This window comes from Equus asinus, chromosome 16 (genome assembly GCF_041296235.1).
Source record: "Equus asinus isolate D_3611 breed Donkey chromosome 16, EquAss-T2T_v2, whole genome shotgun sequence".
In the NCBI taxonomy this organism is placed as follows: Eukaryota; Metazoa; Chordata; class Mammalia; order Perissodactyla; family Equidae; genus Equus; species Equus asinus.
This window is the reverse complement of record NC_091805.1, coordinates 21,427,744-21,539,546: the sequence shown is the minus strand read 5'-3', so window position 1 is coordinate 21,539,546 and position 111,803 is coordinate 21,427,744. Positions and strand designations below refer to the sequence as shown.

Below are 111,803 nucleotides of genomic sequence, written 5' to 3'. Positions count from 1 at the left end.
TGGCACCTGGAAAGTTTAGTGTAGGGGATAGTTTTGCTTGTTTGTTTTGTATTGTTTTCATCTGACTAACATCCATTTCACTTCCTAACAATACCCCCAATTTCCTTTTGAAGAAGAATCTCATTCCTGTTGGATTCAGTCTGTTGAAGTGTAATTAGGAGCCTGCCTTCCCTTGAGGCCCAAGTTAAGCCAATAAGATGCTTTCTCCCTGGAATTAGACTCTTGAGCACAGAGATCAAGAAACTTAAAACATTTGCTGTGCAGAGGTGACCTCCCAGCCACACCATGCCTGATATGAGACCACCATGGAGGTTCCTGGGGCCCAGTCATATATTAATTAGCCAATAGCAGGCTCCCAATAGTGGTCTAATAAATTTCTTTTTCCATAACTTGATCAGAGTTGTTTCTGTTACTTGTAACTGTTAGTATGATAATGTTGATACAAGGGAACAGTATCAGCATATTGTCCTGACATATTTTAATGCTTTGGGCCAAAGCCATTAAATGAATCTCAGAAAAAACATCGGGTTTATTGGGAGTTCAATTATGACTGACTTTTCTAATGTGGAAATGTGTAACATTCAAATGTGGATCTTCTTAGGAAACAGTAGCTCAAAATATCACTGTTTTGGTTGGCCATCTGTATCTAAAAGAAATAAACCAAAACCACGCTTTCAGCTTTGTCTTTCATTATAGCCATAGTAAAAGGAGAAGACTAAAAATGATGATCAGTCTTACTACTGATCAGGTAAATACAAATTAAAGTAAGTATCATGCTCTTCCCAATCAGTTTTGCCAAAATTAAAAAGAAACTGTCAATGCCTGTTGTTGATGAGAATGTAAACAAAGGGCACTCTTTCATAGTTGGCAGAAGCATAAATTGGTCAGTCTTTCTGGAAGGCAACTTGTCAGTGCCTATCAAAATTAACACATACATACCCTTTGACCGAGCAGTTCTACTCTTAGAAATAAATAAAAGCAAAAGGATACAGGTGTAAGAATGTTCATTGCAACAGTAATTTATATTATCAAAATATTAGAAACAACCTAAATGTTCCTTGATAGGCTGAGACATTATGGTATATTTTCACTATGATTTCATGATTCATTCGGGAGCCATTATAAAGAATGTAGTTAATGGGTAAGAGAAGTAGAATACACAATGTTTTAATGAGTGCAAAAAGCAAGTTACAGAATAATGTGAATAGAAAAATTCTTCTTTAAAAAATAAAGCTATACACAGACTTTATAAATGTAGAGGTGTGTGTAAATGTGTCGCAATGCACATAGAGAAGGTGCGGAAGTACTCGTCCTAAACAGCTAGTGCTGGTTACTCTTGATGAATGGCGAGGAGCGATGGAATGGGAGAAGAGGAGGAACGAAGAGGAAGTTTGAGTTTATATTTTATATACTTTGGTACGATTTAGATTTTTATTGCCTTTGTATTTCCTTTGAAATTTTAAAAAAATTGAATTACTTTCGTAATTAAAAAAACAGAAAAAAGGAATAAAAACTACTAAAATATAGATAAATAATCTGAAAGCAGGCAAAGTAACCTTTCCAGAGGTCAGAAGTGAGTTTTGACTCACTGATCTCGACAAGAGTCTGGTTAATTCCAATACAGGGAAGCTGAGGGACCAGCCATGCCCAGGACATGGCCAAGTTTCTGTAGGAGAATCACCCAGGCAGGTTGAAGGAGCTCCTCCTGGAAGCCTTTCCCGGACCAGGCTGGGTAGAAATCAACCCCTGTGGAGTTGAAATTGCACACTGCATTGTTTTTATTGACTCTGCCCATCTTACCTTGAATACCTCCTCCTTTTGTTCATGAACGTTTAATTTGCTACCCTATTATGGCTTAGCAAGATTCCTGTCTATCTAATGAACTTAATGATTCTGATGTGGGTGTCTAACAGATAGTAATTAGAACCTCTTCAGTTCATTGAGATGTCATAACACCACCAGATGACTGCTTTTCATGCTGCCTTGTTTGGGCAGAAACTTTATTTATTCATTTGTATTCTACTTCATTCCAAAACAAATGGCATGTCAAATATATTGTTTTTTAAAAAATCAGAAAATGGGGGATGAGAGAAAAATAAGGGTAGAAAAACGAGATTAAGCCAACAGTGAAGATGTCACACAAGCTACATGCTACTTAAAGTTGTTTTAAGTACTTAGTAAGTTAAGGATGGGCTGCAAATTTGGTTGTGAGTTTCCTAGTGACTAATGCAAGGTGGACATGATCAAGTACAGAATTAAAGTGGCAGTCTTGGTTTTCTTGAGCAATAAAAGGAGAGAAATTTCTCATTGAGTATGAATATATACATATACACATGCATATGTAGCTGAGACTACTATAGTCTCATGAACTTGAGAGCTGAATCCTGACTAATGTCAGTGAATTTCGGTCCTTTTCTAAGGCAGCAGTAGTTTCCTTCTTTCATATGAACTACCTTGAATCACTTAGCCCCCTTGAGTTGTCCCTCCTTTCCAGAGGGATGCTTGTCCCTTCTCTCAATGCCACGAGCCTCAGGAAGAATGCTACTTCGTCAAGTTATTCTTGATTATTTTGGAACTTCCTAAAGCTTCTGTCATGTGGTTCCAAGTTTAACCATAGTGACTTTGGACATGATTTTGTTTCCACAATGATGTATGTCAGCAACCACAGAGTGAGCTTCTTGTATTTTTATATCAATATGATACCCTTTGTTTATTTGTTCCTCAGAGGTTTCACTTTCGCTTATGTAATGGGCTATGGCATTTTTCGGTCATTACCTCATGCTGGGATCTCCTTTTTCTTTGTACCTCCTGATGCGTCATGTTCTTGATTCTACTCCCTTGGATCTCTTGGATACAATGCTCTGAGCTGGTGGGCGGGAGTGGATGGGAGCCAGATTACGTGACAACTTCTCCGCCCTTCCGCCTGGGTTTGTCACCAAATCGTTTCTGTACTCAGTCTTTTGGCATCCCTCAGAAAGCACACTGGCTTAAAATACAGCAGCTACCAAAAGCATCAGAGTTAGATGGGCCTGGAGACTCCAGGGTTGGGCAATAGGCCAGGCAGTCTCCTGAACTCCAGAGCTACATTGACCCTGTTCCCACAGAGTCTGTAGCTGGAAGCGATCAGTCCCTACACGTACTCCTATCCAAGTTTACACTTAGGAGGATCTTGAAGGAAACACAAGTCTCAAAATATAAGCATTCCTTGGCTTGGGGCTCATTTTCTTGAGTTCCTCCATATTCTTATATACGGATCTCTACTCTGATGTCTAATAGGCCATCTCAAGCTTAACATGCCCCAAACAAAACTCGTGCTTCATGTTCCCAACCCACCCTCACCCAAGTGTTACTCTTCTACTCTTCTCCATCTTGGAAAATGGCACCACTATGCACCCTGCTGCTCAGTCCAAAAACTTAGGAATCATGTTTGATCTCCCCTTCCCTTTCCTTCATCTTGTATATACATCTATATATGTATATGCTTCAACCTTGTTTCTACTTCCAAAATATATCTAGATCCATCCACTTTTCTCCATACTCACGGCCATGGTGCTAGTCCAAGCTACTCTCATCTCTTGCCTGGAAGATTGAAATCACTAACTGGGCTCCCTGCTTCCATTCTTGCCCCCACTACAATCCATTACCATATAGTAGCCAGAGTGACAGAGCACATTGCTGCTGTGCTTAAAATCTTCTAATGACTTCCTGCTGCTCTCAGGAAAAAAAAAATCCCATTGCTCCTGCCCACCTCTCAGATTACATCTCATACCTCTCTCCATGTCACTCGCTGTACTCCCAGCACACTGGCTTCTTTCCCTTCCTCAAAAATGCCAAGTTATTTCTCACTCAGGGCCCTTGCACTTGCTATGTCATTGGAAAGTTTTCACTTGACTTCTTACCATTGAGGTCTTACTTCTTCAGTGAAAGCCTATTCCCAGTATCTCTATTAATAACCCTTTTACTTCCTTCATAGCACTTCTTACAGTCTAAAAGTATCTTCAGTATTAATTTGTTCTCTTGTTTATTATTTCTTTTCTTCATCCTGAGCATAAACTCAATGAAGACAAAGATTTTGTCTATTTTGTTCTCACCTGTATCTCTGGTGAATATTTTTTAAATAAATAGATGTACAAAGTAATGGACAAGCAAATGCTACGACACGTTTGTCAATTCAACCCAACAAACATTTACTGGGCAACTACTATGTACTAGGCACTTGCCAGGTGCTTTAGATTCAAACATTAAACAAATCCTGCTTCTTGTCCTTAATTCTGAAAACATTTTAGCCATTTTCTCTAAATATTGCCTTTCTCACATTCCATTTTTTTCTTCCTGACCCCTTAACATCTCGTGTTTCCCATTTCTTTGCCTTTCCTTTTTTGCTGTATCCTGAATAATTTCTTCAGATTTATCTTCCAGTTCCCTAATTCTCTCTTTACCTGTATCTACTCTGCTTTTACTCATTCAGTGTGTTTATAATTTTAATCATTATATTTTTTTATTTCAAGAAGTAGTATTTGGTTCTTTCTCACTTCTGCCTAGTCTTTTTAGATTTTATTTATTCTTTTTTCATGTTTTTGTTTCCCCTTTTTATTTCTTTAATCATTTTAAACAATTTATATGTGGTACATGAAAACTGTTATATAATGTCTAATTCTGTTCATTGTGGTTTCTACTGGCTTTCACTCATGGTAGCTTGTTCCTAGTGTGGTTTCTCATTTTAGATTGTGATCTCATGTTCAGTGGGGCTTTTTCTATTAGACTCCAGTGAGGCCTCAGTGGCTATCCTTCCAGAGAAGACCTGATTCTGCCAGGTAACCTGGGATGCTACCACCCTGGGACCAATTGAAACTAACTTTCCAGCTGAAGTTTCCAAGACCATGTAGATAGTATAAATTCAAACCCTAAACATGTGAGAGCAGAAGGCTGTGATCTTAACATCTGATGAGCCCAGGCCAAGACAGACAGATTTTCTTGCTTTTCTTCATTGCAGATATGCAGGGGGTTTTTCTATTCTACCCTTTCACTGAGTAGTGTCCCTTTGTGAATCTCACTTTTACGCAGAAGTCTCAGTTCCAACTCTCCATCTTTTGAAGGCACTAAGCTTTGTCTCCTGTCTCCCATAAAGACCCTAAAACCAAATCTCAAAGTCCCTGAGATAGACTTCCCAAAGTAGCAGAGCTTCAGTGACCGTTTGTTGCTCTCAATTCCATTCCCACTTTGTATGTGTGTGTGTGTGCGTGTGTGTGTGTCTCCTTGAGAATTTCCCTAATTCAGCTGAGAGTTTGGCCGTGTATTCAAAAGTGTCTTTGTTATGTTTTATCTAGAAAATCCTGATCTTTTGTCTACCTTGAAGCTAGAAACAAAATACTCCCTGCCTTCTATGAGCATGTGATGTAGTTCTGGAAGACAGAAGCATCCATTTATCCAACAATCAAAACTCAAAAACACATATTTATTGAGTGTTTTTTCTGTGCCTGACACTAATAACCAGGTACACATAAGAATGTGCTGAGAGGCACACCCACAGTGATGTGAGGATATAGAGGTAAAAGAGACCAATTCTGATGGGGATCTGGGAAGGCTTTGCAGATAAAAAGGGGTTGGAGCTGGATAATAATAGTAGTCCCTAACTTTTATCTAGTGCTTGCTCTGGACCAAGGACCATGGCAAGCACTTCACATGTATGGTCACCTTATCCTTACAACAAAGCATAAAATTGGTGCTTTCTTATCATCTCGATTTTACAACTGAGGCAGAGAGAATTTGAGCAATTTGCCAGAGTCATACAGAAAGTAATTGGCAGCGCCTGGATATGAAATCAAACAGTTTGAGTCCTGATCCAAGGCTTTTAGCTATTACACAGTATTGTGCTTGAACAGACAGGGATCAGGCTAGGGCCTTCCATCCATACCTGAAAGAAATGAATGCCTACCTCCTAATTTGTGGTGAGGATTATTGGAGATACTGTAGGGAAAAGCAGGTAGCGCAGTGCCTACCACATGATAAGCATTTGATAAATGCCTACTTTCTTCCCTGTTGGACCTTGTACCACCAAATTGTCCATAATTCCTTTAGGGATGAGGCCCCACTACACATGAAGACATGCCTCATCCTCACAGAACCTAGTATTGATTTGTGATTAATCCCTTCACTGATTCATTGATTGAATTAACATATTAGATAGTGGCTTTGGTGCTTGGGCTTGTATTGCAGTTTAGCACTCAAAGCACTTTTACCTTTATTGGCTCAATGTATCAGCACATCAATTCTTAGACAGAGATAGGGCAGACATCTGGCTTTAGTGATAAATGTGAATTTTACTGACATGGGAATAGCGTAGTCTTGGGAAAAGGGTGAGTATGAACCATGTGCAACTGGATGAGAAAGAACCAGATGAGAAGGCTCTGACTGTGGGGCTCTGGAGAACCTCAGGAAGGAGGTGGTGGCAGGAGGCCAGGTTTCTATTCCCGAATGATCTCCTTAGTTCCAACTCTGTCATCAGCCATCTATGAGAGCTTGGATAAGGTATTCCATCTCTCTGAGTCTTAGCTGCCTCATCATTCAGCCATCACTCAGCACCTGGACATAGGTTTCCCTTCACATGATTCCCATCACACCTCATTGTCTGTGTCCCTCATGAGACTGTGAGCTCCATGAGAGCAGAGGCTCCTTATTCGCTTGTTGTAAGTCCAGCATGTAGCACATGTCTGATGCATGGGAAGTGATCAACTGTCTAATAAATAAATGATGAATGAATGATTTGGATAAAAAGAGGAAAGAAGAGGGGAAATACAAGGCCAATGTCCTAGATTCAGATCTAAGGTACCAAGAGAGGAAGCAAGCAGGAAAGAAGGCAAAGGTTGAGCCAGAGAGATGGTCCTGCCCATAATGGGGCATTCAATGAGCTGGGTACGGTCATGTCTGATTATGAAGCACTGTAAGAGTCAGGGGGCTTCCCCAGTGACTTTATTCACAGCCTGTCCTTTCCATTTGTTTAGACCAACCTTATTTCAAAGGTGGCACAAACATAAACTTTAGCACTGGCCTTGCCCAAAGGGCCACAAATACCCAAGAGCTGAGAAAGCTGGATTAGTGGGGTGTGTATCAGTGAGATTTTACACCAGTTAGGGATTGCAGAGCACCTGTAAACATGGCCCTAATCAGCTTCCATCTGTAAAATAAGCCTCCCTTCCTTTGGGATCCCCTTTCTCTCATTCTTCAAAGTCCTAGGTCAAAGTCCAGCCTCTGTACTGACTTGAACTTCTACATGCATTTCTGAGCTCACCTTTGGGCGCAGCTTGCTGTTCCTCCTCACCTGTTACTTCTCTTTCCTTCTCCCTTGCCCAGAGTCTACTTCAGCAGACCTGCTACAGAACAAGAAGCCACAGGCTGCCAAGAAAGAGTCCTTTCTTTTGTCTGGAGCATAGCAATACAGGGTCAGATTTGGCCCAAGGAACAGCATGATTAAATCAGCAAACCAACCCGAAACTTATAGAAACAAGATGTGCTTACCCACCATTACAAAGAGATGCTGTGGTTCTTTCCACTTGGTTGGATGACCTACATTAAAACTTTCAGGACCTGGGCACAGGTAGAGTCTTTGGAACCAATGGAATGGGGATCTCAGCGTACATCCCAGGGGGGAGCCAGCTACCAACTGTAGCTCCTCTCACGTCTGAAGCATCTCCTCACCCAACTATAAAAATGACCTAATTGTGTACAGACAACAGCAATTGTACAGGGAAAATAATACAGTAATGCAAATATTCAAACCAAATTGGAAAAGCAAAGTAAGAAGGAGCCAGAAAACATTAGATCATTCAAATTGCAACCTGGCCAAGACAGCATCTGGGCGTGCATCCTCTGTCCAGTTTTTGTTCACATACCATCCCTAATGCTTCTTTGCATTTACAGAATAATGGCTCAGTATTTGCACAAAACCCTTTGTGTGGCTGCATTCTAAGGAACAAGGTTTCTCACAGCATCCCTTCAGAAGGGTCAGAGAATTCCCCAGTGGAATGCTTTAATAGGCTTCCAGGTCAAAAAGGGCCCTTCTCTCTCTGAAGGAAGAGGTGGAGGAGGGCAGTACCTTTGGCCAGCGTATATGTTTTAATTGTGTGACCAGGGCAGGCTGTGCTCATTTTCCTTCCTCACTGGGTCATTGCCGCTTTATTCTGAAAACAAAAAACAATTGATTAAAAAAAGAGTCTTCCTGACTGAACCTTGGATCCCCTCTTTGAATTTGGACAAGAAGCAAGGGATGTTCCCATTGCTCTCCCCTCCGTATCCTAAAGCTGGTTCAAGTTCGCCTGAGGAACAATGGGGTCTCTCCTGGCACAGTCTTACTTGTGTGTCTCTGTTGAGCGGCCCCCGCCCCTTCTATGGGAAATCACTCCTGGACGGGCTCAGGAGTCTGAAGCCCTGGGCGGAACCAGCTCTGCCACTGCAGGATCCTGGACAGGACAGACTACCTCTTAAAGCTTTGGATGGCTCATGCATTAAGTGAGAAGAATAATACTACCTGCCTCCTGGGTTTGTGAGGATGAAACGCTATAAAGACTTTCTCAGAGCGCCTGGCATCCAGTAAGTATTCCAGAAATGGTAGGTGTCCTTGTTATCACCATCTGACTGTCCCTCACCTCCGTTGGCTCACCCCAGTAGACATTTAGATACCTCAGCACAAGTCCAGTGAGGAAGCAGCCAAGGAACATTTCTTCAGGTTTTAGCACCTGGTCATAGCAAGATTCTCTGGTTCGTGGATGTGAAACAGAGAATGGCATTCACCCGGTGAGATTCCTCCCTCCTTCGGCTAGTGAGTGCTGGACCTTTGGCTGTAGGAACCGGAGCAAATCACTGCACAACCCCAGTTACCTGATTGCTTGAGAATGTCTTCATTTCGGTGGCGTCGCCAATGTCAAGACGTGGAAGCCTTAAAAAGCTGGGGCTCCGGGGAGACGAGAGAATCAGTGGGAAGAAGCAGGGACTGCAGACAGACAAACCCGCCTTTACCTGCATCACTTAGCCAGCCGCTGCCTCCAAACCCAGCCGGTCCCTGGAGGCGCAGCCGGGGCTGCTCAGGGAGGAAGTCACAGCACTGGTCGCGTAGGGGCGCAGAGAGGGTCCCAAGTGCGCGGTGATGCAGGGATGGGACATCCCCGTGTTCCGCGCAGGAGCGGCCTGCCCGGCGGGGAGTCCAACAGACCCTTTGCCCCAGCCACACGCGGTCCTGCGGGGCGGGTTGTACTCGGCCTCCCGCGGGGACTGACCCAGCTTCGTCGCCCAAGGCGCTCTCGGGTTCCTGGAGGCCGGGAGCCCGGCCCCGGGGCTCCGCGTGCGTCAAGAGCAGGCGGCCAGAGCTCCCGGCCGGGACGGCCCTCGCGCGTCGGGCAGGGGCCATTGTCCCGCAGGAGGCCCGCGCCGGGCTGGCGGCTCGTCTGTCACCGAATTGGGGCCCTGCTTAGTCGCAAGTGTTGCAAACCAGTTCTTGATATTCTAAAACTATACCCCTGCAAACGAAAGAAGGAAGATTTAAAGAAAAGAACCCACGTTTATGTTTGTATTTGTTGCCATGGGATTCAGTTCGACTGTACACAGATGTAGGGGTTTTCTTTCTTTAAAAAAGAAAAAAAGCCTTCCAAGCTGTGTACTGCAGTGGACATAGATTACACCGTGTTTGTGTTGCAGTGTTGCTATGGAAGTGCGTGTGCTTTAATTTGGTAGAAATTTGCCGAGAAATTTAAGGAAGTTGCATGTATGCATGACAAACATGAAGTTTCAGACAATAGGCCTCCGAATAAATATTGGCATTAAGAGGGCTCTTGACAATAACTTAAAGTCTGGAACATGGGCGCATGGGTGCCGCTCCACCTGCCTGGGCCCTAACCCAGCAGGCAGAGGTTTTGGCATCAGAGTCAAGGGTTTAACCATTTCTGCCAGTTAGTAGCCATGTGACCTTGGGTGAGTTACTGAGCCCTGGCTGACCTTGGCTTTCCTCATCTCTGAAAGGGGCAAATACCCGGACCGAGCATTGTTGCTGTTGAGAGGAAATGAGACAACAGGTCTTGAGCATTGTACATAGTTAAGTGCCCAATAGATGGTAGCCGTTGTTCTGGAGTGGTGATACCAGGCCCAGTTATGCTCTGAGTGTGGGCTCATTCATCAAACTTGCACTTTGGGGACAGCCAAGGTTGTGCGGTGCTGGCCAGTCTTGGTTTTGTGGACAGTTGTCATCAGACTGGAGGATCACTGAAAATTGTAGACTTCAGCTTTCAAGGGATTGAAAGGTTGTCCACTGCAAAATGTGAGGGTGTGTCGAGGCAAGGTGGTGACATTTGCCTGGTGGAGCAGTGTGGCCTCGCAGTATCTGGCTCTGACACGCCCCCCACCCCGACTCCATGTCGCCAACAGTGCTCTAGCCCCTCATAGGCTCTAGCACCTCTGAGAGGACAGAAGACCCATCTCCAAGGTATTCACACCTGCTCCCCACTCTGAACACTTTTGGAGGGCTGAATAGTTATTGCAATTGTAACATTTTAAAATCGTCGTCGTTTGAATCTTCAAGTTGATTCATGTAGATTGAAATCTGCCAGGGAAGTACTCTGCATACACTTTTCATATGGCTTGCATTTCGAAAGATTCACAGACCTATTGGAACGCCATCTGCCCCACCCTCACGCCAGCCCCCTCTCCAGTACACACGCTGGAGGCTGGCAAAACACACTGAGACTTGTGCTAACCTTGATCAAGTTACTAAATCTATCTGGACCTCTGTTTTCTGACCTGGAAAATGAAGATGCTGGATTAGGTGATTTCTGGGGTCCTTCTAGACCTGACTGGCTATGATTGTATGTCATTCATCTATCTGGAATAGAATACAAGAGGTCTCTTTCAGGATTCTACACTGTTGATGTTTAACCTACATTAGGAAACAATGAGGAAAAAAGTCTGTATCCTCTCTCAACCTGGCATTCTAGTTTCCCTTAGCCTCTTGAAGGGCCCTCAGAAGTAAGCATCTAAAATATACCAGCCCCCTCGTACTTTTCATAGGCATGCCCTTCTTCCTTACCCCAACCCACAACTGGGCAAGCTGTTCCTCACCCTGCCACGGTATGTGTAGGGCTGATTGAATGGACTTTTGTCTTTACGTCTGCTTTTTCAACACCTTCATTATAACTCAAGTCACTTTTTAAAAACTGATAAACAGTGAAAAAGGGGAGCGGGTCCTAACCAATTTTGTTTTTAAACTGCAAGCCACGTAACTTTGTCCTTGTTCTGTGTATAATTCAAGTTTTGTTGTTTTCTTTTTTCTGGCAAATTAAGGGGCAAATGTTCACTCATTCAGTCTACATAATAAAATGGTCAAAGTGTATGTTTAGACAGGGATTACGTCATGTAAATCTCTTTCTATATATGTATTATTACTCGAACCCTAAACTTGAAAAAAAAGTCTGCCACAAATAGCTAATGGTACCTGTCACTCATTCATACAATAGACATTGCCTCTCACAATGAGGACATCAGCAGGTTTAGACGGCTAATGATGTTAGCCGTGTATCTAATGATAGGATTTCTAATGACTTTCAAAGTCCGTTACTTTTCCCCTTCCCCCTGCCCCCCAACTACTTTGATCTTGGATTACACATTGGCTGAGGCCGGGAATGAAAGTCAGCTTGCCTGGGCTCTGCTCCTAGTTGTGCCATTAACCAGCTATGTGACCTGGGACAAGCCTTTTACCCCTTCTGCACCTAGGGTTCCTCATCTGTAGAGTGAAGGACTCGGCCATGGCCCATCTCTGAGATACCTCCTGGCACTAACAGTCAAGGCTCCTGCCATGCATGAGCCTGAAGAGGTTAAATGCTGCCAGCTACTGTTGACTCTTGGAACTTCTATTCACGTGAGGCTGATTCTTAGACACGGCCAGCTCTAAAAATCCTTGGGCCTTGCACTCTACACAGTTCCTCCAGGAATCAAGACTGAGGCTTTTGCTCAGATTTGGGTTCAAAACCCTAGAGTCAATAAGAACCCCCTCCCATTTCAGGACTAATTCAAGAACGATAGCCCTTCCCAGAGTAGGTGAGTCAGATTTCCTGTGTGTTTGCTCTGGCACCCGATGTTTGCTTATCTTCTGTTCAATCGTTCAGGGTGAACATTCCATTTATTTGCCCTCTTCAGATTCCAGCCAGTTGAGCTTGTGGGCCCCTATGAAAACCTTTGTTATGAGCATTTTTCATCTCCATTCTCTTTTTAGAGAAGTTACCAGGGAGGAATGTGATATAATTTTGTGGAATACAGCCACCAAACGGAGTGGTATTTAGTTATCCAAGAGCGGTGTCTACAAGCTCCCGGGCCAGAGAAACAGCAGCCCCTGTTGATGTGGGCTGAGAGTTCACTCTGGCCTTGGCAGACCCTCCCCCATCCCTGACTAGCTGTGGGAGTATGTGGTCACCCCCTGCACACTTTCCTCTTGTCTGCAATGGGTATAAAACACCTTTCAATAGATGCCAGGTTGAAAAGTCATTAGAAAGTAACACAGCTTATATAGTACTCTGCTACTCATCAAAGGAAGTCTTTATAAAGCATTTAAGTGGGATCTTCTTTCTGCACTTGGATAAGGTTTATTTTCAACTTCTCTCATAAGCTCTTTACTCTTCTTTTCCTATGCTTATTCTTTCTTCCTCTTCTCTCCTTCCACATCTTAACTGATAGCTGGAGGATGATTTTTGGATTATCTTGAGTCTTCTGTAACTTTTTTTGCTGCTAAAATAACTGAGTGAGATCATGACCAGTTTGAAAGGCTCTCTGGCAGCCGCTATAATTATTTCTTACAGGTTGGCAGGTAAATAGGGCAGAGGTCTCTGGGGGCCCATGCAGTGGAGCCTTCCAAGAGAAGGCCCATGTGGGGAGAAGGAATGTGATGGGCCAAAACCAGAAGCACAGAGTCTGCCATAGGGCACATCCTTTGCCTCCGCCTCTTCTGCTGGACCCAGTACAGGCACATGTTGTGCTTGGGAAAGGCCTTTCTGGAAGGACGAACCACAAGAATGCAGTCCTGCATGTTGCCTCCTGAGCCAATCAGGGCAGTGGTGACTGGCCCCACACAAATGTGCAGATTGGTTCTGCTGCTTAACAGCTCATATCTGGAAATAGATACTCCTGTCATTGCCAGACGAGGGATGGGGACTGATTTGACAGTTTGGAATTTCAAATTCATGAGTGGGGCCCACAAGTGGACAGTGTGTCCAACTTTGCCCTGCTGGTACCATGTTCCTGCCCCTATTTTCCGATTCCTCCCCCAAACTGGTACTTTGTCCTGAGTCTTAGGGCACAAGCGAGCAAACAAACAGATGGAATACATTAGCTGCATCTCTTCTTAGGCCTTTGCTGATATTAGTTAAAGCTGCTTTACTCTTTACTTGGAAGTAGTTTTGACTACACTTGAAAAGTAACATTTGCAGAGGGAACGCAAACCAGTGCTTTGTCATGATTCCTCGTGTTCAGGGAATTTGAGATTTGAGTTCCTGGCTGAACGATTGAGGCCTCTAAAAGCATGTCGTATTGAGCTGTGGCTGCAAAGATGCTCATCAGAAACAAAGGCTGCTGCCCCAATCTCCCCTCTCCTCGCTCCGACATACCTTTCTACACAAATCTCAACACGAGGCTACTGGTTTTCATCGTTGGACACATCTGGAAGTGAATTTTGGCTATCTGTGGACTCTTTAAGGCATTTACAAAACCATTTAAAGAAATTTGAGGGTTGCGAGGGTGAGATGGAGAGAATGTGTGTATGACATGCAAAACCTCAAGCCAGCAGGGATGGTCTCACCAGCAGCAGCCAGGGCCTCCACTTATTCAAAGATATTGTTAAGTCTTGGCTGAAATTCAGTGACATGGATGCATCTCACCAGCATAATGGTGAATAAAATGAGCCAGGCACAAGATTTTATGCAGTGTGATTCTTTTCATAAAAACTACATGATCTAGCAAACCTCATCTAGTCTGTTAAGAAGTCTGGAGAGTGGTTCCCCTTGGTGAGGGGATGGGTAGTGTCTGGAAAGGAGCAGGAGAGAGACTTTTGGGGACTGACAATCTTCTCTTTCTTAGGGTGCTGGTTATAAAGATATATTCGATTTGTGAAAATTTAGCCAGCTGTACACTCATAGTATATGCACTTTTCTGTATGTATATTTCAATAAAAAATAATTTCCTGAGAGGCAGTTCTATGTACAGTGACCTGGAACAATCTCCAAGGTATATAGTTAAATGGGAAATGCAACAAACAGAACAGTATGTAGAATATGCTATTATTTATTAAAAAAAATATGTAAGCATATATAATTGTATGTTCATAGAACTCTCGGGAAGGATACTGGGAAGAGTATTTGCTTCCGGGGTGCCTGGAGACAGAGGTGGGAGGAGAATGTGGTTTTTTACTCTATGTCCTTTTGTGCCTTCTGAATTTTGTATCATGTGTTCACATATTTTATTCAATAAAATTATTCATTAAGATGTTAATTAAAGAAGATATTATGCTAAGTGAAATAAGCCACAGAAGGACGAATATTGTGTGATTCCACTTCTATGAGGTGCCTAGAGTAGTCAAATTCATAGAGATAGAAAAGAGAGTGCTTGTTGCCAGGGGCTGGAAGGAGGAAATGGGGAGTTTTTGTTTAATGGGTGCAGAGTTCCAGTTTGGGAAGATGCAAAAAGTTCTGGAGACAGATGGTGGTGGTGCTTGCACAACAATGTCAATGTACTTAATGCCAATGAACTGTACACTTAAAAAATGGTTAAAATGGTAAATTGTATGTTATGTGTATCTTGCCTCAATAAAAAAATTTAAAATATGTTAATTAATGCTAAGCAGTCATTTTAAGATTAAGGTAATCTTATATGTGCTAGCTCAGTCATTTGTGACCTGTGTGACCTGAGGAAGTTACTTAACCTCCCTATGTCTCCATTTCTTTGTTTCCTCTACTGTGAAGTGGAACAGTATTAGTACCTATCTTATGGGGTTGTTGTAAAAATTAAATGAAAGAATACATGCTAAAAGCTTAGAATAGTCCTTAGAACATAAGTGCTTAAGAAATGTTAATAGTAATAATTATTATTATTGCAAAATTCTGTGTATAATACCATCCCACTTGTATTTCGTGGAAAGAATCTATACAGGTGTGTGGTATATGTGTGCACCTAATGTGCTCACTCGTGCATCCATCACGTATTTGTCAAATACCATCTGCGTGCCAGACATTGTGCTAAGGGTTGGGTAGACAGTGGTGAGTATGGAGTGTCAGGGTGGAGAATGGCAGTGATCATGGGATTCCTGTTTAAATACAGAGGTCACAGAAGACCTCTCTGAGTAGATGACAATTCTGAGTAGACAGGAGCAGAATATGAAGGAGCCAGCCATACGAAGACTAGAAGAGCTGCTGCTAGATCCCAAGTTTGAAGACCTTTTGTAGGTAAGGAGTAGAGTTGTGTGAGAGGGAGTTGGAATGTACATAGAAAATTCTAGAAAGATGAGGAAGAAACTGTTTAGAGTGGTTTCTGCTGGGGAGTGGGACTCAGGGAGGTGAGGGGAGGAGGATGTGGTTGGAGAAAAGGAATTTTACTTTTCACCTCATTCCCTTCTACACTTTTTGAATTATTTGCCATACGCTTGTATTTTATTATTAGGGGGGAAAAAAGCTGGTTAATAAAAAATTGAAGAATTTTAATGATTAATAGTAAGGAATCTAATAACCTTTCCTTCTTTCAAGAATCACCTCGTCTCAACTCTCCAGTAACTTTCATGAAGCGAAAGAGTAATGTAAGTTATAGCTGCTCGTTGGTCTGAAATTAGGACGGGCATTGCCTTCTCCTCCTATCTTTCAGCTCTCTTTTTGAGCTGGTAATAATTTTTTCAATTCCCTTCAGTGAAACCCTTGAATTATCTCTTCCACTAGGACTATTCTTACTTTTTTTAAAGGCCTTTCAAATTCACGTAGGATTCTTACTTTGTGGTCACTACAATGACAGTCGCACAATGACAGTCGCACACAGAGGCAGGTGCTCAGCCTTTCCCTTTGGAGTGGGAGAGGAGAGGGGATGGGGACCGAGAGGCTGAGGGAGATGGAAGAAATAGAACACTGCTCCGGGGAAACGAATTCCAGAGGCTCCACGGGGCTGTGCGCTTCCCTTCTCTGTCCCCACCAGCTGCCCAGTGCCTTGTCTAAGTTAGGCAGGAGTGGGCTTCCCTGTTCGGGGAGTATTCTGAAAGTCAGAGAGAGGTTCGCCTTGTCCAAATAGAATTCCAGCAGTGGTCAGACCACTTAGACTCAAACCTTGGAGTCAAGACAACTGAGGATGTGTTCTAGGACAGATCCCAAAATCAGCTCCAAGGCAGGGTGGATGGGGGTTTTGATCTGGAAGTCTGGCATTTTCAATCCTCTAAAGTGAGCTGGACTCAGAAAGGGGGAAAACAGAGCATCTGATCTGTTCTTGGTCTGCATGCCTCACTGATAATTTCATTGCCTCCACGGCAGCAGGAGAAATAAGGGGAATAACACCAATTTGGAAACTTGCACTGGGCCTTCTCTATGCCCAATCATGCCCTAAATATCTCTTCTGTGGGCCCTGTGTTTATTCCCTGGACATGTGATACCTGTTTCCAACCTGGAAGAAGTACTTTAGTTGAAACTTTGTCTTTGGCATCTGGCCAGATGTGACATTTGAGTGTCTTCTCTTCCAGGCCTTGGCACTGCCCTTCCCACTGTGTGTCCCAAGTCCTCTTCATCCAGACAACTCCACACTCTGCAGGGACACTTTCCTTTCAGGTTTCACCCAAAGGGTCCTGTTCCAGGAAGACTTCCTCTCTCCTCCATCACTTTGTGTTTAGAACACTCACTCTTTGGTAAGAAGGAGCAATAATATTAATAATAAACTAGTATTTTTGAGTGCTTATTATGTGTCAGGCAATATTGTAAGTACTTTACATGGATTAACTCATTGACTCTTCATCTCAACCCTCCGAAGTGGGTTTGGTTATTGTCCCTGTTTACAGAGGAGGAAACCAAGGCACAGAGAGCATGGCTTCCACAGCTTTCCTTTCTGCCAAAGGATCTGCTCTCTGAGCAAGCTTGCCATTCTCTGTGCGTTTAGATGGCCCTGCCAAAGAAGCCTGGCTCTTGTGAATACTCTCTTCTTGATCTCCGTAACTCCTCATCTACTTCCACATCCTGAGCAAAAAATGTGTCCCTGGATTCTTCCTGCCAGCTCCATCTGTGAAGCATGTGGGCCGTTGTTTGAATAAGAATGACTAAAGGGGAAAGCGGTTTTATGAACTTCAGACTGTGAACTCAAGGAAGAGAATGAGTCAGGCTTCACATTCCTGAAATACTTTCAGGAGGCTCAGTGACCTCAGACAATAAGAACCTGAGGCAGAGCTCTCCAGACGTCCTTGGGAGGCCCCCCACAATGAAGAACGTGAGCGCAGACGCTCTGCACCTGGTTCCCGTGTATGCTGTGTGGGCTTGGAGGAAGTCACTAGGCAGAGCAGCCTATGACTGGCCCATGACTGCAGAGAGCACTCCTCGCTTTTGCCAGGCTTTTCCTTCTGCCAGAATGCCTTTCCCTAAGCCTTTGTCAGCTTGTCCTACAAGGTTCAGCTGACCTGTCGCCTCCTCTGGCTGCCTTAGGCAGAAGCAGAGGCTCCGTAGTCTGGCTCCAGAGGGCTTTGTGCTTGCCTCTCTCAGCCCCAGACTCCTGGTCCCTAGAGAAAATTGCTTTCAATGTGTCTGCCCAATAGACCTGTTACACCTACTGAGGTTGGCAGCAGCTCCAAGGTTGAGGAAAAAGTCTCTTTCTGCAAGGTGGAGGTATTGATCTTGGCCCTGGCCATGCCATGTAACCCCACCGCTCACATTCTGCATGAATTGAAACGATTTTGATTCACGTTTTGATCTGCCTCTCCCATGGATGGAGACATCCTGAAGTACAGGCCTCTAACCCTGGACTCTGTTCTCAGTGAGAAATAGGTACGTGTCTATTAAATGAGTTTAAATAATCATGGACAGATCTTTCTCCTTGGCTTGCACCTCCATCCATCCCTTTCCTCACCGAGTTTAACTCCACAGTTGGCAAGGTGTACAGTCATCCACAAAGGGAACGTGTCACCCCCTAAGTCAAAAAAGGTGATTTCTTGTGTGTGTGTCACAGGGACAGAGCTGCATGAGGCGGAGTTCTAGCACCACACAGGTGAATCGGGGAGAATAAAGATGAACCGCGTGTTACCTCAGGGAATCCTTGCAAGATCCTTGAGCAGAGGAGTGAAAGGTTGTACTTGGGGTCTGTTCTGTGGATGCAAATGCTGAGAGAGCAGATTCACAGGCGTGAGAATTCTCCAATAGGCGCACCACTTTCCAAAAGGAACAGTCAGTGAAGGAGGAATGAGGGCAGGAAACGAACCGGGCTGTGAATTATTGGCCTTACAGGCCAAGATTTGGATGCTCTAGTCCCCTGACTTCTTAGGAAAAGTGCTTTCAACTGTCCACCCAATACACTCATTAAAGCTATTGAGATTGGCAACAGCACAAAAGCCGAGAAAAGCCCTGGCCTACAGGTGGGAGATGTGGGTTCTAGTCCCATCTCTGACACTAACAATGTCAGTGGCCTTGGCCATGTCACATAACCTTCCATGTCACCTCACCTGGGGCATGAAGAGGCTGGGCTGGTGAAGACGTTAGCTGAGGCTCTGTGACTCCAGCCGCTTCCCCTGCTCTCCTGTGTCATCTCCACAAACATTTCTCCAAGGACCAATCTGGCGCCTGCCCAGCCTTTACTTTTACATGTAACAGGGCAGTCACGCAGTAGTTCCACCCTCCAGGAGAGGGAGGAGGGAATGTGGGTAAATGCGGGTACATATGGCACGCATTTAATCAGGCAAATAGGATTTTTATTACCCAGTGAGTTTAAAATCTGTTTGCAGGCTGGACAGGGGAGTCCCTCTTTCCCTCTGCCATTCTTCATTCTCACCCACTGGCTCAGCCCCACTCTCCCCACCCAGTGGTGGCCTTTCCCTCCTTCTGTCTGACCAATGGAAGCTGCATGAGGAAGCCAGTTCTGCCATCCTAACCGGAGCTGCCCTGGTTCACCTTGCTGCACCTGCCAGATGCCTTCTGCAGCCTCCCAGGTGGTTAATGATCTCTCCCTGGGCAGAAGAGCCCTTTAATAATTTACCAGGGTAGATAAAGAAAAAAGCATAGTTCTCTACTTGGAGGCCAATTAGGCTGGCAATTCAGACAGTATGGATGGAGTTAAGATTGACTTCAAGCGTAAACCCAGCTTTTTTGTATAGGAAGCCCGCCTTAGAGCTATGCGTAAAGTCTTATCAGAACCTTCCTTCAGATTTTTAAACATCCCCGCCCAACTGTATGATCAGCACTTTAGGGCTCTTTCACTACTCAGGAGAATTAGCTATATGAAACAAAAGAAACCAAAATACCCTAGGGCAAAATGAGATTAAACATTTAAAGAACTCTAGAGAAAGAAACATTTTTTTGCAGGGAATTCTACATTTCTTTGAGTCAAAAGTGCAGACTCTGAAAGACAGCATGGTGCGGGGATAAAAATACGCAGGCTTTGGAATTAGAGACGTGGGTGGAAATCTTGCCTTCAACTAATTGTGAGACTTTGAGGAACTGATTGTTTCCATGAACCTCAATTTCCTTATCTCTAAAATGGGTGTGACGATTCTATCCTTGCGATTTTTTTAAGAATCATAAAATGTAAAGAACAACCTGGCACTCAGTAGACAGTAAATGATATGTCCTTATCACCATTAGGCTAGCCTATATCCAGAACAATTTGGATTTTGTAAAGAAATGAGAAAAAAAACTCCCTCTCAAGAATGTCACAATGAAATTTGATAGGGATCAATGTGGTAGGCTGTAACGTTGATGCCTCTAGTGAACCACATGTCCTGGTATCCATGACTTTATAGAGTTCCCTCCCATATTGACTCTAGGTGTGACCATGTGACTTGTATGGACCAATGAGGCATTAGTAAGTGTGAGGCACTCAGAGGCCTAATAGGTGCTTGCACATTGGATTTGTCCTCTTGGAACACTCTGTCTTAGAAGCCAGCTCTTTGGCAGTAAAGAAACTCACTCAGGCTAGACCACTGAATGATGAAAAGCCACAAAAAGAGAGACCCTGGAGGATGAGGGGTCATTTTGGACTTTCAGCCCCAGCCAAGCTCCTAATTGAGTCACTGCATGAGTAACCATCCAGATGAGCCTAGTCAACAAACAAAATTGTGACAAATAACAAATCGGTGTTGTTTTAAGCCCCCAAATTTTGGAAATGTTTGTTACACAAATGCCAAGTCCTAAATTTACATTAAAGAAAGTCAACAGTACATGTAGAAGTGGCAGATAATCCTTATAGAAGATTATATGAAATACTCCATAAAATTTCAGTTAACCATAAGCATTGACATACTGCTAGGAAACAATGCAAGCTTAGCCTGCTTTCATTGAATACATGAATTGGTTGATTGACCATACAGTTATTAAGTGCCTGCTGGTTACCGGGCTATGTGCTGGGGTCTGGAGAAACCAAAAAAGTTGAGACTCAATTCTCCTGTACCATGTCGTCTCTTGGATTCTGAAGTTTAAGCTTGTACTTGTGTTGGATGCTGGGAAGACAAGACGGGAAGTGCTCGTGATCCAGTAGGGAAGGCGGATATGTAAATAGAAGTAGCCTTAGGTTCCTTAAGGAGCTGATAGACTCCCTGGACTTGGTGCTCAGGGAGGATCTAGAGGACCCTGTTAACCCACTAATATCTCATTTTTAGGAGGACTTTGACAAACTCAGGTACCTGGAAGCAAGCAGGGAAATAAAGGCCCGAAGACGAGATCATGTTGCACCCACTATAAATGTTTATCCTAGGAAAAAAAGAAAAAATAAGAGAAAGGCCGAGAGTGCAGGTGGGGATGAGTACATAGTTTAGAGGACTTAAATATGACATGTGGAAGAGGATTACGTTTATTTGAGGCATGTCGGGAGGAGAACCATTAACAGTTACTAAAAGTTATTGGGAGATGGATTTCAAGTTACTCAGAAGAATGGCTAACACTCTGGAGCAAGAACTGCAGAAAGAGGCAGAGTGGGCGCCATCTCTGTCAGTGAGGAAGGCCTGGATCACCTCTTGCCAAGGTGATGGGGAAGGGGTTCTGGCAGCAGGTGTAGCTAGGAACCTCTAAGTCTCTCTCAAGTGTCCCATGATTTATCCTGGAGTTCTGTCATCCTTATCCTAACTGACTGGTATTAAGAAGTAAAACAGATGACACCTGCCGGCCAGTAGTCAGTGGGAGAATTGTTCAACGATGATGACAGGAGACTGAGCCCAGAGATTAGGGATATGAGAATTCAAGCCTCAAAGACCCTTAGCCGCTGCCTCCGATGTCTCTTACATTTGAAGGGGTCGTGAGAACTTGTGTTTTCCAGGGATTATTTATCACTCTCTGGGGGCAGAGTCAGAGGAGCAGGTCAGGCAAATATGAGCCTGCAGATTTCGCAAGCGTGTTAGGAAAGAAGGACAAGGGAAGACAATTAAGCAAGTGTAAGCAAGTCACCTGGCATTTCTCATTGGGTGTTACGGCCCCATTCTAGAACCATCGTCAGGGAACCCAACTGGCTCTCTCCTGCTTCTCTCACCTTCTAGCCTGCAAAACCATAGGGGAGAAGATTTTTTCAGTGGTGTGGACTCCATTTCCTGGCAATGGGTCCTGCAGCACTGACAGCACCAGGACTAGAGAGAGCAGGTTCACAGGTCTGTGGGAAACAGGGGATCTGGGAGGTCAAGCTTAGGATTCCCTGGAAACCTTGCAGTTATGGGCCCAGTTAAGGGGCATCTTCTACCTTACTGTCATGGGCTCTGGGTGGGAAAAAAGGGAGGGACTGAAGAGTGCCCTCTGACCAACAGTTCCCAGATTCCTGGGCCCCCCTGCTCCTGCACCTCTGTGCCTTTGCACATGCTGTTCTCACTGCCCTGGTTGCCCTCTCTCCCCTTGTCCTACCAAGTCCCAACTTCCAGATTCTACCCCATGTAAAACCTTCCCTAACTCTCCCAGGCTGAGGCAGCCTCAGACCTGCATTGTATCGTTCAGCACAGCTTACCGTACCTAGACGTGAGGCCAGAGGCTGAGACCTGTTTATCTCTTTAATCCTCAAAAGAGGCGGCACAGAACCTGGAATGTCTCTGATGCTTAGTACACATGGGTCGAATGTATGAGGAGCCCTTGCTCTCCCTCTGCATGCATGTGGCATGCTCACTTCTGCTCTGTTCTTGCAGGGTACATACCTGCATTATCGCTATGGCCCATCTGTCTAAAGTTGGAATGCAACTCTGGTCAGAAATAACTTCATTCTAAAGTAAATAGAACAAAGGAAAATGTGGTTTCCATTTGCTCCTTCCACGACAAGGAAGTCCTGGCACTTGGGGGAGGGGTTTTGGTCTAACTGGGGCCTGAACAGACCAGGAACCCTCAAGGGAGAGAGGTCGGTCACGGCAAAAACGCTTCAAGCCACTGACCCAGCACAAAGACTCCACTGTGAGGAAACTCAATATAAGGGTGTGCCTGGCTCTACGGGAATGTGATACACAAAAATCCTAAGTCATAAAATAGATAAATCTGGGGTGGTTATTGACTTTACAAGAGAACTCGCCAGCAGGTTCCTCTAAATAGCCAGCTCTCACAGTCCACTTAAACTGTGACTTTATTTTCAGGAGTTTGATATTACACATCGGTTTTCAGGAGAAACATAAATAGGTCCCCAGGGAGCCTGACGTCACAGTGTGTCTGGCCAGCAAGTTGTTGACCAGGCCTTAAGGTGAACAGGCCTGGAGCTGCCGAAAGTGCTGGAGGAGCTGTGGTTTGGGAGCTCCCTCCATGTCTGCTCATGGAGCCTGGCTGTTTCCAAGGTTGGGTGCAATAGGAAGAGCCAGACCCAATCTGGGCCTTCTTGCCTCTAATTGAGTGGGCTGATGGATTGCTCAGCACATTTTTCTGTAAGGCGAACATGGAATTTGTATCCGCTACTCATTCGTTCATTCATTCAAGAGTGTTTACTACCTCCTTTCTATGTGCATGACACTGTGTTGGGCAGAGCAATGCAGAGAAGACTGTAACGTGTACTCCTGTCCCCTAGGACCTCACAGTCTAATTAGACAAACTCCTGGATATCGTTGATTCTAGAAAGTACATTTTTACCGTTGCTCAGCTCTGAAATCAAAATGCATCTTCTGGGGCTGGCCCGGTCGTGCAGAGGTTAAGTTCTCACATCCTGATTCGGCAGCCTGGGGTTCGCCGGTTCAGATCCCAGGTGCTGATCTACGCACTGATTGTGAAGCCATGCTGTGGCAGGCATCCCACATAAAATAGAGGAAGATGGGCATGGATGTTAGCTCAGGGCCAGTCTTCCTCAGCAAAACGAGGAGGATTGGCAGTGGATGTTAGATCAGAGCTAAGCTTCCTAAAAAAAAACAAAAAAAAGCATCTTACTGCACATAATATGACACAGTTGGACATAATTGACTGGATTTCTCTTAGTGGTATGTAAAATGATGGTGTCTCTTTTCAGTTGTCAGTGTCTTAGATGAAATAGGTATATGAAAGTGCTAAATAATGGTTTAATGCCCAGGAAACTAAGTGGGATTTGATGTTTGAAGGATAAAATTGGGCCCCTGTGTGACTATACCTCATGGATTTACCTTTGCAGAGAATGTATATCATAAATTGGAAGTAATGTCCATTTTCCACAGTTATCCAGGGAAGCTGGGCTAGAGTGGCCTTGCCTTTCCTCCATTCTGGGGGCAGGAAATATGTCATGGCCTAGCCATGATTCGTTTCCATGCCGGTCATGAGAAAGCCAGAGGAGCAAAGCAGCAGGAACAGGTCTGGGTAGCAGCCCTTCAGGAATGAGGAATTGGTGTTGACTCGCTGACTGCTCCATGGCAAGGCCTTGGCCAGTTGTACCTACCAGGACCCAGAACCATGCCTGGCCTGTAACAGACAGGAATATAAACAACAGCTCGTGTGTGTGTGTGTGTAAGTGCAACAGATAGATATAAATATATGTACAGAGATATGTCCAATGAATGAATTTTTGTTATTGAGGCCAAAAATGTATTACCAAAAAAAGTTCAATGTGACTGCTAATCTTGATTTCTTGGCCAAAATTCAGAATAATTTCTTACAGTCTGTCTAATGTTACAGGGGATTTCTTCCCTTTCTTTTTTTGGCTTCACCATTCCTCACCCAAAAAAGCAGTGGCTCCTGTTGCTGGTGCTGACCCACGGCCATGTTCTATTTATTTAAATGGCTGCATGCCCCCAGTGTGCCAAGAGATCCGGCCTCTAACTTTTGGGAGCATAAAGAGAATGTGCAGCTTCTAGGCAGATGACAGTAAGAGTGACTGTGGGGGTTAAATAAGTTCTTAAGAGCATACGGGGATACCTGGAATGGTGTAGACCAAGTGCATTGACATAATAAAATAATACAAATCCTCCAATTCAATTATCATTGATATAGCGAATGAAGACTGAATTACTTATTAATACTTGCCCATTTTACAGAATGTAAAAACTCTTGGCTGTTTAGTTATGCCTCGTCTCGACATTTGCTTTATGAGTGCAATTATGATAATTCTTTCCTGTCTGGAAGAGTAGATGAAGTTTAAGGAGCCCGCCCTGAGCTGCCCTTGTGGCCTTTTGTTTGCTTGTCATATTACTGCAGGCTTTAAAACCCTAGATAAGAAAGTTGTGTGCAGCTAGTGGTAAGTATAAGCATTACTCTAGGAGGAACCGGAAATCATTACGGGGCTGGCCTCCTGCGAGAATCTGACCTGTGGCACAAACACAAGAGCATCAGGTGGCAGTAACCAAGTCATCCAGGCCACTTCTCTCTGGGCTTTTTGCCTTTGCCACTGGGTCCAAGTAGTCACTGGGGCTGCCTCGGATGACCCACCAGTGGGTCAGGCCCAGGCTGGGTCCTGATATCAACCCGTCATATTGAGGCTGTCGAGTGGGAGAAGCAGACTGCTTTGTCTCCTGGTGGTATGATGCAGTGGCTGCCCTCCACCAGTTCCAGCTGGTGGTGCCAATGCTAATTTACCCCCTGCAGCTGGCAGCTCTTGTTACTGTGGCAGTGGGGGATTTCCAAAGGTAACTCCTATGGAAAGGACAGGCCTGTCCCCATCACCAGGGCATGTCTCCTATAGGTCCCTGATGAGGGCTGCTTTTCCTCCTATCAGCCATAAAAACCAAGATGCAAAATGGCTGGTACTACTTAGGTCTTGTCTGAGACTGTAAGTTTGCTGAGTTTGATAGTATTTCTAGGCTTCGAATACTTCAGTGTTTTTAAGTTTTGGAGGTGATTCCAAATAGCAAACTCCTATTCATCCTTCAAGACCCAGTTCAGATATTTTGTCTTCTGTGAAGCTTTCTCTGACTACTCTCTATGCTCTCATATTCTTAGGTTCTCTGGCACTGTTACAATGCACCAGAATTATTGATATACATTGCTATCTCTGCTAGGTCTAACATCCTTCAGGCCAGGCACCATTATTTCCTTATTTGTCACTCGTGTCTGGCTGGCCTGTAGCCTGTCAGGTGATATATACTCAGTAAATATAGGGTAAATGAATGAGAGTTATATTCCTCCCAAATATTTGTTGGTTGGTTCATTCATTCGTATCTAAAAGTACTTTCTTTTCCTTTGGAAGAGGTTATCACTATGTTATTTATAAAGTCTATAGACACCAAAAAGGGCTAAGTGTAAAATCATCAGTTAGGATGATTTTAGCTGTAACACTTGACTTAAGAAAAATAGCTTAAACAAGGGAAGGTTTATTATCACACCAAACAAAAGGTCTGGCTGTCAGATGGGCCGAGAGTTGGGTGATTCAACAGCTCAGTGATCTCTTCAGGGACCCAGGGGCTTTCCATCTATCTGCCCTGTCATCTTCAATGTGTTAATGATGCCCCTCCCTCCTGGGCTCAAGGGGGATGAGGTCCAGCAAAGAAGAAAGGCATTTCCTCTCCCAGTCTCCTTTTATTATCAAGGAAACCCTTTCTCAGAAGCTCCCCCTCCTCCCAGGAGATATCTCCTTGTGTATTATTGATCAGGACTAAGTCACAACCTATCCCAGATAAGGAGAGGAGACCATCATGCTGGCTGAAGCCAGTCCTGATGCAATCCCTAGCGTTAGAGTTGGGACGGGATTTCTTTCCTTGAACACAAGGGAGGGAGAACACCTGAACAAAACTGGGGTTCTGCTAGCAAGGAGTCAAGGAAGTGGGAGGATGGCTGTTAGATGGATATCCCATAGTGTCTGCCACACCACGTATTTCAATAAATTATGGCATATCAATAACACAATGAAAGTCTATGAAACCATTACAATGACTATGCGAGAACTACACGGATCAACATGGATTGATCAAGATATAGTGAACGTAAAGCCTATGTATAGTCTAACCTTTTTTTGTTCATAGTAGTGATATTAATAAATGTGAAGTTAGGCACACCCCAAAATCTCTAAGAATAATACACACTCTGCACTTAAGAGGGGCTGTGTGTGTGAGCGTGTGCATGCGTGTGAAGGGGGAGGGTTTACTAGGGACCTTCATTTTTGACATTCTGTGTTTCTTATCATGTTGAATTTGTAGAAGTATGCCTTTCTTTTGTTAAGAACCACCCCCACCCCAAACATTAAAGAGAGCGCTTTAAATGGCCAAGTATCATTTTGAATGCAAGAAGTCAATTAAAGCTGTGGGCTCCTTTCCAAGAACAAACTAATTTGGACCATAGGAGGGAGTTCTCTGAAAGTTTTGCTCATGAGCCGGGAATTCAAACACCCTCCATGAACGAGCAACTTTTTTTTTAAGCTAGCAGATCTCCTTAACAGAAGATCCAAACTTTTACCATGTTGAATCATTCTCTGTTTGCTGGAGAAGGGCGTCATCCTTGCTATAGGATGCTGAAGATGCTGACTCACCTGTAGGTCATCCATTGGCGGAAGTCTTCCCAGGAGCCACACTGACACCAAAAACCAGCCAAACCTCCCTGTAACTCAGATGCTTTCCCGTGCCCCAAATACCTCCGTCAGGGATACGCTTGGAGAATAAATCCTCTGAGGTCTACCTCCCACTTTGCTACTGGCTAACTAACTATAACTACTTAGGCAAGTTCTCAATCTCTCTGGAGGTCATTGAATGCCTCAAAAAATGAGTATTATTCATGTGACAGCACTTGAAAGATTTTGAGCCATTAAAAAAATCCTAGAGCAAACTCCTTGGCTATCTGTAGAAATTCTCCTGGGAAGGCTATTTGGTTACTATAAAAATAGGTGGTTAAATTCAGCGGCAGTTCAGGATGCGGTGTATATCTTTGATCGACTTACTCAGTTTCGGTTGGAAAATGTGATGTGGTATTATAAATGGAATAGACACACTTCTCACAAAAATACCCAGCCTGGAATCATTTGAAGGCCTTACGAGAAAAGACTGAGATTTCCCAAGGAAGAAGGAATCTGGCCTCAAGACTGCACCATAGAAACCCTGCATGAGTTTCTAGTCTGCCTGGCCTGACCTGCGGATTTAACTCTTACCTGAATTCCAGCCTGCTGGCTTGCCCTAAGGATTTTGGACTTCCCTGCCCCAATGATTGCATAAGTCAATTCCTTAAAATAAATCTTTCTCCTTCTCTTGATATGTGTGTGGGTGTAAATATACACAGATATCCTATTAGCTCTGTTCCTCTGGAGAACCCTAATACAGATACCCCTTCCTGATACTTCTGAAGCCAAAGCAAAAATACAGACTGTTTCAAATACTAACGGCCTGTAGGACTCCTGTCCCAGGTGGTGGAGATGTCTTTGATTTGTCTTTATGGATGAGATGAGGAAGCCATCACTGGTTATTTCAGAAATTTCCAATTAGCACCAAGGCTTTTAGATAGTTTCCAACCTACTTATCTTTCAAAACACAACTGAGATGACAACGCCTCCAGGAAGCCCTCTTCGATCCCAGCCCCAGGCAGTTAGTAGCTTTCTCCTTAACCCTCCTCTGTGCCCTATTGTACTCATTACAGCATATTTTGGCTTTGTGGTACCGACCACTAGTTCTTCCTTCTGTGGTAACAGGAGCTCTGAATTTTAGCTGGGTACATGGCAACGCAGGACAAAACTACATTTCCTAGGCTTCTTTGTAGCTAGGTGAGGTCTTATGCCATGAGGTGAACTAGGGAATAGAGGCCACACATGGTGAACAGCAAGATAGCAGGAGCTTTGGTCTCTAAAACCTGGCGGCACCACATCAGCCCTGCCCTGTCTACCTGGATTTACACATGAGAGAGAAATAAACGCCTATGTTACTTAGGTCATTGTTATTTGGGTTTTCTGTTACTCACAGCTGAACCTAACCTTAATTCACTTTTGTTTAAACGTGTGTCTCCTCTACCACAAAGTAAAGGAACCACACTTCTTCATCAACTACTGCATAGTACTGTGCCTGGAATGTAGCAGTGCCAGACAAGTGTCTATCGACTGGATGTATGAATGAAAGGATGAATGAATGACACAGGTTAGAGGAAAGCCCAAGGTGAAGTAGAAGGAAGACCTTGTGCCAGTGAGGGGGTGCCTCCTACTTTAGCTTCATCTTAAGACAACATTATTCTACATTAATGAGCACCTGCTTTATGCCAAGCACAGTGTCAAGTAATGCTTTTATAGTGGTGAAAAAGACGGACAGATTTTCTGTTCTCATGGAGGTTGTTCTAGGAGGGCAGACATAATAAACAAGAAAATATTAGGTGGTGCAAAGTGCCGCGATGAAAACAAGAGAGCTGGATGTGAGGAGCTACCTTAGACTGGGTGGCGAGGGAAGGTCACTGAGAGGGTAGCATTTATGCCGAGACCTGCATGAGAAGAAGCAGCTGAGCTCCAAGAGAGGGGCGTTTGAGGCAGAGGAGTAGCTAGTGCAAAGGCCTTGAGGAGGAACTTACTTGGCTTATTTCAAAGAGGAAAAGGCAAGTGGGACTACGGTGAGTGAGGGTGAGTGGTAAGGAGTGGGCGGGGTCCAGGACCTGTGTGCCAAGTAAGGAGTTGAATGTTATTCCAAGAGTAATGGGAAGCTGTGAAGCCTTTAAACCAAGGATTCGGGTGTTGTGATTACATTTTTTAAGAATCACTCTGGCTCCTGTAAGGAACATAGATGGTTGCAGGGCAAGAATGGAAACCAATGATGTTTCAGTTAACTATTGCTGTATAACAAATAATACCCAAAACTTGGGGCCTTAAAATAACCATATTAGTTAGCTCACTCTTTTATGGGTCAGGAAATCTGGGAAGGACTCAACTGGCGGTTCAGTCAGCTTGTGAGGCAGCTGGGGCCGAAGGATCCACTCCCAAGCTGGTTTCTTCATGTGCCTGTGATACTCAATACTCCCTGACTTTTCTCTTTCTCCACATGGCATCTCGTCCACTAAGGCCTATCCATGTGGCATTGGCTTCTCATACCTGCTGGTCTCGGGGTAGTTATACCTCTCACATGGAAGCTCGTTTCTCAGAGGAAGGAAGTAGGAGCTCCTAGCCAGTGCTACACTGGGAACTGGCACCACATTGCATCGCTTCCTGGATATTTTTGGTTAAAGCAGTCAAAGAGCACACTCAGATCCAAGAGGGTGGGAAAATAGGGTTCTAGGTAATTTCCGCTAAGCATCTTTGCCATAGACATCTTTCCTGCAAACGTCTTTGCCTCATAACTAATGGGCTGTAGGTCAATTTTGCAATAAAGGATAAAATAACGAAAAATAAAAGAGCAACATTAAAAAGGACGTAATGAAACATGTACATATCTAGACTACATTTAAATGTTCCATCACCTGCCCAGTCCTTATATTTCACCAGATCATCTAAGCCAGATTCTGTGACAAATACCAAAATTCTGTCCACATGATGTTCTCCACTATCAAATAGCAACAAATTTTCACTGTTTTCAAGAAACTTATATCCATCAGGAATCACATAATCTTTTCTTTTATTTGATTTTTCTTTTGCCTTCAACTTCTAATATTGAGTGGTAAATTTGGTGAGGACAGCGCTAGAGAACAAGCTGTTATATCTAAATTAGCTAAAGAACCGATAATTCGTGCTCTTGAACATCATTGTGAATGTCTAGCCTCCTCTTTTATATTCGCCATAGCTTGGTAAACTTTTGGTTTTGACAGGTGGGAGGGATGACTGTGCTCACAGGATTTGCAAACTGATATGTTATCAATTTCTAGTGTAGTATGCAATCTGCTTTACACTCTCTTATTTCACACTTCCAGTAAGTTTGACACTGTATTTTCTAGTCAAAACCAAATGGTCAAACCAAACTGTCAACCAGTTATTTTACCTTTTATGGCAAAATTGCCTACGGCCAATTAGTTATATGGCAAAAAGGCTTGAGGCAAAAATGCTGCGGCAAAGATGTTTACCGCAAAGATGCTTATGGTGAAAATATCGGACATGGAAAAAATAGACCCCATCTATTGACAGAGGAACCACAAGATCACATTGCAGAAGGGCACGTGGGGTGGAAGACATTATTGCAGCCACCTTTGGAGAATACAATGGGCCACAAGTGAGGAGGCTATTTCAGTAATTCGGGCAAGAGATGATGGTGGCTTAGATTTGGATGTTCCCACTGGATGTGAGAAAGGGGTGTATTCAGAATAGATGAGAACTGTAAAGCACTAACAAATGCATCTGAGTACTTCTTTAATTGAATTGCACTTTATAAGATTACGTAGATGAATGTTGCCCACCACCAATAAAGTAAGTCACAAATGTCTGTTCTATTCATAGGACACATACATCATTGTCATGCTTCACAATGTGCTTTGTTTGAAAGAATGAGTTATTTAGGGCAGGGATTTAATGAGGCCTAGATATCGGGGCTATAGAGGGAGGTGAAAGTATGGACCTACAGGCTGTGGGATCCACAGATTGCCACATCCTGTAACCAAAGGTGCTTTAGAGAGTAAAGAGGGCCTAGCAACATTACATTTTCAAAGGCTTCACAGGGATGAGTTCATTTGCCCACAGAAAGACCTGAGTATTTTTCACTTCATAAATTCAGTTGCTTGAGGAGAAAAAATTTTTAAGGTATGGGAGTCAATGCACCAAAAAGATTATATGAAAAAGAATGTTTTTGGTGACAAAAATGCTGAAAGCTACTGTTCCATTTTAAAACAGTAGAAACTTGCCCAGAGTCACTCAATAAATTAATGGCAGAGCTGGTGCTAAGAGCCGTGTCTCTCGATTTCAGTCTGCGATTCTTTCCACTGCATCACCTGCCACTCTGCCCAGAACACAGCTTTGTTCTGTACTATGGTCCTACTGGGTCCTTGCTATTGCCCAACTGACATTCAAATAGTGCCAGAAGGCAGGAGAAGAGATTGTGAACTAATCAAATCTGTCTCCCTACTGGAAAAATAACTCTAGAATATACTTTGCTGATTTTGACTCAGTTGCGTCTCTTTGTGGAATAGATACCACATGCATTTATGTGAAAATCTTCATGCTGAGACCACTTATTGTGCTGCTAAATGTCCCATAGAATAGTTCTGAAAATTCACTAAATTTCTAAGATTCAGAGGTCACCCTGTAACTCTCAGTTCTTACATCTCTATCAAAAAAAGAAAACAGCTCAAGACCACCAGGGTCTTTTGGATTAGAAAGTGACAACAACATAAAATCTTTACAATGTGTGGAGGGGTACATATGTATTATGATGAATGTTTATATCTGTAATTTATATTTCATATATGTAGACGCATGCTTTTTCTTTTGTTTTCTAAATATTTGAAGTAGACAGAGCTCTATGCCCTACCTATAAGAGTCATTTTTTTCTAAATCACATAATTTCATTCTCAATTACTTGGAATTTCTTCACTTTTTTCCTATGGCCAAATAAAATGGACATAATTTGTGTCTATTCATCTTTTTGCATTAATTGATCACTCTCATCTAAACAGAACCAGCACTTGCACGTCCCCTTGTTGTATTTACTACAATAAGATCAATGACCCAAAGATCCAGTGTTTCCCATGCTAGGTTTTGTTTCACATCCAAGCTTATTTGGACAAACACACCTCCCTACACGCTTAAAGGATCTATAAAATATTGCTCCTTGGTCTCTACGTAAGAAGTCATTTGCTGGGCTCTACTCTTGGAGGAAAATACCCCAGGATTGGTGGCTGGGAATGTGTAAATCTTCCCTATGAACTTAGATGTTTGTTCAACAAGACTGCACCACAAAAACACCAGACCTTTACTATGTTTCACGCATTATGTTGCACTGACAAGTTTAACTGCATCCAAGACTGAGCCAGGTGGTGTTGAAATTCCCAAATACCTTAAAATTTGAATGCCTCAGGCAAGAAAAACTGACTACTCAGTAGACACAAGTTGTTAGACTTCAGGCAAGACATCATCAAAATCAGAAGAGCGAAGGCCTTTGCCGATAGATTTTACTATCCTGTTTATATTAACCTTTATGCATTTCGGTAAGGCTTTAAAACAGATGCTTAGGAATGCTTTTTCTGTAGGTCTTCATTAAAGCATCAATACTATTTTTGAAAAATCACCCTTACAGGACCCTGGAAGTGTTCCCTTTCTCCCCTTTTAAAGCACTTTCTCTTATTGCATAAAAACTCAAGTACTCTCTTAACCAAGTGCAGACTGAAATATTTCACTATGGATTTGAACAGGAGCCAAGAGGGTCAATGAAAGAAAAACTTCTCTCTATAAAAGGTTTATTGTCAGTGCTTTCTAAAGATGTGGATTCTTCTAAAACAGGCTACCAACATTTTCACAAACATTGATGCAGCCTTCTCAACCTCTCCTGGACCGAGAAGTCAGGTCCTTTTCTTTAAGGAATGCTCTGCATCTAGCCTTTGACCTTCTGGATAGGCAACGCTCTCTAACCACCACCCCCTCATCAATATAATGTATATTATAAAAAGGAAAGGGGTACGGGGCAGCTTGGTCCTCACGCTATTGGAAGAGTACTTGAAATTCCTTGCATTCCTTTGCATTTAACAGCATGTTTACCTAATCACCGGCTTATTAGGATTAACACAAGTCATTGCTTCAAGCTCATTCAGTGAAAACTGACTCCTATAGACTGCAAGATTTTTTCTCTGATCCCAACCAAAGGTACATTTTTAAGTCATTTTTCTAAGTTTTAGGAACAATGTTGGAAAGATAGAAAGTTATTAAACAAGTGGCTTTTTATAACACATTATCCAACCATACTTAATCTTGCCCATGGATTTAGTTTGGGCAGCCTGGGTTATGGACTGTTTTCATTAAAGTTTCTGTCCTCTACTGAAGTGACATGTACAATAACCTAGTGATTAAAATGATAAATGACTCAACTGGACCCTCCTCACAGTGATCGGGTGATGGAGACCCTTAGGTTTTGAATTCTTGTGAAAATAAAGCATTATTATTTAAATCACAAACTTAGCTTCAGATTCCTTCTCGTGCTTCCTACAATGCCTGGTGTTCAACACATGTTTTTTAAACAGATTACTTTCAATGCAAAGATTTTTCTCTACTGAAGATAAAAAAAGCAATCATTGTCTTATTTTTGTGGGTTACTTCCCTGCTCTATCCCAAGCACCTAGAACAGTTCCTGGCACAAAGTAGGCACTCAAGAAATCCCATCCGAATGATGGAATGCATAAGCTAGATTGTTCCCAATGATTCTGGACAGTCTCTAAAAATAATGAAAGCTGCACACTCAGATATTAGGTAAATATTTCTTTATTAAATGATTAATTCCATAAATAAATTCTTTTCACTGAATATAAAATTAAAATCATTTACAAATTATTCCAGTATTACATTTCCCCTCCCTCCCCAAAAGCTACATTTTGATAAATAAAAACATTCAGTCTTAAAACACCTGATTTCTGTTTGCAGTTCAGAGCCAGATAGCTGCCTCTCATGGACACTCACAGAGTGTCACCTTCAGGAAGGGCTGGAACCCTTCCCCATTTACTTCTGTCAAAGGAGGAAGGCTGTAGCTGTCTAGCTAATCTGATTATCCTTTACACTTGCAGAACCTAAAGGAAAAAGGCCTAGAGAAAAATACACTTACCAAATAATTTACAAACAGAAAACAGAACGTCATCAACAGCACAAGCTCCAAAATGAAGCAGTAACGTGTGCTCCAATATTATGAAGCAAAGTATTCTCCAATTGCGGCTGTGTTAGTGTCCATCTGCACCAGCACACCTGGCAGTTTCGAAATACATCAATACTACTCGAGAATGAGCAATGCATCCCTTCTACAATGAGTCCCTTCACCCCTGCCGCCCCCACCCATGTCTCCGTGATTCTGGCACTCTTCTCCCCATCCGTCCACCCTTGTGCTGGAAACCCAGGTGGCATTTAGTCCCTAAATTTGTGGATGTCGTTGAACAGCCGGTAGAAGGGAAACGCTGCCTCGTTGGCATGCGGGCAGTTGTAGTTGCACTTGCAGGACTGGATCATCATGACGTTCTTGGAAAACATCTCCCCATCTTCGCAGCGGAACCGCATCTTCACAGTCCTGGTCTGCAGGGGTGTGCAGCATCTGCCGTCCACGCAGGAGCCGCAGTATTTGGGCCGGTATTTCTTCACACTTGAACATCCAGCGTAAGTAAACTTGACTGGTTCGGGGGATTTCTTGGTCTTGCTGCATTTCTTGCCCTTCTGTAAGAAAGAGGAGAGAAGGAAAGTTAGGGACGAGGCTTCCTTCTTGGAAGAGCAGTGCACATCTCACCCAGCTGCCAGGGAACAGCCTACACGCCCCTCAGGAACTTACTTTCAGGCTGCTGTACACCGGCTGTCCACAAGGCCGCACTTCACAAATCCGGGTTTCTTTCACCAGGCGGCATTCAGGGTTGTCATTGGTAACCCGCGTGGAGATACCAGTTCCACAGGTCTTTGAGCACTGGGACCACGAAGTTGTTTGAACAATACATTTCTGGCCGTGTAAAGAAGGGTTGTATAGGATGCGAGGTTCCATTCCAAAAACTAGAGACAAACAAGAGGGGAGATTTCTCAGAGGCATCCTGACACACACAGATCCAAGAACTCATTTCTGTAAAGATTCAAACTAGGAAAGTATTTCAGTACAATGTCTTATGGGCTTAGTCTCCACTTACCAGGGAGCCGCTTCAGGGAGCCGCCTTTTCCAACTGCAATTAATTCATTGTTTCTTGTTAACTCCACCTCTGAGGCATCCAATGGCAGCCCCTTGCCCAGGAGGTCGTCCCTGTCGTCCATGGGGTCCTTGGCACCATCCTCATCACAGACCCATTCCTCACAGCACTGCCCGGTAACTTTGACCAGCCGAGGGTTGGGACAGCCCAAGTTAGGGAGGGAGAGCTCTTGGGGACACAGAGGAATGCAGCCCACAGCGCCATCAATACATGTGCACTGATGTTTACAGTTGGGCTGGAAACTTTCCCCGTTCTGGTAGATTCTGGAGTTATATTCACAAGGTCTGCCCTCTGACTGAGCTGTAAAGAGCACCAAAAGAGAAAGAGAGAAGAGGCTAAGGTTAAGATTCTGAACTACACACGGCCTGAAACTCATACATATTTTCTGCTGTTAAATTCAATTTATGGTAAAGTTCCCTGCAATTCCCCGGAGACTCCAGACCAGAACAATAAGTTAGTCAGGAATCACTTTTCCGTATGCGCTTTTCGTTGGGCCCAGACACACTGAATTGCATTCCAGACTGCTGAAATCATGTGCCTTTCTGCCAAGCTACCAACAACAAAGCATCACCATACATGGTCTCAAAATTACTAAACTTCTGGACTACGGGGACTATTATTTTTTTAAAGGGGCCAAACCACAAGCATCTTACCTCTGCAGATCCCCTTCAGAGCGGTGGAGCTGGCGCCGAAATTGCATTCCAGCCCCTTGGTGTGGTCGCAGGGCTGCGTTTTGCTGCAGTCCTCGTTGAGCTGCTTGGCGCAGACCTTACAGCAGCCGCAGCCGTCCCGGACCAGCCCGACTCCCGGGGCGCACTTGGGCGCCTCCAGGGGACAGTGGCAGGCGGCGGGGCAGGTGGAGAGCGCCTGGAGGGAGAGAAGACACGCGTGAGACTCGGCGCGGGGCGCAGGAGAGGCGCAGGGGAAGGGACTGGGGGTCGCGGACCCTGTCGGCAGGGGGTCTCTGATTCCGTCTAGCCTGGCCACTCCGGGCGGCTGCGCGCGCCAGGAGGCCCGCGACACGTCTTCAGGGGCTTAAGGAAAGAGCTCCCCCGAAACGCCGCCGGACTTTTTAGTTTCTTTTCTGCCGTGGTCAATCTACGGGAAGGGGAAGGGGCTGGGAGAGCGGACGGGGAAGCGGTGGCCAAAGAACTCACCAGCCTGGCCAAGTGGAGCAGGGTGACGGCGAAGGCGAGCGTCCTGGCGGTGCGGGAGCTCATTGTGGCGCGCAGGAGGAGCCCGGGCGAGCGCGGAAGCGAAGACGCCAACACACCGGGGCGCAGCAAGAGGGCCGGCGCGGCGGGCTCGGGGCGGCGGGTGCGCTGGGCCGGTTGGCAGAGCGGCGAGGGCCGGGGCGGGAGCGGACTCGGCGTCCTTCTCTCGAGATCCTTCGCAGGAGGCGCGGAGGGCGCGGGTGCTGCTCGGGGGCGCTCTCGCTCGCGGTCTGCCCAAGCGCCCAGAGCCCGCCTTTTATACGGGCCAGCTGCTGCGCCGCGTGTTGCAGTGACGTCGGCTCTGTCTGCGCGTTCCAGAATTCTCAAACATCTCAGGAATGCTGGTTGGCGCGGGCTGCTGCCAAGCGCCTCCCCTGGCTCCGTTGCACCTTTTTTTTTTTTTTTTTTCCTGGTCCTGGACGCGTCAAGAAAACAATCTCCCGTTTTTTCCACTTTAAATAACGACTTCTATTGGCGTGCTGGTGGTGATGGTGGTGGAAGGGACGAGGGGGGCGAGTTCAGAACTTTGCTTGGACTGGGAGGGTGGGAGGACCTGGTTGGGACGAACAAAAGTCGTTTTGTTTGGTGATGCCGAGTTGACCGGGCAGCCTTGGAAGCCCTCACCCGGGAAGGCAGCGAGCTGTTTGCTTGTTTACAGCGAAGGTGAGACTCAAGTTATCTATTGAGAGAGGCGAACGGGGAGGGGGACTGTGCCTGCAGCCAGGAATCTATTTGTGGACTTCATAGAGGCATGCTCGGATCAAGTCCCAAAGCTTTGGCATGGTGTTTATTAGCCAAGTTGTGTATTGCAAATTAATACCCGCAGTGGCGTTTATGAATGAGAACGAGAAAAAAAATCAACTTCCCCCATGTTTGGCAGCTTCCCAATCAGAGGTCTTCCCCCTTCGGCCCCCCCTCCCCTTTTTGGTGTGTCGTACTTGTTTGTTTTTGGAGGTTCCCACTTTGTTCCAGCCCACTGCCTGGGTTGGAAGTCCGGGAGGAAACGAACGCAGGGAGTTCTCCGGGAGGCTGGCTTACACTTCCTACGGATGCGGGAGACGGGGTAAGCCCATCCAGCATCCCTCCGCGGGCGGGAGGCGATGATAACTAAGCAGCCAGCCAGAAGCGGAGGGGACCACCATGGAAAGATTTGTACTGAGGTCATCACCTGCATATACTGCAAGGCCAAACCAGATTCCAACACCGCTGTACCCAATGGATCTCCGGAAAAGGCAGACTTCTTAAAGCTGAAAGTTTTGTGCGAGTTTTAGCTCCTTTCCTTGGGACCATTTAGAAGCCTCCCATTTCAAGTGAATTGCAATGCTTTTCTCTCCCAGTACAGAGAAATAAGGTTTGGGACGTAATATTCTGTAATAAAAATGTTGGCAGATTTTAAGATCCTATTCTACCTGCAACATACTCAGCAGAAGACTCTATGAGGCAATTCATTTTAATGTCATCAGTCATCATCAGTATCGTTTTGATAGTGTGCTGATAAATTTTCCCTCAAGGTTTCAAAAACTATCTTCTTGTGTAATTTTAATAAAAACATACACAAGTAATTATGGGAGTCTCCCTTTTACTTGTGCTCCAGGACTCCTTGTCCTTTTTAATGTTCAGGGCTGTTCAGTCTTCATAATTTAAGTCTTACTTAAGAAGGCCTTTAGTGCCGACTTTTCTGTGAATGACCGATAAGCACAGTGAGAAGCTATTGCAGTGAAAACATTCTCCAGTGAGGAGAACTGTGGCAGGAAAGAGTTAAGTTTCATTCATTCCAAAGTGCCCTTTCATAAGTCTAAGAGGCTTTTGCTTGGGGGAGTAGGATCTCAAAGGCTTTGTTGGAGGGATGTGGGGTGGGGGGTTTACCTCTCAAGACGATAGATCGTCAGGTATTATGCCAAAAAAGTGAGGAAAGTCTGGGCCCTATATCTTACCCAAGCCAATCCATCAATTGCTATTTAGGAAACGTTCTTTTCCTGTATTAGAGTTTCATTATTGTTTCCTTCTTAATGAAGTGATGGGGGGGCGAGGTGAGTATGCGCAGTACTGGGTGGGAGGAGGTGATGGAGAGAGAATGGAGAGGAGCGTTCCTGGCTTCTGTTGTGGCGTCTTTTCTATTTGACTTCATGGTTGTAAGTATTTCCAGATGGTGAATCAGACACCAGACGTAACAATATTTCCATATTTGGGTATAGCAGTAGCCTGCGTTTTTAACATTTTTCTGCCTCTGTTATCCAACCACAAAGCATTCTTGACAGCTTCAAATGTTGTTAAATATAGACTTAACTTCTGTTCCCAGAGCAGGAAATTCTTTGGAATTCCTTGTTTTTCACGCAACCTGTCTATCATGATTTAAAATAAAATTACAATGAATGATCCAACTGGCCCGTGTATATACCTTGTTCTTTTATTGAAGGGGTGGGGGCTGCGCAAAGAGATTCAGCCTGCTGCACAGCATTCAAACACACGCCATTCCAGAGATTCCTTTAAAAATCAGATTAAAGTTTTCTAACAAGGGTGTGTGGGTTCGTTTCTGGACTTCAACTGGGAATCTTCGAGGATGAGTTTGCCCCAGAGGAGAAACTTAGAGAACCTTACCGTCAGCTGCCCATTTAAAGCAAGGGGTGTGTTGTGGGAGGGGGCTGGGAGCTGGAGTAAACAGGGCCAGGAGGTGGGGGAGCCGGAGAGGCTGGAGTAACCTATGTGCACAGCCTTTCCGTATACTATGTCCTGGTGCGCCTGCTAGTAAAGGACAGCACCAAGCGAGAGGAAGAGCAGCTCCTCATGTCCTGCTCAAGGACGGTCCAGAAACCCCAGCCGTCCCCTCGCCTTCTCGCCTCCTCTGCTGAGAGCCGCAGATCAGTTCACCTTGACAGATTGGAAGGGAAATGTGCAAATGTTTATGGGTAAGTGTCTTCGGGTGCTAATTCTGCATGGCTCCTTTGCTCTTTTTCCTCCCTCCCTCCCAATACGGGTGCCCCACGAGGGAATAACGGCCGCCTTGTTTCTTTGGGCTGCAAGGCACGGAGAAGGGGCTGCTTGTCTCCTGCAGCTTTGGGCTGAGCGGTGGGGACGTCTCTCACCCACTGCTGCCAGGGAATTTTAGGTCACCAAAAGAAGGGTTCACTGTCTGGCAGCAACTGAGAACAATAATCGCCCTAAACCTGGCGACTCCGGTTTCCTAGCCCCAGACCAGTGGTTCTCAAATTCTGGCACGTCTCAGAATCACCTGGAGGGCTGGTTAAAAGACTGACTCGCTGGGCCCCACCTCAGCATTTCCTATTAGTTACGTTTCTAACAGGTCCCGAGGTGATGCTGATGCTGCGGGTTCGGGGAATCACACCCTGAGAAACAGTCTTGGACGACAGGAGCGCCTGTAATGGCTGTGTGTGTGCGTGCGTGTGTCTTCATAGTCAGGTACTCGCCTGCACACCCAGTCTCACAACTCCGCTTTTTATAGCCACCTTAATGAACAGAAAAATCTACGGTGACTGCGAAAGGTCAGCTTTAAGGTGGCGGCCCCATGCCATCCTCTTCCCCTCCACCCTGCCCCCACCCCGTGTGTTGGAGTGATCTTGGAGGGAGCCAGAGGAAGCCGGGAGGGAGGGCGGCGGGAAGTGGGTGGCAGACGCATCGGGAGGGCCTCGGCTGCCCCCAGGACCCCTGCGGGACAGGGAGCAGGGTTGGCGCGGCCGGGGGCTGGAGCTGCGGGGCGCGCGCGGCCGCCTGCTACCCGCCGCCCCCTGCCGGCTGCCCGGCCCGCGCGCCCCCAGTCGCCGCGGTTGCCAGGACTCGAGGTTTCCGGCGGCGCGCGGCGCAGGACGTTTCCAGCCCCAGCCCATATTTGGTGAAAGTCTTTCAAGACTCCGTCATCCAGCTCTGGGGGGCGGTGGCGGCGGCGGCCCCAGGAGCGGGCCGGCGACCGCGCGGCCGCCGCGTTGCTGCGCAGTGCCCGCGCCCGGGCCTCGGGCCGCCGGGCCCCGGTTGTGGCGGGCGTGCGGGCACGCGGGCGCGGGGAGCCCGCCGCAGCCCAGCCCCAGCCCGCACCCCGGCCGGCGCCGAGGCCCGCCCCGCGCTGCGTGGGAGGTTGGCGGGGAGAGCAGCACGGCCGATTGTGTCACTTTTCCCGTCCACCCCACTGTTGACTCGTCCTCCCAGCGGGGCAGCGAGTTGGCGCGCTGTGCCAGACTTAGAGGGTACGCCCAGGCGCGGGGGTGTGGGCTTGTGTGTCAGAGGGTGGCGTTTGCTCAGACATCGAGCCCACCCGAGAGCGGGGACATGGAATTGACTCTGGGGAGAAGTCCCAAAGGGTCTGGGTCCCCCTATCCCTAGAAGCGAGAGAGGCTGGAGCTCGCTCTCTGTTTCTCTCGCTCTCCCACAGCCCCTTCCTCTCTCCCTCGTCGGTGAGTTCCCTGCGGGGGCGCGCGGGGAGGGAGGTGCCCTGGAGAGGAAGCCCTAGCTCTGCCGTCCGCTTGCCTGTAGCCTTCGGTCAGCTGCTCCTCCTCTCTAGACCTTGTATCTTTCATCAGTAAATTGGGAAAGGACCAGCAGGTAGTAGAACTGGGGCAGCCCCTTTCAGGGCTAAATCTCATGCCATCCTCTCCCAGTAGTGACAGAAGCAAACACTTATATAGGGCTCCCTCTGTGTCAGGCACTGTTTGGAATGCTTGCTCTATATTGACTCATTTAATTCTCGGATGCTCCGTTGAGGCAGATCCTCTTGTTAACACCATCTTCTATCCAAACGAGGAAAAGGAGGCACAGAAGATGACTAGCAAAGGGCACTCACCTAGCAGGTAGCAGAACTGGATCCAGCCGCTTTGGTTCCCACAGGCCTTGCCCTTAACCACTGTGTTACACTGTCTCTTCCCATCTCTAACTTCAGATGCTCAGGCCTGTTCCCTCTCCTGGAACTTTACCTTTATTTAACTCTATCACAACTTACCCATATTCCAGGATAAATGCATCAGAGAGAAAAATAGTTGATAAGTTAACTGAAGCTGTGCTAACCTTTAAGAATTGCCTAATGCACCGGCTCTTGGGGAGGGGAGGAGAGGGGGTGCTGCATTTTAACAGAAAAAATCTTAATGCAGGTAAGTTTATATGGTGGACGTTAAGGCACCTTGGCAGGCTGGTTTGGGAGATATCTGGGACCCTTGGGGTTCTTCTGACACCTCACAAGCCACATTGATCCGGCAGTCCCTACCTCTGGAGTGAGCCTGGTGGGAACTGCATTTGTCACTGAGATAAAGTTTTCAGTATCACTTACTTGATGGTTCATCAGTCTGAGTGTTCCTCATGGGCTGACTATGCTTTTAACCTGTTTTTTCCAACTATATGTTATGAGTATAATTACCTATGTCTCCAACGGCAAATTGTTTATCCTCTCTGAACCCCAGATTTATTCAAAGCTCATGATGCGTCATGTGGTAGGCACCAGAGGTATAAAAAAGAGGACTTTAACATTGATCTTCCCCTGGAGGACTCTGCAGTCTGTTGCTGAAGTGGGTATAACATGCTGTGTGGATACTTCCTGCTGGAGAGTGAGGATGGAACTAATCTGCGTTTGAAAGGATGGGCAAGAGTCTGATACAGGGAAGGACGTTTGAGACAGAGGGAACAGAGCCTCGACCATGCATGCTGAGGGTCCATCTAGTGTGGCTGGACCATAAGATTCCTTTGGGGAGCTGGCAAGAGAGGTCAGCAGGGACCTTCTGTGAGTGGCCTTGCCTGTGGTAGCACTGGGACTCGGCCTAAAGGCAGTGGTGAGCTATGAGGGTTCACAGGGATGAGCCAAGTAACAAAGTGCCATTTCAAGGATTAATGCTAGCTGACCGTTGGCCTCAGCATTAGGGAACTATGGGGATACTATGGACCAATTATGGGGTGCTGAGTGGTTGGGAGGTAAAAATGTAGGTCCAGTGTTTGCCTATTTTCTCATCTTTTTAAAGAGATACTAGAGATCTGGATTTTTATGTGAAGTCTTTTATTTATTTGTTTATTTATTTATTTATTTATTGCTGAGTTAGCATCTGTGGCCAATCTTCCTCTAGTTTGTATGTGGGCTGCTGCCACATGTCCACTGAGGGGTGGTATAGGTCCTCACCCGGGAACTGAACCCAGGCCACCAAAGCAGAGTTGGCCAAACTTAACCACTAGGCAACCAGGGCTGACCCTGAAGTCTTTAAATTTTTTAAATATTGGCAATTAAGTAAATAATGTTAAAATGTCGTCTGAATTAGTCTTAGGAAAACCAAAGAAGACAATGTCTGGGGGCTGCCAGTTGTGACCTCTGGACTGAACGTCTCTAAGAGCCTGTCCTACTCCAGTGTTCTGTTACCCCTAGCCACTCATGAAATATTGGGGGCTAGTACTGTGGGTACCATTTAATTGTCAGGTTGACCAGACTTTCATTTGTTTAAGAATCAGGGCTGCCACTTGACTCAGGTGTAGGAGTTTATACTTTATCAACAATATTGGAATAAGTATCTTTTTCTTATTTTCTGCTTTACTCACTCCCCAAACACTACTCAGTATCCCTCTTACTTCTCCCCCTGAATTTATATTGTAAGCAGCTAACATTGCCTTGGCAGCATGATAGGAAACACTTTTTTTTAGGGCATCCGTGTTTAGTGGGAACTATATCTGTTTATTTCCTCGACCTGGCATGTCTCCAAGGAAGCCAGGCATTTCTAACCCCCTTACCTTCCAGAACTTCTCGTTTTGTGATAACACAGAAACATTTCATTGGAATAGACTGGAAGGCACCTCTCCCACTCCACCCTGCAATCCATCTTCTAGACGTGATTGAGCAATACGAAATATATTATATAATTATAAGTCACTATCAAATGGGGGTGGCTCCAGATTCCATCTCTTGTGTTTTATTTCCAGAGATACCTGTCTCTCAATTGCCCACTTAGAACCACACATAGCACGTTTAGAATTTAGGAAGGATTTGATTTGGGCACAGTACATCAGCACACAGATAGATCCTACGGAGAGACTGAAGACATTTTTTCGTGCCAGCTTCGTCAGGTCTGAGGATTAGTGCAAAGGAGGATTCTGGCAGTTGGGGTGATTATGCAAAATAAGACAAAGACATGTTTCCATGCTTAGCAGGATGCTTGGCTCATAGTAAGTGCTTAATAAATTACAATTACTCTGACTGCTAAGCACCACCATTACCTTCACTTTTACTAAATTAGCATAGAACGAGCTAGCCTTATTCTCTAGAGAATATTCTCTATTCTTTAGACTAGATGAACTCTAGTTATAAAATCATTTGAGAAATGGTATATAGATGATGTGATTTTAAGATCCATCCAGCCCAGGATTCTTGCTTACACTGGGGCCCCCAGGACCATCTAAGAAATCTACAGGCAGCAGTGAGCCACGTGAGATATCACCTTGGTTTCCTCATCTATAAGACAATGGGGTTGCCCCAGCTCAGGGGTCATGCACTCAAGTGCCCCAGGGATCAACCGGGTACAGAACGCCATGCCTTAGGATTAATGCCAGCTGACACTTGGCCTCCGTGTTGGGGAGCCATGAGGATGGTTGTATCTACTGGGCCTGGATTTTTCCAACCAAAGACTAGGCAGTTAGTATATATAGATGAGTTAGTGATCTCATCTAATGTTTGTAAACAACCTTGTAGGGTGAGTATTTTATTTCCATTTAAAAGATAAGAACACTGAGGCTTAGCTAGAGTCAGTAATTGCTGCAAGGGCACAGAGCTGTTAAGGTGGAACAGAGTTTCTGTCTCCAAAGGCCATTCTTTTGAGGGAAGATGTGGTATTTGCCCTTCATTAAATCTGCCTTAAAGTTTAGGAACTGGCTCCCAACTTCTTGACTTCCTCTTAAATACATTTTTAAATGTGTCTTGAGCTTATTAGTGTTTTCAGTAGCTGTGGACACCGAGTTCTTCCTGAGAGTCTGGTAATGAACAAGTTAAACCATAAAAAAGGGTTCCCTCCTCAAGAACCCTTGCCCGAGCTTGTTCCTATCTCCTCTGAAGAAAACGAGATGTGTCAGAGCAGAGGAGGAACTCAGAGATTAAGAGAAACTTCTACGGTTACTTAGTCATCACCAGCAATTTTGTTACCTGAGGCAGATGGAGCTGCCGCCTCCCGGAACCTGTGGTCACTCTCATAACAGAGTCACTAAGCACAGAGGCCTCCAGACACCCACCAAGTACACCATGTTTGCGCCTTAGGCAAGGTGTCCCTGAGCCTCAGATGCTGGAGTAGGGGTGAGGTGCCCAGGGTTACGGCAATAAATAAAAAGCATAGTGTAATTTGAGGCTAGTCCCAGGCATTTCTTCAAAATCTTTTACCCTCTCTCCTCCAATTAGGTTTTAGCTTTCAAAATAAAAGCAAAAGAAAAGCCATTTTCAAATTTTTTTAACTTTTATGATCTACTCTCGGGCCAGCCTGGTGGTGGTGGTGTAGTGGTTAAGTTCTGGCGCTCTGCTTCAGCCGACCAGGGCTGGCAGGTTCAGATCCCAGGTGCAGACTTACGCCACTTGTCAAGCCATGCCGACACAGCATCCCACATACAAAATAGGTGAAGATCGGCACAGATGTTAGCTCAGGGCCGACCGTCCTCACCAAAACATTTAAATAATTACATAAATAAAACTTTTAAGATCTACTCTCTTAGCAACTTTCAAATATACAATACAGTATTATTAACTGCAGTCACCGTGCTGTACATCACGTCCCCAAGGCTTAGTTATTTTACAACTGGAAGTTTGTACCTTTTGATCACCTAAACAGTCAATTCTTAAAGGATGAAGACAATATGTGTTCAAGGCTTGAAATTTCTAAGGCTCTGGGAAATGCTGCTTGGGAATTATCAAGTGTAGAATGCGTACTGAAGCCTTGCAGATCCAGAAGACAGATGGTTCAGTTCAGTCCCGTAAATATGGTTTGTATGACAGGCTTCATGCTAGGTGGTGATGCAAAGAGAAATAACATCTAGACTTTGCCATAGTGGCTCTCACAGCCCACGGGAAATGCAGATACTTAAACAAATACTATAATACAGTGATTGATGCTCTGGATGCAGTGCAGTCAAGTTCCTTTGAGAATACAGATCAGGGACGTCTAACTTCGAGTCTCAGACTTTAAAGACGTGATCTTGTTTGATTTACGTATTTTGATGGATGGGAGGGGTCAGGCACAATTATTCCCTATCATACAGATTCCTTTTGAAGCTGGCGATTGCAGGGAACATGTGCATCTTCGTGAGACATTAGAAAACACCTGAAAGTGAGGACCCTAGGGTGAGCCTTTAAAAATGCATCAATTAAACGTTTTGAGTGCTGTTGGAAATTATCCCTATAGATCCTTCTTTCTGAGGGGGGCGGGAAGAGAACTGACATGAGCCAAATGCCTTAAAGGTTATCTCACTTAATGTTCAACAGAATCCTCTAAGATCAACATTTTAACATCTTTCTAAGCTTACGAAATAGGGCTTCAGAGAAGTTAAGCAACTTGTCCAAGATCAGACAGTTAGAATGTGACCAAACAAGGATTCCTTTTTTTTCCTAAAGATTGGCACCTGAGCTAACATCTATTGCCAATCTTTTTTGTTTTCTTCTCCCCAAAGCCCCTCAGTACATAGTTGTATATTCTAGTTGCAGGTCCTTCTGGTTGTGCTGTGTGGGACGCTGCCTCTGCACGGCTTGATGAGCGGTGCTAGGTCCATGCCCAGGATCTGAACCAGCTAAACCCTGGGCGGCTGAAGCAGAGCGCGTGAACTTAACCACTCAGCCACGGGGACAGTGGTTAAGGACTCTACTCCCCAAACAAGGATTCTAATCCTGGCCTACCTAACTCAAAGCCAGTGCCCTTTCTGCATTTCTGCTACATCATCCTGACTCCCTGAGTTTCCACTCCCTTTGTGAGTGTTCACTCTTTTTCCATTTTCTTTTCTTGTTACCACCTTGCCTCTAGAGAGCCAGGCCTTTAACATTTTCTTAGCTCTTGCAGATCCATTGATGCTAAAGTCTTTGAGCCACTGGTGAGTCTAAGTTCTAAAAGGAGGTACAAATTAAAGTGAATAGGATCATTACCATCATGTCGACGTCGTCATCATCATTATAATCGGAGAACAGGCATGGTGACATTAAATCTGCACTGACATTTGCTTCCTTGCTAGGCACCGTATAGAATGATTTAGATATTGGTGATTTCTGTTTTCTAGGGACAGATGACAGTTTCCAGAGGTCCAGAGTTTAATTAGAAATAGTGAAGGAAGTATGATTTGGGGATTTTGTGTTAGAAAGACAGATGGGAAGTGCTATGGCAGCCTAAGGCTGTGCTGGAGTACTAAGGTGTAACCTGAGAGGCTGCTGCAAGAAGGAAGTTACATGACTATAGGAAGGGGGTTTGGACAAGAGCACTGGGGAGTGTGTGTGTGTGTGCGCGCGCACGCTCATGTGTTGGGGGAGGTAAGGATGGGAGGGATGGAATAAGAAGAACATAGTGAATTATGACATTCCTGTGGATTTGTTGTCTTTTCTTGTTGCCACAACTAATCTGGACTCCATTTACCTTTCTTTCCTCTGGGTTTCCTGCACTGTCAAGGTCGTTGCTCTGCTATTTTGCATAGAGAAGTCCTTGAGTCTCAGTCCAGGAAAGGTAACCAGAAAAGGTCTACTCTCATAGCTGGGCCATACTGCAAACACAATTTCCAAGGACTTGCAACCCTGAAAGCTGGGACCAGGAAAAGAGGTAGAAGATGAGGGTGGGAGTGGGAACAAACTTAGGGAAGACATCTGAAGTGACATAAAGTGAGAACTGAGACAATTTCCACTTGAAGTCACCTCTCCATTTATTAGTCATTAACCATCTGGAACAAAATGCAGTTAATTTAGCACCATGTTGGAAAGCTTATAACACGAACCATATCCTAGGGCCAAGCATCCAGGTTTTGATCCTTTATAAACACCTCTTTTGGAACACAATTTGGTGTCAGTACATAGGAACTAAGAAGAGCGCCAAGTTGTGAGTCATCGCTCTGTGCTTTCTTCCAGAACACCGTGGGAAAAGGATGGGCAGACTGATTCAGATAAAACCTGGTCCCACCCAAACTCTCACTAACTGCTGGAAATAAATCCATTTTTAAAATGTTTGAAAAATCTGATTGAACTAAGAAAAGAGATAATAAGCCTCTGTTCCTTGATTTCAACTTGGATTTGAAGCCTCATCTTGTTTTCTGTTATCACCAGGCTATCACATTGGCTGTTACCTATAACCTTTTAGATTTCTAAAGGGCTTGAGCTTGCCATTTAAAGGACATTTATTAAATGATTACAGCAGGCTAGAGTTTGGTGATACAAAAATGACTAAGATGTGGTCCCTGACTTTGAGGACGATGCAGTCTGGCGTGATGAGAGCATGTGTAAATAATGTGTATGTGTAAATACTGTACAATAAGTCCCTTCATAAAGGTATAGGGTGCACGAACTGCTTCGGGATCCCTGTCTGAACATGGCCTCCATGCTAGGGGTGAGGGCTTCTCTTTGCACTGGACAGTGTTGCTCTTGGAGTTTTCAATGCTTTCTCTGCAAAGCTTGGAAGAACAAGCTATGTTTTTGTCTGCTTGGAGAGAAATTTAATTGTCTATGCCTAGGACGTCGTTATCAGCATAAGCCTTGAGGGTCCTCTAACAACATCTCATTAATAAGGGGTTGGGTATTTTTGTTTTGAATGCCTTTCTGCTTTCCTTTGGTAAGCAATCCAGGCTTCCTGATATTTATAGTCTTTTGGGTAAACTTATATCTTCTGGTGTTCTAATGATAGCTGGTAGATAAGTGAATTATATTCTTGGCCTTACCTAAAATGGTGCACGGTGAATCTCAAGATTTCTGTTGTATAGTTTTAAAGGTGAGCCTAGTTATTTGAAACCGTTTTCCTAGGCAGTGGATCACAATGGAAGAGGACAAGAAGGGACAGCATGTTGAGTAAAGGAACTGTACTCCAGGACTCCATTACATTTAGTGGTATTTTAGAGTATTGTTTGATTCCACCATTGTTTGTGCTGTGCCATCTGGTGTTATTTACTTTCTTCTGTTTGCTTTGGGCTTAGTTTTCCCTTATTTGTCAAGTTTTTCAATGTGGAAACTGAGGTCACTGATTTAAGATATTTTTTCTTTCTATTATAAACATTTTGTGCTATAGATTTCCCTCTAATCTTGCTTCAACTGCATCCCACAAATTTTTACATGTTGTGCTTTTGTTTTCATTCAGTTCAAAGGACTTTCTAATTTCCTTTTTGATTTCTTATTGACTCTTGGGTTATTTAAAAATGTGTTATTTAGGATCCAACATTTGGATGTTTTCCAGGCATCATTCTGTTATTTATTTCTAGTTTAATTTCTTTGTGGTCACAAAATAAACCATGCGTGACTTGAATTCTTCTAAATTTACTGAGACTTGTTTTATGGCATAGAATATGGTCTATCTTGAAAAGAATCGACCATATGTTGTGGATGGAGTGTTCTAGAAATGTCAGTTGGGGTAGTTGTGATAGTGTTGTTCAAGTGTTCTATATCCTCACTGATCTTTTTGTGTACCTAATCTTTAAATAATTGAAAAAGGAGTATTGAAATCTCCAATTACAATTAAAGATTTGTCTAGTTCTCCTTTTGTTCTGTCAGTTTTTTGCTTGATGTATTTTAAAAATCTGTTATTAGGTGCATAAACGTGTAGGATTGCTATATCCTCTTGATAAACTGACCACTCGATAATTATGAAATGACTTTCTGTGACAGTTAATTTTATGTGTCAGCTTGACTGAGCCATAGGGTGCCCAGCTATTCAATCAAACATTCTGGGTGTGTCTGTGAGGGTGTTTTTGGATGAGATCAGCATTTGAATTGGTAGACTGAGTAAAGTAGATTACCCTCTCCACTGCGAGTGGACCTCATCCACTCAGTTGAAGGCTTGAATAGAACAAAAGGCTGAGTAAGAGGGAATTCCTCCTGCCTGAATGCCTTCAAGCTAGGACATGAGTTTTTTCCTGCCTTTGGACTTGAACTGAAACATCTGCTCTTCCCAGCTCATAAGCCTGCGGACCTTTGGGCTGGAACTACATCATTGGCTCTCCTCCATCTCTAGGTTCCGTACTCACATGAGCCAATTCCTTATAATAAATAAATAAATAAATATGCACACACGCACACACATGCACACACACGTACACACATTCTATTGGTTCTGTTTCTCTGGAGAACTCCTACTAATATACCTTTTTTATCCCTAGTAATATTCTTTGCTCTGAAATCTACTCCCTACTCCAGCTTTCTTTTTGTTAGTGTTAGTGTGCTGTATTTTTTAATCTCTACTTTTAATCTATTCGTGTCTTTATATTTAAAGTGGCTTTCTTGTTTTGCTTGTTTATCCAATACGACAGTCTCTACTTTTTAATTGAGGCGTTTAGACCATTCACATTTAATGTGATTATTGATATAGTTAGGATTAATATATCCTCTTGCTATATTTCCCATCTATTTTTTATCCCTCTTTTCTACTTTTTCTTCCTTTTTTGGATTGAGTGTTTTTATAGTTATATTTTACTCCCTTTATTGGCTTATGAGCTGTAACTCTCTGTTGTTTTATTTCAGTGGTTGCTTTAGGGTTTATAGTATACATTTTAAATTTATCAGTTTACCTTCAAGTGATTTTGTATGGTTTCAAATATAGTATAAGAACCTTACAACAGTATGCATTCATTTTCCTCTTTTCTGCTTTTGTGCAATTTTTCCCACATATTCTACTTCTACATATGCTATAAACTCCATGATACAGTGTTAATATTTTGACTTTAAACAGTCACTTATCTTTTCAAAGATAAATAAAATACTGAAAAAAAGATATTTTATATTTACCCACGTTTATCATTTCTGGTGCTCTTCATTCCTTTGTTGAGATCCAGATTTACATTTGGTATAACTTTTGCTTGTTTCTGAAATGTTTAATGTTTCTTGTATAGATGTACTGGTGATTAATTCCTTCAGCTTTTGCATGTATGAAAAAATATTTGCTTCCTTTTCATTTTTTTAACTCTTTGGTTTGGAATAATATAGACGCACAAGAAGTTGCAGAAATAGTATACAGAGTCAGTGCCTTCACCCTTCACCCTTTGCCCAGCTTCCTCCAATGGTGGCATCTTATAACTGTAGTACAATATCAAAACCAGGAAATTGGCATGAGTACAATACTGTTAACTGGTTTACAGACTTATTCATATTTTACCAGTTGTTTCATGTACTTATTTGAGTATTTATTTCACCTTCATATTTGAAAGCTATTTTTATTGGATATTGGACTTCTTTGTTAGCAGTTTTTTCTTTCATTACTTTAAAGATATTGTTCCACTGTTCTGGCTTATGTTGTTTCTGATAAGAAGTTTGCTGACATTCTTATCTTTGATCTTCACCATGTAATGTATCTTTTCTGTGACTGCTTTTAAGAATTTTCTCTTTACCACCAGTTTTAAGCAATTTGATTGTGGTGTGCATTGGTGTAGTTTTCTTCACGTTTCTTGTGTTTGGGGTTCTTGGATCTGTGGGTTTATAATTTTCATCAAATTTGGAAAGAATTTTCAGCCATTATTTCTTCAAATATATTTTTGGTCTCAGCATACCCCCTCTCTGTACTTTGAAGTCTCCAATTACATGTGTATTAAAAATTTGAAGTTTTTACCAACTCACTGGAACTTTGTTCATTTTATTTTTAGTCTTTTTCTTTTCTCTATGTATTTATTCTGGATAATCTCTAATGCTATATCTTCAAGTTCATTAATCTTTTCTTTTATGATAGGTATATAATCTGCATTAATCAGATTTATTGTATTTTTCACATCAGACATTGTACTTTCAACTCTAGAAGCTTGATTTGAGTCTTTTAAAATATCTTCCCTGTTGCTGTGTAGCATGGTTAATCTTTCTATGACCTTGTTGAATATTCAGAATATAGTTATAATGACTCTTTTAATGTCCTTGTCTACTAACTCTATCATATGTATCATTTCTGGTCTGTTTTTATTGATTAATTTTTTTCTCCTCAGTATAGATCATATTTTCCTGTTCATTTGTATGCCTGGTAATTTTTGACTGGATGTCAGACATTGTGAATTTTACCTTCTTGGGTACTAGATATATTTATACTCCTAAAAATATTCTTAGATTTTGTTTGGAACATAGTTAAGTTACTTGGAAATAGGTTAATCCTTTCACGTCTTGTTTTTAAGCTTTGTCAGGAACCAGAGCAGCATTTACTCTAGGACTAATTTGTCCCCACCACTCAAGCAACCCCTTTCTGAGTACTCCAGCTGATGTCTCATGATTTATGAAGTTTTTCACTCTGGCTGGTGGGAACATAAACTATTCTCAGTTCTGTATGTGTTCCAAGAATTGTTCCCTCTGCTTCTTTTAGGCAGTTCTTTTCCCAGCCTCGGGTAGTTTCCTCACCTGAACGCACTGATCACTACCTAGGTGAAGGCATGAGGGCCGTCCTTTTCAGATCTCTGAGACTTTCTCTCTGGGCAGCTCTTCCATGTACAGTACTCTGCCCTGTTGTCTCTAGACACTTTGCCTTCCCCTAAACACCTAGCTCTGCCTGGTCAACTTAGGGAGACTACTGGACTCTGCCTAGATATTCTTTTAAGCAGGAAGCTGAGGCAATTGTAGGTCTCATCTCTTTTATCTCCTCACTCTAAGCAATCACTGTCTTGTGCTGTTTGATGTCCTATGTCTACAAATATTGTTTCGTATATTTTGTCCAGTTTTATTATTTGTTTCAAGAAGGAAGGTAAATCTGGTTACTGTTTCTCCATTTTGGCTAAAATGGAAATCCTGCAATTGGAATTTTTCGGAAGAAACTTTACCGGTTCTCTAGGGCTGATTTAACAAAGTGTCACAGACTGGGTGGATTAAAACAACAGAAATTTATTCTCTCAGAGTTCTAGAGGCCACAAGTCCAAAATTAAGGGGTCAGCAGGACCACGCTACCTCCAAAGATTCTAGGAAAGAATCCTTCCTTGCCTCTTTTAACTTCTGGTGATTGGCTGCAATCCTTGGTGTTCCGTGGCTTATAGATGCATCACTTTAATCTCTGCTTCTGTTTTCATATAGCTGTCTCCCCTGTGTGCCTGTGTGTCTGTATCTAAATTTCCTCTTCTTATAAGGCACCAGTCATTGGCTTAGGGTCCATCCAAATCCAGTGTAATCTCATTTTAACTTGATTACATCTGTGTCTTAGTTCAGGCTGCTATAACAGAATACCACACACTGGGTGTCTTAAAAGACAAACATGTATTTCTAACAGTTCTGAAAGCCGAGAAGTCCAAGAGCAAGGTGCCAATAGACCCAGTGTCTGGTGAGAGCACTCTTCCTGGTTTGCAGAAGACCATTTTCACTGTGTCTTCAGAGCAAAGACAGCAGAAGGGTGATCATCTCTCTCATCTCTCTTCTTATAAGGGCACTAATCCCATTCATAATGACCCCACCCTCATGACCCAATTACCTTCCAAAGGCTCCACTTCCAAATATCATCACATTGACAATTTAGGCTTCCACATATGAATTTTGGGGGGATGTGCAAACATTCAGCCCATAGCAATCTGCAAACACCCTATTTTCAAATAAGTTAACATTCACAGGTACTAAGCGTTAGTATTTCAACGTATCTTTTGGGGGATACAATTCAACCATAACAATAACTTTTATTCTCCTTCTTGATTAAAGAATATTTTGAATAGAACAAAGATGATCTTTATGGTAAACTATTAAAATACTCTGCATTGTTACTTTATCTTTAGACGTCCTCAAGTGTTTATGACAGTTGTAGTAGTTTCTAAATCAACGCCATGTTTCTCTTTTCTTAAATATGATTTGTTAATACAATGAAATTATTGCCTTAAAACTTCTCATTTTTGCTGGGTTTTTTTGTTTGTTTAAAATAAATCCATTGTGTATTTTTTGGCCTCCTGTTTCACCCTGGACCAGAGGGATTATTAGGGATTAGAAGGGGTTCAAACTGGGAAATTGTAGTAATGAGCTGTTGTGATTCTATCTCAAAAGTAGCTTCTTGCCTGAGGGTTAAAATATGTAGTCAATTAAATCTTCATTATTGGAGGGATTAGAAGGAGTTCTGTCAAATAGGCTGACCCTTGGTTCCATTTACAACTTCTTTTTAAAGGAAAGTCAGAAAGGAATCACTCAGCTACTCATCTGATCTCCAGCAACGTTCAGCTCCATGAGCTAACATCACCAATGGGAGAAGCATGGTCAAAGTAAGAACAGGAGTCATACGAGTCTACACTGTAAACTGACTTTTGTTAGGGTGATAATAGTTCATCAGGCCCATGGAAAAACAGGCTTTCTTCAGTGGACGGAAATTCTGAGATCTCCATCATTATACTTAATATGTTATACTGTTTTAATTGTCTGTTTATGTGACTTTCTCCCCCCAGAAGCCTTGAGAGAACAAATATCCTGGTACTTAACATTGTGTAATATACTAGGTTCTCACTAAATATCTGTGCAGAGATGACAGTAGGAAATGAGGAAGGAATTCACTCAGACGAATGAATGAGGTCAGAGAAGTTTAGCATCATGTCTACGGCAACACTGGTAGTTAGTGATAGGGTAGAACTAAAACTGGCTCTCCTGGTTCTCAAGTAGTTTTCTTTACAACATCTTCTATGTTTATTATCTCTTTGAATCTCAGTTCTCTTTCCATATTTTACTAATTTTTATGAATAATAATAGCTAGCAGTCTTATAGCACTCACTATCTTCTGGGTATTTTTCTAAGTGCTTTCAATATATTAAGTCATTTGATCCTTATTACAACTCCATAAGGTAGGTGCTATTATCCTTACATTACAGGAAATTAAAGTACAGAGATTTTAAGTAATATGCTCAAGACCACATGTCTAGTAAGTGGTAAAGCTGAGACTGGAACCCGGGCAGTCAGGTACCAGAGCTTATGCATAAACCACTGTGATACACTCCCTGAAGTAGAGTCACATTATCTTTTTGTTAAAGTTGTGTGAGGAAAAGTAAACTAATATTTAATAATATAGAGCAGCATGATATAGATTTTATTGCACAAAGAACATATATTTTTAAAAATTTAAGTTGATTTTATGTTCAAGATGCTCATTAATTTATTTTCCACTGAAAGATACAGAATCAGTAGAAAAAATAACACGGTTTATAAACTAATATTACTGAGAGGTAAATTAAATATTTCTTGGAAAACACACTTTGATAGTAGCCTGACAGGGTTTTTATAAACAACAACCAATAAGTCAGAATGGATTCCTCATTTCTCAACGGGGGTTAAGCCTTATTGTTTTTCTTCCTTTCTGTATAGTTCTAATGTGAAAGTCATTCTAGTGCTATTCATTTTCTTTTATTGATTGCTCTAGGGTTTGCAATATGCATTGTTAAACTTATCACTGTCTTTCTTCAAATAATGTTACACTGCTTTGTGCATAATGTAAAAACCTCACAAGATATATTTTCATTTTCCCTCTCTGACCCTTTGTGCTATTGTATCATGCATTTTACTTCTATAAATGTTTTAGACTCCACAATGCCTGGTAATTATTTTTGCTTCAAACAATTATCTTTTAAAGAAATTTTCAAATGAGAAGAAAAGTATTTTACATTTACTCACATATTTGTCATTTCTGACACATTATTCCTTTCTGTAGATCCAAATTTCCGTCTGATACAATTTTCCTTTTGTTAGAGAAACTTCTTCGAACATTTCTTTTTTTTCGTTTAAGGGTTGGCACCTAGGCTAACAACTGTTGCCAATCTTTTTTTTTCCTGCTTTATTTCCCAACCCCTCCCCCAGAGTACATAGTTGTATATCTTAGCTGCAGGTCCTTCTAGTTGTGGGATGTTGAACATTTCTTGCAGTTCATGTCTACTGATGGTAAGTTCTCTCTGCTTTTGTTTATATAAAACAGTTTTTATTTTGCCTTAATTTTTGAAATATTTTTGCTGGATTTGGAATTATAGGTTGATAGGCTCCCTACCCTCCCCCACACCCCCATGGCCATTTCAGCACTTTAAAGATGTTGTCCCATTGTCTTTTGGCTTTCATGTTTCTGAAAAGAAGTCAGCTGTCATTCTTATCTTTGTTGCTTTATAGGTAATAAGTTTTTTTCCTCTGGCCGCTTTTAATATTTCCTCTTTATCATCGGTTTTCAGTAATTTGATAATCATATGCTTTGTTGTCAATTATTTTTTGATTTTATCCTGCTCGGGACTCATTGAGATCCTTGGATCTGTGGGTTTATAGTTTTCATCAAATTTGGGAAATTTCTCACCATAATTTCTTCATGTACTTTTCTGTCCTCTATTCCTCTCCTTCTGGGACTTCAATTTCACATGTGTTAGACTGCTGTTATTCCACAAGCCACAAAGGCTCTGTCCATTTTTTTTAGTCTTTTTTCTCTCTGTGTTTCATTTTGGATATATTCCAAATTTCTATGCCCTCAAATTCGCTAATTTTTTCTTCTGCAGTGTCTTATTTGCTGTTCACCTCATCCAATGAAATTTTTATTTCAGGCATTATAGTCTTCATCCCTAGACCTTTTATTTGATTCTTTTAAAAATATCTTCCACTCCTCTTCTCATTATATGTGTTTTACTTTAAATACTTGTACAAAGCTATGATAGCTTTTTTTATGTTGTTATCTTTTAGTGTAATTATCTCTGTCATTTCTAGGTCTGTTTCTATTGATTAATTTTTCTCCTGATTCTGGATCATGTTTTCCTGCTTCTTAGCATGCCTAGTATTTTTTTATTGGAAGCTGAGTATTGTAAATATTACATTGTAGAATTTCTGGATTCGTTGTGTTTCTTTAAATAGTGTGGGACTTTATTTTGGCAATTAGTTAAGTTACATGCTGATCAGTTTGACCCATTCAAGACCTTATGCTTTTCTGGGGCAGATCTAGACTAGCCTTCACTCAAGAGATAGTTCAGCCTTACTATGAAGATGAGACTCTACTTGTGTCTCTACTGAATGACCTAGAATGTCACTGAGGTGTCTCTACTAGTCAAAGTCAAAAGGCAGGGATGCAATATAAAATAAGATGGTCAAGGATGGCTTCACTGAGGTGACAGTTTACACATAAACGCTTGTCTTTTGCCTTTTATTACTGGAGCAATGGCTGTAAATTCTTTTAATAATATTGATACATAATGTCAAACTGCTTTCCAGAAGGTCCTAACATTTTATACCTCCACTAACAGCTTAGGAGAATGCCTCCTTCACAATATCCTTGCTAGCACTGAGTATTATGTTTAATAAATTACAGTGTAATCTGTTGGAAGGAATATCATGCAGCCATTAAGAATCATGTTTTTTTGAAAACTAATGACTTGGGGTAAATCTCTCAAAACAGTGTTGATTGAATAAAAGCAGGAGAAAAAATTCCATATACATCAAGATTTTACTTTCACATAAAATCGTATATGTATGTTTGTTAATAGCATTTATCTGTGGATAATGGGATTGTGAGTGATTTTTATATTCTCATTATTTTCTTTTTAGTGTAACTTTTATACTAAAAACTACTTTAAGATATGAGGTACCTGATAAATGAGTATATAGAAAAGAAAGGGCTTTGTTCAGAACGTAGAAATACCTGCGGGCAAGAACATCTTCAGACGTAGAAACCATGTACCCAACTATACCTGGAGTCACATTTTTCAGTCACTGTATTCTTCAGGGATCCTCTGAAAATGGAGCTGTCTGAGTCATCCAAAGGAATGTCCTGACAGCACCTCCCACCTAATTGAGAATTTGCAAAAGTTGCATAGCTAGTCAACCTGTATCCATGGAAGGGAAGCAACTATCTGCCTTGGATTGGTTTTATTTGTTTGGACTAATTTGACCCATATGCATTTTCTTTGGCTCAGTTTTATACCTTAACACTGAATGTATTGGTTTGCTAGGACTGCCATAACAAAAAATCACAGATCAAGTGGCTTAAACAATAGAAATTTATTCTCTCACATTTCTGGAGGCTAGAAGTCCAAGATCAATGTGTTGGCATGGTTAGTTTCTTATGAGGCCTCTCTCCTTGGCTAACAGATGGCCTTCTCCCTGTGTGTTCATTTGGTCTTCCCTCTGTACATATCTGTGTCCAAATGTTTTCTTCTTATAAGGATGCCAAACATACTAGATTAAGGCCCTCCCTAATGACATCATTTTAACTTAATTACCACGTTAAGGATCCTATCTCTAAATACAGTCACATTAGGAGGTACTGGGGGTTAGGACTTCAACATACGCATTTTGAGGGAACACAATTCAGCTCATAATACTGAGTGAGTTTAGCTCTTCTCTTCAAACTTCTCATGGGTGTAGCAGAGGCAGACAACTCGTTTCTTTGCAAGCATGAGCTCTAGATCCAAAAGTAGCTGATGTTGGATTCTGGCTCCCGCACTTAAGAGCTGTTTGACCTAGAGCAAGATATCTAGCCTTTCTGTACTTCAGCATTCTCATCTCTCAAATGGGAGCAATGCAAGCACGTATCTCATAGGTTCATTGTAAGCATTCAATGGTTTAATTTATGCAGATCTTGTAGAACGGTGCTTGTCACAAAGCTATACACTAAGCACCCAGTAAAGGTTAGCTGTTATTGTATATCAAATTATCTCATTGATGCAGCTGTTTGTTTAACATTGTGCTCGATACGGGAAATGTAGTGATGAACACAAAGCATAGTCTCTGTCTTCGCTAAGGAGGAATTTTCTCCTGGATCTATGTGTTGTTGTTATTTCTGATGAGGAAATTTTTGTTCTCCTTTTAAAAATTGTGTGTGTGTAGAAATACTTTTCTAAGGGATACTGAGCAGTCAAAGCATGCCTGTTCTCTCTGCCCTTCCCTCATTGCAGGCACTGACCCTTATATATGGTTTATAGATTTAGGGAGAAGTAAAATCTGAAAAAGAAACCTGAAGTGATAAATCCTATATCTTCTTTATGGTTATGTCTCCCCTTTCTCTACCTCTTAAACAATACACACACACACACACACATACACACACACATATATCCCTTTAGCTGTGCCGGACGCATTTTGTAAATCCACGTGCCCAGATTCTGCACCTAGACAACGCTGTCTTGTGAGGTTGTGGTATCAACTACATTAAGCAGTCCTTCTAGAATGCTTTGATGACTAAAAATATGGATGATGTATCTGTCCTTTGTACACCAGCGCTCACCCTCATGTGGGAACATGTGCTTTGGGTACTTTTTCAAGCGAGGACTTGTACGGCTCTACCTCATACATTAATTCTAGCTGTAGTAATACTTTGGGAAGGGAATATGATCCCAAAATAACCTCCAGAAGAAGCGTGTCATGAAAGGTCATGGCAACGGGGGCAGAGGGTGTTGGACAGAAGAGTTCTAAAAATAGGGAGCAGGAGATCAAAGAACCAGCAGCGGTGAGGAACCTTTTTTGGCTTTGACTCACAGAAGGAGACGGCAACTCTTCCCAGCCTGCTCATGCCTTCTGCTCGACCTGCCACTCACACCCCACTTGTGGAACTGCAAGGGGTAGGAGGATGGCGAGCTGAGTGCTGACAGCCTTTAAATCATTTTGATAAAAAGTGTATTTATATAATGCTTAAAAACATGTCAAAATAAGTAGCATTATGGAGATTTTTGCCTTACTCCCATATTCCTAATATTGCAAGGAAAGTCTAAACATTTCTGGTCAAGAATACTTAATTTCAGCTTTCTTCAGGACCAGATTTTTAGTTGATTTTTCATTGTCTCACTACATTGTACCTGATGATTAGGTGTTTGCAAAGCCAGGCATTGAATTTCCTGTGCATGCACTAGAAATTGGGTCGGCAGGTTCAGCCACATCAGCATTCATCAGCCACTCTGTGTGTTCTGTGGGAATGGGGTGTGGGCATATCTGGCGGCCATTGAAGAAACTGATTATTTTAGATGTGCTGTCCAATACCCTCCCCCTGTGAATATAGCTTTGATGATAATGAGGTGGGTAGATTAAGACCATGTTAAAAACATGAGCCTCTTGAATGAATTTTGGCCGATTGTGTTTGAGTGTATGTGTGGTTTTGTTTTCTAATTCCATAAACTGCAGAATCAGAAAATCTGGGATGAATCTCATAATCTCTCTAAAGGTTGATTTCCTCAACAGTAAAACAAGCTTTTTGACATTTGGCTTAGAGACAATAAATGTGTGGAAGTGCTTGCAAACTCTACAGGGCTGTACACATGTCCCTTTGAAATCACATGTTACCAGAGAACCAGTCTATGTGTTCAAGTGGAATCCACCCTTTCTTATTCAAAGAGGCTTCTTTTCATTCATTCCAAAACTATTTACTTCACTCCAGTATGCACGGGACTGGGCCAGACACCAAGAAGCCTTCAAAGATGAATCCTACCCAGATCCCGCCCTCAAGGAACTTAGGGTCCAGGGAGACAGTAGACCATTGAGAAATGCACTGCTTGGTTTTGTAGATTTAGCTTCAAGTGACTGCATAATGGAGCATAGTATCACATTTAAAAAGTGGTTTAGCAGTCACTCTTAAATATTTAAATAATAATGTAAGTGGTAATTAACATGCATTAGTCTGCTAATAGATTAACATGTATGCCATTAGTCAAGAATATTGAAAAATGCATGTGAAAGCAAAGGTGTCTTGACTCAAGAGAGGCAATCTGGGGTACTGCGGTGGTTAATGATGAGTGACAGTGTGCTAATCCCAGTCCTTGTTGAGTGATCAATCTTCATTAGGCTCCCCAAACCCAAATTGACCCAAAAACAATTGATTCTGTCTGGCTCTAAAGCCAGTCTCTCCATTTGTTTTGATTCAAGTCTTTCTCAACCTGAATCCAGGAGTGAAATGCCCTTTTGTTTAACATTTTAGTTGCAGTATAGTTAACAAATCTCTGACTTTATTCTAAAAACAGAGACAAAGTTGAGATTTCTCCAGGAGACTGGAAATCTTAGTATTTATGTGAGGGAAAACAGTTATAATCCTGAAAATCATCTAATTTGTTGTCAATTTAATGAAAATAAGGTCTTTGGCTAATACAATTTCCAACCATTTGAAAAATCACAACAAAATCTTACTCATAAAATTCTAGCTTAAAGCACATTCTCAGTCAGAATTATGGCTTCAAAAATATTCCTTGAATAAAAATATTAAAGGTCTCCTGAAAACATGGGATGTGATTCTGATCTCTTCTCCCAGTGGAAGAAAGCTGCTTTGGAGATCAGAAATCTCCCAGTGTCCTTTTCAGCATAACTATGAGGGCCTGTACATTGGTCTTGAGTCAACCTCTCCTTCAGGCATTACCAGGTTTAAATCCATATGAGAGATATTAAATATGGTCCTCAGGAAAAAGAAGCTATTGAGAGCTCAGGAAAGAGGAATGCTTCATTTAGTGCTCAGAATAATGGTTGAAAACTATTGGGGGACCTGTGGGTGCTAACACTTAGCTAATGAGTTCCATGGAATGGTGGGAAGAGAAATGTAAATACTGTGTGAGCGACAAGTATAACCTCCAAGTGAGGATGCTCATGGTAGGCACAGAGGCCTGGGTTACCAGATGAGGGCAAAACAAACAACATCCAGGCACACTCCTCAGAAGGTCCACCACAGAGTCCAGCAGGCTGGCCCCAACTCTCCAACCTGCGAGCGCTCTGCCTAAAATGCCTCAGGAGAGATCTGTGTTACATAAACAATTACAAGCTCATTATGGCTTCTTGTGGTGCCTCAGTTGCTCTTGCCTCTCCATAAACAGTACCACCAATAGAGCCTCAGGTCCTGGATTCAGTCAATTCATACAACAGATATTCATCGAGCCTCTAGTCTCTACCGTCTGCCAGGCACAGGGCGCCTTTTCATGCCTCTGACCTCTGCAGGCATATGATGGGACACCTTCTACTGGTCAGATTAGCGACATATCCTTTACAGGTAGCTTCTGGGCCCCAGTGGCTTCTGGCCTCATGTTCACAGTTAGGACCCAAGTTACTCACTGGTTCTCACCAAGCACCCTAGATGTTTTCAGGAGGTCCCAGAAGTTTTCGTCTTGAATTGGCTGGTGATTATAACTCTTTCAGAGGATTGATTAGCTTGAGGAATAAAAGGCAGGGTCAGGATTCATTCCCTGGCTTTTCTGGTATTTACTGCTGAATACCAAACTACTCCAAAACTTAGTAACTTAACACAGTACTTGTTGAATTCTATCTCATGGATTCTGTGAGTCAGGAATTTGGGCAGGACTCAGCTGAGAGGCTCTTCTGCTCCTCCTGAGGTGGCTCAGTCACCAAGTGGTACTCTGATGGCAGATAGGCTGGTTGAGAGGATCTAAGATTAGATTTTACTCACAGGTCTGGCATCTTGGTGGGAAAGGCTAGAAGTGTGAGCTCAGCTGGGACTGTCTACATGTGGCCTCTGCTGCACTGCAGTCTCAGGGTGATCGGACATCTTACATGGAGGCTGGGCAAGCATCCCAAGAGAACCAGGAGAAAGCTGCAAGGTCTTTTCTGACCTAGCCTCAGAAGTCATGTGGCAATACCTCTGCAACATTCTATTGCTACAAGTGAGTCATAAGGCCATCCCCGACTCAAAGGAGGGAAATAGGCTCCATTTCTTGATGGGAGGCCACATTGTAGAAAAGCTTGGGAAATGTTGTTGTGGCCATCTCTGGAAAATACCATCTTTTACTTTGGCTTCTAACTGTGTCTCACTTATTTATTGCTCAACAGCCTCTGAAAGCCTGATTCTTGTCTAGGAGTCAGTTACTGGGTTCACTCTAAAGCCAAGCTTCTTTCCTCCCTTCTTTCCCTTCTCCCTAGTCAAGATGCCCACTCCATCGAAACCTCCCACAGACCGCCTAAAAGACAAGGCAGCATAGATAGGTTCTTAGTTGGAACCAGCAAGGTGACATAGGTCAAAGCGGAAGGAACAGTCGTGACAGGAAGAGTTAAGGGAGGCTTCATCGAGGAGGTGACCATTATGTCGGACTTTGATGGGCAAGTAGAATTTTGACAGATTACAAATAGGGGAGAAAGTCATGTCATTCCTACATGAGCAAAAGCACAGAAGTGTAGAAAGGTATATTGTATGAGGAAAAGCTAAGGCTGCTAACGAATTTGAGCTTCAGCCACTAAAGCTACTGAGAAGCCAGGTTTTAAAGTTGTGTTTTAGGAAGAAAACTCTGGCCGCAGTATGGAAGTTGCATTGGAGGCTTTGGGGAGAAAAGATGGCCAGTGTGTGTAGGAGGTAATGTAGTATCCTTTTGAAAGGAAAGGAAAGGGCTTTCTTTCTCTCCTGATCTATAAGAGAAGCAGTAGCAGTGACTCCTTCTCTAGAGATGATGGCTTGACGTGCTACAGTTCATCACTGGGCTTGGACCTTCGTTCAGCAAAGACTTATCCAGATGTATTTGGATTGGATACTTGGTAGACTAGTCATTCCCCTGGGATTTCATCCCACCCACTCTCCCCCTTCCCAGTGAACCTATGCCTCAGCAGTCCTGGAAACCTGCCTTCAATTTCCCAAGTCCACCCCAAACCCTTCCCTGGGTAAGAAGATGTAGACTTTCTGCTATTTCTTCCATCATTCCCTCCAGCTCCCCTTGCTTGCAACCACACAGAACTTCTCACCATTTCCTGGCATGCCATGCCCTATCACACTGCCACGTCTTTGCTTATGATCTTGTCTATGCCTAAAGAGTTCTATCACCCTGTTCTCCAGCAGGAAAATTCCTAATCATCAGTTAACACCCAACTGAAATGTCACCTCTGTGAAGCATGATGCAGTAGGCCTCTGCCTTCTGGTCTCCCATGACATTCTGTCTTCTATTATAACATCTGTTCTTTTGTAGTGTCATGTGTATTTCATGTTTATTTTGTAGATTAGACTGAGCCCCTTGGGGAAACAGACCATGTCTTATCATCTTTATATCACTACTGTCTCTCATATAAGTGGGTGATTAGTAAATGTTACATGAAGGAAGGAAGGAAAGTAGTAACTCATATTGGTCTGTGTTTCTAATCTAGAAATCCCGACCCTCTGAATGAGCAAGTAGTTGGTACCATTCTACGCAGTACAGTGGTGTTTGGTATGCTCAGAAGAAGCTGGGTTTCTGTTGACGTAAGGTTACCAAAGTAATCTGGGAAATCAACCGGTGGAAACCAGCAGATCGTGGAGTAGTACAGCTCTAGTCACAAACCTTGTTTATTTCTAACAGTTTCTCAGAGGTATTGTGAATAGCCCAGTTGCCGTATCTCTCACACCCAAGCAACTATTTAAACACAATTTCTTGCCTGGTTTCAGAGTTGCAGAGCAGCCCTATGTAGTTGCCTGGATTCATCAGTAACGTTCTCTTTGCTGAAAGGCTGACATTCATGGGTAGTGTAGGTCATTGTCAACTTCTGTGGTCTCCTTTTAAAACCTAAGGTCACACATTCATAAAATCCTTCCTGACATAGTGTGGATAATAGCAGGGAACTCAGCTTACACATATACTAAGCCCTAAAGAATGCTCCGTGGGCAGAGCTCAGCTTACTTGGAAGAACTTTGTTTGCACAGGGTTTCAGAGCCTGGGTATATGGGATGTTTTCCCTTTTACCAAGAACCCTGCCGTGAACTGCTTTATATAACCAAGGCACTGCTAGCAAGCTGGTGGTGGGGTTTTCTCTATGGCTAGAGCATATCGACTGATGCTGTATGTGCCCTCTCAAGCCTCAGATTAATGTAAATGTGCTCATGGAGAACCTTGAAACTGTACTTTTTTATTACATCCTTGGGATGTTTGCTGGGCTTATGAAACAACAGTCTGTAAAGGTGTAATATTTTGCATCCTTCTGAGTAAAATGTTCTGATTTAATTTTATCCATTAGTTAGCACCCACCCTGCCTCTCTCACTTAATTTCAGTTTCAGATCTTTTCACCTCTAAGGTGACACATATGTGAAAATAGTAATTTTAAAGCTTATAGATTGTGGGTAATTCATCCCAACACCAAATAATTCTCCTCTACGGTGGGCCTTTAATACTTGAGCTCCTCTATTCCATCCAAGGATCACTAAGGACTTGCAGAGTAGCTGGTGAGGTGAGGTGAAAGGAGAGTGGACTTTGGACTGGCCACAACTGGTTTAGTCCTAATGCTACCACTTATCCATGTGACTGGAACCTCTCTGGGCCTCAGCTTTTCTTGGGATCAATCCCTCATCATAGATTTGACGTAGATGAAATGAGGTAGCCCTTAGAAGATGCTCAGTAAAGATTGGTTTCTGTCCTTTCTTCCTGGACAGGCCAATAGGACTGGGGAGGACAAAAGAAGTGGAAACTTCAAACTAAAGAGTTAGGAAACAGTGTCAGTTGGGCATATCTAAAATTAGAATATGTAAATATGTAAATAGGATCCAATTGACAGTAATTTAACTTGCAATTTTCCGGGAACACATCCATTATACCAGGCGGTGCCAATTTTGTGATTCTGTAGCTACATTTATAATCATCATTATTTTAAAGGGCCCCTTGAGTCTATAGCTTCTCTAGCATCATAGAAATTTCTATTGTAATAATTAAAGGTCTGTTGGTTCCAGTGAATGGAGCCCCAGCCCAAGTGTCAGTAATATAAAACTTATCTATATTTACAAAGTATTGCTGAATCATTTCTCCAAGGAGACAAGAATAAGTTCACCCCACTGAAATTTAATCCATACGATTAAATGAGAAATAAGAGATTTAGCTCTTAAATAAATGAGAACTGAGTATTTTCAGAATGTCTTCTTCTGTTAAAGCCTGATCAAAGACACTCTCTATTCTCCTAGCTCCTCTCTTCATCTTTGATTCCTGAAGCTTTTGAAATTTTTGAAAGTAAATAATTTAAAGCACAAAGAAAATACTATAGACATTTGGCTAAATATCAAAGAGTCAAACTTCCAGAAAGCAAGAGAAGAGATAACAGCCCTTGATGATGGAAGCAGAGGTTGAACATCCTCCACGTTCTAGCTCGTGGTGTAGATCTAATACAAGAGGTCTAGCAGGATTAGCACCACCTGGGAACTTGTTAGTTGTGTGAATTCTCAGGCCTCATTCCAGAGCTACTGGAGGAAAAACTCCGGGGTTGGGGGTGCTCAGTAGTCTTTGTTTTAACAAGCCATCCAGGTGAGTCCGATGATGGTAAAGTTTGAGAACCATTAGTCTAGAATAGATTTTGAAGAATAGAAGAACATAACCTTCAGGGTGTCATTGTTATAAAAATTTTATTCCGTACTTGAAGAGGAACAAAAAAGTTAGCAGTAGGTATAGTCCTTAGATAAACATACCTTGAGACCCAAGAGCTTTCTGAAGGCCAATACCACTATGGAATGACAGTTTCTGGAAGACTCTCAAAAGGTCACTTTTCATAGCCTCCCACATGAGTACAGACATATTTTAACTGCCAAAGTTGGGTTATAACCTACGAATGTTCTGTGGAACTAGTTCCATGAAATAGTTATGTACAGAAGGGGTTTAATGCCCAAGTATTTTTAGGGTAATCTGGGTTACACAAAATGAAAAGAGTTGCCTTGTTGAGAAGTCTTACAAGAAGAGAACATGTTTAATTTTGTGTAATCCAGGGCTGTGCAGGACTTCTCAGAGCTTTTAATATGTGAAAGTGTAATTATGAATTTCCAAAAGATGATATTCTTTTGTGTATGATCGTTCTTTCAGTTTATAATGTTTCTCAAACCTGTTTGGCTATGGAAACCTTTTTCTCTGGAGCCTCCCTTGCAACCAGAATTCTGCAGAATCTTCTTTGGGAACTGATGGTTTGAATTATAGAATGATAGAATTTCTGGCTTGGAGCTGTCTCAAGAAATCAACCGGTTGAGTCCCTTAGTTCTGAGCGCTGGCTTGTCTAAAGTCACAGAGCTAATGATCCTGGAGCCACTTCTAACCTCTGGTCTGTGCTGTTACTAGCCTGTGCAGATATGAGAATCTTTTTCAAACATCAAATTTCATGAATGAACACCCACCTCCTATACACACATACATGGATGAAAATAGGTAAAATGTTTCACAGCCGTCAATTAGCAAGTGGCTTCACAATGGGTAATGCCACAAGCTTTGGAGTCCGATTCCAGCTTCATTATTTACTACCAGCATAACTGAAGGATGAGTTATTAAACTCTAAAAATCTCAGTTTCTTGTGTGTAATATGGGGATAACAACGGTACCTACTTTCTGGGTACTAATAAGAGGTAAACAAAATAATCTCTATAATGTAGCACTCTGCTTGCCACACTGTAATGCTCAATAAATGTTAGCCACTGTTTTATTGATCAATTTAAAAAAGACAACATAGACAAAAGTTACAACCAAATCCACAATGCTTCTAAAGAATTTGTATTTTATTAAATCAAAATGGACTGGACATGCGTTTGGGGGAAGGAAGGTACAAGACATTATTTATTCATTCTACAAAGTGTGATGTATAAATCATTTTGCAGATCCTTTGCAGTAACTCTGCAACATTTGGGGTTTACCAACTACAGGTTAGGAACCAACGGCCTGTATCAATCTATTTTTGTCTAAAAATAGACTGTCTATTTTTAAAAACATTTACACGAGGAGAGAGCCCTCAGCCTTCTTTGCTCCATTATTCCTGTGTTTAAATTCCCTTGCAGTTAATTTTTTATGGGTCTCTTTGGGCATGTTCAAAACCCATTTCCTCTAATCTAATCTTCTGCAGACCTGAACAGCTGGTCAGCATCAACAGTAACATTTTATTTGGAGTAAAATCTCTTCCTCAAGCAACCACTCTACCAATCAATTAACAATATTGTGTGCCCAGAATTTGAGTAAACGCCTTTGGAAAGATAGAAGACATTTGAAACCTCTGCTGTCACTTCAAGGAACTTACAATATGGTTGAGGGAACAAATTTATCATTTAAGACTATCCAAGAGTTACACTGATGGTACTGGTTAAAAATGCAGTTGATGTTCAGAAAAGGGCAAAATCAGTGTGGGAGAATCTCTGCAAAGCTCCCTGGAGGCGGAAGCATGTTTAGTGCAAACATACTGATTTAGGAATCAGGATTTAGGTTCTAATCCAAGATTTGAAATAAATTGACTCTGTGACTGTGGACTAGATCTTAACTTCTTTAGATCTTAGTTTTCTTATCTGTTAACAAACAGCTGAATCAGGCTCAGCCTGCTGCCACTTATGGTGGGAGACCTTTATCCCCAATGTGCATGTCACATGAAATGCTCACACAGCCCTCTGAGATAGCTACAATTCGTAGCCCCATTTTTCAGATGAGGACACTGAGACTCAGCAAGTTTATTCACCTACCACCACGTAGCTAGTAAGTGGTTGTTCCAGCCCCCCCACCTGGGGTTTCCCTACTCTGGCCTCTTTTCTCATAATTACAAGGCCAAATTTCTCTTTTGAGGGGATGGGAAAGGGTTCAAGCTGGACCTTCTGAGATGGGTGAGGGCAGAGATTGAGTTACACGATGGGTCTAACTCAATCCCCAGAGTACATGATAATTTATAGTGTAACTCCCTGCTTGCATCCCAGAAAGCCTATAATATGAGGTTATTTCTTTCCCTAAACACCAGCGTCATAACGGAGATCGTGGAATGAGTCGCTTATTCATTAACCTTTTCTTTTTTAGGCATTTCTTTTCTTTTTCCTTTTTTTAATTGTTCAGTTATTTTTAAATTACTTTTTTTTAAGTTCTCCTTAATTTCTCGAATAAAGCTCTGCCCGTTATCATGAATATAGGAAGACTGTCTTCTCCTCACCTCTTGTAAACCCTTAGCCTGTAAATAATTACCAGTATCATATCACATTTAGATTTTTAATAAAAGGATGACTACATTGATTTTCATTTGCTTCTGCTCCATGAAGAGCTCAGAACTCTTCTATCTATGACTTTTCTGTCTCTAATCAGTGTTGTTTGCCTTCTGTCCTTGGGTGGTCTGCTTGAATCTGGCCCTTTAGAGATGGAAGAGCCACTAATAGTAATTAGGAACTTTCACTGAGTGCTTACGTGGTTCCAGGTACTGTTGAAGGTGTGTTATGTTTATTCTTCATAACCACCCCAGAAGTTAGGAACTACTATTTTTCCCATTTTACAAATAAGAAAATTGATATGAAGAAAGAAATTGAGATGAAAGTAATTTGTCCAAAATTGCATAGTCACTTAGCAGAGTTGAGTCAAACTCAGTGAGCTTGGCATCAAAACCTAGGCCCTTAATCTGGCCACTCTCCTTTTGCCTTCCCCAAAGGAAAGAAGGGAGGGTCAGCTGCCTCTTCTCCTTTAGGCTGAGCTGATTTAGATGGAGTTTATTTGAGGAGTGTAGGAAGATTAATTATTTAGGCTCGGAGAAAATTAGCAGCAAGGGAGGAAATTAAGAAAGGGAACATTTTGGATAACATTTACATCTCATATGTGCCTCTTTCCCGAATGGAGAGTTGTTTCCTGACCAATTTCCCTAGTGAAAGAAGTCATTCACAACTGGGAAAAGCAGGCCCCACCGCTGGCAGGATGGGACTGCCACTGCCATCACGGTTAGCAGTGAGAGCGGGAGAAATCGATAGCTTACTGTCATTTCTAACATAGTTTAATAATTGACAGAATAAAAATTGATCCTTTAAAAAAGCAAGAAGGGCTTCAGGAAATTACTCTGTCGCTCCCTCATCACCTCTGCTGTGTCTTATTGTCTTGATAAAATCATGTGTCTGATATTTTCTTTTCTCCTGCTAACGGCAAGGCTTTAAATTATTAAAGAAGATTTTTCAGGGCCTCTGCTTCGCTGCTTGTCTCCTCTCTGCTTCGAGAGTTGGTTGACTTTTTGAGCTTCTTGGAAAGGTTCATTTTCTGTCGGGAGTCACGTCCCGGCCCTGCTTCGCGCCTGTGAATGTGGAGGGCAGAGTTTAGGCTGCTGAATGAAGCAGAGGAATGTTTGAGTGGCAGGGGAAGGGGGTTGTTGACTTTGCTTAAAATATTTTTTGAAAATATCTCATATAATGTTAGGTTTTGTAGCTCCCCCGGCTCTTCTCTGACCCCCCATTTTTAAATAAACATGTCGAATTATAGTGTGTACAGAGGAAGTTAGAAAATGAACCCCACTGTTCCTATCTCCACAGGCATCTGTGCCGGTGTGACAGGGTGAATGGGCCCTTTGGGAATTCTAAAGGGAATCCTCTAGAGCCAAATTCCTCAACCAGGGCAAGCTTCCATCAGCTGTGTAAATAGTGTGGCGATGTGTGGAGGCCACAGGCAGTTTTCTGATAGTCAGCTACTGTGCCCAGGTAGTTAAAGGATTCATGTTCCATTCTGAGGTTTGCAGGATGTCAGTTGAATCTTGTAGTCCTTGATGAGTGGGTAGGTAGAAATTTCTTCTCCAGTTTATTTAGCATGAGGGAAGGCAGTCTGATTAAGATAGGTAGAGCTGCCAGATAAAAACCACACCTAAAAGAGGGCTTCTGGGTGTCTGAATGAAGGAAATAATGGCCTGCAAATTGTGGACAGAATTGGGCACTCACTGGCAGCTGTTCATCCGCTCAAGAAATTCCTGTGCTCTGTGGTTGTTTCTTTAGCTGTTCTTTAGAACGGTGAACTTCAATGCAATTCATGTATCTAGTTTCTTTTCCCCACAACATCTGAAAGAGGGAGCAACCCTGAGGGCTATCTGTCCTTCAAGCGGTGCCATCTGCATGTGCCTATGCCTCTGTTGGGCGTTGGTTTGCAGCTGCATTAGCTTCAGCTCTTCTCCGTGCAAAAATGTGGATGCTTGCTCCAACTCCTGGATCTAAAGAAGTTGTTTGAGTTTTCTTATTCTTATTTTGCAGCCTTCATCACTCTGACATCCAATTTGTTTAGTTTGAATGAATGGGCATGGAGACAAAACAGCTGGGTACCGGCAGTCCTCTACGTACCTCCGGACGTGATGCATTCCTGAAAAGATGAACAAACCTGCAAGACTCAAATAATAGACTTACCTATTGTAAACAGCATGCTAGTACCAAACTAAAAAGGCTATAAAGTTCCTGAATTAGAGATAGCCTTTAATTGCATATTTCTAGCATTTTCTTTATGCTGATTAATTTAACTCTTTCCCTTCACCGCTGGACACATGGAGTACTGGCTGAAGTCCAACCATCATGCAACTGAGGCAAAGATTTCTCTGCTTTTGGCTTGGCCACTGTTTTCCATCTTCATCTTAATTGTATTTAGTTTATGAGACTATACTATTGATAAGAGATCAATAGTATAAGTAATTATTTTTCCATTTTCAGGCCCACTTTTATAGATATATACAGATAAAACCCATCAAGATTTTCAAATGATTACTTAAACAAGTACTCTTGTACAAAGATGGCACCATGCTGCCCAAAGAGAACAACTGTACCCGCTGTTCTCCAATTTCACCATGACCAATTTAAGTGCTATGTTTCTCCTTTCTTTAGTGTTCTCTCAACTTGCCTAAACTATTTCAGGAATTACCAAATACCAGGATTGCATGCTGTTGTGGGTATGTTTTCTTGAAGTGATCAACTTTTTGGCATTGGTCAATGGTCCAGAACCACAGGAATTGATGGAAGACAGCTTTAGAGGCAGTTGCTTGTTTTCTGTGTTCATTATGAACAAGTCTGCGTCATACAGCCAAGTCTTGCTGGGAGATGCCTGTCACCCAGGTAGATCTCAGAGTATCGTTTATATATGGTAGTTTATTCATAGTTTATTGTTCCTATATTCTTGTTTTCTTCAAAACAGTAGAAAGTTTGAACTGTTGTTGTTTTATTGTTGTTGTTTTTAAGGTTCAATGTCTTAGAGGTGTATACAGATAGTTGTGACTGAGAGTTTAATTAAGAATAATTCTTGTGAGGAGGGAGGAAATGGAAACAAATTGGGAGTTCTGTATCATTCTTTGTCTTCTGTTATCATATTTACTGGCTCCTTGTGAGGATAATCTGGTGATATATTATGTTGGACTTCATCTTCGTCTTAATATTGCATAAAAATAGATCTGAGAAATAGTGTAGTAGAATCATTAACAGCATAGACTTTGAAGGAAGACAGAGAGTTTGGATCCCAACTCTGCCACTTTCTAGCTGTATGATCTTGGGTGAGTTATCTAATCTTGCTGAGCCTCAGTATGCTCATTCATAAAATGGGGATAGTTATGCCCATCTTTCAAGGTTGTTATAGAGACTAAACATACATTTCATAAATTTTTGTGAAATCACTCAGTGTAAGCCAACCAACATAGGTTTGTTTCAAAGATTTCCTTGGTGTGGTCTGAAAACCTGTGTTTCCCCATTTCATCTTTAACGATTATTAGCCAAAAATCAATACTAGCCATAGTGGCAAGGGGATGGAGGGTGGCTGGAGGGGATAAGTATGCACGCAGACTTTGTGGTTGGACAAGGTGGGCCTGCGTGGTGGTGCCATCACTTTCTCCCTGTTTGTGGGTGGCTTTTCATAAATCAATACATTGATTGAGGTTATGGATAGATAGAGGGCTATTTCCTTCAAAAAACTGAAGAAGCATTGATCTAGCCCTTGGATCCTCATATGTTATCACCATTTATCTGGGTTTATGATGTTGGAAGGTTTTCAGAAATTGAGATCTGAGGTGACATAAACCGCCTGTTTTCTTATGACAGACATTCCAAGCCAGATAGCTGGAAATAGGAGAACGTAGAGAGGAGGTTCAAGAGGATAGAAAATTCTGATTTTCTCAGAATCTAAGCAGTAGTGAGCTGAGGAAACACATTTTAAAATCACGTGGATTCTTGCATGTGCAAGCTTTTCAGATTATTCACTCTTGGTGTCTTTTCAAAGGTCAGGACATGAGAGTAATTTGTCAGACTCTCCCATGAACGGTCTCATATTAAAAAAACACCAGTTTCTCCTATAAGTTCCCTTGTAGTATTATGGACAATGTTCAGACCCTAGAATAAGGAGATCTGCATTCAAACCCAACCTCTGCCATTTATTAGCAATATGACCTGGGATGAAAGGATTCTTAAATAACTGAGCCTCAGTTGATTTATTTGTAAAATGTATATATTAATACCTATATCAGGAGATTGTTCTGAAAACTAAATGAGAAAATGTGTTTAAAATTTTTTCAAGCTCCACCACCAAATTGAAGAGTTTGAGTAGCAGATCATCACAAGATTCTGCTGTATCCTATAAAACATAACCAAACAAATCTATGTAGCGTCACTAACGTCTGAGACTGTAATAATGAGGAATAAAAAAATTCCTGTGAAATACTTTTCTTTTTTAATGTAACACTTTCCTATGAAATACTAGGGCAGGGGCGAAGGCCAAGAAATATTTAGGTTTCCCGCAACAACTTCCCCTCCAGGCGATGGCAAGAACAAAATGACAAAAAATTTCCACTTTAGCACACAGGGCGTTTCTTCTGTTTGTTGCTTGGAAAGATTTTACATTTTTAAAAGGAAAGTTGGTTTAGCCTAAGTTCTAAAAAGCCTCCTTCAAAAAAAGTTTTAAATCTTGGAGAAATAAAAAGACCATGACTTATAAAAAGTGAGCTCTGCAGGGGCTGGCCCCGTGGCCGAGTGGTTAAGTTCGCGTGCTCCGCTGCAGGCGGCCCAGTGTTTCGTTGGTTCGAATCCTGGGCGCGGACATGGCACTGCTCTTGAAACCACGCTGAGGCAGCGTCCCACATGCCACAACTAGAAGGACCCACAACGAAGAATATACAACTATGTACCAGGGGGCTTTGGGGAGAAAAAGGAAAAAAATAAAATCTTTAAAAAAAAAGAAAAAAAGTGAGCTCTGCAGGCCTGTCAAGCTGTGACTTGACTGTGGCAGCAGAATGAAGTTTTCTTGAAGTACCACACCTTGATTCTTGGCTGAGTAGTGGCAAAATGCTTGGGGACCATCAATTTTCATTTGTTCATAATGAATGATAGAGGAAAAGTACTAAATGTGTTCTGATTAGCTATCCAATTGATAAATATTTTTTGAGGCTATCATATGTGAGAAGTTGCCAGGCTTTATAAAGTGAGGACAGGAGGAAGGCATTGGGGGTAGCTGTGCAAAGATGTGTGAGTTACGGTCTGGATCTCAAAGAAACTTACCCTCTAGTGGAGAGAGAGAGTATACATAACCCTGTTACAAGATACGGAGAGTAGTTTCCTACGAGAGTGCAAAATGTATGATGGTTCAGAGGAGTAAGAGGTTGCTTTCATTTGGGGAATCAGGAAAGAGTTAATGAAGAAGCAGGGGGTTGAGCCACATATTGAAGCATAGCCGTCTTTGGACATGTGGAGTAAGGAGGAACACAGATTCCTAAATCAAGGCCAAGGCACAGGAGTGAGTAAATGCAAGGAACACGAAGCGAAAAGAGGGGAAAAAGACTAAAAAGTTGAACCCTAGGCCAAATGATAAGGGAACATAGTATAGTGAAAAGAGCATTGACTTGGTATAAAATGGGATGATATTGCATTTCCTTGTCTCACATTTTTTTCTTGTTTTAATTTTTTTTGAAATCAAGAAGAATCTTACAGTCAATATGGATATTTAGTGTAATATTTCTTTATCACCTAAAAAGAGGTTACTGAATCAATGATATATCCATAATTGATGAAAATATTTCATAATTATAATTATCTATTTCATACACAAACAAGCTTTATAAGTTTTTTGGAGAAATAAGTAAAATAATATATGTAAAGCACTCAATAAACTTCTTATTTTTATAAAAATAGAGTTGAACTAAATTTGATAGCCAATGGAGCAGTATAGAAAGATTTCAAAAAGGAGAGAGATGATGAATCAAACTGTGACATCAAAATCACCTGCCTATGATTTCAAGAATCGATTTAGGGATGGAACCCCTCTGGGACACTGTTACAATAGACTAGGCAAGAGTTAATGAAGAGTCAATCTAGGGGAGAACCAGTGAGAGTGGATGTGACATGTGCTTTGCCTTAGAGATGCTATCAATAGGACTTGCTAGCCTATGGGGTACAGCAAAGGGAGAAATAGACATGATGGAGAGGATTTTGCTATTAACAGAAATTGAAGATATGGGATGTCAAACTGTGATTTATAAGAAAAATGTATATTTGGCCATTCAAATGACCAAACTACGTTTCTTATATATATTTGATCTTCCTCCATAGTTCCTGACTCACAGCCCCCAAAACCGTTAGAATTTTCTAAGTGTCGAGAGTGACAAAGGTGTCACTCATTATGTTAATGAAGTGACTTTTGGACTTCACCTAAGAATGGAGGCTGGTTGCTAGGAGAACCAACCATTTGATTAGAGGGTTGGAAATTTTAGTTCCACCCCGGCCCTCCTGGGAGGGGAGATAGCCTGGAGGTTGAATCAATTGCCAAAGACCAATGATTTAATCAATCATGACTATGTAATGAAGTCTCCATCAAAAAGGAAGAGGACAGGGTTCAGAGAGCTTCTAGGTTGGTGAATATGGGGAGATTTGGGGAGAGTGGCCACCAGGAGAGGGCATGGAAGCTCCGTGCCCTTTCCTCATACCTTGTGCTATGCATCTCTTCCAGCTGGCTGTTCCTGAGTTATATCCTTCCCTAATAAACCAGTTATCTAGCAAGTGAAAATATTTCTCTGAGTTCTGTGAGCTGCTCTAGCAAATTAATCAAACCCAAGGAGAAGGTGTGGGAACCTCTGATTTATAGCCAGTTGGTTAGAAGTACAGATAACAACCTGAACTTGCAATTAGTGTCTGAAATCCAAGGAGGAGGTCATGGGAATCTCCAATCTATAGTAAGTTGGTCAGAAGCACAGGTAATAACCTGGCCTTGGGACTGGTGTCCGAAGTTGGGGTGGGACAGTCTTGCAGGACTGAACACTTAATCAGTGGAATCTGATGCTATCTCTGGGTAAATAGTGTTAGAATTGACTTGAATTGTAGGACATCCAGTTGGTGTCTTGAGAATTACGTGGTGGGGGCAGGAGGAAACCGCCCACCCCCCCCACACACAAACACACACACACATACTGGAATTGGTGATCAGGAACATTTTATGGGAGAAGCAGTAAGTTTGGAAGCAAAAGTAATATGTTTGATTTGGGACACATTGAATCCTACTCCAGATGACGATGTCCAGGAGGCATTTAAAAATCTATAATTTCATTTTGGGAAAGAGATGGGGCTACAGATGTAATTTTAGAGTCATCTTCATTTAGGTGATAGTTGAAGCCATGGATGCAGATAAGATTTTTAAACAAAGGGAATATAGAGGGAAAAGAGAAGAGAATTAAGAATGGAAACTGTAGCGAAAAACACCACGTAAACAATTCATTGAAAATAAAACAGAGCAACCAGAGGAAAAAGAATTTGAAAGTTTGGGGAAGGACTGGAAAAGGACGATGATCCTGAATCCAAAAAGAAAAGAAAAGCTAGTCAACAGTGTCAAGTATAACTGACCCCATGGGCACATATTCATGGACAAATTGGTAAGAACAGATATCTCTTTTTTTTTATATTGAGATATAATTAACATATAACATTGTCTTAGTTTCAGGTGTACAACATAATGATTCAATATTTACGTATATAATATACAGCATGGTGACTTTAATTAATAATACAGTCATAGTCACTTGATGGGGATACATTCTGAGAAATGCATCATTAGGCGATTTCATCGTTGTGCGAACATCATAGAGTGTACTCACACAAACCTAGATGGTCTAGCCTACTACACATCTACACACCTAGGCTATATGGTATTAATTTATGGGACCAGCATTGTGTATGCTTTCATCATTGACCAGAATGGTGTAATGCAGTGTCTGACTGTACTGTATTGTACATTTGAAAGGTGCTAAGAGAATAGATCTTGAAAATTCTCATCCCAAGAGATACCTTTCTTGGCCCACCTGAGTTGTCCTTGAATATTTCTTGGCATTTGGCTGCCATCTTTTTGTCACTTTGACTTTTTTCCTTTGGCAGCAATTTCTGAACTCTTTCGTTTTGACCTGCATTTCTGTGGTTGCTTTAGCAGCTTTGAGTGTGCTATTTTGTTTGCTTTTCCCTTTTGCCTGTGTACTTGTGGGAAAATGCAGAGCACAGACTATCTGAGGTAGCTCCAACTGCCTCGGTACATCCAACACTGATGCTTAAGAATGTCAGAGAAAGAAATGAAATCAAGCCCACCTGGGCAAATCATTGAGGCAGGCCCCCGGTGTTCCCCTTTTATGGCAATCCAACACTAATAATAATAATACCATATGGTTTAGGATCTAAGCACAGACCTAACCCACTTCACCTTAAAATTTCCTGGAAAGGATGCTGTTCCCTGTCACAGAGAACCTTCCAACGCCTCCTCAGCGTTTCCCACTATGTTGATGTTTCTATTTCCATGTTGTTTTATGCATTAATTAGTTCTTCCTTTACCTTGCCTTTTAGAGTCCTTTAAATGAGCTCATATCCACTGAGACCAGCATAAATTTTGAAAGAGTTACTGCATAACTTATGTTGAATGCATTATATACTTGCAGACAGTAGTAGTCTTGTATTTGTCATCTCATTTTCATGTGATAATGTATTATACATCAATAGCCTGTTGGCAGTGCATTTAGTTTTAGTGTGGGAAACTTGTAGGCACAGATTTGGTTTGGTTTTGATTTCCCTGCTAATGGGGGTTGTGATGTCGATGTCCAGGAGAACACCAAATACTTGACTGTTAATGTGTCAGTTTTAAGTGCAAAAGCAGAATGGGCTTTACTGAAGAGAAAGAGAAGACATTTTTTTAGTGTTTTTCCTGTTTGATTTGTTTCTATTTTTAATAATGGGCTTGATAACTTTTTAAAAAGTGCTCTTCTTAACTAAACCAAGTTAAGACTTCCTAATGAGAGCAACTGAAAGATGTCAGGATCCTAAAGATTATACTTTACTGAGTGGGGTCAAGACTTGGGCATCTGATTTTTAAGGAGCTTCCCTAATTTTCCACTGCACACCAAAGTTTGATGACCACTGTTTTTCTGAAATAAGTTCTAGAATAAATTACAAGAAACTGAGCATAAGTAGGAAGCTATTTGGTGAAAAATGTATTTAAATTAGCTAGATAAACTAAAATCTGCAATTACTTGTAGCTTATATAGATATGTACTAAAATAACAGAGTAAAGCCTTTAAAAGATGGGCAGGTCTTTCTGAAGATTTGTGGAAGAATGGAGAACTTTCAGAAAACTGAAAAACAGCCAATATCATATCTAAATATTTTTGGAGGAATAGAAGAGATCCAGGCAACTGCAGGCTGTGTGTTTAATTTCCATTGCTGAAAAAAATGCACAGCACTGGGAATATTCTCATAATGTTGGTTTGGTAAGTAAGCGACTGTTCTTCAGCCCTACTTAGGCAGAGCAAAAGGAAATGGGCTGAAACTAGAGCGTGAGGGATTTAGGTTAGAATGTAAGAGTTTTATGAGTGGGAGGAATATTGGAACAACTTCCTAAGAAACGTTGTGCAACCTCTTTCTCTAGAGGTCTTTAAAAATAGGATAGATTTTCATGTCTGGTTTAAATCTGGTGCTGCCCAAAGGTAAAGGAAAGCCAAAGTGCTTTATTTTATGCCTCATATACATTTTGAAGACCTTTTAAGGTCTATTTCCTCATCTCAAATATTGGAAACCAAGAATTTGTGTTATAATATGGCATCATTAATTTTTAAAATATTCTTTCACCTTAAGTGAATTCTGCTTTTTAAAGCAATACATATACATGTGTGTGTGTGTGTGTGTGTGTGTTTGTTTTTGTTTTTTTTTTGCTTGGCCTTAAGTCTTTCATCTCATTTCCATGGAAAAAAAAGAGTTGCTAAGCACATGCAGTCCCACCCCACCCCTTCTTTTTCTTTTGCTTTGATTCACCATGTTTTTCATCACGTGTATACACAACAAGTTCAAATAAGTAGTCACAGGAACCTTTTCTGGCAGGCTTTGGCAAATCAAGTATATGCTATATAATGTATAATAATTATACATGGAGAAAAGAGGCAGAGGGCCCAGAAGCTCTTGGCAGCAGTGCTGTCTGGTTAGAAAAGGAAGCAAAGTTACAGAGTTTGGACATTCAGTTCTGAGACATTATTCCTGAGTCAACAGGATTTTAATTATGTATGTGGCCTAGAAGAGACATTTACGCAAGAGGAACATATTGTTGTCGAATGTGTTTGTGATTTCGCTCATGGTTCAGAATTGGAAAGAGGCCAAAAGCAATTTCTGAAGGTACGTGACTGAATTGAAGGAACGTAAAATAATGATATCTCTCCTAGCGGCAGGAAAACAACCAATATCTCTGCTTTTCCTTCCCACTTCCTAGCTCAACACACTGCCTTTTCTTTTATAATTGTCTTTTTGCGAAAAAAAATAATAAAGAAAAATATATATAGTATATTTTTCACACAACATTCATACATTTTAAATCACACTATTTAGACAGAAATAAAAGTCATTTTTAAAAAACGTTAAAGAAATAAAAGTTAAATATAACTTCATCTTTGAACATCTTTTTCTCCTATCATGATGTTGTGATCACTTAGAGTTTTTGTTTATAAGTTCATTGTGCACTTGTGTATATATTAATCTAGTTTTGGAAAAAGTTTAAAATCGACTGCACTGAACTGAGATGCTGCATGAGGAATATAGAAAGACTATTCTGAATTATGGTGGATAACTTCTCTCTGATGAATATATTAGAGGGGATGAAGGGGCTGGAAGAAGGCAAAGAATTTAGCTTTTCTGAGAGTAAGCTTTTCTTCCTGTGACTCCATTCACTGATTCATTGATTGGTTGATTCATACATTCAATATTTACTGAGCACCTACAACGTATCAATTCTATTATTTATGTTACAGCAGTAAACTTATGATTATTCTTGTTTTGTTTTAAAGTACCTTCACACCCATTCATGTGTGCTGCAACAATAATGACACTTTCTGCTTTTAATAGCTAATAGTTATTGAGCACTTCCTGGACATTGTGCTAAGGGCTTTTTATAAATTATCTTATTTAATTTTCACAGCAAGCAAATTTAGGAGGTAGGTCTTGTTCACAACCTCATTTAAATAGGAAGGAACTAAGTATGGGGAAGATAGTTCTCTTGTACAAGGTCACACACCTAATGAACTCAGGCTATAGGCCTCTGAGCCTTTTCTTTACTTTTTTTTTTGCTGAGTAAGATTCACCCTGAGCTAACATCTGTTGCCAATCTTCCTCTATTTTGTACGTTGGTCACCGCCACAGTGTGGCCACTGACGTGTGGTGTGGGTCTGCACCCGGGAACTGAACCAGGGCTGTCAAAGCAGAACATGCTGAACTTAACCACCAGGCCACTGGGCCAGCCCCACTCTGAGCCTTTTTTTTAACCCCATGCTCTATCACCTCCCAGGATTATTTATTCTACAGTTTTTGATTTCGAGATTTTCTTTAGGAGCAACTTCACAAGGCTGCCTCTGTGCCTCATTAGATGATCATTTTTACCTTTTGTTTTCATCTCTTTTACCTCCTTGAAAATACACCTGTAGTTGTCTTTAAGAAAACCATAAACTACTCAAGTCTCCAGTTATTTTAAATTTTTCATCACTTTCTTAATGCAGTCTTGATTCTCTCTAAAGCCTTATAAAGTAATCCAATCAATGTGGCATGTTTGTGAAGGTTAGTGTAAGACAAATTATTTTAGAATATAAAGTGACTTTTACCTCTAATGTCCATATAGAGAAAAACAATACTTGTTTTGAGTGCTTTGAGTAACTAAAAATACTAAAAACCCTATGAGGTTCTTTGATGAGGGAAGAAAAGAGCAGAATGTACCTAAGTGTGTACAGTATTGGTTTTCTCCAACTTAGTGAGGGATTGCAAAACAGTCTTCAGCAAACCTAGAAATGACAACCATGATTTTATAAGCATGAGAACTCGAATCATGTTTCTTTAATACCATATTATTCAGTTATACCTTCCAAAAAAACCTCCTTTTAAGATGAGCCAGATCTGCCAAACCAACATATCATCTTGGAGCAATGAAAGGTTTTAGGGTTTCCCCCTCTGGCATCTTTTTTCCAGTTGACATATTTTGAAGGTTCCCCAAGGGTAACCATTTGGTGGATGTCATGTACCTTTTAATGTGGGGCTTGCAAAAAGCAAATGATCACTTTGTTAGATCCTGGGGGCTCAAACTTGGCTTTGCTCTGTGCACCCCAGGGGTAGCATCTAAAATGGCTGGGGACATTTAAAAACCAGGTTCTCCCCTTCGTTTCTGGGCTTTACCACTTGCTAGGTAACTGTGTGATCTTGGGCAAATTACTTAAACAACTAATGCCTTGGGTTTTGCTTCTGTAGAATGGGCGTGACAACAGTATGAATCTCATAAAGATGTTGTGAAATAAGATAGCGTTTGGAAAGCACATGGCAGAGTACCTGGCCCATGATAAACACCCAATACATGTTAGATTTTATCCGTCACAATAATAGTGAGACTGCAGGTGACATGTTGAACTCGGTTCTTTTACACGACCTTCGTAGAGTTACTTGATATTCACACTGCAATTTGTAACTTCACAATGCTGGAGACCTCTAGGGTTTTAGTATTTTTTAGTTGCTCAAAGCACAAAAGATTGTTTTTCTCTATATGGATATTGGAGGTAAAAGTCACTTTATATTCTAAAATAATTTATTATACATTAACTTTTACGAACGTGCTACACTGATTTGGTTACGTTATAAGGCTTTTAGAGAGAATCAAAATTGCAGATGGACAGTTTTTGACATCTGGCTTCTGTAGCCAGGAGACGTGGTTAGTGAAACATGGGCAGCAAACGGATTCTACAGGGTCCCTAAGAGAGCGGGTAGAGCATCGTGGTAAAGGGCATAGAAGGGATTGTGAGAGGCTGGAGGTACTTGGATTAAGGGGACGGAGTTTGGCCTGTGATTCCCAAACCGTGTTCTCCCACGTTGTTAACTGTAATAGTAGGCAGGACCTGCAAGTAATGATTCCCCAGTCAAACAAGTTTGGAAAGGCCTGGGTCAAATGTGGTTAAATGGCTTTCTTTATTATAGAACCAATAAAAATCGTCAGCCTCAGTCTGGATTCCAGCCCTGCCAGTTTCTAGCTGTGGGACCTTAGGCAGATTGGCTAACTTCTTCAGCCTGTTTCCCCAGTTGGAGAATGGGGATGGTAATAGTACCTTCATTGGTTTGTTATGAGTTAAATGAGTGAAAACTTGGTGCCTGGATCGTAGTAAATACTACATAAGTGTCAACTCTTATTAATGTGGTTGAGGGAGCATAAGAAATGGTGTCATTAGATCCCACAAAACTTAACATCTTTTTTTTTTATAAATGTGCCCTTTTACTCCTTTTGCCCCCCCCTTCCCTTCTCCCCCTCTAGTAACCACCAATTTTTTCTCTGTATCTATGTGTTTGTTTGTTGTCGGTTTTTTATCTTCCACATATGAGTGAAATCATCTGGTATTTGGCTTTCTCTGTCTGACTTATTTCGCTGAACATAATACTCTCAAGTTCCGTCCATGTTGTCACAAGTGGCAAGACTTCATCTTTTTAATGGCTGAGTAGTATTCCATTGTGTGTGTGTGTGTGTCTCTCTCTATATATATGTATACACCATATCTTCTTTATGTATTCATTTGTTCATTTGTTCATGGGCACTTAGGTTGTTTCCAAGTCTTGGCTATTGTGAACAATGCTGCAATGAACATAGCGATGCATACATCTTTTTGAATTAGGGTTTTTGTGTTCTTTGGATAAATGCCAGAAGTGGAATAGCTGGATGGTATGGTAGTTCTATTTTTAATTTTTTGAGAAATCTCCATAATGTTTTCCATAGTGGGTACACCAGTTTACATTCCCACCAGCAGTGTATGAGGTTCCCTATTTGCTATATCCTCACCAACACTTGTTATTTCTTGTCTTTTTAGTAACAGCCATTCTGATGGGCATGAGGTAATATCTTGTTGCGATTTTGATTTGCATTTCCCTAATAATTAGTGATGTTAAATATATTTTCATGTGCCTGTTGGCTATCTGTATCTCTTCTTTGGGAAAATGTCTGTTCAGATCCTCTGCCCATTTTTTAATTGGGTCTGTTTGGTTTTTATTGTTGTTGAGTTGTATGAGTTCTTTATATATTTTGAATATTAACCCCTTATTGAATATTTGATTTGCAAATATCTTCTCTCAATTGATAGATTGTCTTTTCATTTTGTTGGTGATTTACTTTGCCATGCAGAAGCTTTTTAGTTTCATGTAGTCCCATTTGTTTCTTTTTTCTTTTGTTTGACTTACCTTAGTAGACATGGTATTCAAAAAGATATTGTTAAGACTGATATCAAAGAGTGTACCGCCTATGTTTTCTTCTAGGATTTTTATGGTTTCAGGTCTTACATTCAAGTCTAATCCATTTTGAGTTAGTTTTTGTGTATGGTGTAAGATAATGGTCTATTTTCATTTTTTTGCATGTGGCTGTCCAATTTTCCCAAAACCACTTATTGAAAAGACTTTCCTTTCTCCATTGTATGTTCTTGGCTCCCTTGTCAAAAATTAGCTGTCCATAGATGTATGGGTTTATTTCTGGGCTCTTGATTCCGTACCCTTGATCTCTGTTTGTTTTTCTGCCAATACCAGGCTGTTTTGATTACTATAGCTTTGTAGTATATTTTGAAATCAGGGACTGTGGTGCCTCCAGCTTTGTTCTTTTTTCTCAGGATTCCTTTGGCTATTTGGGGTCTTTTGTTGTTCCATGTAAATTTTAGGATTCTTTGTTTTATTTTCATGAAAAATGTCATTGAGACTTTGATAGGGTTTGCATGAATGTGTAGATTGCTTTAGGGAGCATGGACATTTCAACTATGTTCATTCTTCCAATCCCTGAGCATGGGATATTTTCCATTTCTTTGTGTCTTCTTCAGCTTCTTTCAACAATGTTTCACGGTGTGTGGTGTACAGGCATTTCACCTCCTTGGTTAAATTTATTCCTAGGTATTTTATTATTTTTGTTGCAGTCGTAAATGGGATTGTATTCTTGATTTGTCTTTCTGCTGCTTTGTTGTTACTATATAGAAACCCAACTGATTTTTGTATGTTGATTTTGTAACCTGCAACTTTACTCTATTTGCTTATTATTTCTAATAGTTTTTTGGTAGATTCTTTAGGGTTTTCTGTACATAAAATCATGTCATCTGCAAGCAGTGACCGTTTTACATCTCCTTTTCCAATTTGGATAGTTTTATTTCTTTTTCTTGCCTGACTACTCTGACTAGGACTTCTAATACTATGTTGTATAAGAGTGGTGAAAGTGGGCATCCTTGTCTTGGTCCTGTTCTTAGAGAGATAGCTTTCAGTTTTTCACCAGTGAATATGAAGTTAGCTGTGGGTTTGTGATATATGGCCTTTGTTATGTTGAGGTACTTTCCTTCTATACCCATTTTATTGAGTTTTTATCATAAATGGATGCTGAATCTTGTCAAATGCTTTCTCTGCATCTGTTGAGATGATCATGTGATTTTTATTCTTTCTTTTGTGAATGTGGCGTATCACATGATTGATTTGTGAGTGTTGAACCATCCTTGCCTCCCTGAAATAAATCCCCATTGATTGTGGTGTATGATGCTTTTAATGTATTGTTGTATTTGGTTTGGTAGTATTTTGTCGAGGATTTCTGCATCTATATTCATCAGTGATATTGGCCTGTAATTTTCTTTTTTTGTGTTGTCCTTGTCTGGTTTTGTTATCATGGTAATATTGGCCTTATAGAATGGGTTAGAAAGTGTCCCCTTCTCTTCAGTTTTTTTGAAAAGTTTGAGAAGCTTACGTGTTAAGTCATCTTTGAATGTTTGATAGAATTTACCAGGGAAGCCATCTGGTCCTGGGCTTTTGTTTTTGGGGAGGTTTTTGATTACTGTTTTGATCTCCTTACTAGTGATCAGTCTATTCAGATTCTCTATTTCTTCTTGATTCAATTTTGGAAGGTTGTGTAATTCTAAGAATTTATTTTTTCTCGATTATCCAATTTGTTGGTGTATAGCCTTTCACAGTATTCTCTTATAATCCTTTGTATTTCTGTGGTATCCATTGTAATTTCTCTTCTTTCATTTCTGATTTTATTTATTTGAATCTTTTCTCTTTTTTTCTTAGTGAGTCTAGCTAAAGATTTGTCAATTTTGTTTATCCTTTCAAGGAACCAGCTCTTAGTTTCATTAGTCTCTTCTATTATCTTTTTAGTCTCTTTCATTTATTTCCACTCTGATTTTTATTTCCTTCCTTCTACTGATTTTACGCTTTATTTTTTCTTCTTTTTCTAGTTCCTTTAGGAATAATGGTATATTGTTTATTTGACATTTTTCTTGTTTCTTAAGGTAGTTAAACTTCCCTCGGAGTACCACTTTTTCTATATCCAGAACTTAACATCTTTGAGGCACTAAAGATTATCTATAAAATGGGGGCAAAAATACCTACTTCCTTGGCTCATCGTGAGCAATGTAAGGTACACAAGAGGTATTGAAAAGGTAAAGCATAATACAGTATGGAAAGTATGTGGTAGCTATACAATAAATGGCAGGTATTCTTATTCTCCAGTGTCTATTATTATTATTCACTAGAAGCCATAAATGCTGGGTTGGTGGCATTGTGAGACATGAATGAACTGAATATAGAATCAGTAGAAAGCAGCTTGGGTACTGACATGTAGAGTATCCTGAGCTTCTGCCTTTTTCCCATTGTTTGGAGACAGCGAGGAGAAGTTGTAATGGACCTCTATCAGGGCCCCCTGTGTCTCGTATAGGGTTAAGTAGGCAGTGGATTCAGACCTCAAGAGTCAGAGATTGGAAGATGCTAGAAGTGCCTGGGTCATGGGACAGAAGTAGTCCTGCTAATCCCAAACTGTTAACTGTGATAGTAGGCATTACCTTCAAATAAGATTTCACTAGTCAGATGAATTTGGAATGTCCTGGATTCAACATGGTTAAATGACTTTACTGTAGAGCCATTCAGATTGTTTGATATCCATTTGATACTTTAATATGAATTTTGAAACTATAGGAAAGGAATACTATTTGCAGCATTTCCTAAATCAGTCCTTTTCTTCTTTCCTCATAAAATGTCTTGTGGAGTGCATTAGAATACACTTTGGAGGAACTAACCTAGGGCAATTGTGCGTCCTCAGTTCTCCCAAAGAGCTGCTAAAGGCCTGATACACCATTCAGGCTTTCTTCTTATCAGCAGGATTCCGATTCGACTTGTTTCTAGAAATGAGGCAGTACAATTAGTGTATAGGGACTGGATTCTCCCTCTTTGTTCATTCATTGAACAAATATTTATGGAAAGCTTATTATATACCTCGGGCAATGCTGTCCATAGCAATTTACCTGTAAAATATTTCCTTCCTTTCTCTCATTTTAGCAGTGAAGTACTTGCTGCAAAAAGTTTGGAGGAAGAGAAGGCAAAAATGATGTCTAAATTTTTCTATCAGACCCTGGATGTCACCACCTCTGCTGCTTCTGGATTTTCCAGATGCCTGGATCAGCAGCTTCTACCCCCTCTGAGACTCCTAGGGCTGCTCCCATGGGCTGTAGCTGTAATCGGACGCTGGCTGGAGGCCCCCTGGAAGTGAGCTCCCTGTTGACTTTTGCAAGGAGGGGTTCCCCTGAAGAGTGCTTGGAACTTGCCTCTTGCTAAGCTGGATGTACGGAGAAGGCTGACTCTTGAAGGGGGGCTGCAGGTGGGTGATTAATTTAAAATTCATTCACTCGTCTATTCTTTCCCTCAACACATTGTTATGGAGTGCCCAAAAAATGTGCCCAGTTCACCATGCTGGTTTGGGGATGCAACACTGGACAGGATAGACACCCTGCCTGCCCCCTCCAGCTTAGAGTCTAGCCTAGTGAGGGAGGCAGAAGTCAACAGGCACAGCTGGGTGTGGTGAGCACTGTGGTGGGAGAGTCAGGGGAGGCCTGTGCAGAACTGAGTGGGGTGGGGGATAGAAGGGCATGTTGAGAGCTGTGTAGTCAAAATTTCCTGCTCTGGGTGGGGAAGTTATTTGTACAGTGTTTCCACCCAACCTGCTACTGAGGAGGGGCCAGTCCAGTGAGGCAATTCTCAAAAGGTCATTCTTATCAGAAGAGTCTGTCTGTCTTGCTGTCCAGGAAATCCACGTGGTGCTATTTGTGGTATTTATGTTTTTAAAATACCTATCTCTCAACACCAATTTGTGAACTCTGTGGGCAGAAAAGGTCTAAGTAGGGCCCATTTTAATTCACTCAGTAGGCAAAAATCTAAATTTACAAACCAGATGTGTTAAGGTGGAATACACCGTCTATTTCAGAAATAGTTCCCTCAGCGTCTTCAACTTGCTGAGTTCTGCCCAGCCCATCAATTTTATCGACAAGTAGAGGACCTCTGAATTAGGGAATCAGTATTCACACTACGGAATGAACCTCCATTTTCACAGATGGTGTCACCACGAATTTTTTTAAATAATTACCCTTTCTTGGTAATTAATGTCTGATCTTATCTTCAAAAGTCACATTTACAGATCACTTCTAAGGAATCATTGAGCGCCCAGAGCCTGATTCTTTGTTTATCCTCATGCTGTGTATGGCCTTTTTATAATCCTGAGGCAATCTAGGAGAAGTCTGTTATGGTAAAACCAGACTTTTAGTCTTAATTTTGTGTTCTATTAAATATCATTATCTTTTCTTTAAAAAAGTTGGTGGAGGGGTGGTGGAAAGACTAAGGAAAAGAGGCAGCTTAATTTTTAAGTTTGAAAGGTTGTGAAAAATGCTGTCTAAAAAGAAGAAGAGTAACATGACTATTCTCATTTTCAAAAAGTTAATGTTCTTCAGAATGTGATAACATCATAATAATGATCATAATTAGCTTAAGTGAAAGATACAGAGTCCTTTTCTTAGCACTCACTTATTTCCTTGAATCATTTCAAATGGATACCCATATTATTGCATTGCAACACTTTATTTCCTTTAACAGAATTATGAAATTACTTAAAGGATCAGGTAGAACAGGATTTCCCAAACTTCAGATCATGACCCATTAGTGAGTAAGGAAATTAGTAAACTGAGTCATGATTGATATTTTATCCAAATGAAGAAATAGGATAAAATAGAAAACACCAGAGTACATCACACTTTGTAAGGGTAGATTTTGTTTCATGAAATTTTGTCTCAGATACATATATATACACACGTATATACAGTCTTACATAGTTATATATGTATATAAATAACGTATAAGTGCATACATCTGAGTGTACTGAATCAAAATTTTTAATGTATTTCTCACTGTGGAATGCAGACACAAAGTTTGAGAACTCCTATGATGGAGAATATTCAAAACGCAAAGTAAAACATAAATGACCATGTTACTCTGCACACTAAATATGATTTTATAAATGCTAAATATCTTTATTAAAGCAAAGTCTTCAGCCTTAACAAATTTACAATTCTGCTAAACAAAAGAGGCATTCAGGCAAAGTGGATTCATATATGTGCGTGTATACGTGCCTACAGACTTCAACCTATAAATAGAATTTTAAAAACCTTTAAACATATTTAAAAGCTTTAAAATATAATTAGAAATAGAACTTCCTGATTCCATGAATAACCGTTGTTAATAACATAAAATCAAAGGCGCAGCTGTGCTGATATTTTCACGGTGTTCACTCATTCACATGCTAAGCTAAAGGCCAGTGTGAGAAAAATTGCAGGTAGCTGCTAGTTTTGTAGTTTAAAATTTATAGCCTATTTAGCACCTACCCTCTCATTAGCCCGGGACTATAGTAGATGGTCTGTGTGGTGCAGTTGGAATCCAGGAAGAAATTCTGAAACTGCATTTAGTGGTTGAGAAAAGATCCCTCATCTTAATGACTTTTCCCCTTGATCTCCCTCTGACGTGAATCAGCCTTGCTGAACATTGTAATACTGCTTTGCTCATTCCTCATGATGGACCATATAGGCTTCCCGGGAACTCTCAGGACTAGAAACATTCCAGACATTCCTTAACACAACATTCCTCAAAAGGTTGGTTTCTTAGGATCCTGCAGGGGCACGGCCTGCATGGTTCACAGAGACGGCTGACACGCCTTTCATTAGTAGATGGGTCAGACGGCGGCAGCTGCCTCTGCTCTGAAAGACTTGCTTTACTCAACTGGGAGTCCATCAAACTGGCTTCTAGAAGGGTAATTGAGGACACTGGGATTCTCGGTAAGGTAGAATCAATCAGTGGGGCTGCGTGTTCCAGCTGCACAGTGAAGCTACACATTGGTTGTATATCTTGGTATGATGTGTGTTTACTTTGGAAAGAGGCATTTAAATGAAGTTTCCTATAGCAAAGTCTTGGCCCCCCAAATCCAAGAGTCTCAAAGTTACTTTCAACAAATCCAAGAAATAGAAATTCTACACTGGAACTCTTGTTAGCTGCCTTTCTTATAAAAATAATTATAGGACACACCATTTCGCTCTTTTTCCATATTAATATTTCCGATTCTGCCTCTTTCCTCCCTCCACCTCTCCTCCCTTTGCTCCTCATACACTTCCTTTGAAGTTCTCTAATTCTCTTTTTAGACTAGGACAAATTGATATCAAACATTCTAGTGTTGAAGGTTTTCAAGAAGAAGCCAAAAACCAAGAAACTTCTTTCACATATGACTGGATCCCTTCACATTCTTTCTGGCTGATGGGCTATTCACTGCCAACCTCAGGGGTTTCATTTGCCTGGAATTCTCCTTACCCTCTTCTTCCCAACCCAGCCTCTCCTCTCGGTTTCCACATTCCTTGATAAATACAGCCAAACCCAGCGTCTTTCTCGGAAACACAAAACCCTAGTGCAAGGCCTTACACATAGCTCTCACTCCATGAAATATGAGTTCTTGGCCAAGTGTGGTAGGCTGTGATAGCACACCTGGGCCTGGGCGATCTGACCAGTGGAGTTTGTCCTCAGGCCCTATTCTTTCTCAGTGACCCACGAGATACTGAACAAATTAGAGGAGCTCTATATTCAGCATGTGATTGACTGCCAGTGAAATGTGACTCAGAGCCCAGAGGTGCCTCACAGAATGAGCAGATGATTAAGAAGCTGGGGATCATGTCACACTCCAAATGTACAGTAGAATAGTTGGAGGGAATGTGATTAGCTTCAGGGATAAGTATTTGTCTCTCCTCATCTCCCCCTCCATGTAGCTGTGGGCTGGGACTCACTGGAAGTGTTGCTAAAATGAGAGTAATGTGGGCAGCGCTTTTTCCTCTAGCCTGTATAGGACACTTACATTGCCGTGTCCTTTGTTGTCATCTTTGCTAGTCACCTCTCTGGTTCATTTAACCAGAAGGCCTTCTGACTTTGGAATCTGTAGGAGAAGTTTCAAATGCCAGCTCTGAAACAGAGCAACTCACCTAGACAAGTCCTGTAGGATGTTGTCATCTAAAAATACCCCTAGTGGATCACTGGGAGCAGGAAATGAAGCAGAGATAGCAAATTCACACCAACTTTTAAAACAGTCACTATGGAGTGTTTACAAGGATCCCACAGATGACTAAAATTAGTTTATTCTGCATGGCATTATCCACTGCTGACTCAAGATGGTGATACAAGCAGTGTTAAGCTGTGAGCTCACCAGGAAGCTCATTCTCTAAAATTGTTCTCTGGCAGGGAATGACCCCTGGTTCACATCACTGGGGAAGATGGGGTATAAATAGAAACTTGTTATGCCATCACTCAGAAGCTATGTTTTCCTCTTGTCTCCAGTTCTCTGTTTCTAGCAGATGGAAGGGTCTCCTGATCAGTCTGTTGTCTCTCTGTGCTCAGGAGTATGGTGTGTGCATGTGTGTGAAAATCATTCTTTTAGTCATGCAATATAATAATTGGAAAGCGTGGAGGCTAAGTGATCTGGTAAGGATCATGCAGCAACTCACTGACACTCAAAACTGAGTTTTTGGTCCTATAATTTTCAAAGAGTTTTAAACATACTGAGATTCTGCTGTTTTTCCTATAAGGCAGAATGCAGGTCCTGTGAGCCGACCTAAGTGTAGATGGTCAACTGGTTGAAAACGTGTTCAGATAGGTATAGGCAGAGAAGAAACTATAGATACATGTGCCGTTGGGGTGGTTTCTCTGTTATAAAAAAAGGTTTTCTGTATATTTAAGGTCAAGTTTATCAGAATAAAGCTGCATGCACACTCTACTAGAAGTTATTTTTTTGATTGATTCTCTCAAGTAGTCAATTCAATAAAGAAATAAAGTCATACAAATCAACTATTTAACTAAATTGGCCACTTAATCCAGTAAAAAAGTGACTCCAGCATTTCTGTATTAGCCCATAACCTGTTATGTTTTCGTGGCTCGTTTTATATTCTTTTCCATACAGATTTTCTGTAAAATTTATTTCGGGACACAAATAGATATTCTTCAGTGTGTGCTAGAGTCATTTTAGTTCTAAACCATTCTATTTCTCTTCAGGTGCCCATTCTCTGCTACTGATAACTTTCCCCCATCTGTTTAATCCATTTTCTGTCTTATTAAATACTGGGATTATTTCTTCAGCAACAAAGCCCTCAAACTATGCATCACTGATTTTCTATTTTTGAAGCTCTGGAATTTTCCTTGTTGGGACACTGAGTGCCTCATTTCTAATTAGACTTTCCTTCTTACTCATATTTGGCTTTGCTTTATCAATAAATTACACAACCAATAACTGGGAGCAGGATCCTCGAGTGTGCTGCAAACATGATTCCCAGTGACTCGTGGAAAAGAAGGAGCATTCCGGGAGAGATGGGACTGGAACTGTGATGCGGGCAAGATGACTATCAGTGTTGATAATGTAATGAGAAGTTGTTAATTTTTAAGCAACAGCTGGACTCTTACTCAGATTGGTAGTGGCTCTATTTTGTAGTCAGATGAAAGTTTTTAGTAGAAACTATCCCGTTTTATTGGATATTTCCTTTAAAAGTCTTTGTACCAAGAAGCATCTTTAGAAAAGACCATTGGACCTGTCCTGTCGTAAAACCAGGGTTGAGCAAAGTGCTCCAGAAGCAAAGTGTTTTCTAAGATCTTGTTCTGATGCCTCCACCTCCATGAAGTTTTCCCTCATCACCCCAGAGGGGAACCACGTCTCCATCCTTTCGACTCCCACAGTACTTTGAGATATTCCAGGTAAGCCACTTAGCACAGAGCCTGGTATAAAGAAAGCGTTCATTATTATTGTCCCTGCCTCTTTGTAGCCTGTGTCATCTTCCGCTGGAGGGTCTAATGCATCATTCCATCCTCAGCATTGACTTTGTACTTTCTGGGTACTTGGGAAGCATGTATTGAACAAATAACAGATTGTCAGTCCATCTCAGGTATCTTTATACCCCTCATGCTGACATTCAGTAGACACTCAAAAATGTGAGGGTAGTCAGTGTTCAATGAATGGACGTAAACAAAAAACTTCATTGTAACTTTTTTGAATGGCCGCCAAAATTCAACCTTTGTGTTCACAGGGTTACCTGTCTTAATCTTCTGTTGGGGCTAAAGATATTAACGACAACTTTACTCCTGAGCTCAGTTCCTGTAAATGGTGTGCTGTTTCTTTAAATAACTGGCCAACTAAGCTTCATCGGCATTTCCCATATGAGGAGTAAAATAAATATGGCTAATATTAATTGGGCATTTGTTTTGGGCCAGGCTCTGTTCTAAGCACTTTACATATACTCACTTATTTAATTCTCACTGCAATCCATTCTAAAGTCAAGGCACTAAGGCACAATGTGGTTAAATCCCTCGCCCCAGGTCAGCCTCTTGCCAAATACTGAATTACAGCCAGAGCTGGTCTGGACATGCAGACAAGTTATAGTTTGATGGCACCTATCACCCTGCTTCATGCAAAATGCTAAAATGAGAGCAAATGCCAGACCAGTCCAGCCAAGATGCTGCTGTCCAGAGGCTTCACGTCTCTCTCAAATATACTCGAGCTCTCAACTGTCCTCTTTATTGCAGGTATCCCAGCTAGAGAAGGGGCGGAGGGCCGAAGAAGCTGGTGCTGGGCTGTGAGCAGAGGAAATTTTTATTCAGATGCTCAGACTCTATATCTTTGTAAATATCTGCTCCGCTCCATTAGTAAGCACCACCCTGCCTCGTCTACTACCACTTTCCCGCTCATACTCTGATCTCTTCCAACTCTTCCCTCAGCTTTGAATTTTCCACTTCCCGACCCTCCTTCAGTTGTCTGGGCCCTACAGGTCATGTGTGATGCAACTTAGATGGCCCATCTTGCTGGAAGCTGTCCCTGACCCTCCCAGACAGGTGTCAGATCCCTACAATCCCCTGTGTTTCTTCCTGTCTCGGCGGCTTATTGTTCCACATTGTAATTGGTGGTTTAATTGTCTCTGATACTAGACTGTGAGCTCATCAAGGGTGGGGACCCTGTCTTGCTCACTGATATCCTGAGAGCCCAGCACAATTCTGGGTGCATAGACGTCTCATAAATGTTTATTGAATGAAAATATAAATGAATAAATAAAAATGTTCCCTTGCATATCCACTCCACTCTGAAAGTATTACATAAACCAACTACAAGGGCTGTGCACCTCCACATTCAGATGCCTGAGACGGGCTAGAAGGGCACAGCCAAGAATAACAGGTTGAAGATGTTATTTCTTTGTCTCTATATAGCAGAGAGAAACTATCCCACCGTTATCCAACCCCAGACCATAGGAATAAATAATCTTTGATGAGGAGGGAAAAAAGTAATCCTGAAAAATTTGCGGCTAGAAAAAAATGTTTCAAACAGCATTTTATCCTTCCCCTCTGTGGGCTTGTTGTGTAAATTATGTGTGAGACAAATATGTGATAGAGCGATTCAGCGGTAATTACTTGTTCTCAAATGTTTGGTTAACCACGCCTCTTAATCCCACATACAGTAGTTTAGCACAGAATTAAATTCTGCCCTTTAGGCAGGATAAGCATTTGGAGTTTCTTGTTTCTGTAGTTTAAATGTTTTTATCCCAATATTTGTCCTTTTCCATTTAGAATAAATGCACTGAGTGTGTGTGAGGAAATGTAAATAGCATGGAATTTTTATGATTCAACTCATCATCCTTATTGGTTTGAGGTCGATTTTTATGGGCACTAATTTTTTAAAAATTACTTATCTGTAATTAGTTACAGGAACATAGAAAGAATTACCAGACCACTCTTTCCTCTAATGAATATAGCATCTTCTCTTTGCCAATAATTGAAGCCTTTAATTTTATAAAGGAAAAACAATTCCTTCCACCTTTACTCTCAAAATGCAGAGACTTCAAAAACAGTGTTATTTGACATAATTAGAGAGAAAGGTTTTCCCTGCTGTCACATATAGCAAGAATGGGAAAAAATGTTGATCTAATTGACTGGGGAATCTCTTAACCCCATATCAGTGGTAGTACTAATTTATTCATTCAGAATCTATTAATATTCACTACGTGCCTAGGATGTATCAGAAGCTGCTATTTACTGGCAATATAAAAAATGCTAAGACGTGGTCTCTGTCCTCAAGTAGCTCACCATGGAATGGGAGACAGTTGTATAAACAGTTGCAATCAAACAAGACAAGTCTTACACGGAAGTCGATACAAAGTACAGCAAGGCTTTAGGAGAAGAATCTGAGCTGGCTGGGGAAGTCAGGAATATGGATTCACAGAGGAGAGAGCAACTGAGCGGAGATGAGCGGGAGCAGGAGCTTGCCAGGAAGCAAAGCCAGTCACTGAGCGATGGGGGAGAAGGCATTCTAGACACAGGGCTGAGAAAACTGGGTTGTTGAAATCTTTGGGGCTTAATTATCAGTAACATGTGACCTGTGACGCACTTCACAACTCACAGAGACACATCAGTGTGAGGGAACTGCACTGCAAGGACCACTGGGGAAGCCTTTAAGCACGGCGAGGCTTTGTTCAGATTGGCCTGTAGAGAGAGAGAGCATGAGTTCACTCTGGTAGTTGTTTCTTGGGGAGACCACAGGGAAGCTGATGAGGATCCAGAGGCAGCTGGACCTGGTGATTGACCAGGTGGATCACAGGGCACTTTCTGTGCTGTAAGCCACAAGATCTGGATCGATTCAAGTTTCCAGTTAGTGTCATGGCCACTTACATCCTCCCAGTATAACTTAGGTTGAGCCTTTCACTCAAATTAATTTGTTTTTTGTGTGTATGTGAGGAAGATTGCTGCTGAGCTAACACCTGTGCCAATCTTCCTCTATTTTATGTTGGATGCCACCCCAGCATGGCTCGACAAGCTATGCTGGGTCCTTGCATGAGATTCAAACCTGTGAATCCTGGGCCACTAAAGTGGAGTGCACGAACTTCACCACTACACCACTGGGCCAGCCCCTCACTCAAATTAATTTGAAAGCAGAAAGATGAATTTAGCCTAACATTAGAATATCTTGATGGCATTAAGTGGGGTATTTTCAAAATAGATTTTCCTCTTTGGGGGGAGGATGTTTGTCTGCGTTAATCTATTAAATAGTTGTATCTAACCCTAGAGAGATAATTCTAACACTTCCAATGGAGCATGAACTGAGGCTCACTCATGGTTCTCCATCAGCATTTCTCCTCTTTCTTTCAAAGCAGTTCATAAATATCTTCTTTATGCTTTATATTTGTACTGTGGCTCCATTGGAGCCAGCAAATATAAAGGAAAGAATTTGATTGTCAATGATCAATGTAAACCTGTGATGTCAGATCTATTCTCCTGGTAGCCTAAATCTTCTATTTAATTGTGTATTGACATTTTTCTGTGCTTATGTCCTTGTAAACACCTGTATTTGTTTTCATAGCTCTTCAATATTTCAGGAAGGAAATTCTCCTCCAACCACCTTAATCTACTACTGTCCCCTGCATTCTGTTGATGAGGTCCCTTCTTTGTGCCTTGGCACAGTCCATTTTCTTGCCTGAGTTCTTCCCTCTTAGAAATCCAGGAACCTCTCCTCCTTCAGAATCTGGCTCAAAATTAAATTTCTCTGAGAAATTTAATCATTATTCCAATTGCTTCTTTGTTTCTTGATGTTTGTGAACTGTGTTAGGTTTGCATGCATGTTTCTGCTCGAGTCTTCTTAAACATTTTCGTGTACATATTTTGAGCATTTTCAAACAGTATCATCCTTAACCTAGTGTGAGTGTCCAATAGGTGGTAACTTTAACTGATGGACAGATAGTGGAAATACATTTTCATCTGTCTGCCCTAATTTTATGTTTACCTCTAAAATTTTAGAATTTTTTCTAGAACTCAAATTACATGTGCCATCAAGACATCATCTTTATTTCTGATTTTACAGTACAGTTATTAAAAAAATTTTTTTTAGGGGCTGGCTTTTTTAGTGATTAAGTTCATGCACTCTGCTTTGGCAAGCCAGGGTTCGCAGGTTTGGATCGCAGGCACAGACCTACACACCACTCATCAAATCATGCTGTGGAGGCATCCCACATACAAAATAGAGGAAGATTGCCACAAATGTTAGCTCAGGGCAATCTTCCTCACCAAAAAATAAAAATAAAAAAAATTTAAATTTGTTATGTACACAGAAAAGTACAGAATATAACAAACCAGAATTTTAAAAGGCAAATATCCAGTCATTTGCATTTCAAATATTTTGTTTTTGTTAGGAAGAAATAAAATATTAGAGATATAATTGATATCCCTTTTGTAACTTTCTCTTACACTATTTTCTTTCTTTTCTTCCTAGAGGCAACCACCAGCCTGAAATTGGCACTTTTACTTTCCATCTCTGTTCCTATACTTTTACTAAATATGTATCTTTCCATAATCAATATATTTGTTAATGTTTTTGTTTAAAAATTTTACCTAAATGCTATCTTCACACATCTGGATTTTATTGTTTTCTCCAATCTAAGAATCTCTGTATTTTAATAAACAGATGTAATCCATTCATATTTATTGTGATTATTGACATGTTTGGGATTATTTCCAGCATCTTACTCGGAATTTATTTACCAACGCTTTTCAGTGCTTTTCTTCCTCTTCTTCTTTCTTGTCATTTTATAAGTAATCATTCCTTTATTTCCTTTTTGTTTTCATGCTGGTTTGGAAGATAAACACTCTATCTTCCTAATGTGGCTACCACTTTAAATTTAAAAATATGCATTATTTAAAAAACTTCAAGTCTGTGCTCACCTTCTCAATTTTAATTTCTTGGTATCCATCTAGACATTTTTTTCCCTATGCAGATACAAATGTCTATCTTTCTTTTCCTTTTTCCTTATTTTACAAAAAGATGGTTATGCTATACACACTCTTCTACAGCTTACTTTTCTTAAATATATCTTTTGAACTTCTTTCTATCTCAGTAATATGGTTCTGTCTCATTTTTTTAATGGCTACCAAGCAATGATGATAATAGCTAACATTTGCTGAGTGATTACTGTGTGCTAAGAGTTTTTGTCTCATCTGCAGTTTACAAGAACCATAGGTGGAAGAGAGTGCTATTTTGGAGATGAGGAGCCTGAGGTTTAGAGAGGCATGATAAGTAAAAGAATGGCCACCAAAGATGTCCACGTGCAAATCCCTGGAACGTGCGACTGTATTACCTTACACACCAAAGGGGAATTTGCAGCTGACAGTAAGGTTAGAGCTTGAGATGGGGAGATTATTCTAGACTATCTGGGTGGGCCCAATCTAATCATTTGAGTCCTTAAAAGTGGAACCTTTTCCTGCCTGGTTAGAGAGATATGTGATGGTGGAAGCAGGGTCAGAGAGATGACAGTGTGAGAAGGATTTAACGCCCCATTGCTGGTTTTGATATGTAGGGGTCTATGTGTAAGGACCAGCAAGAGGACCCTATGAGTGAAGGGCAGCCCTCAGCACACAGCCAGCAAGGAAACAAAGACCTTAGTCTTACAACCACATGGAACAGGATTCTACTAACACCTGAATGAGCAAGGAAAAGAATTCTCTCCCAGATGCTACAAGAAGAACCCCAGCCCTGCTAACACATCGATTTTTGCCCAGTGAGACCCATATGGGGCTTCTGACCTACTGAACTGTAAGATAATAAATTTGTGTTGTTTTACACCTCTAAAATTGTGGTAATTTGTTATGGCAGCAATAGAAAATAACTACAGTAGCCACAACTAATAAGTTGTAGTGAAATGGGAACTCAAACTCAGGTGGTCTGACTCCAGGGCATGTATATGGCTAAGTCATGATTTATTTAACCAGTCCATATTGATGAGAATTTAGATTGTTTTTAATTTACAGTGTTCCAGGCAATAGGACAGTAGATTTCCTCATATCCGTATCTTCAAACACTTTAGTTAGACTTTCTATAGGAAAAGCTCCTAAAAGTGAAACTATTGGATCAAAGAATAATCATATTAAACATTTTTATAAATACTGCCAAATTGCCTTGCAGAATGTTCTCAACGTAGCACTTAGACAAGAACTGAAATCAGCAGGAGAAGAATAAACAAAATGTATGGATGGATCTGGGTCACTGGTGACCATTTCAGGCAAGCAAAGAACTGAAGAGACCACATAACTGAAAGTGCCCTTCTTCATTTTAACTGGAGAAACTGCAGACATTTGTTCCAGAAGTGTCCCGGCCGCGTCTTTCCTACGTGCTTTGTGGATAAAATCATTCTTTGTGCTTTCACTTCTGGTTTTACTACTTGTTTTTGGCCTTTGAAGTAATAAAGACTGACAAAAATAAATAGCCTTTTCAGTAAATATCCCTTGTACTACACATCCATCCAAAAATGCTCTTTACTTCAACTGAGGCTAGCGTTTCCCATGTGCACAATTAGATACTTTAAAATACTAATAGCATGTCATTAATTTTGGATGAGAGGCTTTCCAGCAGGGCCCTGTCACCTTAAGGGACCCCAGGCTCTGAAAGAAAAGGAGTCTTTCTTGCTGGAAATAAACATTTACTTTCCTTAGGCATCTTAACTCCACTCTTATCTGGAAAGTGGTCTCTCTCTCCTGGCTTGCACCAATGCTTTTGTTGAGCATGTAGATCTGATAGCATCTATTTTTCCCCCAGGCTCTTTCTTTTGTTTCAGAACTTCCTTTTCTCTTACTCTACTCCCTCGGAGATGTTGATTTTCCCCTTAGGCTGTGATTTTTTATCTTTAGGTTTGTGACACTTTTTGACGCAATTGTTAAGCTTGTTTTTTGCCCTTGTGCTCAACTGTTAGATCCTGGGACACTGTAATAAACATCCTCTTGGCTGTGAAATGGAAAGAGGTCTAACTAATGATGTTTCTGGGTTTGTTTACTTATTTATTTATCTTTGCTTCATTTCACCTAGGAAACCAGAATGGAAAATTTGATTTCTGATAAATTTTAAGCTATTATAATGACTAATAACTCCACCTATTTATTGAATACTTACCATGTGCCTGATACTAGTCTTTTTTGAAATAATGCTATAACAAACTCCTCAGGGCCATTTTTTAAGGTAGGTGCTGTTATTAGCCCGTTCCACTGTTGAGGAAATTGAGGTTTCAGAAAGTTAGCCTGCTCGAAGCCATATCATAGTAAATAATAAAGCTGAGATTCAAACACAGGCTTGTTTGATCGGTCTATGCTCTTAACCACTGTGCCATCATGTTCTTTGGCATTTCAAATCATTTGTAAGCAATATTTCCAAGAATGTTTTTAAACAGAAAAAAATTAAACACAGAGCTACTTAGTTGTGGTGAAGTAGAAAGAACACTGGGACAGGAGTCAAAAGAGGGAGTCCTCACTGTGTCCTTAACTAGCTGAGCAGGTCCCCAGTCAAGTCCTTTCACCAGCCCTTCCCTTAGCCTTTTTCCCATTTGTGAAGGTGCCAGTCTTCTAGCATCCTTAAAAAACTTGATTTCCTCTTCTTTAATTTTTCCTATACTGAGATACACGAAACCTGCCACTCCCATATCATTTGTGACAGTGAAGGCTCATATCAGATGAGTCGGTTGGCACAAGGCTACTTTTCCTAAAAAAGGAAGGGAAAAGCAATGATTAAATGCCACCCTCCTGGCAGAAAGCAAGCTAAGCATAATGACTCAAGTTCAAAGCCTAGAAAATCTTGGCGGAAACTGGGTGGATATATCCTTCTGTTTCTAATTTTCTCTGTGTATATTCATCGTTGACCATAGAAATGTGGATGAGTGTGTGGCTCATTATTTAATCATCATCTCAAACTTGCTCAAGCCATTGTAGAGTAATAAAGCGACCAGATTGTATTTGTCCAGTCAGAAATGAGACCCAGCCATCAAGAAGACATGCTAACTTTCTCGAGCATTTATCTTTATTCTATCACAGAGCTTTTTTCTACCCCATGTGTTGTGGGGTGAATTGTGGCTCCCCAAAATTCATATGTTGAAGTCCTAAGCCCTAGTCCCTCAGAATGTGACTGTATTTGGAGATAGGGTCTTTAAAGAGGTAAGTAAGGTAAAATGAGGTCATAAGGGTGAGCCCTAATCCAACATGACTGGTTCCTTATAAGAAGAGGAGATTAGAACACAGACAACATAGACAGAGGGATGACCAGGTGAGGACACAGTGAGAAGGTGGCCATCAGCAAGCCAAGGAGAGAGGTCTCAGAAGAGACCAACCCTGCCAACACCTTGATCTTAGACTTCTAGCCTCCAGAACTGTGAGAAAAATCAATCTTTTCTTGTTTAAGCCACCCCGTCTGCAGTATTTCGTTATGGCAGCCCTAGCAAACAAATACACCGTGTTTTAAATCCAGAGTTGTTTTAAGGTTTCTCCTTTAATTCCCGAAAGATCTTCACCTTCATTTTTTTTTCCCTCCTTTGCTTAAGCAAGATTTTCTTGCCCTGATAAGTCATACTCAGGTGTCAAGCTTCATCCATGTACTGGGGTACAGAGATTTCACAGAATTAATGGTGTTTGAAAAGTACCCAATGTTAGATGAATCTTGACTGGTACTTTGAATATAGCTTACATATTTACACCTATGTAAAATCCCTGACTTGTCATTGATTCACCTGTGTGTGTCAGTTCTTAAATAGATTATTTAATTTTATAACTAATAAAATAAAACACTGAACTATATACAATTGATTTCTCACTTCTCACCCCACGTCCATGAATTTTCCTCCTTCATCTTACTTCCTATGTTGATAAAATGGCAGCAGCAGCAGCAGCATCCATCTAGGCTCAGGTTCTCAAGCAGTGAATTTAGAGAGTCATTCTTGATCTTTTCTTTTCCTTATCCTGCACATCCAACTCATTACCACTTCTGTTCGTTCTTCTTTTAAAACATCTGATAGTAAAGAGACTCGTAATATTAAACTATAATGTTAAATTTGAATTAGAAGTATTGACATGGACTCATGAATTAGAATATGCACGTGTGTCTATCTCTATCTATCATCTATCTATCTATCTATCTATCTATCTATCTATCTATCTATTCTAGCTCTGTCCACTGAAAGAACATAGAAGCAATGACATCCCTCTAGCAGTAAACATACCTAGAATCCAGATTTGGGTTTCTACTCACTATTACCTAAAAAAGAACAATGACCTTTGGAGAAATAGCTGATTCTAGTTGTTGAGCAGGGAAAGTACAAAGAGAGTTTAGGATATCTTGTTGTGTCAGAAACAAAGGAAGTGCCCAGTAATTTATGGAGGCGTGTTAACAGGACCCAAGGGCTAGTTTGAAAGGACTCCCACTAGCCAGATTTTAGGCAATTTGAAGATGACTATAACTTATTGTAAAACATTAAATATGTAAAAATCCATGAGTCCATGGTGGTACCCAAAAGAGTGAAAGGAAGGAGAAAAAAAATAATTTGCATCATTGAAGGTGACTATTCAATAGATCCTTACTCTGAAATTGGTAGTAAAAGGGAAAGAACTAAACATTTGCCTTGGCTTTTTAGGGGAAATTGTATATCATCCTAGTTAATCAGGAAAAACTCATCTTTAGAAAAGAATGCCAAAGAAGGAGTGGTAAGATTTGAAAGTCATCGTTTTGCAACTTCTAATGAAATCATTGATTCAAGCAAGTATCATCAATGGTGAAAGATTATTGCGGAACAGGATATTCACACAGTGACAAAGCATCACTTCACAAGTTACTTACCAATTGCATAGAGCACAAAGGAGAGATCTGACAGTTACCACTTTGGCCAAATGATCAACCTAAGCATTGATAATATGGGATACACTTGCATTGTGTTCCTCCTGATGTGATGCGGATGAAACTCACAGAATTGTTTATAAACTATTCTTGCCAAAAGTTTTTAACCTGAGTCTAAGTAAGTTTTTAGACGTTAAGTCAAATATATAAAAATTTTAGAGACTCTAAGAACAATCAAATTATAGGGAAACTTATAGAGGAATCCCAAATGTGAAATAGTCTATAAGACAACATTTTGGATTTTTCCAAAAGTCATTATCATTGGCAGAGAAAGAGTAGGGTGAGCTCTAGCTGAAAAGAGACTAAAGAGACGTAACAACCAAATACAATGTATGAAACTTGATTGGTTTTTGGCTTGATGAAAACAGCTAAAAAAGCATTTTGGGGAAAATTGGAGAAAATTTGAATATGAGCTATATATTAAATGATATGATACTAAGAAGTGAATATCAATTTTCTTAGACATGATGACATTGTGGTGATATATATGAAAATTCTTATTTTTAGAAGACGCATATTTGGGTGTGAATATTTAGGTGTGAAGTGTGATCATTTCTAGAACTTTCTTTCAAAACAAATGTATCTATATGTACATTTTCCAAAACTTATATATATGTATACGTGTGTGTGTGTGTGTGTAAAAATAAAACAAATAAGGCAAAATGGTAACCATTATTGAATTGATGTTGAATCCAGGTAGAAGTTGCATAGGTATTTATTTTACTATTGTTTCAACTTTTCCAGATGTTTAAACTTTTTCATATTAAACAGTTTGGGAAAATTTTTATGCCTCTTTTCCTTTTATGCTTCCACCCTCATCTCTGTCCCCATTGGTACTCTCCTACTACCACTCTTCGTCATCTCTTGCCAGAAATATTGTGGTGGCCTCCTAAGTAGTTTCCATCTGCAGTCGAAATGCCCTCCAAGCCATCTGCCAGAGACAGCTTCCGAAAAGTCAGCTCTTACCATTTGCCTACCCTGCTTCCCTTCATCAGTAGTCACACCCTCCTCCCCCATCACCCACATGGTAACATCTGAATACGCTTGGCAAGCAAGACGGTTTACACTTTCACTCCAAACTACTCTCACATCACATTCTCATTCAGGGTATTCTCCCGCCATCTCATAGCCTCTGCTCTACCAGGGGTCACAGCCGCAAATGCCCACGGAGAGGACTGGGAGTAAAATAGTAGAGGGTTTGGGGTCTGGGGTGGACAAGGGAGAAGGAACCCCCTCTAAAAGGGGTAGCTATTACTCAGGACCAGTTGAATGCGGGCCCAGTGTTGCTAAATCCTTGTGTTTCCAGTAAGTTAGAAATAAAGATTTGTATACACATTCTCCTAATTTTAAACACTGATGAGTAATTTATTTTTTTTAAAACACTGCAGGCTGAAAAAAAAGTTATGGGCTGCAGTGTGACTCCTCCATGACTGAATGCTCACTCTTTCAAACTAACCTCTATGTCATTCTTCCTTCTTTCTCCTTGGTCTGGAGTATTTTCTCCATCCTTTTCTGAGTGAAATCCTACAAATCCTTCAAATCCTAGCAAGCAAGGCCTTCACCTTCCCTAACTCCCCCAGGCAAAGCCGGCACCCCGTCTGCAGAGCGCCTAGCCATTCCTACAAACCTTCATCCCAGGACTTGTAACAGAATTACATCTTTGGTTGTCGGGCTTCTCCCGCTGGATTCTGAACCTCATGATTAAGAGCCATGTTAGTGTCTTGCTGTCTCTGCTGTGCTGCTCAGTGTCTGGTATGAAGTCAGCATTCAATGAACATGTGTTGACTGAGTTGCGGGTTGTTAAAAGTAATGCTTTCGAAGAATTTAGGACATGGCTTCTAGGGCTTTCAGTTAGAAATGTGCTTAAGAATGTCTATGAATCAGTAGAAGAAAAATTTCTGTTTTATTCCAAGTAAGATTGTCTTCTGGGATCATTTTTCTAATATAGGAAATCAGGTAAATAAGTTTAGTTTTAAAAAGAAAAAAATTCTCAAAATTGGATTCTTTCTGGCCTTTTAGCCCAAAAGAATGATAACAGCATTGTTTCAAGGATTGTCTTTCTAGGACAATCTTGGTGAAGATCAGGCCAAGGATCCAGACGGCTTCAGTAACCTACCGATGTGCTAAACCTGTTTAAACCTATGGAAGAACTGAGTGGTGGGGTGTGTGCTGACTCAAGTCTCCTCCTCTCCTGGGGACATCAATTCCTATCAGTGCCCTACACATCCATTCTCTCCTTCTTGTCTCTTTCATGCCTTTCTTTTCTGCAATGCTTTCTTTCTTTCATTCACGATTCCCTCCAAAATCCAGCCCAAAATGAACTTCTTCCATAGAGTCTCTGGTAAATGTCATCTGACTTGATTGTTCCTTTATATTATATTCTCCATTTGTCTGTGTTCCTTTATGTTGGCTATGGCTTACTCCAGTGTAAGCTATATAATTAGAATGATTATTATATTAAGAATAAGACAATAAGAATCATTTGAGGGCCATTGTTAAAAATAATAGCTTCATAGACCCCTCCCTGGAGATCCTGATTTGGTGGCCCCGGCGTGGAGAAGGGGATGGGTACAGGTATTTGTATTTTTCAAAAGTGCTACAGCTAATTCTTATCATCAGGCAACTTTGGGAAACACTGGTCTCCTCTTTACAAGCTAGGATTTGAGGTCAGACTGATCAGGATTTGAGGTGGGCTTTGGCGCTTCTTAGCTGCATGCAACATTAGCTAAGTTACCATGTCCAACAGCCATGGTTTTTTATCTGTAAAATGGGAAAGATAAACACTATCACAAGGTTGTTCTAGGGAATTAAGTAATTCACATTATTAGCATTAGAGCTTTAGCACAGTGCCTGGAACATTCTAAATTCTCAGTAAATGTTGACAATTATGTTTATCTTTGCTTGAGTATATAACTGATTCAAAGACTGGATGGTGGTTTCTTTGATTCTGTAACACTGTGGTGATTTAGGGTAGGGTGACCCAGAAGATTTTACCCCAGCCAAAGACTGGGACCCTGCCAACCTCTGCCAATGTTTCATTGCCTCAACAAGGTGTCATCCTTTGTCCTCTTTCTTTTTACCTGTCACCTCCATTAAATTATAGGAAGGTCTTTGAAGCCAGTGACTCTGTCATGTACGTTTGTTAGATAGTAGATCCAGTACCCTGCACAGTAGGCTACTAGCAGAGGGTATTATCTAGTAGAATACACATTTATTTCATAGCGTTATAGAACCATCATTTCTTACTTAGGTTACAACAGCTCCTAGTGGGTCTTGGGGTCCTACACTCTTGCTCCTCTACTATCTAGTCTCTGCACAGCAGCCAAAGTGATCTTTGAACAATGTAATCACAGAATGTCATTCCTGTTTGAAATCTTCCAATGCTTCCCACTGTATGTAGAGCAAAATCCAAACTCCTTACCTTAGCTGTATAAGCCCTACATGATCTGGGATAGGCTGTCTGTCTGACTTCATCTCCTGTCATTCACTTTCTGGATGCACATTCCCGTAACTTCACTGTTCCCTGCCCTGCGCTGTCCTTTCCCTAGATATCCACATCATTCAGCCCAGCTGTCACCTTCTCAGAGACCTGGCTTCACCTCCCTTTCCAATGTTTTTCTCCCATTAGTTTCCATCCCATTACCCTGCTTTATTGTCTTCTGATCACTTACTACCATCTGATATTGCACATATCAGTAGCTGATATTAGCTGTCTTGTTTATTGGAAGTTCCACGAGAGCAGGCATCTTGTCTGTCTGGTATTCCTAGCACTGGGCTCAGAACCTGGTACATTTCATGTGCTTGGTATATATTTGTCAAATTGATGAGTGAACTTTACAAATAGACTAAAGAACATCTACAGAGTCCAGTAGATTCCAACTTTTGTAAAGCAGAGGAATCTTTTTTTTTTTTGACTTTTTTTTATTGAGTTATTGATAGGTTACAATCTTGTGAAATTTCAATTGTACATTAATGTTTGTCAGTCATGTTGTAGGTGCACCACTTCACCCTTTGTGCCCACCCCCCACCCCACCTTTCCCCTGGTATCCACTAAACTGTTCTTGGTCCACAGTTTTAAATTCCAGCAGAGGAATCTTTTATCAAACATAATACTTAATTATTAATATGTGTTTGTTTAATTCTTTTTGCTTATTTCTTGGCAATCAATAGGCTTCTATACACATAAAAAGTTCTTTGCAAGTACTTAACAATTTAATGCATCCTTTTTCAACGAGAGCTACCACCAGGGGGAAATCAATGCCCTGACTTGGCATGGGGTGGACAGTGAGCTGTGGACAGTGAGAAATCTGTCTGGAGGAGAAGCAGGCCTGACAGGGACAGGCGAGAGATGCTGAGTGTTCTGGCGGCATGGCTACTCTAGGGCTTCCCAGCTGCTCTGCAGACAGAGGCAGGAGGAAGCAAGAGAGGCAAGGCCATCATTTGGAGCTCCCAAAGGAGAAACAGCAGGAGAGGGCTCTTTAATGCTGGCCCAGGCATTGGTGAGACACTGACTGGCCTGGAACAGCCCTGGGCCATGGCTGCAGTGCTGCAGAAAGGATGGCAGTGTGGTGGTGGCAGCAGTGGTGATGCCACAAGAACAACATCTCAGGGAGGTATTGATGTGTGAAGCAGCTTCCCACCAGTCTCAAACCATAAGAGACTTGGGAAGGAGGTAAGGACTGCAGTGACAAACAAGTGGCAGCAAGGAGGGCATTTGACCCCTCATACTCTTCCAGGTGATGGGAAAGGATTCAGAGACCTTTAATTCCAGCAGGTGAGCATGTGTGATCTCAGCCAGAGCTATTGGTTTTGTTGTCATTTGGGTTTAATTTATCTTTCAGTATCATTTTCAAGGATTAAACACACCCAGAAATGACAGAGATGTTGGTGTTAGCAAGCAAGGACTTTGAAACAGCTCTTATAAATATACTTAAGGATTCAAAAGAAAATGTGGACTCAAGTGAACAGAGGGACAGTCTCACTAGAGAAATGGAAACTATTTTAAAAAACCCTAGAAATTCTATGACTGAAAAATAAAATATCCAAAATGAAAAATAAAAATCACTAGACGGGCTTAAGAGCAAATTGGATTCTACAGAAGATAAAAATTTGTGAATTTGAAGACAGATAAATTATCTGAACTGAAGCACATAAAGAAGAAAGGCTAAAAAAAGTGAACAGAGCCTCATTCACTGGTGGGGTAATGTGTGGTGGCTTATCATCTGTCAAACTGGAGTCCGAGGAGGAGAGGAGAAACCGACTGAGGCAGAAAAAACATTCGAAGAAAAAAGGATGAAAAGAATCCAAATTTGATGAAAAATATTAACCCATGAATCTAAGAAGCTCAGTGAACCCCAGGCAGGACAAAAAATTTAAAAACTACCTCTGGGCACATCATACTCAAATTCTGAAAACCAAGAATCAAAGAGAAGAGTCGTAACAGCAGCCAGAAGAAAAAGACTCATTCTGCACAAGACCTAGAGGAATGATAAATCTGACTTCTCAACAAGCCAGAAGACAATCAAACAACGTCTTTAAAGTGCTGAAAGAAATAAAACCTATTAACTTAGAATTAGAAACCTAGTGAAAAGAGCCTTCAAAAATGAAGGCGAGAGAGAGAGAGAGAGAGAGAGAAACATTCCCAAATAAGCAAAAGCTGAGAGAATTTGTCAGCAATAGACATGTACTATAAGACATGTTGAAGGAATTTCTTCAAGCTGAAGAAAGTGACACTAGATGCAAACTCAGATCAACATGAAAAATGAAGAGTGCTGACCATGGTAAATACGTGAGTAAATAGAAATTACTTTTTTTCTTGCTTATTATTGAATGAGTAAAATTCTTAAGTGTAGAGCTGAGTTCTTAGTGGACATTGCAGTTGTTGGAGTGTCAGGAAATCTGGAGCCCGGTCCATTTCTATGACCTTAGATAAGTGGCCTAATATTCTTATCTTGGTTTGATCATGGGCCAAGTAGGACTCTAATACCTCATATTCCTCTCTCCTTGGCAAGCATTAAATAAATGTTTCCTTTTACCACTGCCAAACACCTCAAAAGAGCTACCTACCCATTGCTTCTCAAATTTAATGTGCGTATGAATCACCTGGGGATCTTGTTAAATTCAACCACAATAATTAAGTCATTGTGGTATTGGTAAAAGGATAGAGAAATAGATCAATGGAGTAGAATAGAAATATATTCTTTTTTTCCCTTTTACTTCTAATCTATTGTCTTTATACTCATATTTTATATTTAAAGCATCTCTCTTACAAAGTGTATAGAGTTGGTTCTTGTCTTTTTATTCAGTTTCATAATCTCTGCCTTTTGATTGGAGTGTTTAGTCCAATTACATTTAATATAAGTATTGATGTTGAGTTTACGTCTACCATCTTGCTATTTGTTTTTTCCCAACTGTTTCTTTTGTCCCATCTTTTTTTAATTCCTTTGTTTCTCCTTTTCTTCCTTATTTTGGATTTATTGAGAATTTTTAAGTACTCCATTTTATTTCTTCTATTGGCTTAAAAGTTATACCTCTTTGTTTTATTTTTTAGTGGCTGATCTAGGGATTGCAACCTGCATTGTTTACTTAGAAGAGTCTACTATGATTTCATATTATATCACTACATGTGTAGTATAAAAAACTTTCAAAAGTATATTTCCTATTTTCCAGTTTGTTCTTTGCACTATTATTTTCATATATCACACTTCTACATATGTCAAATGCCCCACAATAAGTTTTTACTATTTTTGCTTTAAATAGTCAATTCTCTTTTAAAGAAATTAAGTGAAGTTGATATTAGAGCAATCCTGGAAAACTTTTCTCTGCTTACTGTATTTTCCACACATAGTATGAGAAGTCCTCTACAGTCCCTACCTGCTGGGCTGGGTAAAGCAATCTGTCAGTGAAGTTACCACTGCTGTCCCAATGGCTACTTCTCAGAATCTCTTCAAAATTCACACTAGTGAAAGAGGAGAGCAGGATGCTTAGAGAGGAGGGCAAATACCACTAAGAGGATGGGGAGAATGAAACCTCTTTAAGTCTACATTTTAAAATCTCATTAAGCTTCATTTCTTATGAAGTATAATTTGAAGAGATATATTTCTTTTTAGAAAACAAATTATAGGGCACTTGGGGGTTAGTTCACCCAGGGAGATGTTGATAATTTTATTTGAATTGTCAGTAATACTAGTTCCAGCTGCTGAAAGCAAAATGCAAGCTAAAGAATGAGTCTTTACTTGAAATCCCTGGGCAAAGAAAGTCCTTTGCTTCCTCTCAATGCCACCTGTTATGGGAATAAGGGGGTTTGAAGAAAATATGTCATTGATGATTTTTGAAAATAATATTTAACATTAAAGATTACATTTTTATAATTTTAATTTTTTTTAACATAGAAAACTCAGGTTGCCTTAAATCTTCAAGTGACATATTTGGGTTAAAATTGCATTCAACAATATACCATACACTTCCTCATCATCTGAATGTTTTCAATCACTGTGCATCCCTATTAAAATACACGTCTACGTTATACTTTAAAACTGTATTTCCTTGGGATATTCTCATATTTTTTAAGAATAGAAAGCTTGTCTAAGACTTCTCTATGACAGGAATGGAAGCCTTGCTAACATCTGAATCATACTCAGTGTAAAAAAGAAAATTGGAGCCATCTCAACACTCAAGTACCCTTTTTTGGCATTGAATGGTACAGTATTGGTATAAAAAGGGCTGCTTTTTTTAAAAGAAATATTCAAAATGTTACTAAGCACCATAGTTCTTCATCTTTGGAAATACTGTGGCTTTCAGGGTCACTGACTGTGTGTCATATACCAGTAGAAAGCATGACTCATCAGCTGTGGACATTCTTTGCACTCTTAGCATTGTTCATGCTATTTCTTTACCTCACGGGCTGTTTGACACCTTTCATTAAAATAAGAACTCATGTTTGTGATTTGTGTGCATCAAGTTATTGGGTCTGTGGTTGGCCTTCCAGCTGTCCACCTGCCTGAGTTCAGGGGAAAGTGGGCATGGTTGTCAATGTCAAGGTAGTGTTCTGTTACGTTAAATCCAAAAAACTAGTAGTATCCAAAACACTTCTGGTATAGGAATTAGTTTTTTCAGTTTTGAATTAATGAAGGAGAAACACAAGCTATGAGCAATGTCTATAAATAGACTTGGTTCTTTCATGAGGAATGTGCTCCATGTTAGCACCTGCAAGAAGATAGCATGTGTCATATTAGTTTTATAATATCAGTGTTTGTACAAAATGATGGCAGGAAGACAAATTGGGTTTTATTCTTTATTACTTATTCTTAGTTGAAGATACTCCTGTGAGGGCTTATGGTATTAGGTTAAACCGTGTGAGATTGCTATTTGAGTAGGCAATTTTATATGGCTCTAGGAGACAAGGGATATTTTATTAAGTTCTCTCTATATCATTGTGAGTCTGCCACAAGTATTTTAAATTAATACATGTAATTTAAAAATTGGGACTTGAAAGGCAAGATTTGTTTGTTCTCCTTCTTGCTCTGTTTTTTATTCTTTGTCACTGCTCCTTTGCTTTCAAGGAAATGGAGAGTCTGTATACGGAACGTCTCCTGATACTTGGCCATTCTGTAGCCCCTTGAGAGGCAAACAAGTAAAAACACAAATATTACTTGCTCATTTGTGGGTTAAAGTCATCTTTCGATCCTTCTAAGAATAATTTAAACCTGCAGCTGTTCCTTTATGATTTTTTATGAATTCATTTTTTCTGTAGAGAAGACAATTCCATCACAGGAATACGTTAGAAGTGCTGAAATGCCTTTCTCCTCTCAATTCATCCATATTTCTCCATTTGCAGTTTCATCTGTATAGAAAAGGAGCTCTGGTAGCTTCTGCTGAGAGTTTTCAGTGGGAAATGCTTCCAAAAGAAAAAAAGACAAAGAAAAAGCAACAGCTATTTTGTAGACTGCATTTCTAAAATTATATTCAGGTAAGTCAATTTTAGATGCCATCCCTTACAGCTAAAAGTAAACACATTTGATTTAATCATGTTAATCAAAATGTTCTTGCATTCAAGTGGTCTGATACATCAGTACTCCTGGATGGATGTAAATTATATTGACAGAAAACATCCATTTCCTCACATTTTCAAATACCAAGCAAGGTTTAGAACCTGGTCTACAGCATGGTTGTTTTTGAAAAAAATGTAATTCAGCCGAGGCTGATCTTGTTTTTCCTTTATTCTCTAAGCCAGAAGCAATTACTTTTCATTTCAGGATTAAGCAGCTGTAACATTGCCATTCATCGCCGAGGCTCCTGGTTTCAGCATGTCTCCTTGGTTCCTGGCCAGTGCTGGGTGTTCAGGTAGCAGCGATGGCTGGGAGTGCCTCTCCAGCCTGCATTCTTTGGCTATGAATTTTACAGCCCTGTTTATCTGATGAAGACCTCCCCATAGTGAGTTGCTCATGACATGGTCACACAGACCATGAATGATAGGGAAAGATACTAGATGTGTCTCTTCCTGGAAGGCCAACCAATCCTGAATTTCCCAGTTCCTTTACTCTGGCTGATTGCTGCAAAGGCCTGGTGCTGAGATTGGATGAGACTCTGCCCTACATGAACCAGATTCTAGCAGGATGCGTGCAAGTCCTCTCTGTGAGTTGTCACTGAAGCCTGTTCAGAGAATTTTCAACAATTACATTTGCCCAAACATTGGCTCTCACTTCTCTGTGCTATTTCCTTCAGTTTATACTTTTAATCTATAAATGCTATCACCAACTTCAGTGCTTAAAGACCTCTCTTCCTTCTCTTGAAACCATGACTTTGCTTGGGACGGCTGTAGAGCATGGCTTTCTCACTGTTTCATGTATCTTCATTTTCCTTCCTAAACCGGACTGTAAATTCTTTGAGAGAGGACTCCCTGAAAATTGGTAATATCTTATTTAGACAGTAGACAGAAAAAAACATTTGGACAGAAAGACCCTTGTTGCTCTTAATAACCCATAAAATTGCCTCAGTGTGTTCAGAAGACCCTAGATCATCTGCTGTAATGTGCTGCTCCTCTCCTTTCCCCTGCCTGCCCTCTGCTGGAACTGCTAATGAGCA

General features: G+C 41.3%; 1 protein-coding gene and 1 long non-coding RNA gene across 2 annotated transcripts; one reads left to right on the top strand and one right to left on the bottom strand.

Annotated features, from left to right (window-relative positions):
• Positions 1-33,845: 33,845 nt before the first annotated feature.
• CCN1 (cellular communication network factor 1) lies at positions 33,846-38,078 on the bottom strand. Its single transcript, XM_014830112.3, has 5 exons — positions 36,464-38,078; positions 35,960-36,173; positions 35,250-35,606; positions 34,907-35,118; positions 33,846-34,794 (listed from the first exon to the last, which is right to left on the bottom strand). Exons 1-5 carry the CDS (start codon positions 36,524-36,526, stop codon positions 34,492-34,494), a joined length of 1,149 nt encoding a protein of 382 aa, XP_014685598.1. The 5' UTR covers positions 36,527-38,078; the 3' UTR covers positions 33,846-34,491.
• A 2,676-nt stretch (positions 38,079-40,754) lies between these two features.
• LOC123277661 (uncharacterized) lies at positions 40,755-105,735 on the top strand. Its single transcript, XR_011494832.1, has 3 exons — positions 40,755-40,923; positions 85,988-86,306; positions 97,980-105,735. It is a non-coding gene; the product is annotated as an uncharacterized lncRNA (long non-coding RNA).
• The last annotated feature ends 6,068 nt before the right edge of the window (positions 105,736-111,803 follow it).

Excerpts from the sequence above, each read along its gene's own strand:
- CCN1 (XM_014830112.3), bottom strand. The coding sequence starts at position 36,526 with ATGAGCTCCCGCACCGCCAGGACGCTCGCCTTCGCCGTCACCCTGCTC. Across the intron at positions 35,607-35,959 it reads TCTGAAGGGGATCTGCAGAG|CTCAGTCAGAGGGCAGACCT; the intron begins GTAAGATGCTTG and ends TGCTCTTTACAG. Across the intron at positions 35,119-35,249 it reads CTCCCTGAAGCGGCTCCCTG|TTTTTGGAATGGAACCTCGC; the intron begins GTAAGTGGAGAC and ends GTTTGTCTCTAG.